Genomic DNA, 144,179 nt, shown 5'->3' on the forward strand with positions numbered 1-144,179 from the left:
TTGCTTCTAAAATCCTTTTAAACTTCGAAAGTGTCATTCCTGATGATGATGACGATGATGACTCGAAACCGCAAGCTGCTGTAGATAATTTCCTCCTTTTCCACTCAGTACTGGCTGCATCCAAATGGTGAAATTTTCCCCAGATGCCGAAAATTGCAACTAATTTCATGCCAAGCGAAAGCCAAATCAGTTGTGCTCGAAACTTTCGGTAACTTAACGTCACACACACACACAGTCGCACACAAAACAGACACGCACACTTGCAGATCTAATTTCAAAAACTTTAAAATTAGTTAAGTTACGCTCAGCAGATACCAATAAAGCTGCCCCAAATGTGAACAAACAAATTTATCTACTTATGGTCTGAGTCACAACCAGAGAGAGCGAGAGTGGGGAAGCACTAGTTAGTCTTAAACATTTGGATATACATATGTTTGTATGTATGCATGGGCTGGGTTAAAGGTTTGGTTGCATGTAATTGGATCAACTTTGGTTGCTCTTCACGCTTTGATGTGGCCTCGGCATTGCGGCATAGCCAAGTTTTAGGCTAAACTTGATCAAACTTTCAATCAAATTAGCAGACACAATGTCCTAAATGCCAAACAAACGAATGTGCGCAAACTATTTGCGAGCTAAAAATGGTGTGAGAAATGAAAGACAAATAGAGTGAACTGCAATATCCATGGTAATTATTTTTTAAGGGAAAGCTGCTTAACTGATTTTCTCTTTAAAATACTTTTCATTTTGAGGGTTACGACAAGCTACAAGTGAAAGTACATTTTACCAATTTTTCGGAGCACAAAAGGCCAAAGCAGCAAAGGACAATTTGTGTATCTTTTTCGCTCGAGAATGTGAATGGAAAGCACAAAGCACAACAACAACAAAAACAACAAAAGTAAAGAAAATCAACTAAATACAGCAGCAAAGCTTTAGCTTTCCCAACGCAATTTGTTGTTATTTTTTGCCCCTGCTTTTAACCTTCTCCTTTCACCATCGCGTATCCGTCCCTGGCTAACTAGTTAGATGGTTTTAGCGAGGCAAAGCACTGCAGGGCCAAAGAATTTAAGAGCCAGACTTGGACGAAAATGACAAAAGGGGCAATGCGGCAACTCGAAGCAAAACACTTAAGTTTTAACCCAAATTGTTGCCAACAAAGCGGTTTGTCTAACATTCTTTTGAGAAAATTATACGAAAAAGTGTTTGCTACCAACAGGACACGCATACACACATACTTAAAGTGTAAAAACAATCTCCCCGCTCACAGGACATGTTTGAATAATCGAAAGGCAAAGGGGAAATGGTAATACAATAGTGATTCCCCTATCGATAGTGAAATGAATTAAGATAAGAGATCGAACAGAAGGCTGAAAAAGTAAATAGTCCTCAACTCTTTTCTCTAATAACCCCACCAAAGCTACGTCCATGATAAACGCAGCCCGATGCAGCTACTGAAAAGTTGTTGAAGAACATTTGGAAACCGCGCGCTGAACTTTTCCAGTGGCCGAAAATGCAATTGTAATGAATTACTCGGTTCAACTAAGTACTTGGAGTGCAACTCAAACTGAAATGCTAACTGCTGAACTCAGCTGAACTGAGAGCTTTAAGTTACGAACAGCAAATTTGAAACGCATGGGGAGAGACCCCGAACTCGGCCACTGATAAACGATATTAATCCAGCAATCTGGCAAAATTGTGCAAGTGGATAAGTGAGGAAAACTGCACACGCTCCTCCGTTGCAACTAATATTTTAGTCTGGGCTTAGTCTGCTATATTCTGCCTGCTTCTATCGTCCTGCCTGCCTCTGCCTGGCAGCGACATGTTGACCTTAAAAACTTGACGTGTTCAAATGTTGCAAAACAACTCAAGGGCTTTCGACTTGAGCACTTTTTCTGTTCGCTTCGCTTTTTGATAGTGCACCCTCTCTCTCTCTCTCTTGCACAGTTGAAATGCCAGGTCTGCATCTGTCTCTGTCTAACTCTATAACTACATGTGCACACACATATTGTGCACTCGGCTCTCTGTTTGACGCACATGAAGTGCCGCACTTGAAATATGCTTTTTTGCTCTCGGCCATGTGTGTGATAAAGCGGAGGGGAAAGGATTGACAGCGATGGGACAACAACAACAGAGTGTGGGGTAGGTGTGGAAAATGTGTTTTGACAAGTGTCACTTATGCGTAGCTACTATGAAATATGCAAACCTGTCAGCTAACCCAAGCTGAAACCAAAGCCAAACGCCTAATCCTTTGGCCAACCCAGCAATATGGCTTGTTGCTGTAATTGCAATTGAGCAAACTGCACTGGCAAACATAAAGACTAAAAGGAGGCTGGCAACTGGGTGAAGTGCATGGCGATGTCTATGAATCAATGGGGATATCGAGTGTACATAGAAAATGAAAGAGGATGTAATTAATTTGCAATAAGCACTGCAAAAAATGTGTGCGACAATTTCATCGGGAAAAATACGAGCACGAAAAGTAGTTTATGTCAAAGAGAATGTCAAAAAGAATTATGGAATCAGCCCAGAAACAAGAAAGAGCTTTGCTTTCACATGGAGATACATGACTGCATTAATTGAAACGCACATTCTCTCTATACTTCTATATTCGAGTGGATGAGAGATGTGTTTGAAGGTGTTGCAAAAGTTGGGCGAACAAACGAATTAGTACATCATGCTCGGAAAGACTTAAAAGACTGTTAAATCAATTAATAGCCACTTGGTATCTCTTGTTAAATGGCACTCCGTTCGATTGCTGTGCACAGCTTAGATTACAATTACTAAGACTCGTACTTCAAAGCCTTTCCCTGGCGTAATACGTCCTGCGTTCTGACTCGGCGTCAAGACAACGTCAGTTTGTCATTTAAAATGCGAACCTTTTGCGTGCTTAAATTTCCAAATAGACACAAAAGCCACTGACCCTCGGGATTTGCTATAAATATTAAACCAACGCCTCAAATGGGCCCCAAATGCAGTAGGATATTACATATATTTTATATAAATTTAAGCCCATCAAATTCCCAGCGGGACTGTCGAATTGCCTTGAACTGCACGCGGCGTATACATAATATGCTATTAATATTTAAGCCACGTTAAAGAGTTATCAGCTGCGTCTTAAAGTTCAAGCCGGAACCTTACAAATACGAATACTAATTCCCAAGGTCCCTGGCAATCATTTGTCAGTTGAAAAACTTCACGAATCTAGAATGATATAACCAATGCTGGAGTGCTGCACTATGGAGATTTTGACCTAATTTTATTGGCATAAATGTACATATTTTTCAAAACTTTGAAAATTTACAAAGTTTTAATGCTCATATATAATTTTTTATATTTGAAATAGTCATCTTGCATAGTATGTAATACATAACTGCAAGCCATGAGTACATCTTACATCTCATACAACAATAACTTGTAATAAATTTGGTGGCGGCTGTTGCTGTCGGTTCTTAGTTGCTTTGATTGTGAATATGGTGTATTATGTACTATTTGGCATATTTTGAATACTATATCGATTCATTTTAGTATTTTTGGTATATTAATTTGGTATAATTTCACAGTGGCTTTCTTGCTATATTTTAATCTCTATTTCACATTCTAATCACACTTCATTGCCCAGTTGCTAATAAGTGTAAAATTAGGTTCCGCAATCGAGAACGTTTATCGATAGCAACTATAACTAACAATACTAAATATCGCAGATCTTAATACATAACTAAGTCAATACAAATCAGCGCGTAGGTTCCGTATTCAGCATTCAATTTTCAACATATATTATAGTTCAGATTAATATTAATGTATATCTGAAGTATTTAATGTTGTGCTAACTGAGTTAATATGAACTTACAACTCGTAACCGATAGATACTCTACATATCCGTGCCTTGCTTCGTTGGCATTAGGAAAAATCCTGTTGGTATTGAGGAATCGTGCAGAATTTGTTTTTTGTGCCCAGTGACATAATTCAGAATCGTATTCTTTATAATAATTAATCTAATTAACAAATGTATTTCATTTTTTTTTTTTTATTTGAAGATGTAAAGTGTAAATTTAAAATTTCAAGATTTCGTAAATCTCTTGCAAACAATATAAATATCTTATTCGAACTTGAGATATAAGTTTTAGCAAGAAAAACAAGTCGAAATCTCCACAGTGCGCTGGAAGAAGCAAGGACATCCAACCGCTATTAATTAGCATTTACTGCAATCCAACTTACTGCTTAAATATTAATTCTTTCGATGGCAATTGTTTCACAGAACTCGCGTTGAAATTACAAATAAAAAACCACCAAATCTAAAACTCCCAAGATATAGATTATAATACAAACAACTTTTTCGAAATTAAAAGACTATTAAAATGGTTCACTGCACCCTGTTGGATTGGATTATATGCTTTGTTTTGCTCATAATCTTAGTCAGTTTCGTAGATATCGTAAACACAATTTGCCAGTTTAAAGTCAGTGCAGAAAGATAGTCAGGAATTTCACTCACCGCATTTGCATAATAACAACTTGTATTCCTTGCGGTCTTTGTGTTGCGTTTTTCACCTGGCTGCAAAATCGATTGCAATTTGTCGCATAGTGTCCGAGCATTTCGCACCTTGCTACTATGTGGCTTACCCGACAATTGGGTCAAATGCGTAAGACTTACTGTAACTCCTGTGCAATCGGTTACATTGAACGCCAAAGGTAAAGCCAGCCACTTGGTTTTAGGGTTATTTTGTCTCGGCTTCATTTTTATTTCCCCTTTTTTTTTCGTGCTTTTGTGTTTTGTGTGTGGCAGTAAATTGCAAATCAAAGGGTTCAAACTGAGAGCAGGCCTCAAACGCTTGAAAGCAATTACGAATTCCGGCTGTCATTTTGCTGGCGAACCGGAAGTAATTATCATGGCAAACAAAGCGCAACAGAGACGGTACCCACAGCTAACCGCACAGCACATCTCCAGCTAAAGCTACAACAACAACAACAACAACAACATCGACATCTACAAGAACTAACACACCATTACATACATTTTGCGCCTTTGCGACAACTTAGCCCGGGTCCGGCTTCGACTACGAGTTTGTCCTCATTATCAAGTTAATTATGTGTGTATATGTGTGTGTGTGTGTTTCCTATAACAATGTGTAGATTGTGTAAGTATGTGTGTATGTGTGTGTAACCAAAGGTAATTACAGCAACGCTTCCATTGCGAGGCAGCAGCCGCCTTGTTTGGTTGTCAATGATGTTCCTTGTTCTTCATCGAGTTTTACACCTTCGCCTCATTGTAATTAATTCGCAAGGCGGCTGCCCTAATGATGTGGTTCGGTCTATTTACGGTGATGAATATCTCTTGCGGAACGTACTAAAGGATCCGCCTCTGACCCGCCCATCAGATTAAGCACAAGTCATTTGCAAATTCATTCATTCTATCTCAATATGTGTGCTCCTAGTAACTTAAAGTTACACCATTCGAAGCATTAATGAAACCATGATTAATGTTTGCCTATTAAGCGATTGCAAACAAAACTAATTAAATCTTAATACAAAAATATTGAACAAAGTTATTTTCATTACTTAACTTTGAACATATGAGTAATTCTCTGACGGATGTCACGTGCCACCATCTTTACAGTAAAAAAAAAAAAAATAACCTAAAACAATTTAAAAAAAAAGGGTTTTTTTATAGCTCTAGATTAGTACTTTAATTAGAGCTAAGAATGGTTTTGGAATTTTTGTTCTGTTTTGTTTTCTGGTCTGATAATTGTGGAAATTAATAAATTCGTACGCAAAACCAAAAAATTAAAAAAATTTATATATTTTATCGTAAAAGAAAACAAGTTCCTAAATCAATCTTAACTCTAAAAATAGTGCAAAGCTTTAAGAATAACCATCACTTAAAAGATGGTCGCAAGCGACATCAGTCAGAGAATTACACATATATTGTTATATTATATTTTCACAAGTATTTTTATTTTTATTCTTTATATATGACTCTAAATTATATCATTCGAAGCATTATTGAAATATTGATTTATACTTGCCTATAAAGCGATTGCAAACTAATCTAATAAAATCTTGTAAGTTATTTTTGAAGAATATTTTCGAATATATTATTATTTTTATTTTTATACCCGCTACCCGCGGGTATCTCACAGTCGAGCACACTCGACACTTTAATGAAAACATGATTAACGTTTGCCTATTTTATTGCAAATAAAACTAATTAAATCGTAATTCAAAAATATTGAAAAAAGTTATTTTTATTACTTAACTCTTCTTAACTCTGGATATATGTATGTATATTGTATGTATTGTATTTTTGCAAGTACTTTTATTTGTATTCTTAAAAAACTAATTAAATCGTAATACAAAAATATTGAATAAAACACTTTTTGTTGCTATTTAAACTCTGGATATATTATAAAGCCTACAAAGCGATTGTAAACAAAACTAATAAAATCTTTGAAAAATTTGAATATTTCCACACGTATTATTATTTCCACGTTTTATGAATGCCAACTGTTTGAACTTCAAACTTTGAAGTAGAAGTATGGCTTTTAAATGCCACTTACTAGCATTTCTTTCTCTGTTCCGCAATTCACACTCTCCATCGCCGTTCATTATCAAAGACCCAACTCAATGCTTATCCTAAAGGTTAATTACATTTATCCAAACGCAACTGACCCCGCAGGACATTGACTTAATTTCCCCAGCGTTTTTTTTTTCACTTGCTTTTTGTGCCTTTTATTTGGTGCCTGCCTTTATTTCTGTCTGCTTCAGACTTTTTTTTGTGCGCTTTTTAATTTTTTAATACCTAAAAAATACAGCAGCAAAATCGAGGCAGAATGGGCCTGTAAAGCGCTGCCAGCGATTTGGGCGATTTCAGTATAAATTTCTTTCTTTCTGGGATTTTTTTTTGTCTTCCTCCTCTACTGGCTTCTCTGTTCTCAGTTCTCAGTTGTGTGTTCTCTGGTTTATGTTGTGCTCGTTCGAGCGCCTAAATGGTAATTAAAAATTGTTGCATTGCCGCTCGAATGCGTCTAAAATTTATTTAGTTTGGCGCTTTTGTAATTTGCGTTTGTTTTCACTTTTCGCTGCTTTCATTTCTACTTTCGGCAAATTTAAAGTCGAAAATGTTTTCAGACACCATAAATTTAATGACTTCAAAGATAGAGAAATTAAGCAATTTAAAAATGCAAAACGAGGAACGAGAAAGCTCAAAAATGAAGTTCAGTTTAGTTAGTAAATGGAAAAGTGAAAAAGTTTTGACAGCTTCTCTGATTTTTGTTGCAGTTTAAAGCTGGATTCCAATTTGCATGAAATGTTTCACAATCGCACAAGAGCAAACCGCTCACTTTATTTTCAATTTCTGGGCCAGTCTTTCAGAGCGGCCAGCTCTCGACCAACTCACCAAACCGTATCACGTAGAGCTTGGCACTTCCGTCTCTGTTTTTGACGTGCTCTATTTTTTTGTTGTTCCTGGCTGCGCTGTGCTGTGTGTTCCACCCAAATTGCCAAAATCGAATGTACTGCCAAATAAATTTTGATTTGACAGCAAATGTTCGGAGAGAATGGTTACTTTTGTTAGGCGTCAGCACGTTTGCTGGCGCTGAATTTGGATGCGCCGGACGTGCAGGTGCAGGTGCAGGAAGGGTAGTAAGGCAAAGGCTAGAAAGCTGAATCACATGACGAAGTTGCCTAGAGCCCAGAGACTCGCTGTGAGCGCTGCTTGCGTGAAGTGTTGAGGCCAGTTGCATACCCCAAAATCCGCCACAGTTGCGAGCTGCGCTTTAGCTGGGGACAGAATCAAATCCTAATCCTTATATACGCAATGCTTGTCACTACTGCTGCTCCTGCTGCTGTTTGCTGCAATAATGGCAGTTATTCTGCACCAGCTGCAGCCGTGGCAACGAGAACCGTAACGTGTTATGAAACATTGCATAAAGTTAAGCACACTCTTTCCATTCTCTCTGGAGCTGTACAGCAAGAACTACGACTTTGGAATGCACTAAGGTCTGTTTAAAATGAGTATTTACACTATGTGTGCTTATTTCCAGTTAAAGTATTGTATTATTTTTCAGAGGGTTAAAGCCAGAATTTCAATTCATGGGAGAATATTCGCCTTTTATAGTATAGTTATATTCTAAAATATAGTTTGAAGCTTAGCTCAGTAAATAAAGATGTAGCGAATCATTTTGCAATGTGGTCGAAAGTCCTAGGTTCATTTATCCCAGTCACTTTAAAAATTTAATAAAAAAAAAAAATTAAAAATTAATATAAAAATAATTTCTATTACTTTATTTATTTTTTTTGTTAACAATCTAAATTTAATGCATGTTTGTTTTGTATTCGAAATTTTGAGTTCAGGACTCAATTTCAATAATATTGTCATGAATTTCCAGAATTTAGGATGAAATGTTTTTTGGAATAAACCAGCAATCCATGATTTGAAAAATTCTTTGAACATATTATTTAACAGTGAAGTACATTTAATGTTAGATATAACCTAGTGAGATGTTATACAGAACACTTCCTATACGAGGTGAAAGACTCACTTGTTCTCCAGCATGTTGCGTGTTCACATGCAAAAAAATTAAAAACAACTACAAATCCGAGAGCAGTGCCACTCGCTAGCGGAGTGGCTCATTCAAGCATTGCGAGCTTAAATATTTTATTTCATTACGTCAGAAGGCAAGCGCAGCGGATTCACGCGGATAAATGCTTAGGGATGGAGTGAGGGAAGCATAAGAGATAAAGCGAGCGAGACAGAAAGGGACAGAAAGAGAGAGAGAGAGAGAGATTAACCACACAAAGCTGAGCGCTAAGTTAAGCGCGGGGTAGAAAGGTCCGATGGGATTTTGAAAAGGATGCTCTTCTATGGCTACCTGCCATTGAAGCTTCTTTGATTTCGTTTGAGTGTGTGAGCGTGTGAGTGTGTGGGGGATGCAAGAATGTATGCATGTTGGATAGGACTGAATTACATGCTCTGTATGCAGATTTTTGATTCCAAGTGGCTCTTAAAGTGCGCAATAGAAAACTGGCAAGACTAATGAAGTATAATTATGAAGAAACTGCTACTTACATCCATGAATTAAAACGGTTACATTTACTCAAAATTCATTCATTCACTTGTCATAGCTCAACAAGTACTTATACACTGGCAAAAAATTTGAATGCAGAGTAAGATGCATGCACTTGAGCTACTTTAGAGACATTTAATTTATCCTTTGCCATCTTTTTACTTTTTTACCGACAAAAAGCAAAGAAAATCCTCATAAATGGATCGCAGAAAACGATTTATCGTACGCTTCCTCCTCCAATTAGACTCAGTCCACATTAAATGCTTATGCAAGTAATTATAGTATACTGTTTTTTTTTTGTTTTCTGCAGTGGTCACGATGTTCCTTCTCTCAACACTCTCTCGAACTTAGCTCTCACGCAAGCCAAAGCGCACGACATACTTAAAATACGTCTTGATATAATAGTAGAGTAAATTTCTTGGGGCGTCGCCAATAATTTCGTCAATATTATTGTTTAGTTTTATGTATAAATAAGTTAAGAGTTACCCATAGGACGATATTGATATATGAGCTAAAGACATGCAATGCGGCAAATGATAAACGGCCCCAAAACAGTTGCAGCTAAATTACGGATTGCCATACTGTTTTGCTAAATATAAAAATAATATTATAAGTATTCATTGCCAATTGAATAAATTCAAAAAGCAATGGATTACAGACTAGTTGCGCAAGCTGATTTTACTTCTCAGTCATTTCAAATGGCACAACTATTCAAAAATCAGTTGCCCATAACATTTTGAGGAGAAGAAGTTAAAGCCATGCGAAGTCAAACTGCAATTAACGATTTTAGAAATCAGCCAGGACAAATCGAAGGTTGGCATTGTAAATATTTGCAAATGAAATACGACAGCTACTGACATGAAAATCAACCCAACAGTTGCGAGTAGAAGTCACAACGCCAACGATGGCGAAGCAGAAGCATCCAAATATAACTTTATGGTGGTAATTGCCACTGTGACCTGGTTGTTGCTCACCTGTATAAGTGAGTTTAGTGCAGTACAAGGAATTCGATTGACAGGCCACAGAACGTGTATTGTTTGCAGGTGTCTTCATTTATTGCTGCAATTACTGGGAAATGTGCAAATCCCAGAGGAGAAGGGCAAGGAGAGTGCCGGAGGAAGACTTCGAATTGGAACTGGAGCAACAGAGTATGCTTCTCTCCCAGACTAACGATGGCTGCTCCTGAGCGATTGAGCTGAGCTGCAATTGCAGTTATACTTGAGGATAGGGATTAGCAGAAAAGCGAAGTGAGACTGGAAGGTCGCCATCCGCTAGATATTTTACCATGAGAACAAAGCGAATAAGTAAAAAGTTTTTAAAAAGCCAAAATAAGAGAAGGTCACCAGGAGAGTTAAAGTGGGTAGAGGAAGGTCAGCAGCTGCAGTAAGCTGCTAGCGTTCATCTGCGGGCAATATGGTGACGTGGAGCTTCCATTTCCGTTTCCGTAAACTAAATTCCACACAGAGAGAAAGAACGAGAGAGCGAGAGACACACACTAGGAAAAACTCCATGTGCTGCTGTTTCCTTTTGTGCTTTTCGTCTTCGTTTGTAGCGCTGTTTTTCTATGAACTTTTTCTTTTCACTTTTGCCTTTTGCCTTCGGAGCTCTGGTCCAAGAAAAAAAAAAGAAAGAAAAAAACGAAAATATTTTATTACAGCTACAGCTACAGCTCAAGTGAAGTATGTTTCAGGTTCGGTCCTTCGTTCCTTTGCTGTATTCTACTAAAATAGCGCCTTTTATGCAAATTCACAATACCACCCGAGGGGTAATAAGGGGTGTGCCTGAGCTAACATGACTTCCGCTACGTAACTGGCTTAATTTCGAGAGGAAGAACGAGAGCAAAGCGCACAGCAACAAGAATTAAAAGCAATCTTGCAAAAGGTGAAAAATGTGCTGTATATGAGCTTTTCCTTCAGTATCTCCTTGGATTGACTCATAAATATGAACAGCGCTCTATTCACTATTAATACGTATACGAATACATGGTACATATTTTATAGATATCTGCTCTTTTAACTATGTATTACTTTAGTTCTGCTGTAAACTCATTTCATATGAAGAATGCCTAAAAGTTTGTTAGCTTTTTCGGCCAGCTTTGTTTAAATTAATAAAACAACAGACAATTTAACGCACTTTGTCGTACAAACAATAACTAAAATGAACTAAATTTTGCAGAGCAGCGGCAACAAAAACATAAAGCAAACAGCCGAAAAGTATGCTTTAACTTTGCGCATTACATAAATTCACACACACACACACACACATGTACGCATTCTCACAAACACAGTCGACAAAAGGAAAGGCTGAGTGGGACCAGGGAGGGGGAAAACTAGAGAAAGAGCCATAACATTTATCATGACCACTTAAGGATGCTTAAAATACACAAGAAGCAAGCACACACCCAGCCCTGGATGAGGGGGCGACTGGTTGGTTTGTTGGAGGGTGTGGAAAGCTACCATCCAGCAACCAGCAATAACAACAACAATACGCTTTGTTAAATCAATTTGATAAACTGTCAATAATGCGCCATAATTTAATGTGCTCCCCCCCGTAAGAACTCGTGGCCCAACAACAAGAGGAGAGAGAGAGAGAGAGAGAGAGAGCGCACGCCTGAAGTTGTTTTCAGATTTCCTTTGACTGTTGTCATACGCAATTATGATGAACTTGGGGCTCATCCACATCCTCTGACAGCTGCCCTATTAGCACTTTGTAAAGCAAGGACAAATTTTTGGTTTGCTGGACAAGCGAAATGTTTGATTTTGAAAAGATATCCCAAAGATGGACAAAGTGGAGGGTAGTTCTACAAAAGTGTCATAAAGCAAAGGCACATAAACAGATGGATCAGGAAGAGTGGCAAGAGCTAGACATGAAGATGGCACTGAGGCAGGAGCAGCAGATAACAATGGCAAACGGCGCATTTGACGCTGGCGAAAATGGTGAGAATGATGACGACGACGACGACGACGACAACGACGAAGACGATGACAACGACAAAAACAATGAGCAAAGGAGCAGCTCCAATAGAATGTAGGGCTAGGGCAATGTTGGGGTGTATTTCCTTGCTATGTGCGTGCGTGCCTTGAATCCTTTTGTGCTGTTGAGGGGGGCTGTTCGGGTTGTTCGTGCTGTTGGAAACGACCTTCATAAAACAAACACGCTGATAATGAGTGCCAGTCGAAGTGGCAGCTCGGTGCTAACGTCCCCGGCCCAAGAATGGGAAGGAGATAGATAGAGGAAGAGGCGAAGTATACCGAGTATCTTTGGACTGAGGTAGCTGCGGAAGTGGAAGTGGAAGATGGCATCGCAGTCAGGAAGCGCATATTCAGTGCCAGGCGCCATTTGCCTTCTGCTAATGTGAAGAGTTTCCAGGCTGCGTCTTTAGAAAAGGTCCTGTGAGTGCAACTAACTAGCCGATAATCGACATTTGATTTGGTGCGGCACAAACTTTCAGTTGGGTGTTGGCAGTTCGGAATGCGAATGCGAATGCGAATGCGAAAGGGAATCGGAATCGGAATGGGAATGAATTTAGCAAGGGTTGAGAGTAAGAATGAGTTAACAAAACGACAACGGAATATCTTCCTATGCATATTTACGAAAGTATTAAAGTATGCCACAATTTAACTGTGAATGTTGAGCTACTCAAGTGAATTATTTAGTATTCGTTTGTGTTTTATGAATAATTTAATTATTTTTGCAATTGTCACAAAAACTTGACTAAATATTTAATGCGTCACTTAAGAAATATTTAACCACAAATTTATTTGTTTGCCTGATTTGTCGACATTCATAAATATATTATAGAGAAAAGTTTGACTCAATTAGAATGTCAAGGAATAAACAATTAGAAATTCAATATGACTTTAAAAACAAAAATAACAGCTTTATATAACTTGTTAGTCATGCGTCTAAATAAAAAAGTGACAATCAAAATAAGTGAATTAAAGACGTAAAGACTCTGTTGATTTACATTCTAATTTAAGGTGCATCTTCGTTTTTCACGTAATTTCTTTTGAGTTTCTGCACAAATGCACTTCAGACTGATTTAGTCCGTGGCCATTGTGTCTGGATCACAAGGACTCGCTTAGCTAAGGCTGAGAACACGGCCATGACAGAATCACCATTGTCAAGAGGTTTTTGCGACAGACAAACAAACAAACAAGAAAATCATGAACAACAAAAGGGAAACAGCGAACGTGTAAAAGGGTTTAAATTCCCTTTTGCAAGAGCTTGCCAGAGGTGAGAGGGGCGTAATAACGGGTGGGCGTGGTAAGCTCTTGAGACACAGTCAAATGCATGCGAACTTGTTTGATATGCACTTCACTTGCCGTAGGCTTAATTATTGCCACGAAAAGGCGGAAAAGGTTATTCCAGAATGTTGTATAAAGATACTTTATAGCTATTCTCTTTCTGCTCGACCCTCTTTTCTCTCTTCAAATTATAGCTTATAAATACTTTTTAGCCTTTTTACAATTTATGCTTGAAATGAAAATGCAAACATGATTTTTCGATTGTTTTTAAGCTGTTTTCATGTGTTTTTGTGTGATGCAAGTTGTTTTCAATTCATTTGCGCGTATCATACTTATATAGTAAGATGTCTTTGAAATTGCCTCTGAAATAAATCAAATAGGTCACACTGAAAGACTGATTAGCTCAAGACCCCATCATACGTAAATATGTTATGTGTGAATACAACTGATACTAAAAGAGAACTTCAGACCTTTGAAAGTCGAAAGTCGTGCCAAATATGGAATTTAATTTTGGAGCAACACAACACAACTTGTTACTATAAATAACATCATATTTGTAATAGGCTGATGAAGCACTCGCAACTGTTGCCAAAGTTTTCCTCCTCAAACTTTTCCGGTTGACTCGCAGCAGTCGCAGTCGTAGTCACAGTCGCTGTCTGCGTCGTTGTTGACGTCGACGTCGACGTCGACTTCATCGTCGTCGTCTGTCTGCTTTTCCGTGATTTTTCGACATTCCGACACTTGTTTTTGGCCTAAGTGATTTAGGTAAAAGTTTTGCGCTCATCCCCCAAAAAAAAAACAGCGAAAATGTTTCACTAAACAAGAGGAAAACTTTTGTTGTGCATAATCGCTGCTCTTCCCACCGGAAACGGCGCAACGGAAACCGTTTGCTGAAACTGTATTTTTGCAAATGAATTTGAAATCTCACTGCCTTCTTAGAATATTAATGCTGTCTGGCTTTTGCAGGCAGTTAACATAATTTGAATAAAGCAAAATCAATGTGTACTCACTTGCTACTTGGGTGATTAGTTGGCATCTCTAAACAGTGAGTGCGTGTAGAGCAATTAAGTGCGGATTACGACCTCAAAGCCTGGGGTGAGTGTGTGTCGCTGTCCCATTATAATTCATTTGCATAGCATTAACGTCTAAATGGATTCATGCCCCAAGCATACAAACAAATCCAGTTCAAAGTGGACTTATAACTGGGCCCAAGTTAAATATCTTTAGAATGAATGGAAGAAGGCGATGATAATCGTATTCGTATTTCCAAATGTTGTCAAAGTTGCTGTTGTCAGGCTTTATACGATTGAATATTCAATTGTGTTGTCGCTTATTCGATAGTCATATTCAACGGATTGGGCGAGCACTCGTGTAATCCGTTAATCGCCTCACGCTTGTTTCGGATCAAATAAAACCTTACGTCAATCTTAATTTCAGCTCAATTTATTCTGGCATATTTCAATTTGCATATCATGTTTTTGGACTCGGATGTGGATTCGGATTCGGATTGATCGATTTATTTCTTCAGCAGCGTGGAGACAACGGCGGGAGCAGCGGCGTAGGTGGTAATTGGAGCGGCATACGAGGAGTACACCGAAGGCGCAACGTACGAGGCGGAGTAAACGGATGGAGCTGCAGCATATGCGGTGTAGGCACGAGGAATCGCTGCCGAGTAGACTGAGGGAGCAGCATAGGTCAGAGCTGGAGCAGCAGCATAGGTGGTAACCGGGGCCACAACATGAGCCTGAGCCACGGCGACGAACAGAGCCAAGCAGATGAGGAACTATATAGAAAAAAGTTACATGTATTCATCAACAATATCTACTATATATGCAGATAAACTCACTTTCATGTTGATTGAGTTGTTTTGGGTTGTTGGGACGACGAACGTTCTGAAAGATTGAAGTGCGTTGACTGATACTGTTCTACAGTCGGGTCGCCACATTTATAGTCCGATCTAAACTAAACGGAGCTTAAGAACAAGTTCTCTTGATGCGGATGTGAATTGGTAGCGCCAAGTATACTAATCTGCCACATCGAATGGATTTGCATTGTTCACTTTGGTTTCGCACTTGACACAAACACACACAAGTGTGCTCATTACTCACCTAATGGATGTCTATTTTTAGGAGGAAACTTAGGCTTATTGATTTCGAAATCGTTGCGTCGTTTCGTGCCCAACTCAAAGGTGACAAGCAATATTTCCGACCACGAATCTCAAACCAAAAGCAAAAGACAGAAATACAAAAATTAATAATAATAATAGCCTACAACGTACAATTGGAAGCCGTTCCATAATTGTACATATGTATGAACATATGTTTGTTTGTATGTAATTTACGTCATGAACCTTTATTTACAACGATTGTTGTTACTTTGACATTGACATTGGCCCTCGGATGCGGGGGAAAATGAGACAATAGCTGGTGTTGAAAACAACTCAAAGAAAGAGAAAATAAAATGACTTTGCATGAAACACAAATTATAAGTATCGTGGTATCGCAGTATACACAAAATTAAATGCAATGTATATTATATTAATAATAATGTGACTAAAGATCTTTAGTAGATATTTTGATATACATATGCATGTCATCGGTTTGTCACGGTGATCGATAGTATCGAGAAAGTGCAAGTGTCATAACTTATGACTCATAAGATGCAGAAGTAGCGGTGGATAACTGTTGATATTTGTCACAATCGATAGGCGATAAATAAGTTTAAGTTTAATTGTGAACTGAATCAATATTATGTGAAAATTGAATAATCGTAATAATATGTTGACAATTTCATAATAGTTGTCAATCTGTTGCACTTTATTAGGCTGGAATATCAAGTTAACGAACTTCATTCTTGTAACCCTCAAAACATTTGACATTTGAGTTTTGTGTCAATTCATCGCTACTACCAAAAAGTGTCATCTATTATATTCTTATCTTTACGTAGAAACTGCTGTCATTTGCGATAATAGGCAGCATTGTCAAAGCTATGGAAACTTCTGACTCTAAAGGAGGAACTGCAATTCAAAAGCTTATCGATTCGCTAATCAAAAAACGGGCAAACTTAAAGGACTGGATACAAAAAGCAGTAAGTGCAAATAAATATGTTTTGACGTAGACAACGCTTTACCATTCTTTGTAGAGGGACTTCTATAGGGTTCGGGATTTGGAAAGTTTTGAAGAGCTCTTGGAAAATGCAATCACCCATGGCTACAAGACTTATGCGGGATACAAGGATGATCTACTTAAAATTTATACGATGCTTGCAGGCCACTTCGTACGTCTTATCAGCAAGTCGCTGGGAGGGCCGCACTCAGAGTGGCAGGCGAAATTGTCGAGCATTGTATTGGCAATGGATGAGTTGAAAATAGGACCCACAGATGCTCAATTTCTGTTGTGCCGCGGATTTGCTCTAATGGTGACCAACACACGGTTAGCCGAAGCAGACCAATGCTTTGCAACCGTTCTCCAACGAATACCGCACAATGTGGCGGCACTCCTAGGACGCAGCTGCTTGGCATACCAGCGCCAGGATTATCGTTTGGCGTTGGGTCACATAAAAAGCGTATTCTACAACTTCCCACAAGGACCCGCTGATGTGCGCGTTGCTATGGGTCACTGCTTTCTGAAAATAGGCAACTTTGACAGTGCTCGTCGTGCCTTTGAGGTGGCAGTGTCCAGCAATGGACATAGTTTGAATGCTCTGCTTGGCATTGCCCACTTGAAGCTTCGCAAGCGACAACAGGCGGCTACCAAGGATGCCGTAAATTTGCTATGTGCCGCATTTGAAATGGACAGTCAACACCCTCTCGTGCTCACGTGGCTGGCCGCTCATTTTTACTACTCCCACGACTATGACAAGATGAAATCAGCGGCTGGAACTGCATATCGACTCACAGACAGTCCACAGCTGAAGGCACAAAACTGCTTTCAAATTGCACGCGGCTTGCACGTGAATCGGAACTATGAAGACGCATTTGCCTTTTATAGAAAAGCAGTGACGCATTCTCCCGCCGGCTATGTGTTGCCCTATCTGGGACTGGCACAAATGTGCATACGACTCAATCGTCTTGATGAGGCAGAAGTTGCATTACGCACGCTCCTGAGAGCGCTACCTCAACAGACGCAGGCATTGCGCATGCTGGCTGCACTTTACGCTCAACGGGAGGATCCAGCTGCCCAGGACATGGCAATACAGTTGTTCAAAAAGGCACAGCGAGAGGATGACTACTGCAGCCACCTCAGCTTGGCAGACATCTATCAGCGCAAGCAACTTTGGCAAGACGCCATCGATTGCTACGACAAGGCAATGAGCACTCATCGATGTCTGCACAGCACACACAATTTACCCATTAATTGGCTGAACAATGTTGCTGCTCTTCAGATGCATTTGAACCAACCGAAAGCTGCGCTGCGTACTTTGGACAAAGCTCTGGCAATGCGAGATGATGCGTCCCAAGAGCATTGGCAGAGCAGCATGCTCACGCTGAGATTTAACAGAGCACGTGTGCTGGAGGCGCTGCATTTGGACGAACAGGCTGCCCAAAGCTACACTCAATTGATTTCCGAGTATCCAAGTTATTGCGACAGCTATGTGCGATTGGGCCACATGGCCAACAAACGCAATCTAATCAACGCTTTCGAAAATGATGAAGTCCCGTAATACTTAAAATCTGTAATTCTCAGTACCATGATTAATAGATTTGTTTTGCAGCGACTTTGATCTACCTGACGAAATCTTGGATATGCTCACTCAGCATTTGAAGAATAGCAAAGGATGCTATATGTCCATTGCCGTGGCTAATTTATGTGTGATCAAAGCGCAAAGGCTTAAGGCGATGGGGGGAGGATATCACTGAAAATGGATATTTGAAACAAGCGCTTTCGATTTATCATACAGTAAATAGATGAAAATATTGATTAATCATTATTATTAAACATTTCTTGCAGGCTTTTCAAAAAAAATGAACGTAATGTGTGGGCAGCAAATGGACTTGGTGTTGTGCTTTGTATAACCAACCAAGTGAAGCAGGGCCAGACAATATTCCGGAGAATTGTTAAGTCGGGCAACAAATGTCCCGAAGCAATATTAAATTACGCGAATGTAGCTCTCGAGTTGAATAATTATAAAAAGGCAATTGCTAGATATTTGAATTGTTTACAATTGCTACCACAAAACTATCACGCCAGAGTGATGCATTTTCTGGCAAAAACTTATTTTCAAACTGGACAAGTCAGCGAGTCAAAGCAAATGCTCCTTAAGGCTCGTCATTTGGCACCCCATAAAATGATGCTGCTTTATAATCTCTCCATAACAATCAAACAAGAATGTGGCCTCGTATTCGCCAGCAAATCTCCTGAGACAGAAGAATTCAAGCGAGCCAAGCGAGATATAAAGCTGGCTAATCGGTTAAGTTTCCACTTAGTTATGTCTGATGTTTTGAGCATTTTATAATGTTTACTTTTATGCAGCTTCTTTGAGTATTTAGGTAACGTGGATGAATCCTTTCATTTGGCCAAAAGGCTGGCGAGGAAATGTAAACTTCTGCGATTCCATGAATGGAAGAACGAAGATAATAATATTGATGAGGAACCGCCTGTTAAACGTAGAAAAGAAATGGATAGAGAAAAGGAAAACTCAAATTCTGCTAAAGATTGGGTAGGAAAGAAGAAGAATAATCGTGGGAAAGAAATTGAGAAGGGAAAGTGTGAAGAATATAATCAGAAATCGGAGAAATCGTTAGAAAAACTGTTTCGAATGGATGGAAATGAAAACGCAACGGAATATAAAAACAGTGCTAAATCTGTGAGAAAATCAATGGAAGGCAAAAAGAATCGTAAGAATAAGACTGATCGCAACAACATGAACACTGATTAAATTATTTAAGTAATGATTTAATGTTGGTGTTTTTTTTCGAAGTCACAAATAAAGCAATGACATTTGATGTCCAGCAAATGTTGTCATTTGCACTCAACCTCAACGCATTCTTTGCATTCCCCCTCAGGTAAAACAAGTTTACAAACAGAAATTGCCCATACAATTTATTTGTGTAAGCTCCCTTAGCGACCGTCGACCGTCGTCTACCCACCCATCCAACCTCGTCTGTCTCCCCTTCGCTTTGGGACTGTGGGCTCGCACATGCATGGACAAACATGTATGTATGTTTGTTCATTTGAATGTCGAGTCATGTTAAATAACCACAGGACATTGGTCGCCGACTCAAATTACACATACTTGGAGGAGGCACTTTGTAACTGTCAGAGTCAAACGAACCAAGTCAAATTCCATCGCGAAAAAATATGCTTGCTCATTAATATCAATTTATGAGCTGAGACACGAAATTAGTCTGTGACAAGTTTCGCCGCAGGATGTGGACTCTTCACAACCGAACATACACACGCACAAAGGGACATCGGAGTGACAGCAAGCAAGATACCTACACACACACACACACACACACACACACACACACACACACACACATATGTATATACTCGCGTATTCGTTTCGTTTAGATACATACATATGTGGCGTTTAATTTTGGAGGCTTTTGGGTGCTTTGTCTGGGGTTTTGTTGTGTTGCGTTAATTAATTCCAAAAGTGTATTGCGTGTCCTGCCAAAAGGACAAATATGCGCACACGAACTCATGTAATTTGTGCCCTGTTGTGCGGGTTCTCGGTTGTTTTTTTGTTTGTTTTTGCCTGTTGTCATTAGCAGCGTCTTGGGGGCGTGTGTATTCCTAAAATTATGAAAAATATCTGACAGCGCCAACTGACGGCGCCCCAGCATTCATCAAAGCAAGGATTTCTGACAGTTTTTGGAAACCAGCCGCGAGAAAATGTTTTCGATTTATAATTTCGTTGAAAGTTCTATGTCTAGTCCCATCCCAATTATATTTTCATACGAAGAACTATTCCCTAAAACAGATACAGATACTTAAAATCATTTTGATCTTGCCTCCTTTTGAAAAACAAAGAATACTTTAGATTTATATTTAGAATTAGTTCTTTATTTATTCTTTCACATAATTCAGTTTTTCTTTCATTCGTGATTTTAATATTAAGATTTAATTGTAGTAGACCGTAAAAACATTCTTAATTTATCGCAAATTATAAACTAAATAAATATTATGTAGTATGCTTACAAAATAAGTAATTGACAGAAATACATACTTAAAGGACAGGAAATCTAGATTTAGTTCCAATGAAATACATTTAATGAAACATATGAAAACCCAAAGAGAATCTTTATAATATATTTATACCAATTTAGTTTACTTTTATCATATTTAATTTACAATTTTAGTCACAATAAAATTTGATTTTGTCCATTGAAAAAAGCACTTGCAATTTATTTATTTAGATGGTTCCGTAGAGTATCAAAGACTGGCAAAAACTTGGAGTTCGAGCGAGAGTCTTTAATGATAGTTTTTGTTTGTTTTTGTTTTCATTTTTCGTTTTTTTGAATTTGAAAATTGGGCAGGTGGCAAAATTTTTACATACACATTGAACATTGACGCGGGCATTCGGATTTAAATTACATATATATGTATACTCTATATATATTTGGATAGTTTCGACAACAGATGCTCATAAAGTTCTTTCACATTTAACAAAATATCGTATTATCTTTGATACATACATATACGCGTAATTATAATTTGCGCCTAATCAGTTTCCTTTAATGTTGTGCTATATGTAAGTATATATATATTTAGTTATAATCATATTTATTTATACTCAGGATTTGTTCATTCATTTCAAAAGGGGGATAGTCTTTTCGTAGATTCAATGTGACTAACTAATTTTAGTTTAGACTACATAAGTCAAATGACTACAACTAATCATTATCTTATTGCCTTATTTTATATATTATCATATGTACAACTCTGGCTACATCTAAATTCTCAAAGTGTGTATTTGATGATTTGTTTTAAGTATTCGTTTAAACTAGTTTCGTGATGAATTTTCAGAAGCATAGCTCATTTAATTTCTCTGAAGTAATTTGCGCACATAGTATCTCAAGTACAATTAACTAAGTATATATATAATATGTGTAAGTGGTTCAGTATATTACTGATTCTTGGTACAGACATATAAGCTATAACTACTAGCATTGTCACGGTCCCAATCTGCATTATCATGATCAGACTCAGACCATGCACACACACTAGACTTCTCTCCGATTTATTGGTACAAGTAAATTATTGATAAATGCTTTTTTATGTATCGTTTGTGGTTGACAGTTACAGTTAGTCGAGTTACATTTACTTTAAGTCGATTCAACATCTACATATGTACTTGCATTTTGTGGAAGTCTTATAATTTGTTTTGTTCGTTTCGCTTCATGCAAATATTGTTGGTTGGAAGTGTTATTCCGGAAAGCTAGACGAAAGCATGGTTATACACTATATATAAACACCACGCCGGCAGCTTAACTACTATAATACAATATGGGATTACAGTTCGGTTTGGGTTTCGAATTCGATTTCGGTTTGGGATTTGGGAGTTGCCTTGGGGGATTCTCTAGACGATGGTGGTGCGCTCAGCGCCGGATGTCGTGCACGTGCTACTGCCCCCCATACATACGATCTGACATTTGATGTCATCTTTGGCTAACTCTCAGGAGCTCACCGTCTCATAGTTACCTGCACCGCCGACGACACCCATCAACGAGCTGCCCACGCTGAGCAGCGGCGATTGCGTTCCACCCACACTGCCCAGTGTGCTGTACGCTGTCTGAGCCCGCGGTGAGGTGAGCAATGATTGGGCAGCTCCAATGGTTATATTGCCGCTAGTCGCCGAGCTGGTCATCGCGGCCGAAATGCCGCCCAAGTGCAGGCTACCCGGATGCGGCAAAGTGTTGCAGGTTATACCGCCGCCGCCACCAATGCTGCTGTTCGTCTGCAAGGAGCCATTCGATTGCCCGTTCAGCAGCGGCATAGTACAGGTGGTTGTCGAGCCATAGGGGGAGGTGGGCGAAGTGCGTGTCTCGTAGGCGGGCAGGTAAGTTGTGGCTCCGCCATTGGGGCCACTGCTACCTCGTCCCGGTATCCTAGTGTAGATATTTGGGGGCGTCCGTGTGGACAGCAGCGGCGGTGGCGCGGTGTAAACCGGTCGCTGAGCAGCTGGCGCCCTCTGTGGGGTGTTGTACAAACTAAACGCCGGGTTTGTCGTCAGCGACAGCTCTCCATACTGCAAAGAGAAAACGAGGGAAAGAGGGAGAGAGATAGAGGAGGATGTGAGGTTAGTTAAAAACAGCTCATAAATAATTAATATTCAAAGTGCAACTTTTGTATTTTTACTGCATATTTAAAAGCTGATAACAAATTTTGTGCATATGCGGTTAAAAGTTGCGAACCAACAAAAACAAGTTTAACTCCTAATGAGCTTGTTAGTAGCCCACCATGAGAGGATAGGAGGAAAATGGGTTTGGGTTGGAACTACCACAACGTAAACTAAAAACCAAACAAAAGTGAATTTAACTTTACTTGGCCAACCAAAGTCAAAAACATTTTCAGCTCATCAAAGTTTAATGTTGGTCCAAAGCCGAATAACAACATCAACAATGATGTAATGGAAAAAACAAGAGAATGCTGTCACATACTATACTATAAGGTATATATCAACGGACGACAATGGGATGTGTTCAAAATTAATATGCTAAATTTAGATTGGCACATATTTTATTGGCGTTTCGTATTCCTAAATCAAATTGAGGAGTTGTCAGTGAAGTCTAAAAATATCCAGCAAGGATGAAGAGGAGCATGTTCTTGTTTCTCAGTTTTATCATATTCCATTTAATTGAGACTGAATCGAAAATAATCATCACACATTGTACAGTCTAGTAGAGGTCAAAAGTTTAATGACTCCAGCTGCCTTCTAGCTAGCATGTGACATCTGCATAAACGCATCATCTTCATCTATACCCGAAAGTGAATTCAAAGTTTTTGGCTTTTATCATATTCCAATTAAATTGCCATTAGCAATGCCGTCAAGCACATTTACGTCGAGTGTGAAATATGCGTATAAATCTCAACAAAATCGATTAAGACAGTGCCTTGAGGATTTTGGGGGGGGATTTATTCATACAAGCTGTAGGGGCCTGTCAATGTCTAATATTAGATTTTGCCATCCAATTAGAACTTTTTTTATAAATAAATCTTTTCAATTTATTCAACAGCTGCCTAAAGACAGGCAACATGTTTTCTCCTATTAAATGCGCTGCTCGAAAGTATGCAACAGTTTAAATATGTCTGCGACTGCTGCTGGGATGAACGGAACATTGCGTATGGACGCATTGATTTAGGGATGTTTGTGTGTGCCGTGCCTCTAATTTGCGGCAACAACTACTAACACAGCCTGCCGCAACTCGTGTAGCAAATGAAATTCATAATTTATCTTTCGCGGCTTACCTGTTTGCCGAATGTTGGCGATAGCGATGGCGGCGGCGGGGAGGTGGTGTTGATGCGTGTGGGCGGGGTGTAGAGGATGCGTTGTGATTCCATATTCAGGCGGTCGAAAGCCTTCTCCTCTAGATGAAATTCATCCTCGCTGTTGGCCTCCTGCGGCACCACATCCGGGTTTTTGTCCTCCAAGCTGGAATGGCTGCCCATGTTGCGTGAAAGCGGCTCAGCGCTGCCCTTGTCCGCCTCCGTTGTGGTGGCATCGCCATTCACATGGTGACGGCTTCGCTTGCTGCGGAATTTAATGAAGATCACCACACAGATGGCTACCAAAAAGAGTGTCGCAATCACGCCAACCAGTGCGCCCAGCAACGGTGTCAATTGGACCAGCACTGCCGTCGACGAAGCTGCAACACAGAAACAGAATGGAACAGAATCCAAGAATCATGGTTAATAAAAGGTTATCGAATGCATTGCGATTGCGGTTTTGCTGGTGGGAAATTCAACGGCAGCATAACTGTATCGGTTTCTTTACCTGTGCGAAGCAGCGGAGCGGAGAGAGTTCGACCACGCACTCGATAGGCCATCTTGCTGGATCCCTGAGCATTTACCGCTGTCACGCGTATGTTGAACACCGAGTCACTGGGCAGTCGCTTCACCGTAAACTCCGCATACTTATACGACGCATTGTAGAGTATCTGGCGAGCGAGTTCATCGTAAACCTGAGCATGGAAATGTTGAGGAATACCCCCATCATAGCCGGGAATGCATTGAATCTGCAGTGAGTTGGCTGTTGCATTGTAGGCCGAGCAGTTTTTCACAGGTTCTGGTAGGTCTGCAAATTTGTTGTATAATAAAGAGGCTTTTAAGTGATACTAAATTACAAGTGGGTAAAAACAATATGTTGATAGCAAGTTTCACTTGTTGATAAAACCCTAGCAACAAGTATGTAATTAGCTTAATATATTAAAGCAGACATTGTTTACCACATCTAAAATCTCAATTTGAACCATTAACCACGCATTTAATTAGAATTTCAAATTGCGGTACTTAATTGCAAATCGCAAATATACACAGAAATATATGTTTGCTGACAATGCAATAATTAAAATTTACATTTCAAACTTTGATATATTCGTGATCTCAAATATTTTTAGATTTCGCCATTACCGTTTTCAGCTCTTGGAATACCTTATTTATTACAATTTCTAAAGCTTTAGAGAAAATTCAGCGAATTTGTAATGTTGTTTGCGAATTTCCATCAAAATTACAGTGAATATTTAAACACAGATGAGAGTGCACTATAACTTCGTATTGGCTGATGCTTAATTAAATATTTTTGCTGCCTTAATTCGTTTTAACTATCCTTGTGGCTTTTTAGGCCATGGCCGCTGTATGTTTAATGGCAACACCCATTGGCGATAGGTAAATAAATGAAATGATGCGCCTTGCAATTTATTGCATTTGATTATCAGATTATTGGCGACACAGATTGAAGTTGCATCAACATCCACATCCACAAAAACAACGACAATGTCGTTAATAACAATGGCAACATGACCGTTGGTAAATGTGGCTTTTATTGCTGCTGCTGCTGTCAGGGACACTGAAAGGACACTTGGACCAAGGACAGTTCAACAAACCGGACAACCGGAGGTAGAGTAGAATGGCGCATCGCAGCGGCAAATGGCAGCAAACGGCAAACAATTGCTGTGCGTAAAATTTCCACATCGCCATGCAACATTGGCATGCCCGAATGTAAATAACACGCCACACACCAAAGTTGCACGCACCACGCTTTGGCTGCCACTTTGGCCGCGATACGTGCAACAATTATCTACTGGCCAGCAGGGGCGACACATCGCAAGCAAATTGAGTAAACATGTTGCACGTCACACAGTGTTGAAATACTACATGCCACGTTGCAGCGAAGAAATTAATTAAAATAAATGTTGTCGTACTTGCTGCTTTAGGCTGAGCGGACTCGCAACTGACTAGCTCTAATATTGCACTCACCTGCAGGCTGAATGTGGTACCAACAGGGCTGACTGTGGCCCATAGGACTGTTGGCCACGCAGGAGATGGCGCCGAAACTCTCGTAACTCTCCACGTGGTAGCTGTAGACATTGTTCAACGGGGGCGTCGATGTTGTAGAGGGCGTGGGCATGAGCTGGCGATGATGCTGTTGCTTGTGCAACGCTGCCAGTCGCTTGCGCTCAGCCAACTGTCCGCTGCTGGAGGCTGCGTTGTGATGGACACTCGATTCGCCGTGCTGCGGATGCTGCGATTGCTGTTTGCGCTGGGGCTGCTTGTTCTCTACGTGATTCTTGTGTACCATGTTGGAGTACACCATTTGTGGCTCCATATAATCCTGATAGCTGTCAAACTCATCGTTTGAGTCGTGCTCCTGGTCATAGTCATCCTCAAAGTGCACCGTTTCTGCCACATCCACAACGCTGACGACTCGGCCATGGCGACCATGCAGCAAATGCTGACTGCCATGTGTGTGCTTCCGCTTGCTGCGCTGATAATATCCGCCGGGGCCGGAAGCCCCCGGCAGCTGTTGTAGGGGCAACGTTGCTGGCACTAGATGAGCCAGCACCGGCAACTCGATGAGACTCTCCAGTGAGTTGTTGAAGTGCCACTTGTAATTTAGATTATCGAGTGGATTGGCGTCCACCTCGCAGGTAATGTTGATTGTCTGCTTGAGGGCGGCGCGTATAATCGTCGAGTCCGACTTGCACACGGGCGGATCTATTAGGAAGGAAGGGACGAACAAGAGTGCAGGATAAAGTCAAGTGCTTGGTCAAGTGCTGGTCGCATGTTGCAGGTCACTTACATTTGACATCGAGGAAGACCTCATTGCTGGACACGCTGCCTTGTAGGTTAGTGGCACGGCAGAAGTACTGGCCATGCGAAGACTTCGAGATGCCTTGAAGTACCAGTGTTTGGTTGGAGATGATAATGCCGCGAGACGAGTGCAATTGCTTGTCCTGCAAATTGAAGGAAGGGGAAGGCATTGTAACTTATTTACTTATTTTCAATTAATTGACGTTAACTCTGATCATTGCAAACTCGGAACTTAATAAGGAATAATAATAAAAAATAAATTATTGTATAAATGTCTTACATTATTTAAGTAAAAAAACATACATATTATTATACTAAACTATGGGTTTTAAAAGATTTTATTTTTAAATAAAAAACTTTGTCACTTTGAACATTCGAACAAAAAAGCAAAATCACAGAAAAGATTAATACTAAAATTCCAACATTCTTAAAAGTTCAATCACTTACATTGTGATACCATTCAACACGAGTAATCGCCGGATTGGCGCGCACAGCACAATCGAGATACACATCGGATCCCTTGAGCAGATTATTGGAGTCCAGAGGAGCTCCCAAATTAAGATTAACAATGGGTGCATCTGTAGAAGATAAAAATTTTATCTTTAGCATTTTAAACTAGCTGTTGTAAGAGTCCAAACGTACGCGTCACATTCAGCACACGGGAATCCTTCAGGTAAAGTCCTGTGTTGCCATTGCCCATCGTTGTCATCACTGTCGTGTCGCCCTCGTGCAATTGCTGCGAAGTAATGCCCGAATTGAGGGCAATGGAGCACACAACCTGACGCTCATTGTCCTCCGGAACAGGAATGAGCGTTAGCTCCGATATGGTTGTGTTGCCATCGGAGGCATTCTGTGTACAAAATGAGATTATGCTATGGCTAAATGGAGCTAATAGCTAACTCACCGATTGCGAGGCGCCCTTTAATATCTGTCCTGCCTTTGACCAGATAATGTGTGGCGGAGGCCGAGCTCCGATTGCCGTGCATGTGACATGAGTGCGGGTTCCAGCGACCACAGCATGATTCAGTCCTTGAAGCAGCAGACTCAATGGTGGTACTGTTAGAGAAAAAGATATTCAGTTGAAAGAATTTACATAAAAATACTTATATATGTTAGAATATAGATATTTTGAGCAATTTTTGTAACTACTGTTCAAGACATTACGCTACAAGACGTTAAGTTTAGCAACAAAGGGTTTTTGTTACCTATATTGACCGAATTTGATATAAAACAAGTAAGAAAACTACAGTCGAAAAAAATTATATCTCTATATCTTCTAGCCTATGGAACCTAGTTGTTCAGACAGACGGACGGACAGACGAACATGGTTATATCGTCTCGACTGTTGACGCTGATTAAGAATATACATACTTTATAGGGTCGGAGATGACTCCTTCTACCTGTTACATACATTTTCTGCCGGCACAAAGTAATAATACCATTCTACACTAGAATGTACACTATAATGTAGAAAATGTTACATTATGGCTGTTAAGTGTTATTCACATATACATTTTAGACTTAATGCAAGAGAAATTGTTGTGTATGCGTTGCGTGATGTGTGCATAAGAACTGACTTTATTGAATATGTATGTATAAGTAATTGGTGATTACAGAGTTGCCAGATTATTATTAGTATAATAATGTACGATAGTATTATTGTTAGTGAGGAGAGATTTTAAAGTTTTTAATTTCAGTATATATAACAGAAATGGTTATCATTCATAATATCATTAATCCTTTTGTGATACTAAAAAACATGAAATGCAATATTGAACTCTAATTTCATTGAAAATAGTTATGATCTTCAACTTATAAGACACTATAAAAAGGGATGTAAAGCGAAATTATCAGAAATAATAGCCGCAACTAAGCGGGTTTTTTGCAAAAAAGTTATCTGATTGTTCTCATAGTCGCACAGTAAATAATGTTTTGTGGATTCGTAATTACTTGCAGTACATATAAAACGATAATTATTGCCTCCTATTTTTGGTAATCCGCTTTTGCATATTTCCGACGCAGCTCTATAAGCAGTACATTAAATGTATAATAGTGAAAGTGCCTTTTGCATACGTTCTATATTTTATATTTTTATGGCGCTGGACTCGCTCTTGCTCGTGGGAGCCACAACGCGATTAGCATATTTGCAAAGTCAAACTGCGCACACTTTATGTTAGTTGTTTCGGTGTCATAAATGCATAAACATTGGACTTTATGGGCATTACGCCGTTCCACAACGACAAAAACTTTAATTAAATTAATTTCTATGTAAAAGGCGCAAGCTTTCCTACTTTTAACACCGCCCACATTCACTGTCTATTCAAGTGATGGCCTTGAACTGTTGACTTTTGGGGAAATACGCCCAACGTGGGGCCATAAACATAATTACAATCACAAAACTGTCGACTATAATGTTCAAGTTTGCACACAGCATCACGAGTTGGATGTTAAAAAAAAAAAATCATAAATTTAATTGCCTTCACTTACGGTTCATGTCCAGGATAACTTTTTTAGTTAGCGCCGGAACCACGTGTCCATTGGTGGCCTGGCAGGTGTACATCTACGGAAGAAGAAGAAGAAGAAGAAGAAGAAGAAGAAGAGATGTAAACACTTATTTGATTTATGCATATTACGATAATTGGCCTTCTATTAATAACAACAATATGCGATAAAATATTGGCGATAATGAGGGGATGTCTCGAAGATGATAAATCAACCGGACCAAGAGGTGAACATTTAACTTTAATTGCCTAAAATGCTCGTCGAACACGCACCGCCGACAGACGAATGCCGACCAAAGGCCAGCCACAGCCATGCCATCATGACCCGCCTTGCAGCTCCAATGGCCCCCCCTTCAAATGCTAATCAATTATGTTTCGTTCCAAAGGAAAACGCAGGCTCGCGCTGTATTAATATCATAAATTCTGTAGTAAACTTGTTGTAGCTCTGTGTGTGTGTTGTTGCTCTTATTTTTGTTGTTGTTGTTTGTAATTCGATACTTTCTGGCCATATACGTTTCCAATTGGGACATTTTATTGAGGCACGAATATTGTAACGATGTCTAATAAAAATATTTGCATAACTTGGGGAAAATTAAAACGGTTCACTCGCGCCTGGCTGCCTCGCGCAGTCTGTCAAAGTGTCGTTTTTGGCTAGGGAAATTGGGTCATAAATTTCCATCGGTTATACAACGACTGCGTCAGGTGGGGTCGCAGTAGGTCATCGTTGTTGATGTCGTTGACGTTGTCTCCCATGTGTTTATTGCTAATGTACAATACATTTCTTGTTGTTCCCGTCAAGCTAAACGGCATCGTTTTGAAGTTACATCAATTAACGCTGTCGTCTATTGAGCTGCTTTTATGAAACTATTCGAAAGTTAACTTATTGACATATAACTAATAAAATGTTATGAATTGTGTAACACACTGCTGGAAGAACAAGTTATGCACACAGTTCTAGTTTAGAACTGGTTTAAAACTAACAACCAAATTGGTTGATAAAAGGAACTCATGAAATCCCCACTAATTATTGTTGAAAAACTGATGTAACAAATTCATTGTTGACGTTCAATAATTTGTGGTATTACGCCACAAAAGCTTTCAGTGATTTTAAGGCTGGCATTAATTTAAAAGTAGACATTATTTAAGAAATTGAAGAATAGAAAAACAATGCTACAGTCTGGTTGACAACTTGCCATTTCTTTTAATTTATGGTAATTTTCAATTATTGATATACCTAAAATAACCTTCAATATATTTTGTACTTTTTCGGTTTACTATTTTGGTATATTGTAAGAATAATATCGCCCTGTTTTGGTATTATTCAAAGTGGATAGCGGATAATTCACATTAAAGCACACTCGACAGTAGTTTTCTTGTGAGTGATTTAAGAACTGACATTAATTGGGAACTAGAAATTATTTAAGAAATAGAAGATTACAAAAAAAATACTGCAGTCTGGTTTATATTGTTCTCTACGGTATATTTTGAATGTAATAGTATATTATCATACCAAATATTGCTGTTGTATATGTTAGTAATTTTTTTAGTACATTTTAAGATCATTCTTACAATTTGCACTGTTTTGTTTTACACAAAATTTAGTTTTCTTTCTTTTTTTTAATTGACACTACTTATTGCTGAAAAACAAATGCAACAAGTTCATCTTCAAACTGAGCTCAATAACCTGGCTAATTCTTGTATGCATATTAGTCAAATGCGTCTAGAATCAACATTGTTGGCGTACAATAATTTGAGGTATTACCGTTCACAAGTTGCAAATGATTTTAAGACTGGCATTAATTTAGTTTTAGTCCACAATGCTAAGCGCGCACAAAGACCAGCATTCACAATGGCCTACAATTTGTACAAGTTGCCCGCTTCGAGGGGATATCGCTCCGAATCGCTGGATTAGCGTTCTAACAATATTGTTCATTACAGCAAAGCGAAATCGGCTTAGAATCAACAGCGAAGAGCGAGCAAACAACAACTGGGCAACTGGGCAACTGGGCAACCGACAACAACTAGCAGCTCCCCATTGAATTATTCCCCAATGCAGCCGCGGCTGCATTCATTTCCCAGGCACTTTGATTTCTATTAGCTATTGTGCGGCCATGACTGCGGAGGATGATGGCTGCTGGAATGGGAGCCGACCACACCAAGCGTTGTATCATTAATGGGAGGCGATGCTATTGTGGCTAACCGAAATAAATGGTCGGCGGTGGGTATTGTGCTTGGCTTATGCATTCAAGTGTCCAAAGCATCCAAAGCGGCTGTCTTTGTTGACTGCTCGTAAATAAGGCTTAAGAATTTTTGGACGTCAGCTGGCCAATGGTCGGGCCACTTACCGTTAGCAGATCCTTGCGCTGAATGTTCTTCAGCTGCAGGGCATTGCGCACTGAGCCATCGGGCAGCACCTGATAGGAGTCATCCACTAGGGCGTGCTCTCGCCACCAGGACACCCGAGGCGGGGGAACTCCCCCACTCGACAGACATGTCAGGTTGATGCTATCCCCTTCCAGATATGGCCCAGCAGTCTGATCTCTCACTGCCGCCCCATTGTTGTCCAATATAGTCAACTGCGTGGGAGGCACTGCAAAACGAAAAAACAAGGATATAGAAACATGTTGAGTAGAGTAGGGACTTCTTATTGAGAGGCATTCTCCACTCACCCAAAACTGTCACATTAATGCGCCAATTGCGCGTTGGTGATTTATGGAAATCAACGCGACATTTGTAGAGCCCAGCATCCGAGGTCTGAATGTTCTTGATGCGCAAAGCCGGCGGATTTGTGTCATAGTAGAAGTGGGCCTTCTTGTTGAAGACATTTTCATCAGCCCACGGTATTGCCTGGTGTAGTGGTCGACCTCTGGCATCAAAGCTGTGGAATAAATACAAAAATATATATGTATGTATAAATAAAACGTTTAATTTAATTATTGCCAACAGCTATTTGCATATTTCAAACGTTGTAATTGAATGAAGCAACTTTATTAAATTTATTAGAATATCAATTTATTCAAAATGGTCTTAATATCTTATTGCATTAAATAACCAATCTCGATGTCAAATATTGGCATATTGTTTGCAGAGAGCTTCATGAATATATTATAAAATATTGATTCCCATGAAATTACAGATTCTGTACGTGAATTTAACTTTATAGGATTATTTAACATTTTCGGGAACTATTCTATAAATCAAGATTAGAGTTTTCATTAAAATTGGAGTAAATCTTTTTATAAGATTTACATTTAACAGGTCTAAGATGGAATAACAGTTACTATTAGATATTAATTTAAATAATTTTCTGGTTCAAATAAGTAGGCAGTGTTGTGATATATAACATTCAGAAACCAATATAACAAATGGATTAATATTGGTTAATTACTAAAAACAAATGGTTGTCAAAATGCTAATCTATAATAGTTATGTGATATACACGGTTTAAAATGCTTGAAGCTTGCATCAGACTCAACGCACTTCATGTTGTTGCATATAGAATTATCTATTCAAATCAGAATGCCTTCATGCATAGGCACTCCCTCGAGATTAGTGAAAATACCAGACAGTCGTCGTTTTATTGTCAACAATCGATTTTATTTGGCAGCAATTAAGATGGGAAAAATTAAGTGTGTCAAATCAGAAATGAAATAAGAATTAAAACCGCTGAAAATGCAACAAAATCCACTCGCAATCGCCCCGTAAAAATAGAATGTCTAATTAACTTTCCCCAGGAAAACAGAACCAAATTCAAACAATGGAAACGACCAAACAGTTTTTTTATTTTATTGTTATTACCAAAGGTTTTTTTGTTTATAGCCGTCTGTACGCATTTTGACAAAATACCACATTAAATGTCAACGCCCCAAACATATAGCCAACGGCAGCAAACACCATCAAATCGTGTGTATAGGAATATATACATATAATCGTAAATAGCCCAAAGTGCATTTAAGAACTTTCAATTTTGTCAAATTTCAGAACTATTTTTTTTTTTCGTAAAATTTAAAATTTCTACATTTAAATTGTTAGATCTCTTCCTCGATTTTATTCTGTATGTATTTCGTTGTCTTTTTCATTCAATATATATTTTTTGCTGGGGATTTCCCCTTGCACATTAGTTTGGCTCTTTATGTGTGTGGCACTTAATTTGATGACACTTGTAAATTTTTAATTTGTTTTTTGTTTTCCTCTCGAATTCGCGTTGCCCTTTCTGTGTTTATTTCCCCCCTAAAGTCACGCCCAGTGTGGCTGTTGTTTCTCTTCTCTTCCCTCTTCCAGCTCTACAGCGAAATGTTGGCAACCAAAATAAATTTCGCTGTTTATGTTAATTCGTTGGCTCGGGCTAAGTTTTTCATTTTATAGTTTGCTTCAATTAATTAATTGATCAATTTGTTGTTTTTTTTTCTTTGTGTACATTTTAAGCCGATTTCATTTACATTCTTTTTATTTTCTGCTTTTAATTTGCTTTATTTGCCAGCTGAATTTCGCAGGTCTGCGCTGTTTGCCGTAGTTAAGCAGCTTTAAATAGCCCAGAAACCAGAGGCAATCAAATACATTTTACACCCAAGGGTTTATTATAAAAACCAGATGGATCAATTTACAATTTTTCTCCTCTTTGAAATATAATATAGTCCTATGACCTCTGTTCTATATATGCAACTATTTTAGGTCATTACTTGGTCGGTCCAGTCTCACTTTAACCCATGCTTAGAGTGTATAATTTATGATCGCCTGATATCACAATATTCCCCTAGATTAGCGCGCATCTTGAATATATGCATATCAACTTGAGTCTCAGCCCTCGGTGAAGCTGGTGATTTATCACTCGGAACATTTAAATGCACCCACGAGTCAAGAAAACAGACTCGAAATTCTCATCTCCCGACCGACTGCAATGCGAGTCAAAAATAATAGGAGAAGTGCGAGTAAGTGCCACATGATGGATGGTTATTTGTTAATGGATTTAAAGATAATTAAATTAGGTTTCGCATCCAAAAATGTAAGCTAGGCCCCTTCCCCACGCTGCAGCTGCCATTTGCCCCCCATAGAAACTTTCATAATTGCAGGCTGCCTTAGGCCGTCAAAGGTCATTGATTGGAAAGTGGAAGATGGTGGAAGTGCAGTTGTACCTGGGCATTGCCTTGGCAATTGGGCAACAAACTTCTCATGTAATTAATCTTCCGACCTCTTTGGCATATGGAAATTTTACTTGTGTTGTAAAAGCGTTGTTGGAGAACAAATAGAATAGAACGAGAACAATAAGAGCAAGCAGCAACAACGAAAATTTATGAAGTGTAGAAAAAGCAAATTAAAATTGATGGAAAACAATAAAAAATGCGGGCAAGAGCACGGACACGAACAGCAGGGGCTGGAGGCGGAGGTGGCGGTGGAGGAGAGAAAAAACGCTTTATTTGGTAGCTCGACAGATCTGTTCTTCCCATCGGGCATGAGAGAGGTGCTAGGTGTGATGAGTATTCGGTGGGCAGGGCCATAAACTTTATGCGGCCATAAAAGGCAACACTCGCAACTGTAATTGCAGTCACCGCAGCGAGTTCATGCTGTAGTAGAATCAATTGAACCACATGAATGCACATTCTACTTTGACACTTTGACTTGGGTATAATCGATTTCGCTTTCGCTTGGAGTCTGTTGAGGGAATGATGCGTTGCGAGTGTTGTTCTGTTCGTCAAGGTTGCTCTCCGCGTATGTAAAATCAATTTATGGTCTAGTGCGCGTCACTCCATCAGCATTTACCCGCCTCAAGTTTCGTCGCTGAGCTGACGATAAAGCCTTACGAGAGCGCCTTTCAGCTTCGGTACATTTTCGTACTGTTAAGAAATGCCACCCAACAGGTCTCCCACCTGCTAGCATATACATATTCTTTTTAAAAATCGTTTGGGTTCGACTTCGCAGAAGGCCGGTCCTCACTACCCAGTCAGCCACTCCTCCCTGCACACTGCTCACTGCTTCTTCCTCACAAGTCTCACGTTTCGTTGCAAACATATATCAGGCCAAAAGATGCACGTACTTAGCTGGCGCTCTTTATGTACACGTATGTGTGTGTAAGTAATGTTTATATCGTCAAATTCAACATAAATGCCTTACGTTAATAGAATTTATAATGAGCACACCTAGTGGCGTGTGTCGCCATCTTTAGCTTTTCATAATTGGCCCCAGAGAGCTCTGGGAATCGAACCGAAAACATTGACATACACCCGCAGTATTACTTGGCTCCCCACGGGGAGCTCAATGTGTGCTCAAATATTTTCTCGTTTTTTTCTTTTACCTTGGAAAATACCCAAAAAAAAGCACCTAATGTGTATCTGTCAAATTGTTTATTTAATTTTGTAGGGTGTCACTTTAATAGCATCTTATTTGATTAGAACGCGTGTGTTGCCAATAAAATGATTTTTATCTAATATGTTTGGGTACATTCATAAATGGAAGGACCTCTTCCTAATCTACTTTTCATGAAGCCGCTTATAAAACGAGAGTTATGCCACAATCTATGACTCCATAAAAATACATTTGCAAAAAGGACCAAATGGAGCGTACATTGTATAACCGAATAGGAATTGAAAGACTTTATAAATTAAGTATTATTAGTACTAAAAAAGTGGCCTTATATTCTGTAATTTTCATTAAAATAATTACGGCTATAATTTTATACTTATTGTAGAGTTTTCCGCAACCTTTTTACAAATTTAAATTACAAGAAATTATTTGCCCTGACCGTTAAAGTGCTGCAATTAATTAAACCACGCATTGAAATCAGTACAAAAATATGATGCATTAACTTGAATTCACTTTAGTGGCTTCTTATAATGAATTTAGCTCAAATATACTCCGTTTAAGTATACCGAAAAATACGAAGATAGACCATTGTAGACCATGTATATCGAATATCGATATACTAATACATTGAAAACAACATATACATACAAGTTTATCAACCAAATCAATTAAAACCCGTCATACATTCAAATATTTATATAAATTCAAACTGGCTAGTTAAATATTATTATTGGTTGCGCTTTCATTTAAATATTTATGGCGAATACGGAACAAACCTTACGTATTATAATCTAATTAAATACGATGGATTCTATATTTTTGGTATTTTCCACAAACCCTTTTCCAAACATTATATGTATAATAATTAAAAGCTTTCGTGTTCAATACTTACGTGTATATAGGCTTCACGTTGCCCTGGCGATACCAAATAACCAGTTGAACCTTATCGGCAATCATTGTGCCGGGCATTAGATCACAGGGCAATGCGACCTCCGAGCCAACGGCCGTCAGTACCTCCGATAAAGGACCTGGAGGTGGAAAAGCAATAAATGTAGTTGGTTTAGTTAATACTATACTCGGTATCAATTACATTAAAATTGGAATTGAGAATAATTCATTTCATTTTTGTGGGGCTGATTTGAATGGTCTGCCCATTGTTTCGGCCGGAGCTACACTTAATTGAAATATGTGAACTTTAATATTGTGCGTGATGCTTCTTGCCCTTCCCCCTACCAATGTGAGCGTGTTGTGTGGCGGTTGTAAGTGTGTATATATGATGGTATGTAGTTCTATGTCTGTATGTGGACTCGCACAATGCCATAACTATAAATTGACTGACAGCTTGATTTCCTTTGATGATAAGCTGGCGCTGAAAGGGTACCCGAACTCGGCTGGACGGAATGGGATACAGATATGTGTATGAATATAGTAGTCCACAGAGTCGTCACCATCATCTATGCATCTAGTACATGGGATAGTGTCAATGCATTGCGTGGCGCCTCAAAGCTTGCGGCTCGCAGTCCGCGCCCCCAAAACTCGCGACGTGGTGTCGACATCGATGGCTTCTTCTATGGCGTCGCGCTGTGCGTGCCGCCCGCTGTGGAACGTCTCTGAGCTGCTCGACTGGGCGGACAATTAGTCGTTGTTACCCCCCTCGGAGGGGGGAGACCGAGAATGGGACTTGGATTGGGTGTAGCTCTGGCCATTTGACAATTGAATGCAATGTGGTTGTTGTTGCTGTTGATTGGTATTTGGTATTATCAAAGCCTTGTAATTATACAAATTATATTTTCCATATTTCTATTGCCACATACACAGAGCTACATACAGGCAGCCAATGGGCGTGACGTACGTGCCTATATGCCACATTCAGCGCCCCTTGGCACCTCACCCCGACCCCGAGACCGAGCCAAAAATGCTTATCAAAAATTTGTGTGGTGCCTCGACTATGTAAACAGTTAATGTTTGCTTTGCTTTTAAGCTTTTACAAATATTGGTAAGCATTTATCTATTAAGTAGATTATGAAAATGAAATTCAAACGCTAGCTGCAATTTAATTAATTTAATGCAATTTTATATCTCTTGATTAGTATTAGTCTAAAGTAAAGTCTAAAGCATCGAAGAGAGTCAGGGACCAACAATCGTAGGTCAATTAATTGATGTAATAAGCGACAAAAGGAACTGAGAGGAGAGGAACACAATTATTATTAGCTAATGAAAAGTGGAATGTTGTGAATACAAAACAATTATTCGTATTGCAGCTTAAGTATTTCTTTGACTGTGCTTTCGATTATTGCCGGCACACAAAATAAGTCGATTCATTTGCCAGCAGAAAATTTAATTAATACTCATAATAATTGAAGCTATTGTTCGCTCTGTTTGTTTTGGGAAACACATTCGACTAAGCTTAGTATATATATTTATAGGTCAGCAATCGCTGGGCTATTTTTGTGCTTCATTAATTGCCATATAATAATACGTAAGAAAATTGGAATGAGACAAAGTGCAAGGACCCAGCTTTGAATAGAATATTGTGAAAAGACCGAACTGATACTTTTCTATTGATTCGATTACACTGACGGAAGCATCTTCCGTTTAACCATCTGTTCCGCACTTATTCATGGCAACTTTAACAAATGGGGGGCAGGAAACCATGAGAAATGAACATGGCCATTAAGCATGGACGAATCGTGAAAGATATGTCAAATCACTATAACAAATCGTAGACTTTTTCGGGCCTCACGCAAAATATACAAAACGCACTTAGCCCAGAATGCTTTACGGCCTGGCTGGAGGCGCCAAATAAACGAGTGTATGACCGCAATAGGAATTGGGGGAAGGGATTGGGATGTGGATAGGAAATGGAGATCGAACGAATGATTTAATTCATGGAGGGCAGCAAATGCAATTTGTTTGGCTTCACAAATAAACAAAATGGGGTCAACAGATCAAAGCGATAACAAACAAAATTGTGCCGCAGCAAATGAGTTGCGGATGAAGATGGGCATGTCCAAGTGGCTGGTTGAGCTGAGCTAAGTTGTCGGGGGGCAATTACTAATTGCAATCGAACAACAAATGTTCACACACTTGGCATATGAATGAATGAAAATTAATCGAATCGAATCGCTATTCAATGGGCTACGCAAACCGAAAAAGCGATATTTCGCAATTGTCGGATGACTGGAAGGTCGTTGCATCAATTTGACTATTTTTTTGGGAGGAGACTAGCTTGAGAGAGGGGGGGAAAGATTTATTGTCACACGATCCGAATTTGACGCTTTGATTGAATGAATGGCCGGCCGTCCGACGCCAAAGTGCATTTCAATGTTCTGGAACATCGTAATGGGCCGTTTGGTCTCTCGATCACTGATCTGCTTTGATCTGTTCGTATCCAGCCGACAACACAGAGCTGTTCTGGTTTTATTGGCCAACAATATTTTGACAAATTTGTTTGGTCTTCGCGCTCTGCGACAGTGAACGGGCATTTTGCTGCTAATGGTGCTTGCAACAAATTTTCCTGCATGATGTATTCTATAATTAAGTAGAAACATGTTTCCCGTTCCGCCTTCTCCTCCTCCTCCATGCACATGTTGTATGCCCCGATGTTCTCGCCTCATAATTGTGCCACTTAATGTGGGCGTCAACATGAGACGACCGAGTCTCGGAGAGTTGAGTTTTATATGGAAAACATGAACATATTGTATACAAGAAGCTGTGATGCAGCAGAGTCAATTTATGAACTCCAAACATCAAAATGCATGTCAATTGCATCAAATTCTTGGAATCTCGAAAGAGTTTATTGAAATCTTTTGGTTATATATATTTAGCTTCAACATATGCATTATTAACTTGCTGTGTGTTGTTTGATATTTCGTTTTTCTTCTGACTTATTAGATCGAAGACTATTTTACACTCACTTGCTTAGCTAATCTCCACCTTAAGCTAAAACAATCAGATTCAATTATCCAGTCAATCGGTCATTCATTCAATTTTCCCTTTTAACACAAACGAGCGCTTATTTATTTATTTATTTTGCCTGCAGCTTGAAATTGAAATGAAAATATTTTGACAATCACTGGCATGTGGCGAGTTATTGTTTAACTCTATTGTACAACAACATGAGGTAATTATTTAGATCATTTGTTTTGGTCCCTGGAGTCTTCCCAATGGGGGGCCGCTGGCAGTGTAAAAAGGGAAGTGGAAAATGGGAAACTAGACGGCCCTCGAGAGCTTTTCGTCGCATTCATAAATAAGAAACAACAACTTGGCGCCTCTCTCTCCTAAAGCAAACAAGAAAACAGCAGCAAGAATCCAAACAGATCGGCAAATAAATCAAACAAAAAATGTTTATGTTTTTTACATCAAGGAAATGAATCAGTCGGAATGAAAATGTTTGGAAAAGTTTTAGCTTAAATTGAAAGCAACTATAAATAAAATTTAGTGTTTCTGTAAACTGCTGGGAAAAAAAGAAATGGAAATGATTATGTAATTTGAAACACTTGACTAAGGAAATGATTGAGTCTCGGATTCGATTTTAAATTTATAATATTGTTGGTTCATGCTTTGAATATAATTCGATATCCTCGGCTCGTAATCAATAACGATTGCGATGATAAAGTGTGAGGTTTAATCAAAGTCTGGCATTAAACAATTTTCTTATTTGCTATCAAAAGGTTATCTGCAATTCAAGCCAAGACGTCAACTGTCTTTAAGCCACATGGCAGCAGTAATAGCCATGACAATTGCTGGCGACAAATTGGCAATGACTCAAGCAAACGCCTTCCCCTCCCTTCATTCAAAAGGCGCCACTTGACATCAACAGCAAGAGCAACAGCAAAAGCAACAATGACAACAGTGTAACGTAAATGTGTCTTTGATTTTTCCTTTATTTCTATATTTTGCACACAGCAACAACAACAGCAATCCTCTGAGCAATGCTCTGCACGTGACCAATGACAATTTGCGATTCGAGTTGCTGCTGCCCATTTATGACCCGTCTCGTTCCTGTCTCCCCCCTTGTTGAGTGGATTTTTTATTTGATTTTGCTGTCGTTTATTTGACTTTGGGACAAACGTCTCTCCCACCCCCTTCCCCTGGATAACTACCACACCTTGGACTTGGGCCGAGAACTTTACTCGTTGTCGTCGATTTGAGCTTTAATACTTCCTGCAGGCGCATTTGTTGGGATTTTGGGGTCTCTGGCCCAACATCAAACGCTTTGGCGGAAGCTCAAATTGCTGTGGCAGCCCATACACTTGTTGGCATATAGACCCGATACCCGAGAATTCCAATAATACGCTTCCAATTGCTTATGACCAAATCCTGTTCCACTGACAAATTCATTCAAATGAACTTCCAAATTAGCCAGGAGCTTTTGTGATTACTTCCTTTTTTATATGACCCCGGAGGTTATAAATATATGGCAAATAATTTGCTTTCGCGGCGAAAATTATTGGATTTTCATCAAGCTTGGAACTAAATTCAGATTTGCATTTACACGCAAACCGTTGACCGAGAATTTTGATTATTTATTAATAGTGACTGGTAAGTGAACTAACGGAAAGACAGATCAAACGTCAACTTTTGCTGGCATGTCGAGGCCACATCAGTCAACCGCTGAATGCACTCGAGCTCGAGCGGGCACCTGAATATTTATATAAGCGTATATAATAATGTTATGCTTATATTTTATTTATAACAAGTTGCTTGCAACGTAATCTATGTTCGAAAATCTTTGTACTCTGGCACTTGGGACCGAGAAACTAATTTTATGATGGATTACTGCCCTAACCCCCGCAACTCTGGCTGCAGCTCCAAACCGAAGACCAATGGCAATCTGAAGTCTGTTTGGAGGTTCCACTGGGTTGCACTTATCGCGTCCGCTGTGCCGTCCATCAAATGCATTGCAACGTGTGGCTCGCCACGCTTATCGCACTCGATGCACACTACACTCACCTTTCCTTCTATTTCTCCACCCCTCGATGCTAATAGAAACCTCAAAGCGCGTTTCACTTTTGTTGACATTTGTAAAATGCAAACAGAACACGCAAAGGCGATAGATAACCTGCAGCATGGACATGGATACGGACGACTCTCAACTCCAACGTGGTGGACTCGTCTCGAGCACACCAACTTTAGGGGACACTGTCAATGGTTAGAGACATCACTCAAAGTGATTAGATCATAGTTTCGAGCACGTCTAGGAATGGGCGGAAGAATGTCGAAGAGAGATAAGTAGAGATAGATAAGTAAAACCGCTGTTTGGAGCGGAATCCATAGATCTATTTGGATTGAGAAGTATTCACTTGGAGGTATGTGTGGGAGCTTCAATTAGTTCGATTTTATTGCCCAAAATGGGCATGAGAATGGCTATGCCAATGACTTCTTTTCCCGTGGAGTTTCTTTCCGACGTGTTCTCAATTTTACGATATTGACACTAGAAATCGTGACTTTTTCATTATGAACGGGATTTACACGTGTTTATGGCAGCCCATAAAAGGGGTTCGCCCCGCGTCACAGGAAGTTCAACGGGTCGCACTGAAGTCTAGTAATGTTCACCATAATGGCATAACAGTTCAAGATGTTAGTTGAGTTCCCATCGTAAGTAAGCCTCATATTTACAGTATTGTTGCTGCTGTTAGACAGGACACATTATGATCTCAACTGCGCCTTGTCTTGGGCTGGCTTTGTTTGTTGGCGCTGCGAAGCAAAAGCTTTTGCATTTTCTTTCGCTCTTGCTCTTGCTCTTGCAAATGGAAGCTCGCTTTTGAAGTGCCATGACACCTTTGACAAATAGTTGCAATAAAGTGCTGTAAGTGCTGCGTGTTGTTTTCGTTGAAAGGTCTACCTTAAAGGTTCAAGACTAAACACGGAGGGCATCTTACGGTGCTCGATTCACAGTTCGCAGTTCGACTCCCGTCACCCGCCCCACGGAACTAATCGCTGGGTAACATGATATTCATGCCGCATCAAATTAGCTCTTCTAGCCACGTCGTTTGCCAGCCACAGAGGCAGGCACAATTCGAGCCAGAAAGAAGATATTATGCAAAATAATATATAATTTTGATAGCACCCAATTTGAGCCTGTCATAACAAATGTGCTGAAACAAGTCCTGAATATGTATGCCCACCCATCCCTCCATTACTCTCTCTATTTCCAACTCCCCCTACCACTTAGCAACACAAAGCACGCAAGAAAATGTCTGAAAAAAAGGCCGAAAGGAAAGCAAAATATCAAAACTGGCTCAACGAAAACGGCAGTAAAAGTGAACCAACAAAAAATCGATATATGTAAAAAATGTTTGCATGACTTTAGGAAATTTAGCAAAAGTTTTTTTCTGTGGCTGTTCTTTTTGTTGTTGTGCTCGGATCTTGTTGGGCCAGGCCAAATAAAGCTTCATTGATATGAAAAATATCTTTTAAATGCTATAAAGCAGATGGGTGAGAGGAGCGGAGACGCTGGCAAATGACTGCGGTGTCGGCGGCCTCTGTGAAGAGCGGCAAAAACAACACTCATAAAATTAATATGATATAATAAAGAAAAATTTGCAAGCTGCCAAAACCATAACGATTGATTCTAAATTATAGCCGGCAGCCAAGGCTAGAGGCGGAGAGGTGGTGAAGATGAAGAAGCGGGAAAGGGAGGGTTCCTTGTTACGCCCTCAAAGGCCGCTTTGCCGCAATATGTCTGTGGGACTCTAAGCGAAACCGATTCGAATAAATAACACGATGCCACATAAAATCAAATATGTTGCATCAAAAAAAGTAAAAAAAAAAAGAACAAAAATATAGAAAATCGAGTCTGCTCTGGTTTTATTGGGGCTGAGTTGGGTTCGTGGCGGACGTGGCCACAAGGAATTTCCAAAGGGATTAGTGCGCCACTTGCTCGACGCAAGCGTTGGCAGAGGGAGGCCACGATCGAAGGGAGATGTGCGACGGTGACGGGGGTATGTCAAATTAATCACTGCATTGTTCAGCGCTTTTCAAAATAATAAATACTTCAGCGCAACTATAAAATAAATTACTCAAAATCATTTCACATTTCACTATCGCAACGAAAACAACCACACAGAATAGAATGGAACGGAATAGAATAGAATACAATGGAAAATAGGCATGAAATAGAATAGAATGAACAGAGAGATCGACGCAGTGGAGAACACAGCGGAACTGCGTGTTTGGACAGTTTTAACATTTGGTTTCAGTTTTCCTCCCCCTCCATCCACCTTCTACCACGCCCCTACGCTCAGTCAGTTCCTATTCCCATATCCCAGTCCCTTTTGTCGTCTATTGTCATGCGTTTTGTGTGTCAACTTCAAATGGAATGAAATGTCTAGGGAATTTGTAGATCATTAATAACATCGCACACAAAACAGCAAAAAGTATAAACGCATTGGGCCACTTAGGAGCCATGAATGGGCGTACGACAAGAGACTACTACGCCAGAAGTCTCCACTCTCCACTCTCCGCTCTGGCAGTCGCCAGTTGTCAACAGCACTCGGATACTGCAGAGGGAGCAACAAAAATACATAATAAAAATGCCAGGGTGTAACCCATGGCGGCTGTGGCATAAAATTGGAATGGCAAAAATTAATCACAGCAACAGAGGAATGAATGAAAAATGCAATCGCTGCTGGTTACAAGATACCTCTGAGTATATAAATACGCAAATAGACTGTGCTTAACTTTGAGGCAACATGTGATCAGCTGTTGCTTCCAAGTTCCCTTGGGCTTGCCATAGGGCAGACAAGAGATTGCATATATAGATGGAAATGTTTTTGTGGAGTGCGCTATCCAATTAGGATTTACTCAGTCGGATAATTATTTGAAATTGTTGATTCAACAACTAACAAACAGGTTTATTATTAGCATTTAATTAGTTTCAATAATATTCAAGTAGAAAATTACATGAAAATTGGTTAATTTATGCAGGCAAAATAATTTGGCATTCTAGTACTCGAATGATTAGCCCACTCAAGCGTAGACCAATATTATCATTTACTAGTTTATCAACTCGTATTAGCTGCTACTAAGTTCAGTTTTTACAGAATTCATAGCGTATTTTTAGGAACTTCGTGGCATTTTTAAGCCTCTGCGATTTATGTGAAATTGAAACAAAATTCATGTGCATATTTTTGTTGGGTTTTTTCGTTTCATTCTCAATGTGTCTCCCCCACATTGTATTCTCTCACCAAACTGGCACAACAATTTTTCCATTTTGGTATTCGCTTGTTTCCATTATTATTTCGTTTTCGTTGCAGTTTGTTTTGCTTTTGTGTTTTGTTAGTTTCGTTATAGACGTTTTCTGTTTTTTGGCCACTTCCGCCCCAAGTTTTAGGCTTTGTTTTGTCTGATGGCACGCTTTTTTTAACTCTGCACTTGGGAGCTAGAATTGGGAATGGGAATTGGATTGAGAATGTGAATGTCCCCCTAGTCAAAAAAAGAAAAAAAAGGGGACTGAGTCCATAAAATATGGCATGTGCATCTTTTGCTTTGTTTGCGTTTAATTTGAAGCGTGAAATGTCAAAATGCTACAACCAAATTGAGTAAACAAACTATAAAAGTAGATTATGAGACTTATAAACATAAACTAAACGTCAGATCATTTATTAAAAAAGTGAAACAAAAAAAATGTTATGATAGTCAAAGAGTTATTATGAAGTTAAAGCGAGAAAAAATATGTTAAGCGAAGGTTATGCTTTAATCGCTGCTAACTTAATTATCAAATGGGCCTTTGAGCCTTTGGACAGCTTAATAGTTTTACAGTTTTTAGTTCCTTTTTCCAAAATTTTTGAAATATGCGTCAAGTGTTTTTTCGGTGCAGAATCATGAATATTCATGAGACTCAAACACTTGATGAACTCGTAAATTTTCCGACACTGCCTTTTAAATATGCATGAAAATCAAATTTGCCTTTTGCTGCACACAAGTTGATGTTTAAATTTATATATTTGTGTATATACATACATACATACATATTTATATTTTTTATTGCCGAGCTGTAACTTTCATACACATAAATTTACTTAGGGCGTCCATTTGATGTGTGTTTTATTTTTTATTTTCGTTCTTTTTTTTGGTTTTAAACTTAATTGAGGGGCTTCTGCTATTATTGGTGGGAGACAAACTGTTTATATCAGACCTTGGCTGGCTCTATCATCAATCGTGTCAAAATTTTGTAATTTGTAAATATCAAACTCATCGCCCAGACGCATTTGTCTAAGACTAAATATATAGAGAGATGTGTTTGACAAGATTGATGGATAGATAATACGACTGATAAATCTCCATTATGGTGCTACAACACATCCTTTCTCAGTGCCATCCGCCGAGAGTTAATTTGAAGTCAGTGAGACAATGATTTGATTTTGGCCGTGTCATTGTCATGCAAAGCCTGCTCAGCCTTACCGAGGTGATTTGTGGATACGCCCAACCATCACTTAACTGGCAGCCAGCTGCCAAACAAGGGCTTCTTCATTTGTCATGACTCAATGACAAGGTATTCTCGGTAAATGCTAACAATATGGCTATTTTCCCGCTAAATCTAGTTGTTTTTCGACAAACTTCTCTTAAACTTGAAAACAAAACTGTAAAATGCCTAAATTTTAGCTGTTTTTAGTTTGGAAATCGGCAACACTGTCGGCTGAAATGTTTAAGAAAAAACTCAAACACGGCTCTGATTGCGAGAGCCTAGAAAAAAATGGTGCAGCCATAAAATAGTCGATTGATTGGCATCAATGATGGCATTTTAACCAAATCACAGACCCATTTACAGCAGATACCTAATGCAGATGGGCTGTCAACTCTGGAACGGGCCTGAAGACAGATAGATGGCAATGCCGGTTATCTTAAAACTAAACCCGAGAAGCCGACGTGTCATCGTTAAACGCGCCACCAAAGTCATAAAACCACAGCTTCAATTGATTGAAGGTGTCTGTTGCCAATTGTTTTTCTTTGTTTGTCACCAAATTTGGTCCACACACATTGATTTGTGGCTTAGAATGTCAAGCTGACCACGTTGATAAATAGATGAAATCAGCTCATTACTCATTAACACACATTCATTATTTCAATTTGAAAAGTTTTATGTTGCCATTAAATCACAAAATATGGTAAACCAAAAATAAAATTATGTTCAACTTGTATTCTGTTTATACATAAAGCATTAAAACTTTAAAGTAATTATAACAGCTAATTAGATATACGAAAGAAATGAATTGATTTGAATTATTTTCAAATCAGTTGAACATGCAAAGTGCCCGAGGCAAGAATGTGTTGTTACAGGGCGAGGATATGCTATTGAGTCGACCAATATCGATTTCTTTTAAGTAAGCAAAACAGACAATTTGTTTTCCATTCACTGTATACACTGTATGCTATATACTTTGTGTATTCTTAGGCAGCTCAGTGGCATGAGCATAAGAATAGTAAAAGCATTTCAAGTGAAAATAAATAGTATGGAGACAGCGGCAAGAACAACGGGCCAAGAAGAACACGAACATCAAAGGAAGCACACACCCATTTTCAACAGTATAAGCAGAGAAAATCGCTTATGCAGGAAGCACTTTTCTGTGGGGCTCCTGCTGAGATTTTCAACGCTACACCAGTGGTTGGCTGCTGCAAGAATAAGAACTCGAGCACAAGCTGCAGAATGGGCTTGGGCTCTTATCCTCTAGCTCTACAGGCTTCGTCCTTTCGATGTGTGCTGTGTGGGAACGTGATTTCAGCATAATTCCGTATATCAGCGCATAAATGGAGCATGCCAGTGACACACTCAAACTCACACACACACACACACACAGGGAAAAGTCTAGAAACGAGCACTCACACACTCACATCGTCAGAGTCACGGCCACATGCCGCCGGGAGCTGCACTTTTCCAGGCAGCTGCCTGGTCGGTTTCCTCATGCCGTCTCAGTGCTCTCCGAGTTATCGCCAGCGGGGTCAAGTACATTAAAAACGCATGGCAAATTTGTGGGAAATCCCCCTGAACATCATATGAGGGAAGAGTAGAAAAAACGTGTGCTTAAACCAACAATAGCAGCAAAGTCGTCATAAATTACCGATAAGTACAACATATATGCATGCATTCATACATATTTACCGAAGGTCACAGTACTCAGCTATTGTTCTATGTAATATGTGTTCTATACCATATACAGCTACTAAATTAAGAAACACCACTTAAAAGGATTATAATAACAAATTTAACTTTTACTATTATTAATAACTTTCCGGAATATTAATTACAAAAAAATAAATTATGTGATCAACTGAAAAGTAAAATTAACAAGTAAGTCGAGTGTGCTCGACTGTGAGATACTACACATTGTGAATAAGAGCAAAACACTCTGGTATTCATTTTAAAATATACCAACGCTATATTTCATATATTGACATATCACTGCTTTTTAAATATACCATGGAGTGACATTATAGCAGCCAAAGCAACTGATTCCCGAAGTATCGAAGTATTTTCCAATCCAAGGGTAATCCAAATTTTCAGGAATCATAAAGACTACAGTTCTTATTGTGTGTACGTAAAATTGCTCTAGCTACAAAATTAATCTAGGTTTTCGATTTTTGTGGATTTTGGGGTCGGAAATATGCATATTTGACGCAAATTTGCCCTTCTGTGCAAACGTAACAAGTAAAATTATAGCTCTATCTCTTATAGTCTCTGAGATCAAGATGTTCATACGCACGCACAGACAGACAGACGTCTCATACATACATTTCCAGGAGGCACAATGTTATAATACCCTTCTACCATATGGGTTTCGGGTATAAAAATTGGTTCAACTTTGTATACTATCGATTAATACTCGAAATTTACCTAATTGTAGGAAATACATAAACACTATCCAAAGTTAAACTCTAGTCAAATATTGTTTACAAACAACCCTCGCTTTATGCCAAAATGACCATCATTCAGTTTTGTAAATCGAAAATCATCGAGTGCCAATTTACAATTTGCAAATCGAGAAGGCATCCGACGCCAATGCGCAATCCTCAATTGAGAATCCGCAGGCAGCAACACATGGTGAGCAGGCGCGCTGTCAAAGCCAGGATTCTGCCTTGACCGCATCAGCACACATACACACACACACTCATGGAAGTTGACCCACACCCACACGCACACGCATACAGAGATTCAGGCACATCTGTAGGTGGCTAGCAAACATGAAACATGAAATTCGAGCGGTTTAAAATTGAGCCCATTGATTTTTGAGCGGAACACGTTGGTTGTCCTTCTCCCTCTCTCTTTCTCCTTCTTTTTCGGCCAACAGTCTGCGGAGTTTACGCCCCCGTAGTGTGTGAGGAGTCTGGCTGTGTGTGTGTGTGTATTTGTTTTAAAATATTTCTGGCTTTTCTGCATTTTCATTCATGCCGCAGAGCGTCAAAGGCCGCAGCAATCCATTCACATATCTCGTATCCATTCACAGGATATTGCTGCGGGTGGGTAATTTTTCAAGTACTTGCTGCCATGTTCCAGCGCTGTTTGCTTAGCTTCTGTTTCTCGAGTGCCACGGAAAATGGGGAAAAAGGGTCTGAAAATCCTATATGTGTGTTTTATGTGTTTTTCCCAATATTGTATTGGGAGCAGGAATCACAGGGATTAAAATGAGCAACAACATCCGCCAGGACTGTGTTTATTTGCCTTCGCGCTTAGCGCCGTCAAGGGTTTTGATTCCATCAGCAGCCAGCGAAGCAGCGAAGGATGCTCCTCAGCTGCGGCAAAACGCCAACAACATTTTTACAAATTGTTCCACAAATATTTGGCATTCAAAGTTGCCTGCAAAAGGACAAGAGACAAGAGACGACTGACTCCTTCTGACCAACCGACAAAAAATATCCGCTACGCATTTATTGAATTAATGGATTATTTCTGTGTGAAAACATCTGCGTTCTATACACACATTTTTTGCCTTTGTTTATTGTTTTTATGTTTTCTCTCCACTTCTTTTTTTTTCTTTTTATTATTTATTCAAAACACTTTGGCTCCTGCGATATTTATTTACTTGTTTTTCCACTCCACAACGAAACGAGGTCCATTTACAATCTTTATTGCGGTGTTAGTTGTATTTATAGAGAATATACATATATTTGTTTGCTGCCGCATTTAATTAAATGGAAATTTATAATTTATTTGGTGGAATTTTCAGGAAATGCTCATTACAAAGCGTTTCCAATTGCCTTGTTAAAAAGGGTGTTGCCAAGCAACTTATCAATGGTTGAAAACCAATTTAATCATGGTCAATTTCAAAGCATATTCCCCAAATATTTTAAATTCAACTGAAATACAAATCGATTCTCTCTTAAAGGCCTTAACTGTTACCCAGTTTTCGCTTTCCACATATATAATTGCAGACCCTTTGAGCCAGTTGCTGCAGTAATTGTTGAAACTAAAAATCCAGCCAAATAGTTTGTTGCATGTTCAAATTACATTACAAAGTACGTTTAGCCAAAAAATTAAAAAGCGCCGCAATCACAACTGAAACACAAAGAGAGCTAAAGCATAAAAAACCATGCCAATTTTCTATTCCATTGGTCGAAAGAGTGGGGACATCGAGCAGGGAAGAGAAGGGAGCACAGGCAACTACAGTTGTAGGCTTGTTTTTATTTTTATTGGCCACATTCATTCCAATTGCGGCTACTACTACTACACACACACACACACACACACACACACACACACACACACACACACGGCACACAAAGCTGAAGTGGGCGTCTAAGCACATGCCACAAATTGGCTAAAGGGAAAAATTGAGGCGCCAGTAAATTTTTTTTTTGTTTCGCATTAAAATGCACTTGTTAACAAGTAATTTGTCGGGGAATGGCAGATATTTGCTTATCGCAGTCATGAAATCAGTTCAGCGAAATAAAAAAGGTTGAATATTTGATTAGATAGCAACGTTAAGTTTGGGTAGTTCGGAGTTTTGTTTGTTTATTTTTTGGGTATCATATTGACCTCGAACCTGGGAAAAAGGGACAACGAATTTCCTTTACGGACTCTTTCATAGTTTTTGTTTTCACCGGAGTTGGGGAACAATCTCATCTAATTATGAAAATGAGAATGTGTACTTAGTGTATTTTGGGAATGAGAAGCTGAGTGTTCTCAAGATGCACTTATAATTAAGATAATGACAAATTCATTCAATGCCTTGGGAAAGCCACGCTCTTCCCACACAACCAAAGAAGCACTTCATAATCCTCAAAATTGAAATGTAGTGAGCAATAATCTGTATGGCATTGGAACGGGCATATGCCGGGAGTGCTAAAAAAATCATATACTCATAAGAGAGGCCAATGAAACTGGAGCTGAGACTGCTTATAACTTTAACACTTAAGCCGCAGTGAAGTCAACTTGAGCACTTGAAAATAATACTACAATATGGTTATGGTTCTTGAAAAGAACAGCAACAGCAATGGCACCAACAACATGTAGAAAGTCTGGGCAAATCCCCAGCGAGACCAAATCAATTTCAATCAAACAAATGCAACCGTCCGAAGAGAGGCTCAGGCATCAAAATCCACTCAAGTGAACCAATAAAAGAAAACATGGAGCAGAAAACAAAAAACAAACGAATACGAGTTCGAATCGAACCCAAACAGGAAAAGTCAAAAAAATTGATGGGGGTTGTGCGGGGTTAAGAGTGAAGCGATGCGCGAGGGACGAAGGGCGAAGCGGCTGTAACGGAGCATTCCAAGAATGAAATCGAAAATGAAATGAAATTGAAATGAAATGCATGTTACAATATAATTGAGAATAATCAAATTTAAATCACATTTGGCTGACGCTGATCATGATAATCACAATAATCATGATGACGCTGACAATGATGATGATAGCCGGGGAGAGAGCGCAGAAAACATCGATAACAATACGACAACTGTTTTTTAATGGTGCTGTTCAGTCTGACTCTGAGGACGGGGCTAAGGATCGAATGAGTGTCACAGTTTGTCACCAGAAGCATAAATCCAATTACACATGGCACAATTCGGTCTGTTGATGTTCTGAGGGGGAAGAAATCGACAGGCGATTTGTATGAAAATTTACAAATCGCCCTTTCCACTTCTATAACATCTGACTAGCATCCACTTTCACATTCACATCCACATCCACATCCACATCCGCATCTGCATCTGCGTCCCTCGGTCATCAGTTGATGTTGCCATCAACGAATTGCTTTGCTATCCAAGCGCAACATTACGAGCACAAAACTCAGAAAGTGCATTTCTATTTTCCAGTCCCTAGTAATTAACGGTGCAATGAGTGTGCGTGTGTGTTTGTGAGTGAATTTCGATGCCAGATGTTTGGCCTGAAAGGTTACGCCTCTGTTTCCAAATACACAAACGAAAAAGCCAACAAACACAGACTGCTGGCAAGTATAATCACAGTAAACGATAATGAACCAACATGACCGACTGCAATTCGAATGAAACCCAAACGGAAAACTCAATGACATTTTCCTGAACTTCATTCGACTTGAAACCGAAGGGATCAAATCATTGTGAGCTCAGCAGTTGTGACCTTTACTTTTACCTATTTATCTGCCATTAATAAACATTTGAAACAGCTGACCTATAGCTAACTGTAATTATCCATCGATATCCAAAGGCTATCAATGGTTTATTTGTACAAAAAGAGATAGCGATGAAAATAAGAAATGTTTTTATTAAGAATTTGAATTTTGTTTTAATATCATATTATTTTATATACCATATTTGTGTTTTAAAGATTTCATTACTTTAATTTCAATGCAACTTAATTAATAATTATTTATTTTTCTTTAAATATATACAACAGTTTTTAAAACATATTTTTAAATATATTTATTTCCATCTGTATCAGTTTAAATTATTATTAACATTTTAAGTTTGTTTTTTAAAACAAATAGCGACAAAGCAAATTAAATTTGTACACAAAACAAATAGAAATTTAACTGAATATGATATTTATTACTTCACTGTAAAAATAGTATATCAATACATACTTAGTGCGCTACCAATGCGAACTAACTTTTGGGTCGCCTTACAAAACTGAACTCTATCAAAATGTCATTTTCATTACTTTTTAAATTGAATGCGCATTGAAAACAAACTGAATAAAACTCGAACTTTTAACAAAAAATATAGCAACCCCTCAATGCACGACCCACTAAAGTGTTAATGGCTAAATTACTTTTCATTCTTTATATTTTCATTTCCATTTTTTTTGTGGCTCGGGTTCGGGTTTTTGGTTTGGGTTGATTCGTTACCCTGCACAGTTTTCAACATTTCCATTTCCATTTTCGTTTGAAAACATTTTGACTTGTGTTCTTGTGGTTACGCTGTTTATTTTTCAATTGAGGTTTTGACGCAATTCCGTCAATGGCTCCGAATGTTTTATTTATACCGCCGCCACCCTTCGTTGCGTGTGGGTTTTCCGCACGAGACGTTGCAAGAATACAAACGTATGTGAGTGTGTTTTAGTGTACATGTGTATGTGGATCGATACAGTGTAGTGTAACCCTATCAGTGGTAAAAAGGATCTAACACTCACCTTCATCAGCAGTCGCCGGGTGCTGCTCCCCCAGGCAGGCAGGAACACCTAACGCCAGAACAAATCCAGCCAGGGAGAGCCACATAAGTGGATGGAAGTCGAGCTCCTTCCCCTTCTTGTTATTGTTGCTCTTGTAGCTCGTGCACATTGTGGCAATTGCGCGTTTCGTCTTCTTGATGGAAGTGTCAGAGGGGTTGCCTCAGTTTCGAATCGATGAATTTCAACTCTTATTTGGCTGCCTTATTTATTGACAGGCACGCTGGCTGACAGGCAGGACGAGCCCTTGCCGGGTCCTGGATGCGAATTGTTATGGTTGTGTGTGTGTTGATTGTGTGTGAGTTCAAACTTTTCGCTTTGCCGTTGTTAATTTAGCGTTTTTCATAAGTTTTTCATTGCGCCAGACAGCTTTTCCGAGTTACTCGCTAAACTTTTTTCGTCTTGATGCGTGTATTGTTCTCATCGTATTGCATCGCGTTTTCTCTCTCTTTCTCCGTTACTTGTGCTATCGCTTTCTATCTCAATGCGTATTGTGGTTTTGCGTCAATTCAATTCGATTTGATTTGCATTTGGTTTTTTGCCACTGATGTGCGCCACTGTAAATAGAAATTGGAAAACAAAACATTTTCACGAATTAGTTTTCATTTATGCATAGCAACAACAACTACAACAATAGCAACGAGCAAGTATTTCGATATTGAATTGCAAATGAAATGAATCAAAGAATGCATGTACAATTTATAGCCGAATGATGTTGCATTGAACGCAACACATTTTTGCTCTTTCTATTTGCAAAATTATTAAACATTCGCAATGTAATTTGGCATAGCTGTCAAAATTTGATATGATTGCAGTTTTGTAGGAATGCGTGTACAAACAGTTATTGATTCAAAACTCAACGATGCAAGAGTATTTAATATCTAACATATTGTTATCAATGCAGATAACTGACTTGCCTACAATAAGACAATCTGTATAGTTTTTATTAATGTTTTAGAAATTTAATTTATTTATAACAAGTAAGAAAGCTACAGTCGAGTGTACTCGACTGTGAGATACCCGCTACCCATTTTGAATAAAAGCAATATATTTTGCGCTATATATTTCTCAAAATGTACCAAATATATTACAAAAATACTAAAAAATATACCAAATGGTATATGTGGTATATCGATATAGTACCGCATTCAAAATATACCATAGACGGCACAATATACCAGATTGTCAGACAAAGTAACTAAGACCTCCAGTAAGTAGGCGTTTTTGCCCATACAAAAGAATTTCTTTAATAACTTCGACAATTTTTATCTGATCGCAACCAAATGTTCAGGAATCATAACTACTATAGTAATTATTGTATATACCAAAATTCGTAACTCTAGCTTTAAAATTACGCTTGTTATTCGATTTTTTTGATTTGAATTTGAAACAAACTTGATCTGCGTGCAAACATAACAAATGCTGTCGAAAAAAAATTATAGCTCTATCTCTTATAGTCTCTGAGATCTAGGTGTTCATACGGACAGACGGACAGACACACAGACACACAGACGGACAGACGGACATGGCTATATCGCCTCGGCTGTTGACGCTGATCAAGAATATATATACTTTAAGAACAAGACTTGTTCTCAACTGTGATATGCCCGTTACACATTGTCAACAAAGACAAAACATTGCAGAGTTATTCGTAAAAAATATAAAATTGATATATAGAAAAATACTAAAATACTCCGAATGCGGTATTTGGTATATCGATATTGACCCGACAGCAGCAACGTTATTTTTAAATACCTTCTACAATTCTTATCTGATCGCAACCAAACTTTTAAAAATCTAAAACAAACTTAATAGATTGGAATTTATATACTTTATAAGGTCGGTAATGAAACCTTTTGTCTATTTCATACATTTCTTGTAGGCACAAAGTTATAATATATTGCTCCTGGGTAGCGGGTAGTCACATTCACATTACTTAGCTGAATGTTTAATATTGAAAATTTTTGCTGACCTCGATTTCTGTGTTATATCTACTTCACATTAAAGTGAAACACAATCAGGACCAGTTAAAGAGTTAAACCAGCACAAAAGTACCTTTGGCTCCTGCAGCAGCAAAAATAACAACCAAAGCTCTGGCTCTGGCAGCAAACAAGAAAATGGAAAAGCTGCTGGAAAAATGACTCATTTGGAATGCATGGCCCCTACCGAACTAATGTAATCATTTTGATGGCAACTATTTAAATATTAAAAACGCCTGGAAGCGCACACAGTGCACAGTCGACAGGCACAGCATGGGAGCAATATTTTTGATAGATTACAGTCCCGCAAGTCCCGCTCGGAGCTGCCAAATGACCAGGTTTGCTGGTCAATGCCGGGGGCCAGAGTAAATAATAAATAAATAAATATTTATTTTAATATTAAACAACAAGAATGTGCTTGGCGTCGAAGGGATATGACAACTAGGGGAGAGACCGGACTGGACTGGAGAATTTTGTCAACCTTTCAACATGACAATACAAATTGACCTCAATTTTTTGTTTTTTTGATAACAAATACTCAGGATTTCTGGTGGAGTCTTGCCTGAAAATGGGGGCAAGTGTAACCGAATATGAATGCACAGAGTAAACACACTGAGTTTCGAAGGGGGCGTGGCTGTCGCTGTCATTCACACAACACAACACAACACAGTTGGTGGTGGTTGGAGTCTTTTATCGTGGCCAGGTGAAATATTGCTTAATATGAAGTAAATACAAAGATTTAAGTAGCAATCAGGCTCCCAACGAGCTGCTCCTCTTGCTCCCCCTTGGGCAAACTTTCCCCTCGACATGCTCTAGTTTATTTCTTCTATTCTGCTTGAAGCAATCTCGTAAGATTTTTTGCAGCTACGAAACTTAGCAGTATTACCTCTAACTCAAATACAAATACAAATACAACACACTCCCACACATTACCATTGACACTTTAACAGGCGCTGAGAATAAACATAAGGACCGTTTCAACCAAAATGCGGGTGGAACAAACTAATTTAATTCTAATAATATTTATAAATATTATTTATTTGGGTAATTCTCTGACGGATAGTCGTGCGACAGTCTTTACATGAATAATCCGGGATATTTTTTTTTTGTGTTTTAAGATAATTGTAAAAATGAACAAATTCGCACGCAAACCAAAAAATGAACGAATTTATATATTTTATCGTAAAACACAGCACAAGTTCCTAAAATCAATCTTAGCTTTAAATATAGTACTAATACAAAGTTTTAAGAATAACTTTCACTTATTTTTAAAATTGTTTTAGGTTATGTTTTTTCCACTTTAAAGACTGCCGGACGTGGCAAATTCCGTCAGAGAAAAACCCATATACATGCATATATATACATATAATATCGAATCGAAGGTCCCAGCAGCCAGTACTCTCTTTTCTCTATAATTAAATGTAGCATTAAATTCTATTTTTTATATAATAATTAAATATATAATATGTAAATATTATATAAAAACCAAATATTTTTTTTTTATTATTTGTATCTTAAGCAATATTTGATCTTTTTTGGCTGAGAATAACAACTCTTTCATGTAATCTCGTTTTGTTTATTTTCTTTTTGTGGATTCTACTATTCTTCGTAAATACTGGATTAGATTCATATTGTTTAAATACCCCCAAAATTTAATATGCAATGAATAACACTGATTTGCTATTTTATTAAATAGTTACAGATAATTGAATGTATATATGTATGAATAAGAAAACACATTCTACGTTGTTGGGCCGCTTTCACACCTCAATCCGCCCCTGCACAACTTTAGCTCATTCTTAGTCTAAGCTGAGTTACAATTCTTGTATCAGAAAGAGTCAGTGCAGAACCAAGAAGAGAAAAGCAACTGCCGAGTGGCAACTGGCAACTGGAGCTGGCAACTGGCTACAATGCATGAGTTGCCATTCATAATATTAGCGCGTCGAGGCGATGACGACGCTGGCTGCCAAACGAGGACGAACGAGACAGAGTGAAACACAAACAAAGGCTCGAGCCATTTGTGGGCTCGACGCGACTCGACTCGGCTTGGCTTGGCTCGAATTGGTAAATAGAGGCAGGAAAGAGTGCCACAAACTACACGTGTACGCAAAGCAATCAACAAGCAGGATACGAGTCGAATGAGTAACATAAATAATAAAAACGAGAGTCGCTACCATAGCCATCTCCATCTCCATCTCCATCACCGTCACCTTCCACCTATCACCTACATTCTACGACATGCCACCTGGCAGCCCCTCAATCCACACACAAGACTCGCATGAATGATGTCTGAATGGTAAATGTGAAAGTTGGCAGAGAGACGCAAGGATAACTGGCAGGGAGGACACGCCAACTGCCAGGACGTTTGCTTATTTATGCTGTGCCTATTGGCGCCACTTGAGACCCAAGACCTCCGTGTTGCAAGCAGAAATTGGGCGAAGACGACTCCTCCAACCTCCCCATTTGAATCCTAGCGCAAATAGAAAATATTTATGTATTATGCAAAGCGAAATGCGTAGTATACTTGTACATAGATGGCGAATAGAGATGGAGATGAAGACATTGCCAAATAATGGAAACCTGTTGGCTGAAAATCTAATTTTCATGCACGAACCGGAGAGCTCCCTAAGATTCCCAGTACGAGAGCCTAGTACGTGTAAATATACTCAAATTTACCGGGCTCGAGATACGGGTCGGAGTGGGAGTGGAAGTCGATGTTTTGGTGCTGCCCACGCATCAGGCCAAAACCAGCGACATAACTCAGTGACAGGGAGGTGGAGGGGGAGGAGGAGCAAACGGAGCGTCGAAGCAGCACATGGGTATTTAATTTGGGTTTATGCTTCTGTTGCCTCTGCCAGAATTATGTGAGACTGGTAAGTGCAGATGTTAAATGTACGAGAACAATTGCTGCCTTTACTCCGGCCCACAGATAGATGGCCAATTGTTTATGAGTCCTTCTCTCTGGTATGCGAAGAAACTGGGCAGCACTGTAGAGCAAGACTTGCCATGGCCAAAGTGATTGGAATTGAAAATCCCCAAGGACCAGTCGACCTTTGAAATACTTATTCCATAGTATGGAATAAATTTATATTTAACTTGCTTTAAGTCTGCCTTTAAGTTTTGCCCAAACAATCTCGAATTCGGGATTCAAAACACTCACGTGCATTCTCACCAAGCCAATTTGCATAAGTGATTCGGCTGCTGCTGTTGCTGTTGTTCCCTCAGAGTTGAGTGATGTTTGTTGACTTGGCGGGTTCCAAGTCGCTTCACATGATCTCTATGTGTGGGCCCCAGCTTGAGGTAAACGGCGTCAAAAGAGGATAACGTGATGCCAAACAAATTTATGAACAGAACCTGCACATGCAAAAGCAAATTACAAGACTTCAGGTATTCTATTCACTGCAGGACAACTACTCCAATATAGGAGGATAGACCACGTCACTCTGACAACGGGTAGTTGTTATTTGACTTGCTTGGATGTGGATGTGGGAAGAGATAGTTGAATGGGTGGGTGGGTGCGAATCCAACACTCCTGTTGTAGTAAGTGAAATTAATTAAAAAGGACGCATAGCGTTAGTCAAGGATTGTTAGCAGTCTGTGGCAGACAGCAGGACACCATGGCACAGCGCAGACTTGCAAGCACACAATGAATGAGCAAAAAGATGTCAACACTTTGTTCAAGATGATGACGTTGTCCTCGTCCTCATCCTCATCCTCGTCCTTGTTGCTGCTGTTGCTGTTGGTGTTAGTGTTGTTGCTGTTGTTCTTGTGCTGTCCATTGTTGGCTGTCATTGTTTCATATTGCTCTTCTCATCGTCAGCGGCGACGACATCGTCCTTCTGCCGCTGTTTATGAAGTGCCAGGATATCTGCACGTCGCCTCAGAACGGGGCGCATTGTTAATAATAGAATCTTACTTCTATTTTTGCTCGTTTCGCGTTACAAACTCGGAGCAACAACAGCAACAACAGCAACATCAGCAACGACAACAACAATAAGCACTTATTCTTTATTTTGTTTCCACTTGAGTCTGCAGGGAATTTCCTTTGAAAGAGGTTACTTTGCTCTTTCAGTTTCATCTACAGCTACAGCTACAGCTTCTGTTTCAGTTTCAGTTTCAGCGTCTTTTCATTTCATTTCACGTAACTTCTGTTTTGCCACTTGAAGTATTTTCTTTCCAGCCTTTCATACTATATGAATATTCCTTGTTTCTTCATTCTTCATTCTGGTTTTTATTTTATTTTTTCGTTGTCTTGAGTAATGGGTTCAAGTGTTTAGCGGATCGTTTTGGTCGGGTGGGAGATGACTTTGGCATTTAAATAATTGAATTTAATATTTAATGCCACGCTTTTGTATGACGTAAGCATTTGTCAAGTTCTTATTTCTTTCCGTATTCTTTCCCCTTTTTTGGTTTTAAATAAATACGCATATATATTTTAGTCTCAAGAAAAGTTCAAATTCCATGAACGTTGTCATGCTCTCTCCATTTTCTTTGCACCACATCAAATCAAGTTTAAATTCTGTGGTTGAGATAATTAATTAAATTTGTGCGTTGTTCCAGGATCTGTGCTCTGGTGTCTTCTGCTTCCTGGCTAAGCAAACATTTTGCGTAATGAATTTCTGACAAAAGTGAAAAAACGTTCGAAACTTTTCTTGCAACTTTGAAGCCACTTGAATAAGATACACAAATACCTCGAATGAAAGCCACACACAGACAAATCCAAAAGAGAAGAATTTGAAATATGGGTTTTAAATCGCTTTAAACGATTTCCTGGCAATGACAAGAGACCCTCTCGTTGTATTCTGTGCTGTGGTCAACCGCAAAATTTGTTGCACACAAAATGCACAAAAACTTTAAAAGTGTATAAACAAAAATTTGCGTTTCACATGTTGCGTTTGTGTATATTGCAAAATGAAAAGCAAATAAATTCAAATTGCATGAAATTTTCCGGTGCGAAAATATTTGTGATGGAAAATGCAAATGCAAAAACAAAACAATTCGCAGAAGCATTTCAACTGTTGTTCCAATGAAAACATTTACCTATAAATTTATATGTATTATTATTTCAGTAGATATTTTTTTTAATTAATAGTAAAAAGCCAACGCGGCATTTCCGCGTGTGTTCCAAGTGCCCTTAGGGGGTATCTTTTCAGGACATATTGACAGAGAACTATTAACGATTCGATTGATTGACTCAGTAATACTGTGCAAGGAATAATTCTCTATAAACAGAAGTCTATAAATATATTCGAATTAAGTTAGTATGCTCTTTTTTTATAGCTCTTTCCAGCTGTGTCTACCCTTAAGCGCTTGTTGTGCAGGGTATATTGAATAACAATGGCTGAAAATCATAAAAAATGCATTTATATATATAAATAGGTATTACGGATATTGTTTATATAAATGGTATCGAACCCATGCCAACTGTGCTCCAAAATTGTGTAGCACGTTTCACTTGTATCTCTTCCCCTCCTCCGCTGCTCCCCCGTCTCGCTGTCCGTTTGTCATTTTGTTTACAAAACGGAAAAACGTGATTTTTGTTGTAGCAAGTGAAGGAAAAAAAAGAGCAACCGCTGCTGCTGCCACTGCTGGAAAACTCATGGGGATTTTCAGTGGAAAATGCCGAGTAACGAGGCAAAGGTGCGTCAAGCAAGCCACACACAAACCCATCCCAAACGTGAACTGTGTGGATCCTTTGCGTATTTCAAATGGATTACAAAATGCTGGGAAAATTATTTTCAAATGTGCCGCCAGAGAGTTGCTTGCAGCAGCTAACAAAAGGAAGTGGAGAGGAAAGACGGAAGCGGGGATCAGACGGTGGTTAAAACATGTTTTATTGGCCCGCTCTCGTGTTCTCCAAAATATATATATGCACCATATATTCTAGGTTGCGGATGAATAGAAGGAATGTAACCTGCTTTAAACGAGAAGCGACAACTGAAGCTGGGAGGTGGCCAAAGGACTTTTGTTTGGTTGTGTTAAAATTCGCGGTTTTCATGGCCTACGCACGTGCCGCAACCAAGTTACGATGGTGGGTGAGAGTGTGTGTGTGTATGTGTGCGTGTGTGTGGTCGTGTATTAATTGACGGTTTATGTAGGAATACAATTACCAACGTGTATTTTGGGAACAGGATCTGCCACTACGAGTGGCAAGTGGGCGTCTTGCCAGACGACTGTCAACTTAATTGGCTGTCGTGTGAAATTAATTGGATTCTTTTAGAACTTTATCTTTTTTGTTTTAATTACCGCGTGTGAGCAAACATTGACGACAGTTTAGAATCACTGGCATAGGAGCATTTTTCTTTGCTTTTGTTTTCGTTTTGTTTGTCCTGCACACAAAAAATATCATTGACAATCATTGGGCTTTGTCCAAGCGAACATTTAGTTAAGCTATCGATTTTATTTAAGTAAATGGACATGGGCAGCAACACGTGAACCGTATCTAGGGACCATTAACTGAAATTCCCCTTGCACCGGCCCCACGGTAATGTACTTTGAATTATGATGCGTATGCCATGTAACAACCACCACCACAAGAACAACAACGACAACGATAATAACAACAACAAAAATATAACACAACGCAGCGTAACAACAACCACCGTAATACCTGTAAATAACACACACACACATAAACAACCACAGACCACTTTGGGCGCAGCGCAGTCATCGTCGGCACTTTGGACATTACGGAAAAGTTCCCTAACTTAACTTACACTCCACACACACACACACACACACACACACACAACCCTAAAGCTGACGCCAGCCAAGCCCCCGGACTCTCACTAATGGAGATTAACTTTAACCCACATCGGCGACAACAAGTAGAAATGCCTCGTAACTCGTAGACAGACAACTGATATAACTTTGTATTAGGATACCCTGTAGTGAGATTCTAACAAGATTGCAGCAACTATTGAGGAGGGCTTGTGCACCCATACCTCGCTTAACGACCACAACTGAGAACGAACATATTGGCACTTAAGCGAGAAAATGCCAAGTGCAGAATTTGTCTGTCTTCTGTGCTTCTTCATGTTTTTCCATATTTTGTAGGTGACTGTTAAGTGAGAAAATGTGCTGCTAATTGAATTTTGTATTGTATTAAACGATGAGTGGTGATATTTTACTTAAATGGAAAATAAATGTATATATTAAAATATTATTATTATTATTGTATTTAATTATGTATATTTAATTTTGTCTGTGACTGTTAAAGGTGCTACTAACTGAATTCATGTAGTAAATGCAGAGTGATGATAAATTTCTTAAATAAGAATAAACTAATATATTTTCCATGTTTGGCTGTTAAATAAGAAAAACTGCCGCTAATTTAATTCTTAAATCTCCCTAAATTCAGAGGAAGATACCTTAATTGGGAATCACTATATATTTCTATGTTGTTTTTTAATGCTTCTATTTTTATCTGTTTTTGTACTTTGTAAGTTTCGTACTAAATGCAGAATGAGGATAAATATGTATCCTCCATGTATGAAGAATATCTCTATTTTCATTAATTTTTTTTGGACGTTAAGCAAGAAAATATGTTTTTAAGTGAATACTGCTGCAGAGAGACCATTAAATTAAAATTTCTTTAAGACTAAGAAACTAATTTTATTGGTGTTTGTCGAAGTAAGCTATGGTAATAAGTCCATCATATCCAATAGAGCAATAGCAAGGGGTATTTGCTCATGTGCTCAGCTTATATTGCGTTTTTGTGTCTACGACTACAAGGCTTACTTTGACATATGCACAGAAAAACACGTAACAACACGCAAGCCAAAGAGGCTGCCGGGTAGCTTAGGCAGGAGCTCGAGATGAAGGAGAAGGATTGTATGAAGCGGCAGCGGGAGGGGAAGCAGTCGGAGTGGGAGCCACAGGCGGTGGGTCACGCACATCGCGCAAATTTTTCATCGTTAACAGCCATAAAGAAGGCAGAACTCGACGTAGATGGAAACTTGGTTAGCCAAGAAGAGGGCAGTGAAGTAGACTGCTGAAAGAGTGGCGATAGAAGGATAAGCCAGGGGAGACAGAGAGGAGGGAGCTACAGACCACAGCTAATGCAAAAACAAACACAGCGACCAAACAAATTTGCACAATGCACATAGAAGGCGAAGAGGCTAAGCGATATAGAAAGGATTGTGGCGATTGTCGAGGGGAGAAGCCTGAAGAGAAGTGTTGTAAGATGACCCATCAAACAAGGCCAGGGGCAGTTGCAGGGTCAGCGGATGCTAATAACAAAACAAACGACACTAACAACAGCAACAAAGAGTTGCAACACCACATGTTTGCTGTTCTTATTTCCATTATTACTCGCACCGCCTCCCCACTGCTTAAACCACTCCTCGCTTCCCTTTGTCGGCAGCTGCTTTGGGGCTTTTGGCTTTGGGTCGGTTGTCGTTTTTACACTTCGCCATCGAAAGTACGGAGCGCCAATTATTAAAGGCGGAGCACTGGCAGCAACGGCAAAATAAATTTACAATTAATTTGTTGCCACAGTGGAGCAAACAATGTTGAGTAATTAACTTAGTTGCACATCTGACACTTACAATTTATATAAACAGTTGTAATTACTGAGTTGGTAGTACTATAAAGTACATGATTTAATAAACGAAATAATTTTAGTGACACAATAGAAACAAACTATAATAATCCGCATTAAGAACAATCAAAAAATATTTAAATGCAATTATTCCACATTAAAAAGAATAAAATAAAATGTATGTACAACTGAAAACATTTTAAATAAATATCATTAAACAATGCATGATGCAAATTTAATAACGTTTTAAATAAATATTGTAATATTTTAAAAGCTTTAAAAATTATGTAGTTTTTACTAAAGTTGAAATAAATAAATAAAAAATGAAATATTTGTACTTTACAAATGTTTCACTCAGTAGTCGTTAATTTTTATCCACTACACAACACTTAAACATAGTTATCATTGCGCATGACTCAACACTTGAATTAAGTAATTATTACAAACTATATAATATTAAAAATAAGGAAGAAAACAGAGAACCAATAATAAAGTGTCACTTGTATGCGATCAATGCATAATTTGTAAAAATTCAAATAAAAAGAAGAAATAAATAAGTTTGTAATCTTTGATATTTCATTCAAAGTGGAAGTCCATTACATTATTCTCCTGCAATGAATATATTATGCATGATAATAAACCCACTGTGCATGAGATGTTGCGTCATAGCATTCAACAGTGGCTTGTCTTGTTCCACATTCTATAATATTGGTTGTGCACACCCACACCCACACCCGCACCCACACACGCACACATACACACATGTGGCGCCATCGTCATCTGCATGCCACCTACTAAGAATCCCTCATCGCCATGCTCCTGTTTCTTTTTACCCCGTTGCTCGACCATTTGCAATCCCTTTGGGTGGCGCCTAACCAGGGAAAGGGAAGGGGAAAGGGGACTAGGCGTGAATTATGACCTATTGAAACCTCAAACAAGTCTCACCACAACAAACAGAGCTGCACATAGTAGACGTCCATTACAACACCTACGCTCCTCAAACTCATGCCACCTCGCCACATGGTTGTGCAACATACGAGCAGATTACACTCCTTTCCTTCTTTCTTTCGGTCGGTCGGACGGTCGGACGGTCGGACGGTTCTCGGTTTCTTTTTTTCGTATGCGTTTTATTTTTATTTATTTTTGTACTCTTCTATGGGTCTCGGGACGCCGTTCTTTCAGCAATTTTTACTTTATGACTTTATTTTGTCCTCGTTTTATGCATTTTTTTATGCTCCATGTCGCGGTTTTCTCACTTTGTTGGCCGACAAATCCACTGCTCCCAATCCCAATCCCGATCCCTATCCCAGTTCCAATCCCAATCCCTTTGCCTTTTCAATGAAAACGAAGTAAATGTATTACCACCCGCCTTGTGTCTGCTGTTGCGCTTAGTTTTAATACTGTTCTTCTTGCTGCTGTCGACAGGAGTTTTATTATTTATGCATTATTTAGTCGAAACGACAATTATAGGTTGTTAGGAAGTTTTATGAGCCCAGGATAATGTGAGACATGTGTGAGACATCAGTTGAGCCAAGGCTCCCTAAGGATGAACGCCCACATTAACAGGGGCGCGGCCCTGTAACCCCTTTTTGCCAGCTGACAACTTGCACCCTCGAGTTTCTGATATCTATATTTATGCATTACCAGTGGAGTCGCCTCAATTAAGTGACAATTCATAAAGGGAATGAGTACCTTTCATATTTACAGCCAGGGATCACGTCAGAGACCCGAACTACGTATTTTAATATTCGGTTTTAATTGTATATTTCATTTCACGTAATATATATAAATATGTTATATACCTGACCTGACTTTAGCTTTTAGTGTGGATGTGACGATGACCAAGAGCACACAATACGAATGCATCAGTTAGATATCAATCTAAGTAATTACGAAATATACTAGTATGTGAGGCCCTAATAAAGTGGTTAAGGTTGGCGGAGTTAGCACAAGTGCTTATCTTAAATCATGCCTGCTGGATTTAATCTAAGCAATTTGAAATGAAATTAACTTTATGACTCCTGCTATAAAACTATTTTCATTTGCACATTGAAATGAAACTCTGACTTCAAGTGTGATTATTATCACAAAGCAAACGTTAGAAAGCGTAAAGAAGCCAAAAAAAAAAAAAAAAACAACAGCAGGATATATGCAACAAAATAATTATGAAATAAACATAAAGTTGGTTAAATTTAATGCAATTTGCCTTACGAAAATGAAATTAATTTTCCAGACCCCAAGAACAACGGCAGAGGAGAGGAAAATTTATTGGAAAAAGGAGCAAAAAGAGAATATGAAATGAAACGAAATGGGGGAAACATGCGCCACACTGTGCATTAAAAGAAGAACTGAATTATGTACAATAATAAAAAGTTATGACTGTAAAATTTTTAATTGCACATTTGGGAGTTTTTCTTTTGTTTTTTGCTCTCTCTCGCTCTCTCTCTCTCTCTCTCGTTCTTTTGTTTATTTAATTTTAAATTCGTGTGCACGCTGTGAATGCCATTTTTCTTTTCTGTTTTAGTCTTGTTTTGCTTTGTTTTTGTTTTTGCTTTTGTATTTTTTTATTAGCCACATTTTCTGGGCGACAGTGAAACAACTTCATCGACATTTTCCATTCAAAATTTGTCGCAACACAATGACAAAGTTTATTTTGGTTTTTGCGGTGCTCGAAGTGAAGCAAAAGTTAAACACTCGAGCAACAACAATAACAACAACAACAACAACGACGTCCAACAGCTGTTTTTAACAACACTCCTGTTGTTGTTGGTGTTGTTGTTGTTTATGCGTTGTTGCTTTTGTTTTGACTGGGCAAACATCGTCAGGCGCTTTCTTTGTTTATGCGAAAAATGAGCGATTAATGGCCGTTAGGCAAATGCTTTCCACTGGCTTTTCCTCAATTTGTTTATGTGTGTGCGTGAGCGTGTGTGCGTGTGCGTTTACTCTTGTTTTTACTTCTGCTCGAATAAGGAAATGGAATTTATTAGCAGATATTTTGAGGGCTTTTTCCTGCCATTGAAGCGTCCTAAGTAAAACGATGAATTCGGGTTAAATTCACCACACCAGATGCCATAAATCATGTTGAATATTATCTAAAATCAACTAGGCAAGCATTCTTGACTGAAGGCGAGGCAATTGTTATTAAATTTAATTATGCCGGACAAACAGAATAATAATTTCAATGATTTGTAGCTTCATTTTTGCATTCCTTTGCACATAACATTAAATTATGGATAATCAGATTAAATAAAATGGTTCTTTCACTGGCTTAACCAAGAACATCTTAATAATTAAGTTCTTAACTAACTAACTAAAACTAAGAATTTTAATCAACAAAATGTCAAAATAAGACCTTAAATACAAGATTTAGGCTACAAAATTCTCAAATCTATCGAAATTTCTAATTAGTTTATATATCTCAATTATTTATGGCTTCAAATGTATTTATAGCTTCATAAATATTTATGAATACCTTTTTTTAGTCTTATGAATAAGAGTCCGAAGAGTAAAATATGATTTTATAACATTTTGTTCTTCAGTGTATCATCTATTTTTCTTATTAGTATCACTTGGAACAACAAAAATTCATTTCAAGCGAAAAACATTTCAACTGAAATACATTTTTGTACACAAGTTTTTTAAGTTGAATTTAATGTATATGATGTGTCTGTTCATTTGAACTTTTCCCTAATTTGCTTCGCTTGTCTCTCAAGAATTTTTTTTGTATTTTAATCTCAACAAATAAATTTGCAAATTAATTAAAGCAACATACAAAAAAGCGGCGACAAAAAGGACAAGCAACAGCTCGCTGAGCTCTGGGGTCAGCAGTCAGAAATCTGTGTGCATAAAAAAGCGATGCCAAAAAACACATACAAAACGAAAACAAAATTAAGGCACTAAAACAACAGCAACAACAACAACAACACAACGAGTACAAGTCAAATGTCACTGAGTAGTTGAAAAGGCAATTTTCACAAACGTCTGTCGCGGGCACAACACGAAAAAGGAGCCGCTAGCCAAGCGCAGGAACAGAACAGGACCAATGCAGACCAGAGCCAGTAAATGAAGGGACACCGCAACAATAGCAACAACAACAACAACAATGCCACCACCAACAACAATAACAACAGCAACGAGTAACAACCACAGCAAGGACAACGACAAAGCGTCAGAGCGCCAAACGCCGGCGGCAAATGTAAAAAAGTCAAAAACTCTAAGGGAATGAGAGCGGAGGATTGTGAATGAAGATTGGAGACGGGGCTGACTGGAGGCATGGAGGCATTGTGGCATGGAAAAGCGCGCCACGGAAAAGCGCGTAGAACGCACAGAAATAATAATAATAAAAGTAGGCAGTGGGTGGCAGCTGCGGGGCAGGTGGCAGTCAGCAGTTGGATGGTTGCTGGCAGACCCCGCCTCGCCTCGCCTCGCCTCGCCTCATTTCGACGGTTTCAGTGAGCACAGTAAATTATAAATTAACGCTGCAGGCGACGCGAGGTCAACGTGGACTTCGCAACGACCCAACATGCCCCATGCCTCATGCCCCAAGCCCGACGCCTTCTCCATTCTCCATTGCCACAATTCCCTCTACTACGTTCTCTAACCCAACGTTGTGGTTCTTTTTTTTTTTGGCTTTTGTGTGTTTGGTTCTTAGCACACACACACACACACACACACACACGAATCTATATGTATTACTGTTTGTGTGTGAGTGTGTGTGTGTGTGTGTTATGTCCTTTTTCACGTGCGAACGAAAAACGCGGCACGCGTCAAACTGACCGCAACACAAAAAGCGAACAACGAGTGAGAGTCAAAAGCCGGTGGACTGAGCCAAGTGGCTCGTTCAACAATTGGTGGCAAAGAGCCAAAGCGTGGCACAAACTGAATGGCGCGGAGAGGGAGACGACTTTGGAATTAATTTGAGACGTAGCGAGCTGGAGTGGAAAACTGAAATTGAAAATAAGATGCGAACTAAGCAGACCCTTAACATTGCCCCACTATGAAAATAAACTTGTTTATCTACGATTTATTAACAAGTTTAATGTTGATGAGATCCTTAGTTAGTTATCGAAGAAGGATGGGATTCACTTAGTTGGTTGTCAAAGTTTCTAAGTATCTCATTAACATTAAAATAAGCAACAATGTACTACAAAAATTTTTTTGAAATCTCTACTTCCGAATCATTAAACTTAATACCCAGATTTATACTTTAAAACTTATAAGTTTACAAATTGAAGCTAAATTTCGACTAAATGATATTTTGTTAGATCTCCAAAATATTCCAATATCTTATAACGATTTTCTACTTCGATGACTAGAATTATCCATTTAAATCTTTATTCAAAAATCACATAACATCATAAAGTTACAAATTGCACATCGTAAGATGCTTTGGTCGCAAGTTTTAAAATAACTTTCAAACTTTTATCAACTGCTAAAGTTTGTAAGAGTTTTAATTAATGCCCCATAAAATTTGCTGAGAAAAATTACTCTTCCAGAAATTAGACAATTTAGCTGCAAGTATTCAATAGAAAACACAAAGAAGAAATCGTTTAGAGTTCATTGTACCTTCTGAACTACTGAATTTGAACGGCATTTGTGAAACGCATATTTACGCACAGATTCCCCAACTACAATGCAAGAAATCAACATTATTCGATGCAGAGTTGCACTTGTCGGGGCAGTTCAGGGCATGGGGCATGTGGAATGGTTGCAAGCTGACTTGAAATACGCATGATGAATATGCGGGAAACATGCACTCTGCGACGAGGCGGATCCGGCACAAAATACAGGACAGTCCCCACCCACCCAAAACACTCACGCACACTCACATACACTCAGGCACACTCGTTCACACTCACTCCCCGTTTTTGGGGGTCGCTTTCGACACGCGTGCACAATTAAAAATTTCATTGACTCGAAACATGGACACGGACGGACATCCGACTGCGGGTTGTGCACAGTGCAAAGCGTGGAGTGTTGAGCGAGGAGGCGGAGGCGGTGGCGGAGGGGAGGCATAAATTAATGCTTAATTAGTATTGTCCAACTTGATGGGCATTCATAATTTTAATTTATTTTCAACATATGCAAATTACTTTGTTATTTAATCCTTGTCGTAATCCGCTGGCCAAGGAACCGTATCCCTTATCCCTGTATCCTTCCTCTCCTCACTATGTTGAGTCCCACTCACCAACCGAGTGAGCTAATTAAATATTTGTATATTGTGATTTGTACACTTTTGCACTGGTCACACTGGCACATACACACAACAACAACACTCAGATGCAATCACAACTCTTTTATGTGCGTGAGCTGCAGCATCCATAATCTGCATTCAATTTAACGGCACGAAAAGCACACTCGCCGCCGCAGCTTTATTGTGCTTCCGCTGTTTGCATAGTTCCCATCAAATTTTTCTCTTTAAATTCCTTTAATTTTTGGTACACTTTTTTTCCCAATGTTATTTTCAAGAGACTGCGGATACCCGTCAAAATCAGAATTCGAGAAGACTCGTCCCGAAAAAAAAGCGATCGAACGACAAGGAGCCGACCAACAGACGCTGGATGTGTTTTTTGGAAGGAGAAGCACGCGTTATTCCCGACTGGTCAACTGGTTGCCGCTATGGATCTTTTAATAGCTTTCTGGGCATACGACGATAATACGACTACAACGACGACGACGAACGTACTACGAGCGAACGAACGCGAATCGGTTTTTTGTGTGAAATTGAACGTCAGCCGCTACGACTACCACAACGCTTGAAACTCTCGGCAACACTGAGCTCGAGCATTACAAAACGAACGCAAACGAATGTTAACTAACAGCCCTATGTTGAGAGCATTGTGGATTGTGAGTTGCTCGCATGCGCTGTTCACCGTTTACATTGTGAGAGTCGCTGTCGCTGTTACAAATGCATTCTGTTAATGGCCGAGCACGCAAGTTAGTGGTAACTCTGCTGAAGAACTAAACCTTAGCTTTACTATCCTAAGAGCTATAATATATGATAACTATTTATATATACACTATTATTATTCTTCAATAAAACTCAAGGCAACCGATTAAATTAATGTGGATCGTTAGCAGGTTATTCATTAATATTGTCATCACCATCATCATAATCATTAACCATTATTCATAGTCCTTTGCTACCATTTCTGCATAATCGACTGCTATTAATCTGCAATGTAACTAACAACATGCATGTGCTTTATTTGCATAAACGTTGATTAATTTGTCTATTTACATGGAAGTACTTTGTGGAACTCACCATTGCACACATAGATATACACATGTACAACTACGTATGTATATTCGTATTGGAGTCAAAGTTTACAAATGACATACTTTCGACATAGGTTCCACTCGCTGCACAGCTTAACATTCTGTTGATACTTTCGCTCAGTCGCTGTTAACTCTTCGCTCTCACTGTTTACGTTTTTTTCGCTGTCTGTGGATGATAATCGAGCATCTGTTAACGATAACATTTGTCTTGTGGCTTAAGGGGATATTTCGGATATCCAAGACTCATGTGCAATTGGCGAATAGCAGGCCGAAAAGGAAAAGTTACCATCTATTTCCGACAAAGAAAAATTAAAAAAAATATATAAAGAAAAATATGAAAATTTTATTAAAATTGAAATTTTCTATATATTTATTTATTTAACTTATAACTAATAAAGTCCACACATGGCTGACGCCTACAGCACTGTTGATGATGGGCCCAACAGTTTTCTATTCACAATTCGGACTAATGTTATGTTATAATAGTTAACATTAGCAATGCTTAACTGACCTACACAAGCGACATTTGCTTAAACTAGAAATATTTAAAATGTAAAAAAATTAAATTCATTATTAAAATTATTAATTTTTAAGATAATTACATCTTTTACTTCAAAAAGAATTCAGGTAATGCGATATTGAAATGTTTGCGTAATTGGAAACTTTAATGGGCGCACAAAAACCGTATTACTTTGATTTGCATCTGGAATTGATGCGATAAAATCAGAGAATCAGAGAAAAGAGAAAAAGATTTCAAGATTGTGTTTTGTGTAGATTTGTTTTTGGGCGATGAATGCAATTTGAATAGCGCTTAAAGGATAAAAGCAGAAAATGCATTTGGATATGCCTTTTAAAGACTACGCAAGGAACAACAACAAATAACGAAAGAAAAAAATAACAGCGTTTTTAATACCAATTAGGATACTTTTTCAGACTTAACTCGTGGTACGGCAATGAAATGCGAATGGAACGGTAAGTGGCAGAAGGAACAGAGCAGCAATAGCAACAACAACAACAGCAACAACGACAACAATGCAGTGGCCAACTAAAGAAATGGAACCTGTTCGCTTGGGCACGCGGCAGGTATGAGAGCAGAACAGATATAACGACAACAACAAATGTACTGTCCAGAAGTGGAAAAAATGTAAAACTAAATAAAGCAAGACGGAAGCAGCAGCAGCAGCAACAACAGGCGAACAGAGAGAGAGAGAGAGAGGAAAAGGGAAAGGGCGACGGAGAGCAAGCGGGAGCTGTAAAGATTAAAATCAGAATGACAGTAAACAGCAGCAGCGAAATGAAGAGCGAAAGAAAATAATGCAAATTCAGATGGGTATCAAAAGTTGAAGTTGTGATAGGTATGGAGAACAAGGGACACGGGGCCAGAGGACAACCAGCAGTCTGCCCTGCCCGGTGGATAGACGAGACGGACCGACAGACATACAGCAGGACAAATGAATGGGAGATATAGGATGACTATGAAGCATTCATCAGCAGGCAACAATAAGCGTTACACGGCACAAAACTCCAGGGCTAGGCCCAGTCCATTATAACGACAAGTATATTTCAAAGTACCCAGAGAGAACAGTTCGCAGGTCGTTGACCCATTTGGTGTGCATTCAGCAGTCATCCAGCAGCAACTACAGCATAGATAGATAGCCCCAACTTGACGTGGCCATAATGAAAAGATGCAACTGCCAGAAAGGATAAACTTGTCAGTCATCATCGCAGTGACAGGCTCTTCTCTTAGCTTCTCTTCTTCTGGCAAGAGGGAGGAGCTGTGTGTGGAGAACCACTTGCTTCTTCTCGCCGCTAGATTAAACTCGATTCAATAATAACAAGTATTTTTTTCTTTCAGTGCACAATCATAGTACAATTCAAGTCGAAAATTTAGTTTGGATTACAATTGCCAGTTTGGCCAAAAGTCGAGTATTTGCAAGCAGCTTAAATTGTTTTTTACATTGCATTTAGCACTTTTATTGTTCTACTGCTATTGCTGTTACTGTGTTCTTACTTCTTCCTTCATAGATTATACATTCTCAGTCACTTAGAAGGACTGACATCATCCCCCCATCTCTGTCACACATTTGCATAGTCCGACCGAAGACTTTGCCTTTAAACTCAACTCGGTTTTAGTTTCTGTTATTGTGTTTTTCTTCCTCTTCGGTCTGATTTCAATTTTCTGAAGAATACGTTTTAAGAGTATGTCCGTCGCGACGGCAAAATATCAAAGTAAACACGAAAAATTAGAAAATGTTTTCTTTCGTTTAAGTTGCTTGTAGCTTTAAACTGCTTTCAACATTTTACATAATGTCCTGTCGAGTTTGTTGCAGCTACCTAAACTGCGTTTTAGTGTTCCAGAGTAGCCCGAGTTTTACACATAATCTGCATTATATTTTCATTGTCTTCCCAGTCCGTCCAGTTGAGTTCAGTCCTGTGTTTTTGTTGTTATCGCACCTGTTACACATTCTTCTTCTTTGGGCGCCTTTTGTCTTTGAAAACCCTCGAAAGTGGTCCGGCGCTTCGATTTTATGGCCCTCATTAAACACACTTCGCTCTCAGGTATTTTCGCGTCGGAAAAATTCATTCAATTTAACGTTTGAATTTTATTGGTCTTTCTTTCCCGCAGGGTCCATAGAATGGGTTCTTTCAACAGCGGACACTAAATAAGCAATTGGGCTTAACTTACTCGTATTATAACATATCATTGAGGCACTCTTAAAAACTTAAAGGTCTAATGCTTAAATCATTTCGGAGAGTTCATTTCTCTTGCCTAAAAGTTCATCAATATATTTAAAAAGAAAGGTTATGTTAAATGAGGTACAGGTTTGAATGGTTATGGTGCATTCTTTAAACGCTTTCATAAAAAGACATTTGAAGTTGGCAGAGTACAGTTGCATCCTAAGATTGAATATTTTAAACTGTTTTAAATATTTTAATATGATATGTAAAAAATAATTGGCCTTTTTAAACATATTGTTTCAAAAATACTTAAAGTATAGCCAGAAGTTAATAATCTTAAAGAGTTATTTCAGTATCTGTCTGGACAGTAGAGATTTATTAGTATTTTTAGAGATATATGTATTGGATTTAATTAAAAGTAATTTAATTTGATCTGTTTCAAATAATTCAGTACTACATAATAAGTATAAAAAATGTTTAACATCGCGTTTGATAAAAAAAAAACAAGAATCCTTGACCTTTTTTAACGTATTGTTACAAATAAAGTCTAGCCGGAAGTTGGTATTCTTAAAGAGTTGAGTATCAACGCAGATTCACTTGTCGCCAAAATGATTGGGGAAGTTCTATTCATGCACAAATTGAGCATCAATTTGGGTGGCATTTAAACAAATTTTACAGTTGTGCGCCTATTTCGCATTTATTATATTCGTGGCAAACAGTTCAAAGCAAACGTAAAAGCCAAACAAAAGTGCCGGCGTGCCGTTTAATGAATTTTTATTTGGAAAGCACCGTAGTGAACCGTAGATGGGGCAACATTCCCCCCTCGCTGCTCCACTCACAAACCATTGTTGCCACGCTTGGAGGTCATAAAAAGGGTTCACAGACGATTTGCTCGAATTAATTGCGCTGCCATTAACGAACCGAGTCAGAGACAGGAACGTCACTTGACAAAGCCCATAGCCCCTAGACCCTCAGCTGTCATTCCAAACTTCCCCTTGGCGAACATTTTCGCCGAAATTACGAGTATTTGCGTGTAATTTGTTTTCGCCTTTGTTCGTTCTGCCTGGACAAAAAAAATATCTATATAAAAAAAAATAATGAAAATAAAGCGAAAAGGAAATTATAAAACATTTTTGTTTACTTATTTATTTTTTTGTTGTTTTTATGTTTAAATGTGTGTTCAGTATTTGCTTTATTTGATTTAATTTCTACGAGTATTCGGGGATTTCGTAGGAAATACAAATTGAATTGGGGTTAGCAATCGTCGTGAATCTATAGCAACAGGTTTCTGTTAATTGAATACTAGTATGAATTTTCTCATTTTTTTTTTTTTTTTTTTTGTTTTTTTGTTTGATTTCCGTTTTGTGCAAACTTTTGAGAGGGCTCCCAATCAATTGGTGCGTTTATGTTTGTGTTATTATCAAATATATTTACCCTTTCGGGGTATAAACATCACAAAAGCATTTTTAATAGGCTTAATGAAGAAAGTTGATTGGATTGGATGCTGGACTGGGGTTGGGGTAAAAAGGTCACAAAGAGTTTTGCTTACAAACAGAAATTAAAGTGAATGCCAAAGTTCACTTGACGATTGTATCACTTCGCCCATTAACTGAATAAGCTTTGCCTCAAACTCGTCTATCCGATATTCCTGTTTGTTTTTATGGATTCTGTCTAATATTTCTTCATTAAAACTATACAAATTGATCAGATATTGGTGTATCAGATAAATTTGTTGATCATTAGAACAACAACTTTTTGATGATTTCTTAATTTGTTCATTCAGGCAACTAAAAGATACATTTAGTTAAATGCAGATACATATCTCGAGCTGTTAAAACGAATACCTTGTTGTGGGTGCCTCTCAAGTATTCATTAACGGGCCGTTAGATGAGAAGCATAGAGATTTCAAAATATAATAGAAACCCGAATCGCAAAATGCTATTTGAGTCGAGAGAAACAAAAGCTACTCGAAATTAAGAAATGAAGTGGTTGTCCAGCCTTAACCGTAGGTAGCTGCTTTTAATGGCCATCATCGAGATTACGCCCTCGGAATCAAGTCCATCCTGTAACCCATAATTATCTACTACATCATATTCAAATTCTCGCCGCACACAATAAACGAGATGGGTAATCAAAAGGGGAATACGAGTGAGAATGAGAATGCAATTAAAGATGCGTAGAAGCCTCGTCGATTTCGTCGAGTTCACTCAACTATCGAGAGTCATGGATTTGATTTCTTAATTTCTTATCTCGTCGATTACCTAACATCCGACCTGAGCTCAAGTTATAAAAAAGCGGTGCGGGCGACAACTCCACAACTCCAACAGAGCCCTAACCTAAGACACCAAAAGATCAACAAACCGAAAATGTGAGAGAAAGAATAAACTGTGGGGTATAAAGTGATCCCCAACACAATCCAAACCAGTTAATCCCTTGCCATATGTAGCAGCTGCAGCTCATAAAAACATCGATGAAAGAGAACCCTTTTCTTAGTGACCGAAACCGAAAACGAAACAAAGCCGAACGATTTTTCCAGTTCCAGCGCTTGGAATTTTTATTGTATCCGCATCTTTATGGGCGTTTATTAATTACCCATCGAAGCATTGATTTTCAGAGGAGTCACAGCATCGGCGGCAATTGCCGCTTTTATCAAGCCTCAAAAGATATCTTACCTGAAAGCCTCAAAATGACAAATCCAAGGCGTTGAATTAATTTGTGTCCAGCATGGAGTCGCAACAATCGCTGCGTAAGTTCACCACATTTATGCTTCGCTATCTCTCGCTCTTGGCAAGTCCACCGATAAAGCGTTTAGCTAAAGTCGTTCCCAACTGATAAATCGCTGGCCGATTAAAGCTTCGCTCGACGCGTCGCCTGCATTTCATTATTGATGACGGGCTGTCCGGCAAATGACCAAAATAAAGATAAGAGTCGGCCTCAAAAACAAGACACTCGAACCTGAGAAAATGCAACCGTTCGTTGCGATGATAAGCTGCTACCTTAAACTCAACCTCTTTGCTGGGTTGTTGTCTGCGCATTTTTGGTGTCGGGTATCGAGTTCGGAAATTGAAAAAGCATTAACATTGTGCTGTTTGGCCGTAATGAGTTGGCTGCCGAAGGTATTTCACAAGTTCTGAAGACAGGCGAGCTGCGCGATAGGTGTGAATATGGTGAGAAATGCCAGCGATAAGGCGCAACTCTAAAATTTTAATTAAGCATCTGTGTGGAGTAGCAGCTTTTGGGGCTTTAAGGATTGCACGTTAAGTCCCCTGCCTAATTGAATCAGGCGAACGCAAAAAAAAAAAAATAAAAGGAAAACAGAGTAAGGCGTGTCCTGGCATGCTTCCCGAAGTGAACGAAAGTAAAGCGCTTAAGCAGATGATATGACAACAGCGCAATGAAGTGCATTGAATAGGTCTGATGGGCATGTTAATACCCTACAGAGCGTAAATTAAATGGTATAGTAAAAACAGCCTGGCAACTTGTGTATATGCAAAACGAAACTGAAACTATAATTCTATAATAACCGTCATTCAATTATAGGATATCTACAACTCAAGCACTGCATTTGATTCCTGTTTAGCCTGCTTTTAACAAAGCTGGGATTAAATTCATTATCACAGCATTAAAAGCAAGTTCTTAACTCAATTGAGTGCGGCATCAAGAGCCACGAAAGACCTTGCGGAATGGGTTGACCAATAGAAATCGCACTTCATCAAGAAAATCTCAGTTTATTGGAATTCTCTGCGCTTGTATTTGTCTGGATTGAAGAAAGATGTCATCACGATGCGTCCATTAAACTTGCGACCACTCAACGCATTCAAAGCCTTTTTGCAATCTTCTACAGTCTCAAAGCGAACAAAAACCTTGCCGCAGCCACCTTGACCCGATTCTCCAGTGGGACGTGGAATCTTGAGGCTCTTCACCTTGCCATACTTGGCGCATTCCTGCTTTATATCCATGCGTATGTCCTCGTACTCCTCATCATCTCCCAGCTCCTCGGGCACCACCATGTTCAGCAGACAAAGAATCTCGGTGGCCTCGCTTGTGAGGTTCTCAATAGGAAATCCCGGCACCTGCAGCACAGGCAACTGATTGGAAGCCAAACTGCGTGCCCCGGCCAAGGAACGCTGTACGACGAGCTTGCGATCTCCCAGCTGCATGCCATGGAGTCCAGCAATGGCCTGCTCCGTAATGGTTGGATCAAGATACTCGCAAAAGGCGAAACCCTTGCTCTGGCCAGCCGGATCCTTAACCAGATTGAAGCCACGCAACTGGCCAAAGGTAATAAGCAGCTCCTTAACCTGTTCATCGCCCAGGCACGTGGGTAATCCGCCCACGTACACTTTGTGCGGTGAATCCGGCACCACGACAGAGATTGCCAGATTTGTGGCTTGCTGTGTTCCCTTCATCATCGCCTCGAAGCTTACGGTGGACACCGAGGCCACAGGATGATAGTCATGTGGTCGCCGTATCTTCAGCGCTTGACCGCGATAATTGATGCCATCAAAGCTAATCGCCATGGTCGCCTCATCCATGGAACGGAACTCGAGGAAGGCGAAGTTCTTGTCCAGATTTGTCTGGCACGTAAGCACCGCATCGCCATCGAGATATGCTCCAGCATTCAGTTTCTGCATTTGTTCATTGAAGAACACTATCATTTCGTCGTCGCTTGTGTTAAATGGAATGTTGCCCACATATAGACGACGCGCCTGTCGCGTCACCGTCGCAATCGCTGCCGATTCGCCAGTTGGCGGCGCATCCGGCACAATTCGTGAGGCAATCTGACCACTCGCTTGCATGACTTTGTATTGAATTGGCGTCAGATGCTCATAGCCCATCGGAGGTATATCCCAGCCGGATATTTTGCCAGACCTGCGAGTCCTTATCTTCTCTTCTTGCCTTGAGTACGAATACGATTTCGAACTCGATTGAGATTGTGAACTGTGGTAACGAGAACGAGATTGATGTCTATCCTCGCGATTACGACCCATAATGAAAATGTTCACTACTTAGAACTGTCTCGGAGAAAGAAAAAAATGCTATTAAATCTAATGTCAAAATTGTAGAGTTGACATCTGCCAAGCAGCTTATGACATGAAAGCAATGCCTACTCTTCAATCTAAAAACTTCCAGCTACCTATAAAATCCGAAAAATTTTAATTGTGTGCTACAACAATTTCTAGAGAACGTATATTTCTAGAGTACGTATAACTTGAATACCCAAAAAAACAAAAATATATCAATATGGAAAATATATATTCTTCTTTATTCACCTTAGTTTAGTATATTTTATATACTAACTATTAACGTCGTGTTTTAGACGACAAAGCGAAAAAAAATAAATAAATTAGTTTGCTCTGGCAACAAATTGTATTATTCTGGCAACCTAATAACGCCAATTAAAATAAATAAATCAATAATTTGGGAATATAATGAATTTGAATACATTTCAAATGATTATACCAGTAATTTTAATACAAGAACATTGATTAATTTATTTTAATTTTGAACGAACTTTTCTCTATAATTATTTGCAATGCATGTTTATTTATATGAAATATATATATATGCATATGTATAATTTACTTTGTTAGAAGATCTTTTGTTTTGCCTACAAATTCATAAACTTAGAGGGGTGTCTTACAATTTTGATATGTAGTTAGATACTTCCTTCTCGTATCATCATATTGTCTTCGTTAAGTCATCAAAATTCCTACACATTTCCGATTTACATACATACTCGTCAACATATTTGTCGAGATGCTACAGGGAAGGCCGAAAAATTTTTGTTGAAAGCAGCAATTAAGTCGTCCATCATTTATCAAGAATACCACATTTAACATTTATAGCGAATTAATACAAAAGCCCAGCACATCTCTGACCTGCAGCTACATAACTAAAATATATTTAGCTGCGGGTGCAAACTGAATAATTTTATGCGAATTATCATCATAATAATAATTTCTGTTAATGCCGCTAATCAATTATAATTGATGAAGCAAAAAGGGCCTCTAGCTGGCTGACTAATAGAGCTGCGTGTGTCAGGCACCAAATTGGAATCCCATTGGGACTTCACAATGTGTGGTCCAAGCTGGCTTGAGGGTCGACGTTAAGCTGTATAGAAGAGAGTGGTTGCAAGTGTTTAGCATTCCAGAGAAACGACTTCATTTTGGTGGCTCAGAGACACAAAAAGAGACTCAATTAATTCACAAAAGGCGACACAATAAAAATGTCAACTGACACGAAAATGTAAAAACGGAGAGCGAGAGAGAGGAAGATGGAAAGGAGAGAAGAGGAGTGCCGCAAAGGGACTAGTTCGATCTGTAGATCCTCCTACACGCTAACACACACAATCACAATCGTGAATCAAACAGGTATTCAAAATCGAAAGAATAATGATAATTAATGTCCAGAGAATTGGGATCCCAAGGCGATGCTGGGTTCTTCATCACTTTGCCTTCTGTATGGGTGTTCCATACAAGATTCTCAAGCCTCTACCTGAACTCAATCGGATTGACAAGGATAATGATTGGGCCAGCAACTGTTTAATGGCCATTTGATGACCAGACACCGATCGCACAGATAGCTAAAGATTTATAACCATTTTAAAGATTTCAAATAATTCAATTCCAATTGGCAATCGTGAAGTGCGAGGCCACAGACACAATCTCTGACATGTATTTCCATTAATGCGGAATTAAATGCATTTCATCGCTGTCCAAAAACCAATTAATTCTTTTTTTTCCACCAAGTGTTTGTTTTTTAGGTTTCCCCGAGCCCCAAACCACAACCACAGCCACAACCAGAACGCAGAAACCAGAACCTGTCCCGCCGACCTCAGTCCCCGTGACAAACGCAATTAATTGAGGCATTTAAATTCAGGCAACGCATCTGCAGACATTGACGATATGACGAAAGCCTCTAAAATGCTGAAATCGAAAAGTGTTCTTAGCATTCCTTGATCGTTCGCCTCGATTTCGTTGTTCTTGGCTTGGTTCATTTTTATTTGGAGGCGATAAATTAATTTTTGAACAACAGTATAAAAATTTGAGAATATTTGATAGGATATTATAAAATGCATAACAATACACGCCATGGAAATGATTGCCAACTCATTGTAATGAGTAAAGCATATAAGATTTAATCGATATCGGCGATATAAAGTTTTTGAATATGTAATTTGGAACGAGTAACAAAGCAAAATTGCCGAAAAGTGTAAGCATATCAATTTTGGGGTATGGTATCCAGCAATATATTTAAATCACTCAATTTGTATAACAGTCGAGTCAATATTAATTTCCTGTTGTTGATTTAAACGCCACAAAAGAGTATACGAGATAGAAAACAAATAATTCGTAATAGTTCGATTCAGTTTTATTTATTTACATTTACTTGTTTTGAAAACTTGTTTGTTTTTTGTTTAGGAAGTACAATTCAATACGAATAAAAATCACTTTTAAGCTTCACTTAATTTATACAACATTATTTTGATTATTAAGTTTGTAGTAAAATCGATCTCATATAAATATTATAGGCTCAGATTTCGTTTAATTTTATTATCATTATCACTGCAAATCATTCTATAAAAACATGGCCTATATCAAACAATATTACACAACATTAAGAAAAGATCTACGTTAAATAAAATTGTTGTATTAGATTACTCCAGAAGAGAAGCCCATTTATCAGGTTCACCTACCTATTATGTAATTATTTGATTATTATTATTTAGAAATACATATTGCTAGCCAGTTTCCAACAGTTAAGACTCAAATGACTGAATGATTCTGCGAAACCTTTTTTATACACACAGTGTGGTTAAATACCAATGTTCCCACGCAACATGGTAAACATTAGTCATAGGCAATGCGATGTGCTGATTTCAGACCCCCCTCGACCTAGTCGACCATATATCTGGTTCTAATGACATCTGCTTTATTGCCGTTGACGTTTCCTGCTGTTATCCCGACATTTTTTCCGGTTAGTTTGTGAAATGGATTATTCGCAACACACATGGTAAGTGTTGTTGATGTTTATATTTATTTTGAAATGTTCATAAATAAATATGTACCCTGTTTTCTTCTTTTTTTTTCATTCGATATTGCAACGAAAAACTGACAAATGATATTTAAAGTTTTTGACCGCACACATAGAGAGGTTTCTGTTGAGGGTTATGGGATCAATTGGGATTGGTTTCTAGTTAGCCTACGGGGCAAATCAATACAGAAAGGGTCAAGCCTCGAAACGCCAGAGTGAATTGGCAGCTTCGGGTTGTGGTTGCCGCGTTCCACGAAAATGGGACTCATTTTTTGTCAAACATCCTCGCATTGAGCATGAATAAAAGTTTTAATGAACTGTTTGGTTGGTCAATGTGGTCGGTTAGTTTGTTGGTAAGTTGTTGGTTGGTTAGCTGTTTGGTTGGTAGGTTGCCTGTTTGTTGGATTATTGGGCTGTTTCGGTTTGGTTGCTCTATCAGTTGATGCGTGTTTCAATTGATTTGTGGCCGCAGGCGTGTGAACGTGATTTTATTATCAAATATTTTATGCTGTTAGTTTTAGTAAATTAAATAAATCAACAGAGCAAACAGAGTAGAGCAATGGCATGCAACAGTCCCCAGCATTCTCATGATCTTTGTTGTTGCATTTATTGCTTCTTTTTTGTTTGATGTTTCTTTTTTTTTTGGGTGAAATGTCAACAAGAATATTTCAATTTATTTTCTGATGAATCAACAGAAAAACAATTCGCAATGGTATTTTTGTGTTTTTGTATTACTGTTTTTTCCCTCTATTTTGTTTTTGTAGCTTGCCCTTTGCTTCAGTTCAGCTCTCTCGTAAATATCTTTTGAGTGCATCCGCAACTACTTCAGATTACAGATTTCAGCATAACAATTTATTTTGATATGTATTTTTATGCAATTTCTCGACAATTTGTCGTCACTGCAACCGAAGGCACCCGAAAGCAGCACCCACCAAAAGCAGCCTGCGCATCCTTTATTTCTTTTTTGCGAGGAATTTGCATCATAAATTGTCAGCAATGTCATAAAAGATTTTTCTTGTTCTTCTTTTCGTTTTTTTCTTTTTTCTTTTTTTATTCTGTTTTGAGTTGCCTTTTTTGTTTTTGCCGACAAGCGACGTCAACGTCATCGTCATTGCAGATGTTCTTGTTGTTGCTTTGGCTGTTCATCATTTCATTTTGTGTTTTTATTTTATTTATCTATTTTCTGCAATTTCTGTTTCAAAAATTAAAACTAAAGCGCTTTCATTTTGCAAACTTGTTAGATGGAGAATGTGTGTGTGAGAGAGAGAGAGAGAGAGAGAGAAGGAGAGGCAAAGCGAAGCGAAGACAGAATTCCTAATGGCGTTCCGGACTCGAAGCAGGCGCCGAAATTATCTGCTTAGAGCTTTTGAACTTCTGACAGCGAAATGCGACAAAATGCTGTTAGAGGACTCGGTAATCCAATAACATCTAGAAACAGCATCCTCAACTTGTGTGTGTGTGTGTGAGTCTTGTTTGCTGCACACTCGAGTAATTGCATTTGCAAAGCTCGCTGGTTGCTTGCAGCTTTAACATAAGCGAGGTTATGTAATCAATGCAAAGTCTCTCTATCTGATAGAGTTTCTTGGTGGCAAAGTGCTTAACATATCTTATTAATTATCATTATGATAGCACTATGACTTTAATTATCCCTTTGGCATATAGCATTTAAAAGAGAAAGGATATAATCCTGTTCAGAATTAAACAGCTCTTGTGACAATCATGGGTATACCGAAAGTCCGTTAATAGATTGTGAGATACTCATTATTACTTGTTTTATAGCTTGTCAATCCTTGGAATTCTCCAATTTTGCCAGGTAAAATAACTATTACCATATCTTATGATTTATTGTGACACTTATTATTCTTTTGAAATGTAGCATTTCAAAAAGAAAGGATATACATACATAATTTCTTATTCAATATTAAATTTATACAAGTAAAGTAGACTTTTTGACTTTGGTACGTAGTATTGTGCCAATCATGGCTATACCGAATGTCTGTTTATAGATTGTAAGATACTAATTATTTCCATATTTCAGAATTCTGTCAAAGTTTTCTAGCTTGCCAATCCTTGAAGTTCACCAAGTTTGCCAACATATATATCCATTCTCGTTGTTTCTTAAATACTCCAAAAATACGAATACATACATTTTCCCTCTTTTCCATTTGCATGCCAAGAAGTGCAATAGTCCCTTTGTACTCTTTGTTGGCTCTTCATTTCTCTGGCTGCAATTTACAATATTTATTTGCTCTTCTCGTTCTGTTCCCCCCAAGAAAATTTAACCCTTGAACGCACTTCACAAATTGATTTCTATGCATTGTTGCTGCGGCCGTCTTCCCTCCTATTTTCTATTGGTCCGCAGTCCCCCCAAGTTGAACGACTTTGCAGTTAAATTTATGTTTTTCCTTTAGCCATTATGGTCGAAATTGTTATAATTCAATAACAAGACTCTTGACTAGCTACGCAACCGCACCGCACCGCGCGTCCTCGACCTCGCACCCTCATCTTCATCTTCATTCTCATCCTCACGCTCACCATTATTGTCGTCCCATTGTCCCACTGCATTTGCTTTGTTCTGATTCCCTAGGTTGGCGAACCAAAACGCAGAATGCGTTAAAATCAATTCGGAATTTATGCGCTTTGGCTTGTAATTTATTTTATGAATGTTTAATAATCTGTGCACTGGGTAAATTTATGACAATTGCATGTTAATTGCCTGCTTGGCGCCGATATGTCAGTCAAACAGTCACTGGGGGGTGATTGCCGCCCAAGGGCGAGGGCGAGGGCGAGGGCCGAAACCCCGGCCCATGGATAAGCAGACTGTACTTATAGCCGATGACTGGTAGCCGTATAGCTTGTCGCCGAGGGACGCTTGACAAGTGCGTTTCGTTTTGTTTACATTCAATTTCATAAGTGGCAATGGGGAAAGTCAGTGACAGAGGAGCAACTGCTGTCCATTGTTGACTCAGAGCCAAGCTGAGCTGGGCTTTGATGGCTCCCCCTTTTGTATATACCTTCCCCTAATCAGCTGGAGGAGATCCATAAACAGTTGTCATGCTGAGCACATTATTAGACGCCCTTTCAAGTTTACGTTATCGATTCAAGCTTGTTCAGGCATTTCAAAAATAAATGGTTGCCCAGGGCTTATGGCTTTGAGTGGCGTCTGGGAATCGTGGTTCTTAAGTGAAAGCTGATTGATTTTGAGCACATATTGAACGGGCAATTACTATTAAGAGAAGGATACTTAAAGTATTCTGAATACTTGTGCAAGAGGTTGAAATGTTATGAATATCATAGTTTATAACACTGTTTTCAGCTTCACTCAACAAACTAAGTATTCTTCATAGTTATTGGATTTCATCTTAGCTTTTACATTCACTCTCACATTTGTAACTTAAAGGGTTTGCATTGAAACTTGAAACTGGAATATGTTACTCTTTTTTCTTTTAATATCTAACACATGCTTAAATCAATCCTTACGAACTAAAAATCAGACTTCAGGAACTATATAATGCCCTTGACTTGGAAATCGGAGCATAAATCGCCATGACAACTCTGGTCTGTTCAGTCTTCTCTTCTCGCTTGCCGCCTTCGTCTCTTACTTGACTCTTACTCTGGCTTTGGGTTTGTTATTTCCATCGCCTGGCAGCTCTTCATCATCTTCAGTGACACTTGTTTGTCTAAACGCTGTCGCGTGGCGACCTTACGGGACAGACGGAGACCCCATCTCAACGGCAGCCAGCCAAGCGACCTCGTGATCTCTCCTCTTCAACATTGCAGCAGCAACAGCAACCACAGCAACAACCACATCAAGCACCACAACAGCAGCAACACATACACACGCTAGCTTGAAACTTTGAGATGATTTATGAAACTCTACACATCATAAGCGAATGCGTTTATCATTTTTTACTCTCTGGCCGAAGCTTGGAAAAATCTTGGAACTGGCGACGTTGACAAATGACAAAAAACTGCGTCGCGTCCAGTTCTCGACGCGCAGCTCTCAGTCGGCGGCAGCAAGCTGCTCTTAATTTTATCCAACACGCGCATCCGGGCAGTGCACTAGGGAATGAGAGCAGAAGCAGGAGCAGGAAGTGGAGCTCCAGATGAAGCTGAAGCTAGAGCCAGAGCCGACCACAGTCTTGGCATTAAATATGCAATAGATTCGCTTTTTGCACGCTTCGCTCAAACTTTTAAAGCGTCACAAGTCGCATAAATTATTCTGTTAACAACTTGTGTCAACATGATCATTAGCAACACATCCATACAACAACACACGGCAAGCATTAGCTACAACAACAACAACAACAACTTCTCTGAATTGTGATATGATGCCAACAAATGTAACTCGTCTCTGTTGGCCTCTGGGAATTGGCCACAGCAAACATGTGTTGGACAATGCTTACACATTTGCAATGTTAATGGGCGACTTGGTAAATACATCTTAAACACAATAAATCCAACCAACATTGATAATATTATGAAATACTTTGATAATTAGGAATCTAATCGGCTGCATTTTGCTTTGTTGCCGAATCAATCCATTAGCTTCTGTTATCTATCGGCTTAAATCAGAGACTATTACTTAATTTAATTGACTCATAATTATTGATTCATTTAATAATTTAGTTCAACGAACTGGCTAACAAACCTCACTGGTCATAGACCTTTTGGGTGCAAGTGATATCACATTGAATCAACATGGCCCAGTCGATGAATTATTCGAATATTTATTGACTGTCTCCCACAGCAAATGCAATTATGAATATGTTGTGGAGGCGACGTCAGTCACTGCGGAAGTCCTACCGCAAAAGCAACCGTCACAACAAAGTATCTTTTCCAGTTATTTGCTGTCGTTCAAGTCGCTGAAGTGCGCTGAAGTAGTCATCGTCTAAGCGCCTTTGCAAACATTTATGTGCTCTTACGAAAAGTCTTTCAGCTGTGTCATCAAATAAGTAATTCCCTTTACTCGGAGTACTTAAATGTTGCTTTCAACAGCAGTCATACTGTCTAAAATATTTATGTAACATTGCGTCTGCTTAGAGAGAGAAAAAGCGTTTGAAGTTAACAGATATATAAAATATTGAAGCAGCATCAAAAAACTATTAAAAGTGAACAGGGAATGAAATGAATGAAATTCTTGATAAATACTGCATCATTCTTATTTCAAGATTGGTGTTACTGTCTTTATTACGATCGTAAATAGATAGAATGATAATTATGTTTAAAGTTCATAATTCTGTTTTTTAAAATTGACATTTTAATTTCGAAAACATTCAATCAAGTTCATTCTGTGTAATAGTTTAAGTAAAATCTTAAATCACTTTTATTGTAATTGACATACATATGTTAGGATATCAAGACTTCCTCATGCTTTGGCCTGACTAAGTTAACTAGTTAAAATTGTTTATGATTAGAATGCAACTGTCGAATAAATCAACCTAAAGTGCGCATGATTCATAGGGTTTTGTTTTTATCGGGTTTGTTTAATCGCGCATAATATGGCTACGCACTTCCTTTAAGACTGCTATGGCTAAGTGAAAGGAAACCAATTGGGGGTATCCAGAGGTACAAAGAGCAAGCACAATACTCTACACAATGGTATCCAATACCCGAGGAATACAATGCAAAAAGCGATGATTTTTTGAAGCGCCAAACAGCGCACATGCGACGCCTAATTGGATTTGTTTTTTTCTCTCTCTCTCTCTCTGCTCTTTGTTGGCAGAGTGGTCAGCATATGGGAAGTAGGAGGTGGCATGATGGTGGCAGCAGCAGCACCAGCAGGAGGCGATACTAAACAATAAATGTGGCACGAATGTGCAGACACACAGAACCCATTCAATGGCTCTCCAGGTACTCACTGTATGCTTTGTTTTCAGTCGCCGACGCCGTCGTCGCTGTCGCCGTCACCGTCGCCGTCGCCGCATAAAGTGAAATTGTGCGTAAAATTCGTTGGTCACGTTTCCACGTCTGTTGACAATTGTTTTTGTCCCGAATGAAGCATGCAACGTTTGCGCTGTTTGCACCCATTAAACGCTTTTGCAGTTCTAGGTCCAACTCCCAGTTCCAGTTGCAGTTGCTGTGTCCATATTGCAGCACATCCTCGTCTCGTGCGATGCTGCGACAGTGTTTCGACTGCAGTTCGTGTCGTTTTCATCGCTCGAAAAAGTGCTGCTAATCTTTTGTTTAGGCCTGACATGTGGCAGAGAGACACACAGACACTCTGTGAGGTCCCCCAGTGAGAGAGAGAGTCTCGTCCCTCAATTAGGCACAACATTTTTGCTGCTTTGTCCGGTCCGAGTGTCACTTTCGATCATATCGATGAAGCCAAATTGCACTGGCGACACACGAGTTCCCGGACAGACAGTAAGTCCACACTGGACACACCTTTGTCGTCTGTATGTGTGTGCGTGTTATTATTGGCAGGGATTTGGAGTCATTAGGCACATCGAATGACGCATTCACGTTCGTTTAGTCTTTCCTATACCTAATGCCGCCGGGTTTAACGAGCTGCATGCGTTGCGGTTTCGGTTTCGATTAGAGCTTCCACTTTTGAAATGGCTAATCAATGAGTTGGAAGCGACAGTTGACCCACAGATGAGGAAGAAATATCGAGAAATAGCTTGCAAATTGCAACTTCTAATTTCTTTTCGTGATTATTCCGCTCAGCTGCATTTGACACGTGCACAACAGATTTATATTCAGATGCGACGAGCACATTTCCCTAAGTGTTTCAATGATTTCTTATTTCAGCGCACTTTGATTATTTTTGGATAATTACCCTGAGAAATGTCTCAGCTGATGGTTATTCAAGCACTTTCCAGTATTCAAATTGTCTTTACTTAATGTTATAATTTCCTTTGTTCCTTTTCTTTGTTGATCGCAACGACTCTTCTTCTTCTTTATTCAACATTCACATGCATTCTGTAAGCTCTACCCGATAACAACTGTGTTCGATAACAACTCAGTTCCATCTAAGCTTGTTCGATATTTAGCATTCGACCGAACCAGTGTTGCCAATTTTTCTGCTCATAAAATAGCTAAAGTAACATATGAAAAACGCTAGAAACCGCCAGACAATTAGGATGATAGCCAAAATATAAAGCTACGTTAGTAAAACAATATTTTTATTAATTTGATTTTTTTATTAAGTATTTTTGATTAGTAAATTTCGTCAATCATGTCCTATTCTGGTGCAGTTTGTTCTTGAAATTTGTACCCGCACAACTATCCCAAATGGTCAATGGGGCTGACCAATGAATAGACAATGCCGCCTCTTGCTGGCAGGTTTTTTCAGAGACAGTCTTCGTCTGTGAAAACGCAAATGACGAAGACTTATGGTTGTTTGTCTTGGCATGTGCGTGCAAATCACAAAGATTCGCATTAATGGTGCATTTGCAATATTTTCAAAAGCATTTTTGATCATCGGCTGCATCTAGATGCAACCAATTCTCAAAGAAGGGGTCTTGCAACCAAGCATGTCGCGGTTTTAGTTTATAAATCTTGGGCATTTTAACTGCTTCACATGATCATTTTGGAAATTGTGAAATACCCAGATGGTCATGTATATAGAGTATAAAACTAGTAAAAACTATAAATCGATAAAAATGCAAAGATCTTTTGGCATATCGATGTTTTTACCATTGCAATGCAAAAATACTGCAAGGTTTTAAAGTGTGGCATAGTAAAACATAAAAATACACAAAGGTACCAGATGTTTTTAAAAAACTAAAGTTCCATCAGTTTTGTTTTGCAAATAGCCATAATTCCCGCTAGCCGCTAGTTTTCAATTTATCCCGCATTTTGCTTTTGAAAACCGTCAGATCTAGCGGGGAAATAGCTAAATTGGCAACGCTGGACCGAACTCTCGAAGTTTCGTTCGATAACAGCTCGGTTTGATTGACATAAGGTTATAACTGTTGGCCGAGTCTTGCAACAAAATGTCAGCATCAAAACTTACGAAATTTTCTGCGTATACTTTGCCATTAAAATCAGTAAGCGGCACTCCAGCAAGCGAAAGGAAACCTCTAAGTGGGCGAACTCCTTAGCCAAAGGAAAAAATGAAGGACTTAGTCAAGGTAAGTACGTTGAATGCTTGGTTGATTTTGCTCGGCGTGCGATGTGGAGTCGAATATTTGAACAAAACAGGCAAATATAGTAATAATACAAGTGAAATGCTTTAATGTACAAAGACAAAGGGCCAGCTCTGCAGTAAACGAGATTTGTGAAATTGTTATTGAAGCTGTACCACGCTGTTCGGACAACAAACTACGGGAGGGAGCATTCGGGGACCTAGGGTCTTAAATTGAGGAAATGGCAACTGAAGTACGTTTTAAGTTCCAGCCGGAAGAAACGTTAAAAAAAATAAGAATAAAACCGCTGCAATACCAAACACTCGACTATGTTATACCCTGTAATGCAGAGAGGTTAGGATAAAGGACAGTATATAGCAGAGACCCTCACTGAAAGACAATACTTCTTGTAGACCTAGCCCCAGGGTACAATTGACCGAAAGGGATCGATTGGTTGGCGCATGTTAGATGTTTGAAGCTTATAAAGGATTATGTTGCCTGGCAGCGCAATATCAACAGCAACAACCAGGACAACAACAAAAAAAAGCACTCTATGTAAGAAGGACCGAATGCATATGAATATAGGATTTCATACCCGGTACCCATAGACAACAAGAGGGTATAGTTGCTTTCTGGCAATGTACTTATACCAGTGAATATGTCTTGATTTTTGATCAGCATTACTGTGCGCACTATTATTGGAAAGAATGTTGAGTATTCTTACTTTATTGAGTTCCTTACAATGCTTTTTAATCGACTGCTCCTTATTTCCATTTCCCTATTGGTTCTCTTGCTGTTGTGTGTGAAATGCGAAAATTATTGCACAATGCAAACGTGTTTTTTATGACGAGCAAAATATTTATTCAACGCTTTTTCAGTTGTTGACTTTTGCACTTCTCCACTTGTTCGCAATGAATGTGTTGAAACAGTTCTCAGCTAGTGCTCAACTCTGTTTACTCTTCGATGTCGTGCTTCTTTAAAGCCTTTGGTTTATTGCATGTGCTTTAAATAATAAACGCTATACAGAATATGGAAGAAATATAAAAAATAATGCTTTTTACCAACAGTGTGCGTTTGTCTTACATTTCTTTGTAGATTAATGAATTGTTTTGAATAGCATTAATAGCTCTTTAATGTTGTAGCCACAAGACTAAAGACACTATTGTCTATGGAAACCTGCTTAACATTTTATGTTATTTGAAGATACACTCTGGCAACATCTACACGTTCCTTACCATACGCTAAGCCCTTGTGGAGTGTCCTTGACTCGAAGCATTGCTCTGTTGTGGGGCTCACTGGGCGGATGGGTTATTGGTAGGTCCACCAAGAAGACAACAACATGGCCAAACAATCACGAAGTGTCCACCCGATAAACCCCCCGCAACAGCAAAATATTTGTATTTAATAAAGCCAGTGTAAGTGGAAGCGTTGGGTCGCTTGTTTCACTTTGCATACGACTTGTGGAATTTAATGTATCCAATGTTCATGGGGACACCAGCGAGTGGGTCCTTAACGCAAAAATGGAGAGAGAAAAAATGGAACAAGAAAAAGAAAGAGAATGAGAACGCGAACGCGAACGAGAACGAGAAAATAAAAACTGGGCGAATGCAAAGCATAAAAAAATACAATAAAATTCGAACATGAAAAGCCTATTTAAAATGCTGACATACGAAATGCGAACGAACGAATGAACTGAGCTGCTCAACACTTGAGGGCGCCACAGTGCAACAATATGCACAGCAGAAAAGCAAAAGCAAAAAAAAGAGAAAAGTAGGATAGAATGAGAAAGCGACTGGGCGAATTACCATAAAATGAAAAACAAAAGGCGCGACTCGACGGGGCGAGGACAACCAAACACCCAACAACACAGCCACCGAATATATGCCGCTGCAACAACAACAATCGCCCCTGGGCCCACCTTGCCGCATGCCAAATGCCGCATGCCCCATCCACCATGCAATGCGAATACGAAAATATGAAAATTGAGTGAAAATATGTAAATGTAATGAAATATTGTTTTCGCTGGCAGTGCGGCAAAGGACACAACAACAACAACAACAACAACGAGAAGAACAACAGCAAAAGCAACAATAACAAAAAGAGTGTCGAGACGACTTCGCACATGACGTCAAGGATTTACTTAGTTACTCAGGCCCTAAATGCCCACTTGGCACTTGCCAGGACCTCTTAAATTTATGCGTAACAAGTCGCTGCTCCATTTATCATCTCTCTCGCACTCCTTTCCTCTTTCTCTCGCACTCTCTTTCTCTTTTCTTGGCTGTGATTTACACTCTCGTTTTTCGGTGGAGAGCCCAACAGTCACCGTATGTCTAACTGACGGACTGACAAACGATGGCAAACGGAGTATTGAAGCCGTTTTTGCTGTTATTTAAATTATGAAAATTATTCAAACCACAAATGGAATCATCATCATCAGTTATAGCTCCCCTTCCAGCAGGCGTAATACACGCACTTAACTACACTGAAGTGAAGCTGAATCCTCGGGCTGAAGGGATTTGGAATGAACCGCAGTTACCCGCAGACCGACAGACAGACACACGAATCAGGATGAGAATGAGAATTCCAAACAGACAAACGGCCATGCGAGTATAAGCATTTTCATTGGGTGTCAGATTGAGAGGGTAGAAGAAGTATCCAAGAGCAGCCACAGCCACAGCCAACTGGCAATAAAAGAAAACCTCATTTATGTGAATAATGTGAACAGATTTTATGACAGACATTGGAATTCAATAGAATGTTCATACATATAAGGAGCAGACAGAACTATGCAGTACACTTCATTATAAATAATATCAAGCGATTCTTTGTAAATATATATTATTTCCTCAAAATCAGTCGAAGTATAAAAGCGGTAGCAGACTGTGCTCTTTTATGGGATAGTCGCTACTCATTTTCACTAATTCACTAAAAGCAAAACAATGCGAATTTATTCTTAAAATATACCGAGACAAATACTAGAATATACACACGTCAATTTTTGGTATATTGAAATTGTACAATTATTCCTACTGAAAAAATACTAGAATATACCAACTTCAATTGGTATATCACTATACTGTCATAATCAAAATTATTCAATTATTCTTACTGAAAAAATACTACAAAAAATACTATTACATTCAAAATATATCATAGGGTACAAAATATGTCAGAACCAAACCAAACTAGCTAAAACCTAAATGCTGATGTTTTTTGCTATACTATATAATTTCAATAAAACCTTTTCAAAAAATGTATCTTAGCACAAACAAAATTAGTAGGAACCATAAAGAATGTTGAATACATTTACTTGAGTCACATATTTATAATGCTATACTATAATACTATGGGCAGTGAGCATAGTGAGTATAAAAAATCAGCAATAGCAAGACAAAATTCGATATGCCCTCAGTTTGTTATTTAAAAATTTTGTAATTAATTTAAGAGCAGTTGTAACGAACGTGTAGATTATTTTAGCATATGAAACTGCAGTTCTATGTGCAATTTAATTTCAATTGATTTGACAGCTGCATTAGTGCTGGATTCTGTTTTCGACTCTCTAAATAAATAATCGCTCTGGCAATTTACAATCAACCAAAGATATTCAATCTACAGCTGAGAGCTGTCAGCTAACATGAAATGCACAAATTATAACCACTTAAAATTGGAAAGCACTCAAAACGTGGTCAAATTGAAGAGAGAGAGAGATAGAGATTACAGAGATTGTGCTAACTAAATGAGCTATAGCCTCAATTTGAAATGTCATTAATAAATCCCAGACAAACTGCAGAGTACACACACACACTCGTTGTGTGTGCAAATGTTAAACAAATGACACATAACAACAAGACATGAAAAATTCTCCAAGTGTGTGTAAAGACAGCTGCATAGATTCGACATTCGAGTGCACACACAGATACAATGATAGTTAGATAGATAGATAGGTAGATAGACGCACAGATATTTACTGCTAATGAGTTAATTCAATTAAGAAAACCACACACAACGAGCGACAGTCAGAGTTAGAGGCAATGTCTAGCGTGATCTGGGCAGTATTTGACTTGCGATTTGACAGTTTTCAATTAGTCAAAGTGTCATTAGGTCACGATGAAATGCTGTCCACCAGGTAAATGTCATACACACCACACTCTGCCTGAGCCCGAGCTGAGCCTGAAAGTGAGACCGAGGCTAAGCCTGACACTGATGCTGATACTGATGCTGACCACCACCCGCTGTTTGGGACTACGTGAGTTGTTTGCTAATGCATCGAATTGTAAATGCCTGGTAATTGATGAATACTTTACAGTTGATTCCAATTACGCTCTAAGAGGAGCAATTCCACCCCACGAAGGCCAAATGTGCAACTGTTATGTATGATGGAAGTGGAAATGGAAATGGGTTGCCCTGAGCTTCCCCCAATTCAATTAACCATTAACATAATTCGCAAATAAATAAAAGGACAATCGCATGTGTTCCATCTATTTGCAGTTTTCCAAAAGTCCATGCGCCTCTAGAAATGTCAAGCAACACGTCCGTAAATAATTCATTAGCCTCGTCGCTTGTCCTTCAGCCCTGGGAATCGGTTGAGATGGACATTAAAATCGACATTGCTAATTTAATGAGTTTTCTACTCGACCAGCGTTTGAGCGTTTGAGCTTTGACGTTGGCTTTCGCTTTGGCCCTCAGCTAAAATAAACACTCGAGCGTTAATGTACGAGATATTTAATTTATACATACTTACAAACGGTCGCGGCTGAGCCGGAGATGGCACTGAGATGAAGGGAATGACGCTTTTATGGTTCCGAAGGACTGATGAGCAAAAGTTAGGTGGCAAAGAGCAAATGCCAAAGGCGCCAATTTCTGACGCGTTCTGATGTCCACGTTGCCAGCAGAGCGGCTAATAAAAATCAAATATGGCAATGGCGATGTGCAGCACGAGAATGTGGCCCATCTGTTGTTCAGTTGAGTGGCAACGCTTTTGAATTAGGACCTGTCAGTCGTGTGTCTATGTGACGAGTGGCCCCTGACAGCCAAGAGCCAACATCCAACATCCCAACACTCAGCCAGAAAGAAGAAGGAAACGGGCAATAGTCAGGTGTCCAGGTAACTGGCGAGGACTGTGGAAATGGGCAGCAATGATGTCTAGAGTCCACCCAGCATCCAGCTCACAGGCCTGCTCTGGGCCTTGGGCCCTGGGCCCTGGGCACGTGGCGATAAAGAAGACATTCATGGCACTTTGTTCGAACATTAAGTGGATTTAATGTAAAGTTTATGTTTTCCTTAGGTTACGTGGTCGATTTCCGTTTTATTGCCTTAATTAAAAGATTGGCTCGGTACTCTCGGTTACATTGGCAACGTTAGTATAATCAACGATATTTATGGCTATTTGAAATATTTATTCGGCTTCTTACCATTTTATGGTCGACCTGTCAAGAGCTCTCTCTTCCTCTCTCTCTCTCTCTCTCTCTCTCTCTCTCTCTCTCTCTCTCTTTTCTCAATGGTGGAAGGAAACACTTTTATGACTACCTTTGAAAATGTGCACAAAAATTAAAATCGCATAAATTGAAGAGTTTTTTTATTGCGAGTCGCTTCGCTCACATGTTCATAGTGCCTCATCATAAGATCAGCGCTATAAACACAGAGATCACACTTTAAACTTTAAATGAAAGACATATATGTATGTAAAAGAAAAACGAGAGTAAAATCACCATTATCGATAGTGGTATCAAGTGTGGAAATTACCTAACAAGGGATATAAAAATCGAAAGCATACAAGTATCTGATAATACTATTACTAAATCGAGACAAATTTTGACACCTTAATCATAAAGCTGGTGGCTGGGTGGGTGTTTATTGGCTGTCGCCACGCATTGTTCCGGATTTCTTTGATCGCTTAAAGCTACGTCTTATGGAGAGATCAGCCATAAATACGGCCATAAATCGACCACGCAATTTGCACACCTTCGTATATATGCATTTATGTATGTAGTACATCATCAACTGGTGATGTTGCTGCTTGCCACTTGCTATGGCTTATCGGGCAGATAAAAAAACATACACACACAAAAACAAAAACGGTCCACGCAGCCACTTTCAGTTTTCACGGCGCTTTGAGACCGTGGCTGAATGTTCAGCCAAGTTAATCGGTTGCATTAGCCAAGAAAAGCGCAAAGCAGAAGCAGGCTTAAAGCTCTGATGCTCAGAATTGTTCGTTGCCACAAAAGATGATAACATAAAGTTGAATAAATAAATGCCGAAGAATGAGCCATCATTGACCGTCCCAGCTTGGCTTTTCAGCTGTTTTAAGATCATGAGATCACATAAAGCTAAGCATAAATTCCACATCAAATTCATAGGATTATGGGCGATGGGCAATATAGGGGGATTATCAATTTGAACAGCTGCTATAAAAGTTAAGCGCTGTTATTTTCCTTATGAATTGAAATTTGAAAATCTAATCTCTAGCCAGAACTCTCTCAAATCATCTGTGGGTTAGAAAGAGTCGCCTAAGTGTCAAATTCAACTTGATTAGACAAAACATTTATTTGCATTGTGCGTATGACGAAATTACTCAAAGCTGCTGCTGCTGCTGCTGCACTTTTTACTGAGCACAGACGTTTGTAAATTTAAATAAATAATCAAATAAAGGTAAACAAAATATTTTCTTTGTGTGCAACTTTTCTCAACTTTATTTCTTCACAAAATCCACTTGCAGCTACAAAACTATATTGTCGTTGTAGTTGTTGTCGTTATCGTTCTCGTCATCATTGTTGTTGTTGTTGTTGTTGTTGTTGTTGTTGTTGTTGCTGCTGGTGTTGTTGTCATTTCGGGTATGAAACGCATTTTACAACTTCTCTTCAGATCCGGCAGAGTACTTGACAACCCACTTATAGAGCAGCCACCAAGGTAAATGCAAACATGAGGTAGCTGGCAAGAAACTGAGTAAACCACTCTTTGTTCTCTAAGTCGAATATATGATACTCTAAGTCTCAGAGCGTATGAACATAATATTACTTAATTAATAATAGCAAAGTTATTTTTTACATTTAAAACTAGATGATTATAAAAATTATAAAGAATCGTATTGTTGAGAATATTTAAAAAAAAAAAATTAATATCATTACATCAATTAAAATATAGGAATTACTTGTATTATTATATGTATTATTTGAATTAAGACACAATTTCAATTTCAAAAAGTATAATTTGACAATTTAATTTATATCAAAAACACATTTATAGCTTTTTATTTTGCTTATTTAGATAAAAAATATCTTTTTTAATAAGTTATGTTTTACTATTTTATTTTATTTGAAATAACTATTTATTTGGATAATTTTGTAATATAAAATATATTTTTCTATTATAATAAATTATTAAAAAAAAAGATTATTTTGCTTGCTTATGTAAAATTTGTTTACACCATATATTAAAATATTCTTAGGACTAAAACTTTTGTTAACAACAAGTATATTTTGATTTTAATAGTTAACATATTATTATATAAATTATTTAAAATTAATTAAGTTTCTTTTATTTTATATAATATTATATGAAATAGCATCATTAACAGTGAGAAGCAATCGAAATTCGTATTGCAACTGTAATACGGCAATTCAGTTGAAAAACAAACGTTGCCGGAAGCAGAGTTACCGAAAGGCTTTTGGAAGCTGAAGCAGTTTTTGAAGTGCTGCAGGGGCAGGGCAAGGTAGGCGGGGCAACTGCTGCCGCTGTTTCTCTTGTTGCTTCTGTTGCGACTTTAAAGCAAACAAAGAAGGTTAACTGTGAATCGAGAGAGAGAGAGAGAGAGTGTAACTCAGGAAAAAGCAGAAAGAGAGAGAGAGAGAGAGTGCTGCCAGTTACCGTACAGAGAGGGGCCTTTCACTTGGCGGTTAGTTCTCATTCCTCATTCCACTATCGTCATCGTCATCGTCATCGCCATCATCGTCACTTAATTGCGTAGGTTGGTAGCCGCGGAGACGCAGTACTTCATGAGCAGCTACTTCACTTTGGCCACTTCAGCGAGAGCCCCAGCGGCCAGAGCCCTATTTGCCCGCAAGCTGAGATGAGCACCTTAACCTTCCCAAACCGCCTCCCAACTTTGCCTCCCTACAACACTGCTCATCCCTCTCCCTCTTTCTCCAACTTTGCTGTTCATCTTTACTGCGCACACCTTTTTGTTTGTGGTTGTATTTGTGTGAGTGTATGTCTGTATGCGTTTATATTTTTACTAATTTACCACAATTTTCGTTGTACTTGAATACAAAATGCAACACGGCCACGCGCACTCCTCACCTCCTCCCACGCATCCCCTCGCTTCCATCACTTTGCATACGCCTGCCGTGTGCTACTTTATGCGAGTGCGCAAGCATTAAGAAGCAAAATGTGTGTTGATGCACCTGCAGCAGCGAGTGAAAAGGAAAAAAACGAGTGAGAAGGGGGGAAGCGCGAGAAACCCAAAAAATAACAAGATGATGCTCAACAGCAGTAAGCACAACAATAACAACACAACAACAAAAGCAACAACAGCAACAAAAATACTACACAACAAAAGTAACAACAACTATAAGAGACGCGCAGCATTAACAGCAAAATATTTAAATGAGGTTAAGTTAGTGTAACAACTATTTAGACCCCATTCTCGCCCTCTTCTCCTCTCTCACCTTGTACTTTCTTTTATTCTGACTTCAACTTGTTGTTGCTTTGCGCTCGCTCGCTAGTTACTTGTTCATTTTGTTTTCCCTGTCGTTTCTCCCCAAGATTGTGCAAAACTTCCAAATTTATGCAGCTGTTGAATGTGTGTGGGTGTGTGTGAATGTATGTGTGTGAGTGTGAGGGGTAAATTCTTGATGCGCTCGCTAATTGGGTCAAGCACTTTAAGAGTTGACAAAGAAACCTGTTACACCAGCAAAAGTTGCTCTTCCTTACACGACAATTTATTGCTAAATGGTATGGCACAAAAACTTCCTAAACCCATAATACAAAATATTATATACACCTACATATTTCTAAGTGCAACAAATGTGGTAAATACTTACATACATACGTATAACAAAGGTGGAGGCTAGGCTAGAAAAGACACTTAGGTATGGGTTGACATTAATAAGTCGATAACCACTAAGCATTCGGTATCAGTACAGGACCGAAGTAGTAAAATTATATTTAGTTATGTACAGACTTTAACCAAACTAAATTATATATGTATTATAAATTTATCCCATATAATAAATAATTAAGGGTTATCTTTATAACCAACATTACATAGCACAAATATAATGGTACATCATACCAGCTTTAAGTGATCCTTACAAAGCTATCAACTCTGTTTATTAGTTCTACAAAGATATCAATATTTATATATGGTTGCCTTGCTATATAGTTTAAGTACAACAAAATTTAAGATTATTTGTTTTGTTAATATGTATTTTTTATATAAATACATTTTGTGTGAGCATATGTATTAATTATTAAATTAAATATAATGAAAGTAGCATATGAAATAAAGGTAGGATAAAAATAAATGAATTCCGAAAGGAAGTCCTGATCCGTAAAAGAATGCGAAATAGCACTTAATAAAATTAATACTGAGTGAAACTCTGTTTGATTGTATTGTATTTATTTTAAGTGATTGCAGAATGACAGAAGCTGCGCTTCGTTGGAAAATTCCATCCATGCCAGAGGAGTGATATTCCATATTATCCAATATGATACAAGTGCTGGCTTGTAGACTGAGTCTAGTTACGCATTTTTATGAAATTATCAGCATAACAGACAGACAACTGGAGTGTGTGCCTGTGTGTGTGTGCGTGAGTGTGTGATTGTGTGAGAGATGAATATGATGTGGCAGTGCAAATAAAATACAAAACAAATAAACAAGCAACACGAGCAAACAGAGACACAAACGCACACAAAGAAATAATAAATACGTGGTTTCATTATTAATAATAAGTATCTGTATCTGTATCTGTATCTGTTTCTCCATGTTTCGTTGTAGCTGTGGCAATATCATTTCTGGGTATCCGTATGTTTGTTTATTTAGTCGTATTTCGCACTCACCAGCCCCACCCACACCCCCACCTTTCGAAGGCCCCGCAGCTTGTGCGGAGATAAAATGTCAAAGTCTCAAGCGAAATCAACAAGCACATATCCTCCGGATATTTTGCTCAACATTTTGTCAGTTCGCAGCGGCAACGTTGTCACTCACTAACACTCACACACACATACACACACACACACACACACACACACAAGCGTATGCTTATAATGTTGATGAAAACAAGTGAGACTCTGAATAATGAATTGCAATTAGCGCAATTACAACAGATTGTCACAAATATATAAAACAACGTGCCACATAAAGTACAACTACCTGTTTCAAACCTCCGCCCAATCCAGCCACTCATCTCTCCTCCCCAAACTTGTGATGCACGTGCATGCAGTCATTTTATTTCAGGCAACGTTATAATTTGAATAATTCAACAACTGGACGGATAACTATCCGCCCCTCCCACCAAAATGCAGAGCAGCTGACGACTAACTTAGCATACAACAATTTGGTTCTAGGCCACATCTGTTCAACACTCTCGCACAGTTTTCCAACAACCCTAAATCTAGAGCTAAAGCTCAACTTCAGCTTTAGCTCCATCTGCATCCCCAACCCCAATGCCAATTCTCTCAATTTCAATCCCTTTTCACAATTGTCCCCTCTTACCCCACCATATGTGACACGAGACAATTCTGTCGAGCACAGTGGGCAGTTGGGAGTCAGTTCAACATAGTCTGTTCTGGTCTGCTATGGTCTGGTCTCGTCTCCCTTTCATTGTTTATGGGCGTATCGAATGTTCGGGGGTTACTTGTGGTTCCGCTGGGAACATAAATATTTATCCAGTGATAAAAGAATTTGGGTTATTTTCGTGGTATATAAATAGCACAATTTAACTTGGTTAACCTAAGCCAGTTCAAATGACTGAGGGACTGAGGGAAAGCCATTGAATATTTAAGCATAGAGTGCAAATGTCAAAGGAGCTATAAAACAGGGAGACAAAAATATCTACGCCAACATTAGCTACAATTCCAATATACGGGTTACCGTAACAGATACTCCCAGATAATGCATACGGCGCGGGTTTGCTTCAGAAAAGGATTACAAAGAATACTGTTTAAACATAGTTAAGTAAATTGATAGCCAGCTCCACCAAACCCTTTCATGCTTTTCGACTAACTGACAGTATTCTTGGAATACATTTAAGTAGATGGCTGTAAAAGGCTTCTGTGCTGTTGGTAAAATTTCATAAATTATTTAGGCTTAATTTCATTGAAAGGGTATTCCATTTAATAAGCAAAATATACATAAATTTAACTGTCTGCTGCTTTAATGTAAGCACATTAAATGTCTTTAAAAAACGTATCATATAAAAATATTCTATTAAAGCAATGTAAACAACAAATTTACTTATGACAAAATTGTTTGACTTTGTAAAATTTCAACAAAAAATTTCATTTTTATTAGCTAATGCAAACAGTAAAGTAATTCAATCAATTATTAATTTGCAAAAGATAATAAAAACAATTCAAAAAACTACAGTCGAGTGTGCTCAACTGTTAGATATCTGCTATTAATTTTTAATAAAGCAAAACAATAAGGTTTTATTCAGAAAATATACTAAAAATACAAAAATATGCCGTAAGCTATATTTGGTAAATGAGTATAAGATTATATTTAAAATATATAATATACCGGATTGGCATCCAAAACAATTAAGACCCAAGAGCAGCAACCATTTTTGACCATATAAAATTATTTCCTAAAAATTGTAAAGTATTAATTATTAATTATTAAAGACCAATAATTATAAAAATGAATGGAAATAACATATTATTTTATGTATTATAATACTATACTAGATTTCAGAACAATATTATTGTTTTTTAAATTTCGAACTTTTTTCCACCATGAACTTTTCCGTATTCCACAGTGCGACAATTCGCATTGGTCTGCTGCAAAACAAAGTACGGAGTGTTGGAGCTTGGCCTGCGGCATTTACCACAGAACAATGAAAATTACAGATTTGATGACGACGACGACGACGACGACGATGCCGACAACAGTGCCACCTATTAGCCACACAGGTGAGCGCGTTGCCTTTGCTCCGCTTTCCCTTCATTTTCCCATTTTCCCTTTACCTTTGCTTTGGTTAGTGGCATGCCTGTTCGCCCTTCGCTTCTGCTCTTGTGTCAATATTGACGCAGACCATATCTTTTTATGACATATTTTTTTGGCTACTGTCAGCTCTGGCAGTTGTTAGGTTTTGTTTGCATCCTCATGCCTGATGCCCCATTATTTTATTTTTTTTTTGGCTCTTTGGAAACAGTTTGATAGCGAGGGAAGTCACTTGCATGTGTGCTTACACCACACAAATATGCATACATACTCGTCTGTATATAATACAAATACATTCATATATTTATGCCAGAGTGCAACAGTCAGTATAGCAAGTGCACACGTGGCTGAAAACAAATCCAGCTCTTGCCTGAACTTTGCTTTGCTCTGCTCTGCTTTGATGTCTCACTTTCGAGCAGTAGAACATCTGGGTTAGTGGGTAATGCAGTGTAAGTTTTGTGCCGAAAGAGCTCAGCTGAGAGCCCCACACGATGGTCTAACCAGGGCCAGGCCAGTCAGTTGGCTCCAGTTCGATCACATTTGCATTATGGTCCCGTAAACAAGCTACTTGACAGGTTCTCTACATTTTTGGGTGGCACTTTTCGTTGACAACTGACATCTGATAGAGGACCACGCGACACGGACTGCATTGAAAATGGTCAAGAAAATAGAAAGAAAATGCGATACACACATACTGACATATTGATACTCTCTCAAATAAAGGCATCTCCACCGACCATCAAGACTAACTGATTAAACAAAATAAACGAATTAACAAAAAAAGAGGGTATAGATTCCACATATCTTGACTGATCTTTAATGTTTTATTATCATTTTAATGTGATAATATATCATAATTTTGATTTCATGTATAATATGGAGGAAAATTTAAAACAAAAATGTTAGTAACGTCACAATAAAGGTATAACAAAAATTTTAATTATTTTTCAAGTAAAATAAAACAAGATTCTTCAGATCCTTGGATAACGCAATGAAAATAATACGATTACAGAATTTTTGCACTAATTATATTGTGTAGAGAATTTGAGTAAAAGAATACTCGTATAATAATGAACAATCTTTTAAAGCGCAAAATTAAATTCAAAACTTGGAAAACGTCAGATCTAGTGAACAGTATATGTATATATATAAAAAAATATACTTTATTGATTCTAAATTTTCTGTTCCTTGTTTTTACTGTATTCGAAGTAAGGTAAGAGATCTGTATATAAATAAATGCAAATTATACAAAAAAGAAAACTGACATACATGAAGATCAACTTTAGATTTTATAGAGTATTTTAGAAAAATTCGAAACTATGATACCATAAATTTGTCGATTCGCCCAGTTTCGAATGAACGGGTGCAATATGCGTCTAAAAATGGTAGCGAGCAGTGACAAAGTTATGGGACTGCAAAGTGTTAGGAGGGTGTTGGGAGTAGGAGAAATAGCGACTTGAAACTCACAGCACACCCAGGCGAATTTCTTGGAAGCGCGAGAAGAGGTTGCTCAAACCCACGCAGCGGACGAGTGTCAACTGTCAGTGGCTGGACTTAAGTGGCCATAAAGAAGGCACATCACGTGATGGTGTGCTACTGACAGTTGCAGTTTGCAGGTGTTGGCCGCTAGGTGTCGCACTGACAGTTTGGCAGCTAATGCGCGCCCTGGAATTTTAAATGACTCAACGCGCTGCGCCGTCGCATTGACAGTGGAATGAAAAGGATCATCATCGTGATACGTGAAAGTATTCAATTACCGATGCGAATCGAAATCAAATGTCTGAATCGATGCTATGCACTGAACCGAAGTGGGTGCAACATGAGCGGATTTGAAGGCAAAACTCAGTTGAACTTGAACTTCTGTTTCCGCATGCGAATCTTCAGCTCCACTTCGCAAGTGGCGATCAATTTGCCTGACAAATTGAGCACCAGCCAAAGACCTCAACCACAGCAAGTTGACAACAATCGACTGGCAGCTGAAACCCTAGAAGTTGGCAACCGTGAGCGGTTCCTCAATTTGCGGTTGAGCCAGCGATCACTTGGCCCTCTCTCTCTCTCTCTCTCCCTGTCACTCTGTATTTCTCCTCGCCCCACGTATCACATTTCAATGACGCGACCACATTCCGCGCTTTGCAGGGTTTCCAAAGATACATCTAGATTTCCACTTGGCATTGCCTTATGCAGCACGCTCTGAGCTTCAAATGATTTCTGTGGTCAACTTATTTAAGTGGGCGCCCCTTTCTTTAACTTTGGGTTTTGTAATCTGATACGAGTTGAGCTCAAAACTAAATTAATTGTGAGTCTCACTAGTATTTGACATAATAAGTGCTTCCCTCGAACGTTTCCGGTCAAATGCAGCATTTGCCGACAAAGCTGCAACACAGCACAACAACGACGATATAGGCATAACAATGCGGCACGTTGCACACGCTTCTATCTTGTCAATAAATCTCAATATCAAAATATGCTAAATGACCACCCGTATGAACCGTAGACAATAGTTCACCAGATGGATATAACTAAAAATGCAAATAACTGCACGAATGGCAAATGCGACGACGAGTTGAGTTCTACGAGTATTCGTACTGGGCTGTGCATAGTATCTGTGAAATACGCGCATAAATCTACAATAGTGCCACGCCCACCGCCTCTTCCATTCCCGCATTCGCTTCGATTCATTTTGTACTGTTTTTTTTTCTCTTGTTGTTGTCTTGTTTTGTTTCGGGGCGGTTCTTTCATTAAACGCGACGCATGCAAACAATGAACCGTGTTGACAGGTTTCGTTTTTCCAACTCTCGTTTTGATTGATTTAACCTGAATCGGTTGACAGGTACCAGAGCACTTTTGGCATGCCCATGTTATGAGATACAAAACATATGCGAGAGCACAGCATACTTAAGTCCAAGAGTGTATGGAAATAATCGTACTTATGCTAAACGCAGTCCAACAACATCAACCTAGGTGGCACAAGCCACATGAACGACTTCCATTACTGAAACTCAAAACTGTTGATCACATGAAAACTGTGGAGTTATGCAGAACCCTTCTTTCCATGCATATTCATATCGTATATCTATGATTTCAAAAGGATTATTTGTTTATTCATACCAGCTTTTTAAAGTCTCGGAATTTGCACAGGTGAAACAGAAGCTAAGCATGAAATAAGAGCCGCATTATGAAATATGCTTAACTATATATAATCTTAATTTAATTTTTTTATATTGAAATAAAAATAAAATAAAATAAAATTATACATATATTTTATAAGAAACAAAATACAGTCGAGTATGTTTAACTGTGAAATACCTGATACTCATTTTCAATTAACGCAAAACAATATACAATAACAAATTTTAAATTTTAAGCGAACGCTGTATTTTATATATTCATATACTATTGCTTTCAAAATATACCGCAGAGTACAAAATATACCGAAGGATATTAATGGTATATTCATATACTATTACATTCAAAATATACCGCAGAATACCAAATATGCCAGATTGGCAACTCTACGGGTAGCGGAATAAAAATAAGTTACTAATAAATATAATATGTATATCAATAATTTTAATCAACAGTGAATAATTAATTGTATATCGAAAGACAATCATTGTACAAAAAAGTGATAATCGTTTTAAAACTAATACATAATTATTCTGGTACAATATAACAAATTGAATTTCATTTAATTTTAAATTTGAGTATACATATCACAATTTTCCGCCTGAAATCAATTGCTGCTTTACCGCTATACTCGCATACATCATTTAATGAGAGACAATTGTGAAATGCGTGCAGTTTTAAACAGTAGATGTGAATAATTGTGTTGGACAAGCACCGTTACACGATGTCGAGAGCTTGGTCCAAAGCGTTGCCAACAAAGGCCAAATGAAAGACATGCATTTCCTTTGGCCAAATGCCGCACAGACAATTGACGACTGTCTATAACTTGAAGCTGGGGATCCGAGGCGAATCCACTGCGCAAGCAAACGAGTTGAATCATAGATGCAGCTCATGAAGAGCACATCGAATGCGAGACGAATGGTATGAGTGTGCAGTGCATGAGTAAATTGATTGACAGTTGAATGATTTAATGAGCAAGAAGATAAACGATCCCCCCTTCCCCCTGCAAACTCCGTTTGGTTTTGGCTGCCAACCGCAGCGAAATGAATTACTTATTTTCATTCGAATTTCAATTTGAATCTCGCAAAGGCAAAAGCAGACACACGGCACTCAAATAAGTATCTGTTAGTTGCTGTTGAATAGTTGTAACACGGCGGTCCATAAAAGATGCTTATCTTTCTGCAGCTCTGCAACTGTGGCGGCCTTTTTTTCTTGCCCCGTCATTTGATGACGACGATGATGACGACGACCACGCACTTTGTGTCAACCAGTCAACGGTCTGGGAATTGATAAACTAATGTTAGCTCAAGTTGTTGTTGGAGGAAAAAGTATACTTTCAAGTCTTGATAGTTGATCATTTCTTTGATGCACATTTCCATAACGTAAACAAACGCAATACACCAGCAGTGAAATGTGGGCACTGATACACAGAAAAAAATTGGTATGAAACTAAAGAATCAATCAGAATGATGTCGTTTGTCCAGACTTTAAGCTTTAATCGTCTTAAATATACTTTAATATTTAAAAATAAATATATACAAATGTTAAAAGCAATATAGAATAAAGCAACTAATGTATAAAAAAAAAACAATGATAACACGATTATTTTTACGTTCCTTTTCAACAATAAAAATGTATGGTTTACTTACACTTGAGGTTTTGCAATCTGTGTTACACATTTTTATATTAAAGCATGCAAGAGTTAAGAATATATTCTCGTATTTGTCTTCTGGATTCAATTTTCACATCATCTCAATAATTTTTCATTTTTTTTGCATGGTTTTCTATTTAGAAAAAATAGTTTTAGAAAGCAAGCAATGTGTTTATATACATATGTATAAATTTGATTAATTTTCATTTTAAAATAACTCTGAAAATTCCTTACATTACAGTTTATTTGATCTTAAAGACCATCAACCTGAATAAAATTACATGAACATTTCTTTTGCAGTGTGGCATAGGCTGAAAAGCTTCTCTTCAATTTTCAATTAAATGTCTTACACATAATTAAATTTGCTTCGCCATTTAAATATTCATCTCCGAAAAAGCAACAATTACATTTAAAGCTCTCTCATTTCTTTCATTTCATTTGTTGTTAATTTTTATGTCATTTGTGTGTGATCAGAGAGCTATGCGACTAAGAAGGGGACTCCTCGGTTAAAGGGGAGCGACCACTTGTCTTTTCTTTTTTATTTGAATCGTACCCACGCAGCTCTCACGCACTCACAAGTCGCATATAATTTATGTATCGGGCAAATAATGTTTAACGATCTTTACATTTACATTTACCAAACAGCGGGAATAATCGTATCTTTCTTCCTTCTGTCAATCTCTCTTTCTCTCTCTCTCTCTCTCTCTCTCTCTCTCTCTCTCTCTCTTTCTCTCTCTCTCTCTCTTCACATTCCTCACTTTGAATATTTCTTTATTAAACTCAGCTCAACTTCGATTGAATTGATTGTCCAAATTTATTATAATTCCCTTCTTTAACTATTTTTAGGATTATCGGGTAACAACGAAATGTAATGAACCGGTAAATCAAACTACGGATAAGATGCCAAGAACTTTACAACTGGAGTCAGGAGTCTTTCAAAAGTCGGAATGCTGTTTCTAATGAGATTGCCAGAGATTGTCAGCGTGAAGTCAACGGAGACGGGCAATTGCAATTCCACATATATTGATGACTCCGAAAAGAGGGGTAAAATAATACCGAAACCGGCGTATCTGCACAATCCAAGGAAGGATGTGATATCCAGATTCAATATGTGGAAGCTTAAATGACTCTGGGATAACAATTTCAGTGAGGCCGAATTCATTGCGGCAGCCTTTGTCGTGACGAACGTGTCAGTCAATTGGTAAATACACAACACCCGCGGACTTTCTGCAGATTACGAAAGATATGTTGTTGTCCCGCAACGATTCCCGATTACAGTTGGTGCGCTTCGAAAAGGAGCGTCTGCTTCTGGCGATACCAATAAATGTGACATCACGGCAAAACTATACGCGTTCATTGTTTGTTGGCCAATACGAAGGTTGTTCAGCGAACTGGTGGATATCAACGATGTCTTGGCTCGTATGAATACCGAACCGATGTCGCCAGTTGAGGTTATCCTGTGCCCCATCGCATAGTGTTCGCCGAAATCTTTTTACGATTTCGAGGGGACTAAATAGACGAAACAGGATGACAAGAATTGAATCCAAGCCAACCGTAAACCTCATTCGACCCCGCCGATACATCAGACGCTTCTAGATCATGCATAAAGTCTAATGCTTGGGAAAGTGCTGTCGCATATTAACGATCCTTCTACAAAGTCTTTGATCTGTAAATCCAAAATTATTTAAATTTTCTCAATAACACATTATTTACAAATTATAAACTGCTAAAGGTTTAGAAATGCGGGTATCTTGAAAGTTATCGTGTGTAGCTTTGAGCTCACACCTAAATTTGTCACTGTTGTTGTAGTTTCTTTGTCATGAAGTGAGGTCTATACACACACACTTGTATTGGTATGAAACGATGTTGTAATGAGCCACATTACACGATTCACAGTTGTTAGCTGTTAGCATTGTCGTTTGGCTCTAATTAGTTTTCAAATATGGGCTTGCCCTCACTCGCATCACTCGCATTGTCCCAATCAATTTCAATCCGTAAGCCTAAAGAAATGAGAAAACACATATACACACATTGTATATCATTACATATTTCTTTTTCACTTTGTCGACATGTTTTACACATTTTTGCATAATAATTTGTACATGCTAAACAACTTTTCCATATGATGAAGGTTGCCCTGCGGTGCTTCAGGGTCCCGAAATGTTTGACATGTTACAAGCTATTCGATTCAATTGAAATTGATGAAATAATGGATTTGCCTTTAAATTATGAATATGCTAATCACAACAAATTTAAGATAAAAAAAAGGTAGAACTAGAAACATGTTACATGACATGAAAATCAAATATATCTTTATAATAGTAGTTTAAAATATTCAAGAACTAATTATGCTTACACTTAATAAATAAATCTTATTACAAATCGCATTGAAATCACTTTTGAAGTTTATGTTGCTTTATTGGTAAGATGGAAGTTTGGGTTGACTGTGCTTATAAAAGTTATTTGCGTTAGCTAAATAAAGGCAAATCGAAATCCCAGCAACTAATGGCAAAACAGCGTAAGACGAGATGGAAGAAAGAAATAACAACACGTCAAAAGGGAGAAATAATTTAAATAAGAAAACACAAGCAGCTGTTGCAGCTCTCTGGATGGAAATGTGCCAGATTCACACTCACACAGACGCGCAGAAATCCTTATACAATCACAATCACACACAGCTACAAGCAAAAGGGATAATCTCATTATAATGAAACGCAAGTTATGCACGCGCAGCCAACAGCCGCTAGATGGCGCCAGCACAAGCGTCAGTCAAGTGTCGCCCGCACAGCTTAGAAGCAAATGAAGGAGGAATGGGAGTACGGCAGGCAACTTACAGCTGCTGCTGCTGCTGCTGCTGGCTCTACTGGGCGAGCTGATTTTCTGTATGCTTGGGATTGGAATGGAATGACAGCCGGATCTGGTCCTCTAGGATGGCATGAGCTGACATGCGAAACACGTTGGCGTAAAAAAAAAACGAAAAGAATCAGAATTATAATAATTTATTTGTATTTTTTACTTTGGCCGGACCGGACCATTCAATCTGTGGCGCGTACTCTTGACTGTCTTACTAAATTTTGCCCGAGATGTACAGTGGGTTATTGCAGACGTTATTGTTGATCTTGCATATTTTATTTTGCTGGTTCAGACGGGTGTAAAATTGAAATTTAAGAACGTTTGATTTTTTACTTAATGGGTTCACATTGAAAATTTTTGCATTCTTGAATTAAAAATATATTTTTTTGTATTTTAAGTTTAAAGAAGATTAATGAACAGCGGCCCAGAAGGGTGTTCAATTCGGTGGAATAATCACTAGTAATAATATTTTATTGTATGTGTAAAGATTTGTTTTTTTACCAAATGTATTTCATTATCTCACTGGTATTTAAATTAAATAACATGATAAAACTATCTGCATTACATTTTTGCATCATTAAGATAATCGACTGTTGGAAATTGACCGATTGACCAATGTGCAACCCAGTATCATCCGTGGCATCGGGGCCCCCTTCAATACCATTATTAATATCAGCAGCTTAATTTCAAACTCATTTGCAAATATTTACACACAAATCGAGATGGAGTAAAACCCTTTCGCAGCGCAGCGGATGAGGATCCCAAATCCTACGTGTAACAGGTGCACGACCCCTACACACAAAGTCGGGTTCAAAACTTTTTTCATAAATTCTTTTTCTTTTCGAGATTAATTACAAGCCTTGCGTAATGAGCGGATTTCCGGTACGTTCTTTTCGTTTGCTTACCTTCCACCCACTTCCTTTCGCACAGCTACAGCCTTTCCCCCCATCCGCCCACTCCTCTTGTCTGCTCGTACATTTTGCGTTTAATAAAAATTGAATGAAATTTATGAATTATTTGCGCGCAGCGCATAGAAATGTGGCCACCCACATTGAGTATGAAAGGTGAAGACCGCCTGCAATCGTTGCCATTAACTGTTGTTGTTCTTGCTTTTGGCCTTTGCTTTTGCTGTTGTTGTTGCTGTTGCTGGAATCTCGGCAACGTCGGCAACGTCGGCATCCGCCAATCGTTGATCTTCATTAGCGGTGCCGACGCAGTTGGCGTCGCCGCGACGTCGTTGTCGACGTCTTCATAGACATTGTTGGAGTTGCGTCTAAGTTGCTGCTGCCGCTCTAAAGCTTGAAATTTATGGCAACGCATTTGCGGCGCGCGCTTACGTACGTACATAATGCCGTGGCCAACAGGCAATGGCAGCAACAACAACAGCCAGAATAACACCAACAACAGCAGCAATAATAACAATAACAATGTCTAGCTAATAAAGCGTCGGCGTCATCGTCATCGTCGTCGTCGTCGTTGTTGTTGTTGTTGTTGTTGTCACGGCTGTCCTTTATTAGTTCATTGCTTTGGCTAGCTGCTTTGGCTTTGGCTCTTTTGCCGGTTCGCTGGCGCTCGTATCCATTTACACTTGGATATTTATCGTCGCGGTTTCTTTGCGCCACGACGACGACCTCCTGCACCGCCTCGAATGGAGTTGTCCCATAACTTTAGCCGTGAGCACGCTAAATACGCCATTTAACACAACATTTAAAATGCATATCGATCGTATATCAAAAGGTCGTTTCATTTTCATTACATAACGCAATCTCAGCCAGGAGGCAGCATGTGTGTAAATATCTGACGTGACAGCTCGACAAGAGTGTTTGTGTATTGAAAATAAATGGAAATTAACTCATCGCCTTTGATTGTCCTTTTTGCTAGTCACTTAATGTCAACAAATTGTTTAATCAATCTAGATTCTTTTTATGCCAGGAAAAAATATAGCTTAATAGCTTAAATCCCTGCAATAGCGAATGGTTCGCGACAACTGAGCTATAACTGAAAACACTCAAAAAAAGATAATAACTTTATTTTAATTTCGATGGATTACAGTATTTCGTCTTCTAAATCTAGAATTTTTGCTCTTATTTTTCAAAATTTGACACCTTTTATAATTATGTTCTTAATTTTAAGACATTTTTCTTAAAGTGGTCTAATTTCAAGAATTCACATTTGTAAGATGAATGTTCTTTATTTTAGACCTTGGTATTTTTTCAGCCTACGGTATATTAATTTGGTATATTTTAAGAATAACTCCATCAATTGGAAAATAATATAATACTCAAAATATACTGTACTTACATCTTGTAAAAATATTAATTAATCCAATATGCTAGTATTTCTATTGGGACAATTTTAATTTTTCTTTCGTTAATTATATTTCCCATGCTTGGAAGAATTTTAATTTTTTACTTATTCTATTTTTAATAGATGTTTCGATTTCATGAAGGCCGCGATTTCAGTCAGACCTTTAACGCCTAATTTAATTTGAAAGGAAATAAATTAAAGCCTCAACCATCATTTTTTGCTCAACTGCGCTTGCTAAAATCCATAGTTGAAGTAATACTCCGAAGCTCTCAACCAATTGTAATGCCATTTGCATTCTCGTTCCCGATTTCGAACAGCTTTTAATCCGCTTTTTGGCGTTTCGAATGTTCAACTGGCCAACGCACTGGACATTGCGTCGTTCATAAAAACGTCAACAATTTCAGAGACAAGCCGGGCCCAATATTTATGATATGCACTGTAAGAGCGAGTATTGAAGAACTGGTCGCCTTGCCAAATTGCCACTTGGCGCCAAAGACTGGGGGAAACTCTGGCACTGTCAGCATTAAGAGTATCTGCATAAATTTTATTTTACCAACAAAAAAAAAGGAGAAGAATAAAATCGAAAATTTTTGCAAGTAAATTTTTAATTTAAAACACATTTTATATGCAAAAAGTGAAGAAAACGCGACTGTGTGAGTGTGTGGTGGAGGGGAAGTGGAGAAGAGGCCGCAACAAAACTGAAACATAAATAAATCTGAAATTTTATGCACTCAAAAAACGCGCAGCAAAGGGACTACGGGAGTACGGGAATCCTCTGGCATTCGAGAAACCGAGTGGAACACACATAAAAGCTGTTTGCGACTTATAAAATCTGGAGGGAGGCAAAATAAACAAACTTTTGTTTTCCCAAAAAAAAAAAAGGAACGTAGTTCAATGTGACTGTTATAGCCGTACTTGCAGTTGTTGTTTGTTGTTTGTTGTTGTCGTTGTCGTTATTGTTGTTGTGGCAACCCTGTTAAAGCTGCTTGTTGAACATGCAATTTCTTTTGGCTGCACTGAGTTCGATTTCTGCGGTTCGACGGCGGCGGCAGCAGCTGCAACAACAGCGGCAAGGACAAAAGCCAACAATGGATTATTAGTGGCTCTTAAGCAAACACGGCTCGTCGCCAGTTGTCGGTCTCCGGTCGCTTGTCGCTGGACACGGGGCGTGGCATCTGAGGGGCGACTTATGGCACCGCACGAGCACTTCAAATATTCAGCGCATGTGTGTGCGTGAGCAAGAGTGTGTGAGTGTGGACCGTCGCGACGCCTGCTGCTGTCGTTTAATCTTGCCCTCGGTCTTCGACGTCGTCGTCGTCGTCGTCGTCGTCGCCGCATCCGCCACTGATTTATCGCTGAAATGTGGGCGTTTTTAATTAATTTCGCCGCGCTGCGCTTCGAGCAGATTTTCGTTTGGCCCTCTCATAAAGCTTTGTAATAAAATACACGATGCACACAAAAAACAAGCGCGGGAGTTCTACTCAAGATCACTAGCCCAAAGATACCTCTTGCAACCTATTCTAAATAAGAAATTAAAATCAAGTATGTGTATCTTCAAATGAAAACTCTTTTGGCCGAATGATTATGGAAGTGAAAACTAAGTAAGAAATTATGGAAAAAAATATGAAAGTGAAAAGTAAAGTAAATAAGAAATAGAAATAAAATTGTTGTATTTAATATTTAAAACTTTTTCGGAAGTCAAAAGTACATAAAATAAAAAACGGAATCAATGGCAAATAGAATAATATAATAGTTAGCTGAGCTTTCGCTGCATATATGATTGCAATTATTTTCAAGGATTACAGGGTATCAAAAAAAACCGCCCATCACTTTGAAATTTGTCGCTGAGATACTTAATAATTTCGCACTCGCAAATGAAGTTCGAGTGCAAGTTTTCAGACAACTCAAAGGACTTCAGGACTTCGTGTAAACCACAAACAAGGGTTGATTGCAATTTGTGCCATTGCTGATGAAGAGTGCTTATAGAATTGTGGTGATTGTGGTTTTAGTTTCAAGTGTTTTTCTTAGGTGTGAATTGAATTGCAACTGCAATTAAGATGGATTTGTGTTGTATTGACAAGAGCTCCAATTGAACAATATTACGGATAGGTAATCCATAATTAAATATATTTAACACTTTATAACGTAATTCTCATCATACTTTTGCCCTCATGAATAGACAAACACACATTTGTAGATACATATGTAAATACTTGAGAGTTTGCATATTCAAAGAAATTATTTAATTTTTGACTAATGCTGTTGCTGAATCCAAAAGTTTATTGCTCTTCTTGTCTAGCTGCTTGCCAACTTTTACAGCTTTTAATCCTAATTTTCACGCTGGCACAATTTTGACGCTTTTGCTAATTTTCCTCAACTTTTAGCAAGCATTTTCAGGGAATTGAACGAGCAACCAACTGTAACTTGGCACAGATGATGATGATGATGAATATGAGGATGTCAGTCGAGCAGAGATTTTGTCATTACTTCCCAAATGGAGATTTATTGCATTGAAAACAAAAGTTTAGAAAGGATTTTGTATGCTTGGACTATTAATTGAGTAACTAATGTAATGCAATTGATTTTGCAAAATTGTCAGCTGAAATTCGATAATTCCCATAAATTCAATGAACCATTTCGAAAGGAGCAAAAATAGCAAATGTTCTGTGGGCTGACCACAACAATAAATTCATTTAGCAGATGCAGTTAAATATTAAAATTGCTCGTTGCCTGTGCACAATTATGCGGAAGGAACTAATTAGGACTACAACCATAAGGACGCCTCACAATCGTAGTCTACAGTCACGTAGTACACAGTAGTAATATTAAATTTCATTTTATTGCATGCTAAAGTTCATTATGCGCTGCAAATTCAAATTAGACTGCATGAACGGAGCAAAATGTGTGGCCCTGTTGTTGTGTAATGGAAATCATGCAAGGTTAAAAGGAGAAACATAAAACAAATTGTCGCAAATTAATAAAGGACTAAACTGGAAATAAATTTCAATTATTCCACATTTTCTTACCAAATGAAAGCAATCCGAGGTCAAAGTTGGACGTCTTATTAAAAGTTGCTATTGGTATCAAAATTATTTTGACCAACTTAGTGCTAACAGAAAATGTACAGTATAACATACAAAACAGTTGCAAAATTAACAAGTAAGAAAGCTACAGTCGAGTGTGCTCGACTGTGAGATACCCGCTACCTATTTTGAATAAAAGCAAAATATTGCGGTAATAATCTCAAAATATTAAAAAAAAATATAACAAATCGATCGGGATTTCAACTCGAGCACCACCGAGTGGTTAAAAAAAAATGTAATAGAATATCGATATACGAAATATTTTACATTTAATTTATTTTTTTGACATTTTTCGGTATAGTAATTTAGTATTTTGAAGAATATTACCGCACTGTTTTGCTTTTTTTGAGAAGGTAGTAGGTATCTTATAACCAAGCACACTCGACTGTAGCTTTTTAACTGGCTTGTTTTTTTTTAGTTATGAAATATATATTGTACGCGCTGCCATAGAGTAGATGAATATTATAACTTTGTGTATATCTTTATGTATTGTATGCAGAAGGCGCCATCTCCAAACTTATAAAGTATATATCCGTCTGCTTATATGAAGACTTGGTGCTAAGAGACTATGTATAAATAATAATAGATACAATTTTGTAATTGTTGTACGTAGACCAACATTGTTTTACAAATTTTTTAAGTCCCTGTCCTATCTTACTTGTTAATGTGTCAAAAATTTGTTAATTGAGGCAAATGAGAAAGCTGCCATTTTTATCATTTATAACTTTGTCGATGATATAATAAAATCCAGGAAAGCATTAAACAATATATTTTTTCAAGATAAAAATATTTACATATCGTTGCAACGCTTGATATACTTGGAAGATATTCCTTGGCACTCAAGCTCCAACTCTATTCTATTTTTGTGTCCGTTTTATGGGTAACGCCTCAAATTTAACTATCAGGCGGTGGACTTTGAATTAGTATTAATATCTTTTGTTCAAACTGGGAAAGTAATGTTCGAGTATGCTAATTAAAAGGCATAAATAATGCAATATTTGAACTTCAGCTGTCCGCGGACTTAATTGATTTACGAGACTCAATAAAGGCGCGAGACTCGTCATTTTCCATTGAGTTTCCGTCGGCAAACTTAAACAAACTAATTTCAGCCTAGGCTAGATCTCTACCCCCAACCCAGGGGCAATAAAAAATTTTTACGATTAAACCCAAAGACAGTGTCGAAGGAGGCGACTGCGAATGCGACTGCGCCACAGGCCACGGAAGCCGCTTGACATTGATTGGAGGGCTTGGAGTTGGGAGTTGGTGTTAAAGTGTCCATGCTTGTGACGAAGCCAGCGCCTGTGACTGAGACTGAGACTGAGACTGAGAGTGAGTGGTGTCCAAGTGCACGACGAGTTCTTCAATTAGTGTAAACACAAATGGCAACAGACTTGCGATGGCACTGCTCAAAAGACACCAAGCGAAGCCAATTTTCAGTCTCTTCTCTCTCTCTCTCTCTCTCTCATTCTCATTCTTACTCTCTCCTTTATGCTGCAGACACTTTAATATTTAACGCGCTTCGGGAGACAGACAGCAGTGGCGACAATGGAGCTGGTAACGCCAACATATTCCACGAATATGTTCGTGATCATAAAATTATAATTTATGAACAAAGCGAACAGATGAACGCAAACGAACCAAAGTCACTGCCATGGTAGGAAGAGTTTAGGGCAGTCGCCTCGTCGGCCACTTGGCTGGGCGAGCTTATCTGGCGCTGGCATCTAAGTGCACATACACGTACATATGGATGAGATCCCAGTGACGATGGCGATGCAGATGCAGATGCTGATGCAGTCGATACGAGGCAAACAGCGAACATCGCCGATGACAGCGTTGACGACGATTTAGAGCGACGCAAGCGTCAATTTTTGAAGTGGGGCACAAGCAGCGGGAGCTGATAAGAAGAGGTTGCGAGAAGAGGCTGCAGAAGAGGCTGCAGAACCCGCTGCCATTCGTGGGGGTGACTGTTGTCTCTTGTGCCTCTTGTTGAGTTTCCAGGAAAGACGCCTCCAGCGACGGCAGTGCCAACAATATTCTTTTTTTTTTATTTATTTTGTCTCTCGCTTTGGTTTTCGGGTTGAGTGTGGAAGTGCTGCGCTGCATGTGGATACGCTTGACATTGAGGGCAAACTCGCAGCTCGGATGTTGTTGTTCTCCTTGTTTGCTGTGCCATCTGTGGTCCGATGAGGCAGCCAACTAATTTGCGGTTTTGTTGCAAGTCGAGTCCAGCCAGCACAACCCAAGCCAGGCACAACTCACATCCAAAGAGTGTAATTTCCTTTTCTCAGTCTCCACCACTTCAAGTCCTCAGTTCGAGAGAGTCTTTGTTATTTTGCCACTTAACCAAACTCGACACGCCCACAGCAGCCCCAGTCTCTTATGGCATGCCGATTGCCTCGGTTTAATAAGTTCTGTTTACTGTGCAACCTTTGGGGTCAGACAAGTCAGCGTCAGCAGGCAACGTCTCTCTCTCTCTCTCTCTTTCTCTCTCAAATTAAATTCGAAATTAGCCAGCGGCAAAATCCCAAACTCTTCTCAGTTTTCCTAACTAACTCTGTTTGTTAGTTTTAGGCAAATTGCAGAAGCCATTCACAACGTCTAAGCCTGCGTGCTTAATTAAATTCTTTTCAATTCTAGATAAGAGCCCATAACCCAGCCCCCATCCCCAATCACTGTTTCACTAAGTTCCTTGGCCCCGTTTTGTGTGTTTCTTGCCAAAACTTGACTAAGGTTGCTAAGTTTGTCAATTAAATAAGTATTTTTGCTGCATTATTCGATCTAACTTTGTGTATAAACGGCGCGAAAATTAATTTCCATAATATTAAAGTAAACTAACTTCACTTAGCATTAAGGTATTTACCTATTAAAGATGTTTGCTGTGAACTGACTTTAACTTAAAATATACTGTAGGCATTTCTTACATCACTTTCCTTCACCGTCCTGAAAAGTTTTTGGTGCTGGCGCATTTAAAATGCAGCATTATTATTTATTTCGTACAACAACAAAAAGAAACGCAATGCTTACTTGAGAATGTTGTTGTTGTTGCTGAATTTATTGTCGCTTGCTAAATTTAATGAAATTCGACATGCAACATAAAGTAATTTATTTTTAATTAATTTATAAATGCAGCGACATCAAAAGTGGAAGCCTGGCCAGAAAGCAAAACATTAAACAGACTCGCCAACAACACCGCAGCTACTGTAACAACAACAACAACAACAACAACAACAACAATAAGGAGGAGAAGACCGGCTTATCCCTTGTCAGGGCGTCGAAAATTAAGCCTCGGCAATTTGCATGATTTTATATTTCTTTTTTCTGTTTTTATTTTTTGTTCTTTTTCATTTACGTTTTATTTATATTTATTTTATTTTATTTTATAAATGTTTTCATGCAACAAGCGGCACAAAGTGTCGCTGACAGGCGTGTCATCAGCACTTTGAGTTGATGCTGTTGCTGTTGGTGTTGTAGTTGGTGTTGCAGTTGCAGATGCAGCATTACCCTTGCCACGCCTCATTTTGTGTGAGCAACAAACAACTCGTAATGCACGCCAGCAATTTCATTAAAATTTACTGCACGTTGCAGAAAAAAAAAATGGTTGCGGTCAATTAACGTCAACAGCGGCAATTCCTCTCTTCGGGGTCCCCACAGCAACGCCCTCTGTCCCTCTTTTCCCTTCCCCTTACCACCCTTCCCCACCCTCTTTCTCACGCTATGATGCTCATTAACAGCACGCTGATTGTTGCTGCCGTGAATAAATAAATACATTTCATTGACATATGCTCAAATAAATAATAGAGCAATTTTTTAAATTATTGCTCCCAGACGCAGAGACTTGCGGTCGGTTTGTCGGCATTACAGGGGGTGAGGAGGAGGACTGCAGCATGTCGGATTATCCTTGCGCCTCGCGAGTGAATTATGATTGGGCAGTTAAGAGAATCGAACGTAGACACAACTCGGTGTCCCGTGCCCCGATGCATTGACCACAGCGCCATATAATAAACTGTTGAGGCAGTGTCCACAATTTTTAATTTCTCTGAACAATGGAGGACGCGCATCTGACAATGATTGCAATGGGTTAAAGCCTGAAGTCTTCTGAAATAACAATGTGCAGTCTCAGACTGAATTGCTTGCAATAAATAGTGAAAATTTATTCATTACATTCTTAGATATTAAAATTGTATGATCCTTTTTGTTACAGACTCTTCTCTACGAATGAGTAATGTGGATAGTAGCAGCGCTTACATGCCAAATATCCTACTTTCTACCTTTATCTTTGAACACAATCAAGTTTTTCATGTTCTGTTTACTTGCTATCTTAAATCGTTCAGTCAGCTCTTCGGTTAACTTTCATCTGCAGCGCACTCCGACCTGTTGCTTCGTCCAAAATTCCCGCTCTGGAGCGATAAGCAGCCGCAGATTGTGTACTTTGTGTACTCAGTGTTGACTTTTGTGCATAAATAAGCAAATATTTATGCAGTGACTTCTGCTGCAAGGCCCCAATGCCTGATGCGTTTGCCTCGCGGTGAGGCACACAGTCAAAATGTCAATGCCACTGCGATAACAGCACGAGACACGAATGCCAAAAGCGAAATTCGAAAATCAAATATTCGCCATAAATAAACGCCAGCAATGAGGATGCAAGTTCCAAGAAGTCGCCTCTGCATCTGCCACCAGACGACATTCAACAATGCGGCATTTTAATAATATTTCCCTTTAAATTTTTTTTTTACACCTCCGTCGCGAGTTGGCGACTTGCATTTGGGTTTGGGTTTGGGTGCGAACTGAATGCCTCTCCCTGTGATATCTTACTTCGACCGAAATTGTTGCAGTGCCACCTTTCGGCGGCTAAATTCGCAGATATATATTTATGTCCGTGCTCGGCACAGGTGTGACAACATGAAAATTTATCTGCGGCATCCACCAGACAACACCACACCGCACTCCAAACCCCGCGTCTCCCAATCCTTCTATTCGTGCTGAGACTGCGGAACTCGCGGATGTCCCAGAATATATAGTACATCGTGCACAGATATGTGATACAGTTGCAAGCTGAGGGCAAGGCAGAAACTGAATTTATATGTAAACCAAAGCATATTGAATATCCTAATGCGACGTTAACTTAAACGAATTTGTTGGTTTTAAGCAAATTGTCGCATGTTGCACAAAACACCTGTGGCTTGTCGCTTTTTTTTTTTGACTTGTAGATTGACTTATTAGACATTTAATATTTCACGTGACTTACCTCATTTTTCCAAAAAGTTTAAAAGACATGTAACTATTGTTGGCATTTTGGTTACACATTTTCATTTTTAAATAATTGAGAATACTATTTTTAGATTATTTCAATTTGCAAAGAGAAAAATCTTTACATATGAAATAAACTAAACAATTTTGTTAATTGCTTAAAAACTATTTTATTCAAAAGAGAAAATAATAATATAAATTAGGAATATTTTTATTTTTTTCGAACAAAATAGTTTTTAAGCAATTAAAAGGAAATGTTTAGTTTCATATGTAAAGTTATTTTCTCTTTCGCCCTTTAAAGAGAATAAGTTTAGAGTGCTCAAGAAGTCTGAGTTCGTGGATTCACATTACTAAATACATTGATGATTTAGGATCTTCAAGAAAAACGTAGTTGTAGGTTCTCGGTTGACTATCTCATATGTTTATCGTCTTTTAATTGTTTGAATAAATATTTAGAAATTCAAAATGTGGTTATTTCTGTCTATAGATGTTATTATGTATATGTCATGAAGCAGGCAGTTAATATGTTAAGTTTAAATACATACGATCGTTAAATTAACATGACCTTTAAGTATTAAACGCTGTTTTAGTAGAACCTTTCACCCCATCAGGACCGCATCATTGATCATGCGGCAATGTTTCTAAAAAGGTGGCCGTATTTTAGTTAAAAATATTGTTAGTGTTAAGAAACGATTGAATAAAGAGAAAACTTAACGAACGCAGTGTTAGTAAATTCGGTCTGAGCTTAGCGTGACGGTTCTTGAAAAACGTGACTCGCTACGATACAAATAATTAATTTTGGAAAACGTTAATAAACACTGCTCTTCTACTCAGATGATAAAAATATGAGTTTTTATTAATTCTTTTTTATCTCTTCATATGCAGCATAACCATAAATAGAAGATTGTACATTTTTAGTTTCAAAGCTATAATATTCCTATTTGCCACACTAATACAATAGGTATAATCATAAAATCGGTTTAGTCCAGCCTTTAGTGTTTGCACTAAATTGACTATTTTTAATTTTCATTTAAATCTGCTAGTCTCTGCCTTTAATTACTAAAAATTCGTATGAATTAACAGCTCGGCTACTTTTATTATAACGTGTTGTATCGTTAATAAGATTAATTTACGATAATTTTAATTACATATTTTATTTCGCATATCACTTTCAACTGGGCGTTATAAGATAATACAAAAAAACGTCTCTTATAATTGTAGCAATCGAACATGATAAGTTATTAAAGTTATTATTATAGTGACACCTCAAAAAATGATCTTTCATTTGCAATTTGGAGCACAAAATCATTTAGTATCTCTGTGCTCCGGGCAGTGGAGGAGAGGAGAGTCGTGATTCTGACAACATAATGCCACCCAGGTGCTGTAAATGGAGGAACGACCACACACCACGATGTTGGCAACGTTGGCCACGACTCAAGCGGATAACGAGGCTAATAAAAATGAAACCTGGTCACGCACAGACCCATTTTTAGTCTCTCTCAATTCGCAGTCTGATGTCTGAAGTCGACTCGTGGCCAATATGAAACATTCAAATGCCACATATAAATTCATGTTAATCCACACAGCGGGTCGTCTCCAGGGCGCCAGTGGATTTTTGATCTTGACTATACCACTTTTCATTTCGTAGAAAAGTCGCTTTGCTTTGGTTCATTCGTGCGTTGTGCGTTGGTCGTCCCATGTCCCATGTCCATAGCGATTAGTGCTTCATATACTGCATCCATGGAATCGAGTTGCTTATAAGAGAATCCATTTGCTGGGGCCTGTTGATGGGCGCCAGCTTTTAATCATTATTAATTATATGCTGCCTTTGCGCATAAATCATTTGTGCTTACTCTGCATTTACCGTTTGCCATTAAACCTGCAATGGGCTCCAGCGAATGCGATAGTCATCTGGGCCAAGAAGAGAGCGAGCCAGGACGTTTATTAAAGCTGCAGATAATCTATTCTAGCGTACAGAACCAGGCCCAGGCAATTCTCTGAGAAATGTTGTTAATTATTTACATTACGTTCTGGGCCAGCTGAGCATCAACAACTAATTTATTTTCGCTTCAAGCTCAACCAAAACAAATTGTTTGTTGGTACAATAAGTTTTACAATAATCAGTCATATAGGAACCATTACAATGCAGATCATTTATATTTAGTGACTCTTGAATACGATGCATAGATCAACTTTGGCTTTGTATCCTCTACTCTTGGCAATGGTTCTGCGTACTAGAGATTCAGCCTCTTGTAGGCTCATATCTTTTTTCCAATTGTTAGCCAAGTAATCGTTGGCCTCATCGGCTCCTGGTCCCAAGGCTGCAAAGCACGCGCCCGTGTAGCCATCGGAAGTTACCGTGAACAAGTGCAGGCCACAAACATCCTCACCAGCCAGCAGCAGTTCGCAATCCTGGAGATTCTCATACTTCTTTGTGAGTAGTTCCAATGCTTGAGCCACCAACGCTCCCTTGTAGCCGACTGTGTGCGATGATATTTCCTCCAGTTCGGTTGCCACTTCCACCAATGAGTCGTGATCGTAGCCTGTGCTTCTGCCGCAACAGCTGGGAAATCGAGTGATTAACAACAAAGTTGGACAGTTAACTGAGGAGCTTACTAAATGCGATCATCCAAATAGAATATGAGATGGCTTGTCATGGTGATGGCTATAATGACGCCATCATTAAAGAGTATTCCAACCATTATGCTGTCATTGCCAGATGCCAGTTGATTGAGGCTATGAAAGTAAACACAGAGTTGTGTCAAGATTGGTTTATGGGTATGTTTATCGATGGCTTACTTCTGGTTATTCTTCGAAGCAGACATCTTAAAGAGGTGTCAACGCTCAACCAAATGATCTATCGGGCTAATGAGCTGTAAATACAAATACATAGATATACTTATGTTAATGAAATTACCAGTTGAGAGCACAAGTTGTAAGCGATATCTTCGCTGGGGCTCAGGTCTAATATGAATATTATTGTGCGACAGATTGCCTCTTGGCATCCAGCTGGGCCGCTACGCAAAGTGTCAAGTCATCACTTGGCTTGGCCGGGTACTCGACCTCCGTCTGCTGCGTCTGCTGATGATATGCATGAGCAGATTAGCGGGCGTGTCGGCGCGAAAAAGTGTCAACCGTAGGCGCCGTTGGCTGACAGGCAAGTGGCCAGTGACATGGGACTGCTTAGATTTGGTCTCGGGTCTTGGGGACCACACCGCTCGTCGTCAGTCTAGTTGTGCATCGAATCAGATGATGTAAGTGATATTGACAAGTCGAGGCCAAGTTGAAACAAACAACTGATGACAACGACACCTACACACGAGGGTCAGGTCCGTTGACTTGGTCCACTGCCGACGCATTCAACTGGTTTTTTTCTTTGGATTTTTGCTGCATTTACAACAAATTAAACGTGCTCTTTTAAAGACCATAAAAGAGCAGCTGCATCTTACTTTTTGGTCTAAATATAAACGAAAACCTGTTCTTGGCCAAGACCAGAAGGACACATTTCGCACAATCGTATGCAAATTTCAATGGGCGTCATTAATTAAACCCAACACGAGCTTACCGATGTGTTAATTAGCAAATCCAAAGGCAAAGCCCCAACGTACGAGCGACTAAACCAAATGCGTTGCAAACTGGAACTTAATTGCTGATCCGTATCAACAAATTTTATTCCACGTTTTTTATTTCTCTCTTTTTTTTGCCTTTGCGTTGTTTCTGACTTTATTTGAGCTTCACGAATGATTATTTTAAAGAGACGGCAAAAAAACTATGCGACGTTTGTAAATGGCTTTAATTGTAGAATTATAATTATATTGTTACAATTATAAGCTCAATTGATTTATTAGAGAATGTGTCGTGAGACATACACTTTCTAGAGATGAATAGCTTGACCGCTATCGATTCATCGCAGCGCAGGCACCGCCATTGTATTAAGGTATTTATTCAAAAAACAATTTATATAAAAATAATACAAATATGCTAATAGAAATAATAATAAATTTATTAATTAAATAGAAATTGAATGAAATATAAAAACAGTTTTCATTAAAATTGTTTTAAATGCAACATTTGCGATAAAGTGCTTTGTCCTAATTCGTATCACCGAGAAAGCTCCTTGATTTATCATGATCAGTGTATTTCATAATGCTCTCTCCAAATGCAGAAACTCTAATCACATATTCCAAACCATTATCTTCAATGTGTTGTTTTCATTAGAATTTATTGCTACTCTTATATTTTATAAATATTAATTATAATATCCACAAGTGGCAAGTGACAATTTCTCAATTATCGAAATTCGATATATAGTACAAGATATGTACTTTGAGCAAATTGTCGGCTAATGTATTTTTGTTGTTCTTTCGCTGGCATTTACAAATGTTCAACAGCAAGAAAAACACTTTATCTGAATGATGACAGCAATTACAGCACAATTTGCATGCCTCTTTCGTTGTTTTTTCTTCTTACAAGTGGAAGATGTTGCTTTTGACAGTTTCTTCTGACTCACTGCTGAGCCAACAATTTAGTTTCAACTCACATTTCATTACCTCGTTATGGAGACCACCTACGGCTGACAGACAGTCAACTCAGGATGGATCTTCGATGGATGGCCGTTGGCAAAGACAGACCTACAACGAAGCAATTAAGTTGAAAATCAGTTGCTCAAACGAATCGAAAACAATCAAGCAACAAGAACCGACCCTTCCCGAACAATTTTAAAGTATTTACAAAAGCGCAAAAAGGTATAAAAGAAAATAACAAGCCCAAGTCAAAGGTTCCATAACAAAAACACTTCAGGCACATCAAATGTCAATGCTGTTGATGGAGTTGAACTCAATTGCAATCTGGTTATTGGCATACTTATTATTCACGTATGTTCGTTCGATTCACATATTATATCTTTATTTTGTGAGTAAGAGATGTGCATAATATTTATTAATTTATAAACAACTAAGAATTATATTATATGTACATATTTGAAATACTTTTCTATGAGATGCATAGCTAGAATATACATAAAAACTAGTAATTTAAAGCTTTTTAATTGAAATTCTTTATAAAGATACCATGATCTATAAATTCAATTAAAAATAATGTTAACGTTTCCTTTGTTTCGATAGAATTACGAAATTCACTTTTCATGTTTGCGCTTTAATGTTTAAGCTTAATGGAACTCGACATAGACTTGGGCATCTGCCGCTTTCCCAGACATTGATCCGCATCAGCAGCGGGTACAACAACAACAACAACAACATAATGAAAAACAAAAGGAAAATCGGCAAAACAAAGGCGCCAATTGGTTTATATCGAATGAAATCGCATCAGGCATCGCGTCGGCTGATGTCAGCTCGCTGATTTAACGCTGATTAATTGGAGCAAAATTATTATTACAGCATGTTATTGGGTCTCTGCTGTCCCGGCAACCACGCGCTGCACTTTAATCGGATCTACTTCATTGGCCTCTTTTGTGCACCCTATACTGCGGATGCTGAGAGGTGGTATAAGCTTGTGTAAATATTTCGATGCTAAGAAGCATTGCTTTATTATTTTAAATTTAATTTTTTCATTTATTTACTCAATTGTTTTTTTTTTAAGTAACGATATATACATACATCTAATTATTTATTATCAAAGGTTTACATTCTTCCAGAACAATTTTCTTTAATGCTTTCTACACAAGTTAGGTTGCTGTTGGTTTGAAAATTAGCAGAGAACAAAAGTTTTTCATACAAGGTAAACTAAAATGAATTGTATACTGTAGATATATAAGTGTTCTTATCGCTATTTAATAAGTTATAAGAAATTGTAATACATTTAAAATCAATCTTAAATTTTCCGACATCTCTTGCATTGTGTAATGTATTCGAGTTGGAGGATCAGGGAATGATATAATGTTTTGGGAATGTACAAAATTTAATTTTAATAATTATTTTTAATTTAATTTATTTATGAAATGTAATAACTAAATGTATAATGGTTAATTTACGGTTAATGGATAAGATAAATATGAATGAGGTACTATGTGCTAACACTGTAGGCCTTTACGATTAAGAGTTAACGCTTTTTGCCAGATAAGCTTGAGAATTAAATCGGATTTCGCAAGTTCACAATGTGAACTTCACAGTGTGAAGTTCACACTTCCAATTTTAACAATCAGACGCTCTCTAGTTGCAAATGTATCGGATCAAGAAGACGAAATATGTATATGCTTACTTTACTTTTTGTCACCAACTTGTTATCGATAAATCTAGAATTTACTTTTCTCATCTCTTTCGGGCATTGTGTTGTCAACACGTTTGTGAGAAAAATTAATTTAAGGGAAAATGCCACCAAAGAAAACAAGTGTAAATCAAGTAAGTTAAAATGAAAAGCAAGCAAAGTCCGAGTATTAATTTAATAATTTCACACGTAGCTTTATGCTGGTTATAAAGCTACCTATCAGAAACCAATGGCGAACTCTGCTTACGGTAAGCTGTTGTCTTACATATTTGGTCCTTCAACTTTGTTAATGTAATAATAATTTGTGATATCGTTTCCAGATCACATGTCCATATCAAATAGTTATGGAAGAGCCGCTGAGACTCCAATATTTCAGGCACCTGTTGAACCAAAACAGCGTGTATGTATTTTTTTTGTTTATTAACTTATTTTGTTTTTCATATTTATTTTCCAATGAAAAGGGTCGCCCGCGAAAGAACGCGGCATCAACTGTAGCGAAGGCGGAAGAAAGTGTTGCCGCTCAAGTCGCTAGGTCTTTAGTTCGGTCGTTAAAGGATAATAAGAAACCTTTACTTACGGAAAATCATGGATTTAATCGTAATCAAAAACCGGATTATATAGTATCTGGATTCTACTACGAAGAACAATTGGTGTTTGCCGTAAGATTTAAGGGTAGGAAGACCCCGGATTTTATTTGTGCCAAAGAATTGAAGCTTAGAGCTCCAGAATTGTTAATCAATTTCTATGAATCTCGGTTGCACTACACTCACAATGATTGATTTGATTATTATAATGCAGTATTTATGTTAATTAAATTTACTTTTATCAAAGTAATTCAATAATATTTACATACGGGTAAACATTCAATAGCAACGTAACTAAGAAATCACTTGGACAGATAAATACAAAGCAGTTTTTATCGCATCAGCTAAAGTAACCTAAATGATTTGAAAATGCCCTATTCATTTTTTACACAGGCGATGCATTAAAGTAACAATTTCGTTCTTTTATTTCGCGGTATCACATCGAAAAACAAATCCCTAAATTGCATAACATATCGCTCAGCCGCAAGAAGCATTTATCAAATTCAAATGAAAGAGGCAAGGACAAGGGGTCCTGCTATCGGATACCCAACAAAACGTAAAGAATATAAAAAACAGAAGAAGAGAAAAACAAATGGAAGAGTAACTCGAAACGCGAACGGCGAAACCGGCCAGTAAAGTGAATTCCCGTGGAGCGTTTAATCAAAATTTACCGGCGAACGCGTTGCTGACAATGAGAAATTGCAACAAATTCGCGCGCAACGAAACAATCGCTGCGCACAGCGAGCAAATGGAGCTGCCCCTCTGAGAGGGGCAGGTGAATGGCATGCGGATAGTTTGGTTACTATAAAAACAAAGCGATTTTTGAAGGTGCAGACAAAAGAAATGGATAAAAAAAAAAATCGGAGAGGAGAGAAAACAAAACTGCGATCACGTATTCGCATCAGCTTCAGAGCCGAACAGTTGCGGACTTCGAGCTTCAGGACCAGCAGCAACAGCATCAGGTTCAGGTTAAGTTCACTACTTCATGTTCAATTGCAAACAGCTCCCGCTGTTAGCTGCTACTCGAATTCCATGCGTCTGGCTTCGAAGTGGATTCGACTGGATATTGTTTTCTGGCTTTTTGTGGCTGGTTGTGTTTACTGTAGCTGTGGCAGCAGCGGATATGAAAAATGATGCCGCAACAATTTGAACAACCAAAAGCGCTCAGGGTCCAACTAGCTGCCTTCCTCTCCACTCCCTTCACACACCTCGTTCGTTGTCTTCACCATTTTGCCAGAAAGCAAGTAAAGTGCAGTTCTCGTCCTCGTCCTCGCACTCGCACTCGAAATTGATTGATGGGCCGCAGCCGCAATAGCAGAGGGAAAACTCACAGATGTGGGCGGTGCTGCCACCGTATAGTGGAAATGCACCGCCAACGAAATGATCATCGAGTCGAGTCGTGCAGCGGTTGGCATGAAATCAATCTGGCTAAACGGTAGCAAATGGGCGTGTACCCAAAACATGTAGGCGTATGAGGTATCCAGTCGTTATAGATAACGCAACGTTGCTGTGAATATCGATCACTATATCAGGTGGGCGGGCAGCCTGGAGAGATGCAAACCGCAAAGCTGCTGCCACCAAGTCAAACAACGAACGTCACCAACATAAATTGACAGTGAAGGCTACCGAAGAGAGTGCATAGGTAAAATGGTAAAATAAATCGCTCTATCTAATATTGACAGAGCTGAAATAGTTCCTACGATGAGCTAAGAAAATAATATAAAAGTAAATGTTTATATTCTACAGCTGCCAAATCAAAAGTTGTTACCCATATTCAATATTATATGTTTGTACAAATTAAATCAATTTATGCTTGTGATTGTGCAAGTTTCATGAGTATTAAGATATGTAAACACCAAAGGGAAATTAAATTGAGTGGGCAAATAAACTGCCGACGTTCGGCTGGCGATAAGAGCAAAAACATTGGCCAACATGCAAAGAGAGGCTCAAATTTCGCCAAGCTGAGCGAAGTCCGTTGGTCGACTCACCTCTTGGAGTGGCCCTGAGTCACACCATAGCTCAGCGCATGCCACAATGCACAAGGCGGCGTGTTGCAAGTAGGCCACAGATGGAAATTGGAAATATGCCAGTAAAATAAACAGTTATTGAGTTGACTTTTTGACACTTCCCGCTGCGATAGGCAAGTTGGCCAATAACAATGAAGTGGCCAAGGAAAAGTGCTCACAATAAACACCTGGCCAAGAGTTTTGCTCCGAGTATCGCTCTGAATACGACCGACTTGGGGGCACTATTAATTAAATTAAATTTCGATATAAATTCAAATGGGCGAAGCGTGCGCGATTACGAATTCTAATTGGAGTATGAGACAGCCAATTAGGCCTAGTAGGACTCAACACAACGCAATGCTTGGCAAACCAAGCAGCTGGCCCGCCCACTGAGTGTACATGCCCCCCATGACCATAAGTCATGCTGCCTCCATGCCCACCCTTTCTTCAGTGACTTTGTGCGATTGTGTCAGCCAGCTTGTAATTGTTTGTGGAATGGAATAGAGCGCAGGAAAGGGGGACTGGGCAAGGCTTAACTACTAGAGAGCCTTCCTTTCGCTAACATGTGCCTGCCTAATTCTTCCACAAGGTTCACAACTCTTTTTCTTTTAGTGGTGCCCTTCTCCTGGCCATGGCATCAAATTTCATTAATCACGCAAATGCTTATCGCCAAGCCAACAGCAGTGGCCAGCACCAGTTGGAAGTCTCCTTTCTAAGAGCTCTTCTGGATCCAACAAGTAGTCGTTGTGGTAGTCGCAATCGTGCCCATAATTTGTCTGGCCCAGCCGAAAAGCCTTTCCACCAAACTATGTGTATGAGAAAATGCGCTTGCATGACCACTATTCCCATTCCCATCTTCATTGCCTTTGCCATGAACATCAGCATACCCAGAGTCATCCAGTTCATGTCCAGTCACTGCCTGGCCAAGCTGACTTCGACTAACCAGCCAGCCGCCTGTCTGCGGCAACTGCTGGCGGCCTGTGATTATGTTCATATGATGGTTATGCACGTTGTGATGTTTCAATTTCCAGACTACACCAAATGTGTTGCCTGGGCATTGTGTGAAAATGCTGTTGGTGTGTAGGCGGCTTAAATGATAAGTATATGTATCTGGCATTTTCACTGGTCCACACGTTAAAGAAAGGAATCTCTTAAAGAAAGACTATAAATACTCTAATAGAAGTCACATTCACCTAGTCAAATTTCCTTCCACACCTTTAGGAAAACAATAAGAAGTAAAAAACGAACTTACATATAATATATTCGATTTTGCCTAAGGCAGCTAATGAATATCAGAGTGTAATATACTAATCATTAGATTCACTTTGCTGATCTTTGAAAAAATCAAGCTCAAAATAATATTAAAGCTTATTGGATTTGCAGGGCAAGTGAGCAAAAATAATGTACAAATTCCACAAGTTCAGGGCGTAGTTAACAGCGCACTTATCTAATTAAGATATCTGGCGGTGTGTTATCAGCAAAATATTAAAATAAATGCACCCCCGACAGTCGTAACTTATGTCCTTCTTAAGTCCTCACGCTGTCGCGCTAGCTGTATCTTTTCGTTGCTCCTTCTTCCCAGGTCGCGGCACAGTGTGATTGCGACTGCGACTCGACAGGCATTCAACTTTTTACAGCAGGTTCGACTTGGCCTTGTCTGTGTCTGTGCCTGTTACGGTGTCTGTGCTTGTAGTTCTTTGCTTGGCCCCCAGTTCAGTCTATTAGCAAGGCAAATTTTCGTAACGACAACAGGAAAGGTGGCACAAGGACTTGGGGCTAAAAATGAAGAGAATTTCGGTCAGCAGCATCCTTGTCGAGGCGACAACGATGCCAGAAAGTGTGCAATACAATCTTGAAACTTGAATAACGGAAATAAAAATTATGAGCACGAATATTTTAACGTGGCCCGATTTGCATAAGAGAATCGTTAAGAGGCCCGTCGCTGGCACTCAACAGTGGCCACAAGATGAAGTCGCCGCCATAGCCAACAACAAAATTTGTATGGGGCACGCGCACAGTACCTCCCTCTCTCCTTCCTTCCCTCCTGTATAGTCCCCTCCCTTGCCCTGTCCAGTTGCCAGTTTCCCTATCCGTAGTAGTCATGGAGTTTATTGTTGTTTGGCGTTGTAATTGATAAGTTAATTTACATTTTTATTGAATGGCCCTCGCAATTGTTGTAGGTGTCGTTGAGCGCCCTGTCACGAAGGTCAGGGCCTGTTTTGCATATTATTTCGAGACTCTCCGTCTTTTCACACACCAAATTCTATGCATAGCAAAACACAGAGTTCAGTTCCTTATATTTCATTGCTTGTATGTCTTTTAATCAAAGGCATTTGTGGTTTATGTTCTCAACAAATCGACTGTACGCAATGCTAAATTGTGCCTAAAGCCGATTAGACTCAACCCAGAAATCGCTACAAGGCGTTGAGATATTTCCGAATTAATCTTAGAATATATTTGTCATATTCACGAAAGAGTGGGTTGGTCTAAGTTAAATTTTTCAACAAATCTACCATCTATGACAAAATCTGCCACTTCTCACCAAAATTGTTTTGAAAATAAATAGATAAATAACAGGAAAGCTATCGAAGATAGGATTGTCTAGGGTGACATTCTAGTCAAGAAATATGAAATTGTTATTGCTGTTTTAATCATGCTATGAATGCTGTTGAAAACGAAGATAGCTTTCTCAAATGATAAAATTCTAGTTTAATTTATCTCAACGTTCTCAATTTAAAATATAAATATTTATTTCCTTTCCCCCGTTAGATACAATTTACCATTTGTTGTTCAGATATTTTTTTATTGATTCTGTTTCACCTAACATAAATAAAAAACAAATGGCTATGCAATATTTAGTAAAATCCGATATAGTTCATGTGTATTAAATTTTTGGACACTTCGCACATGGCTTTGTTTTTATTTTCCGTTTTTGATCACTCGGTCAGTCGGCGCCCAAAGAATTGAGTGCGTCCATTTTATAAATGTAGCAAGGCCCAACCGTGCATGAAAAGTTAACGAGAATTGATGTTGCATGTTTTGCCAGGCAAAACAAAGCATAAATTTCTCAGTTAACAGTCGGCCGCAGTTGCCCGATGCGCGTTTCGCAGTTGCAAGTTGCAAGTTGCCAGTAGCATGTTGCATGTTACAGCGATTCGAATGCGAATGCTTCGCTGTTGATATCGAACTGTGCCCCACAGTCGTCTGCATCCACAGCTACAGCTACAACTACAACTACGGTTCGAGTTCCATCAGCGTCTCTTTTCTGGGGGTACAGCAAACGCGACGGTGCATAAATTTCGGCCAACGAATTCAATTTGCGTAACGCATGCAGCGATGGCCATGGCCATGGCGATTGCGATGGTGATGCCGTTGCCGTTGCCAATGTGATTGGGAATGCGGTATCCTGGTTCCCAGAGCATTGCCGAATTTTACTTTTTTATAGTTTTCTTTTTACTTTACCCTAGACTGCGAGCAATGGCATCGAGTACTGTTTATGCTATTGTGCATCTACGGTGCGTTCACTTGCCAAAAGCAGCAAGACCGACAAGAGCAAAATCCAACCTCCCCTCCACAACCACTCCGCCTTGGCACCACACGCTTCTCACGCAATCAGCGCTTAATCTGAATTCCGTCACCGTTTCAGTCCACATCTCCTTCTTGTTCTGATTGTTGTTGCATGCAAATTACCTCGTTGACTTGTGGTCACTGTGGGTGGCACTACAGCATTGGTCAACGGCGGCAAGCCTGTCACATGTCACTGTCTTCTGATTTCACTTGATGAATTTTTGGCCTCAAAATGGGGGTCAGATCAAGTTGACTGTGAATTGTGTGTGCTGAGTTGAGTGGAAAAGGATATTAAAGACTTTTCCACATATATCTATAACTATATCTACATCTATATCTATATCTATATCTATATCTATATCTATATCTATATCTATATCTATATCTATATCTATATCTATATCTATATCTATATCTATATCTATATCTATATCTATATCTATATCTATATCTATATCTATATCTATATCTATATCTATATCTATATCTATATCTATATCTATATCTATATCTATATCTATATCTATATCTATATCTATATCTATATCTATATCTATATCTATATCTATGTATACAGGAATATGCAGGAATATTTAATTAGTATTGTTTTATTTATTTTCAAGTATTTAACGAGCTTACACATTTTTCAATAAAAACACAATTAAATGTTTGGCCTCGTGGCAATTTCAATTTAACGGCCTGTTTGCACCACCAACAAATACAACAAATAAACAAATACAAAAATTATACAAATATTCAATAAACTGAAATCGATTTGCGTGCGCGTTGGCAAAATTCATTGAAAACATTTTTCAATTAAATGCAACATTTTTGCTTTTATCAATTTAATGCTTAGCTGGCGTTCTCGAACGATGCTGGTCCTAGCCTTGACGTCGGCATCTGCGTCGCCGTTGTCGTTGACGTCGCATTTTGTATTATTAGTTTGGCATCGTCTCCTGCTTCTGGGTCGACTGTCAAAGTTTTCTTCTCGTCTATCTATCTATGCAGTATCTATCTTACCATCTATCACTTATTGGCGTTGTTTCCTGTGCTTTGCCAAACAGTTATTGAAATTGTTTCCAACATTTTACGCCTTTCCATGGGGCGTGGCATTTGGCTTATTGTAAATATTTTTTATTGGCCTCGCGACTTTGTCACGTGTCAATACTGAGACTGGGCAAGCAGCTTGCCATCCAAAGGACACTCGCGGCAGCTCATTTAAATTTTAATTTGTACTGCGTTTATATCAGCTAAACTCAGTCCCATCGCCGGGAACTTTCAACAAACTCTGCCTCTTTTTAGTCTCCAGCTCCATTGCCACGTTTTAGGCAAAAGTTTCTTGACTTGGCAGTTGAGGAAACTTGTAGAGAATTTCCATTATATCAAAGCATTGCTTGTCCGCTGTTTGTCTCTTCCCATGAATACATTTGATGAGTATCGAAGAAATGCTCGATTGCTTTTGTACGGGATTTTCGTAAGGGTAAAAATAATTACTCAGTTTTAAAGTAGATTCATGAATTTTTTAAAGAATAAACGCCAAAAAATACTATCAATGTTTATGTGTAATAATTCTATTGGAGAAAGGTTTAATTGAGCTCAATGTATGCAAAACAAATAAGAAAGCTACAGTCGAGTGTGCTCGACTGTGAGATACCCGCTACCCATTTTGAATAAAAGCAAAATATTGTGATATTATTTTCAAAATATACCGAAAATACTACAAAAATACTAAAAAAAAATATACCGAATGGTATATTTTGTATATTGATATAGTACCACATTCAAAATATATCATAGACGGCAAAATATATACGATTGTCGGCCAAAGCAACTAAGACCTCCAGTAGGTAGGCGTTTTTGCCAAACAAAAGCATTTCTTTAATAACTTCCACAATTTTTATCTGATTGCAATCAAATTCAGGAATCATAAATTCTATTGGTATTATTGTATACACCAAAATTCGTAGCTCTAGCTTTAAAATTACACTTGTTATGCGATTTTTTTTTGATTTGTGGGGACGGAAGTGAGCGTGGCAAAAATTTGAAAGAAACTTGATGTGCGTGCAAACACAACTAATGCTGCCGAAAATTATAGCTCTATCTCTTATAGTCTCTGAGATCGTCTCAGCTGTTGACGCTGATTAAGAATATATATACTTCATAGGGTCAGAGATGCCTCCTTCTGCCTGTTACATACACTTCTTGCCGGCACACAGTTATAATAACCTATGGGTAGCGGATATTCAAATATTTATATTAACAACACCGAATATTTAATGGTCACATAGGAGATGTTTCTTGTTATCAAAATGTTCTTTAAAAACTAAAGTTTACTGCAGTTCAATTGAATTATTTTATTTAAAGTTTCTTTTAAGCTTTTAACATGTGCAGTTGAACTACGAACGATTTTATGCAGATGACTAAAATCTGTTCAAACGAGACTTTTTTTTTATTTATGGGAGGTCTGACATTTTGGGTTGCCAAAAAACAACAACAAAAATGCCATCAACGACAACAACGCAAATATAAAACATACATATGTATATACATAAATGCAAACTGACGCAAACAAATAAAAACAAAGCCAGAGAATAAACGAACTCAGAAACATCTTTAATCGATTTATGAATTGTTCAGCATGTCCAAAGTATAGGCCAGAGGACAGTGGAGTATAGTTGCGATTGATGCGTTCAACTGCCAACAATGAACCAATTTCATTAAAATCGCATAAATTCAAATAAATAGCAATGCAAGGGAGAGGGTCTATTGGGAGGGGCGGCGTGAGATTGTGGACCCGGGGAGTGAAATAACATTGCTGTGAAAAAAGATTGAAAGTCCGGGTTGCATGCGGCTCCGACAAAGATTTAATAAAATGACACGCAAAACCGGGCAGCGCAAACATAAAAATCAATAAACAATAAAGTTGATTTATGCGTCAAAGTGTCAATTGGCAGCAGCAACGGCCACAACGGCAACATCAGCAACAGCAGCATCAGTCGCTGGGTTCGTTGGGCATCCATGGCGTATGCGTAATTGCATTTGGACGGTCAGCGGCCTGAAACGCGTTTAAGTGCTTCATTCAATATTCGAATGCTGCCGCCTGGTCGCCTAGTTGCCCGATTGCCCATCTGCTGCAGCTGCATTGTACTGTGCTCATCATAGTGACAGACACACCCACATCAACACCACTCGCCCCCCCTTACTGCCCCTTTGTCAGTTATTCGAAATATTGCTGCCATTCAATGGCTGATTGAAAAATATGCTTTTGATTTTATTGTCATTGACCAGCAACTGTTGCAGTTGTTGTTATTGTTGCTGTTGTTATTGATGCTGCTGCTACCGATGGAGCAAATGCTGCTGTCATTTAAATGCTGCTTCTGCAACTACACACTACTGATATTCCTATAGATTTAGGTTACTGCTGCTGCTGTTCTTTAGCTTTGACGTATTTCCACTTTGTAGGGTAGGATGAGAACTCATCCGATTTCGAACTGACTCCACAATTCATCTGTCAACCAAATCAATTTTGTGGCTTCAGCCATTTATCTTTGTTAGCGCTCGATTGACGCCGCCGCCGTTGCCGTTGCCGCTGCCGTGGCTGTCACTGCTTGCAATTCGCCAGTTGCCACACGCTAGTTGCCAGTTGCAAGTTGACCAGTCGCGCAGAGTCGCCCAGTTGTCAGTGGTCCGCTGCCAGTTACAGTTAGTCATTGGCCATGCAGTCACTGTTGCAGCTATTGTGGTGCAGTTATTGATTTGGAACAGCGGCTAATTGAGCGCAACTGTAACGCGTCCATCTCGTCATGATTGCCTTTTAATTGGCTTTCAACGTTTCATTCTGCAATCGCAAACAAAGCTATTTGCTTCCCAAAGGAATAGATTTGCAGCAACAAACTGGAATCGAAAAGAATGTTTGCAATAAGTTAAGTCCCAGGGTGTTAGGAAGGCACAAATCAATGGAGGATAAAAAGACCGATAGGGAAATTAGTAAGCGAGAGCTTCAAGCCTCATAGACGAAAGAGAGCTGGAAAGGGATTACTCGACACTAAAAAATCTAAAAGTTCAAGTTCTCATAAATATAATCTCGAAAAAAATCAAACATATCAAAAACTCTTTACTAGGCCACAAATTTGTTGTACAATTTTATTACTTGTAATTTTAAGCCAATATTGTGAGCAGGCAGAAATTCATTAGTATAATTGAGACTTTTTTATTTTCGATGTTTACTTATTAATATTTGATTTTAAATTGATAAAAGAATAATAAATACTTTAATTGTATAGCATTTAATATTTTGCTTTCGCACCTTCAATATGTACAACGAACCCATCTCCTTAGACACAAGTCTCAAATGGCAGTGAACACGTGTCGCAGCTTCTGAGCTGCATTACCCAGCGCATTCCCTGAAATCAGTTGAGCTAATATGACACACACGGTAATACGAGGTACTAACAGGTCACGGTAGCAGACTACCTGAAATGGTTCAGCTTTAATCTGCACGGCGACGGCATTAACTTTACAGTTGATTGTGAAATAGTTGCACAGAGAGAAATGCTTTGATTGTTTTTTTACATTATAGTAACTTATTCGTAAACAAATAGTTTTAAGTAAAAAATAAATCTAAAAATAAAACTTGATTATATAAAGTTTCAACAGATACGTAGCACTAATTTCGCCCAGTGCACGAGGATGACGTTGCAGCTAGCTGTGGCAGCAAGCGTATTAGCAAGAGGGAACTTTGTTCCAGCTAATGCCAATTGACAGCAGCTTAAAGCCCCATCCCGATCCTTCGAGGTAGGCGACATTTTATGAGCATATTTGGTGACCGAATGTTCTCGGGGAGCTCTCTGTTGGCCATGTCAGCGCTCATATTGAACGCCAGCTACTTAGGCAACAGCCAAAAGTTTAACGTGACAGGCACAAAATGTTGGCTCTTGTCCCCCTCCCGAGTTTGGGTGCTTTGCAGTCTGCAAGCAATTTGACTTTGTATGCCTGACACATATGCGGACATAGTAACGGTAACTGTAACGGTCAGGATAACGGTCGAGCTGTTGGGATGACAGGATGCAGGATGCAGCAGAAACTGGGTGCTGGAGAAGCTTTGTAATGTTTGAAAATGGACTTCCATGCTCATTTATTCTGCACTTGCTAAACTTTCTGACCAGCACTGGCACCTCAATAAAACAATTTAAAAGTCATCGTCGTCAACATTTGCTGTGCTGCTCCCGGCTGCTCCTACTTGCTAACCACCGCCCTTTCTCCCGAGTGTGTTGTCAGTTTTTCCATTTATTTTGTTGAGCATTATCTGCGAGTTGCTGCTGGCAAGAAGGAGGAGACGGCAATTCGAGATAGAACCAAAAATGCTTCAGACAGAGCGAGACTCATGTGGCCAGTGGCCACTTGTGTTTCAACAGTGAACACCTCTATCTCAGCCACATTTACCAGCAAATTGGACTTTAAGTGAACTCTCTGTTTAAGTTTTGCTTAAGGAACAACATCAGCCAAATCCTCAAAATGTGGTCCTTTGGGATGTGTGGAATGTTGAGTGGCAAAAGTGGAGGTGCTCTGATTGCATTCTTGTTGCAAATTGGGCAATCAAAAACTTTGAGCAGGTAAATTGAAATGAGCTGATATGATGCAAAACTTTTCCATTGCTGCTTTCTTTAGGGATGATGAAATTGTGCAGATTCTATAAATATTATATATCTGATAAGTTGTCTGTAGATAGTAGCTGACTTATCATGGGAGTCAATCAAAAACATAGCTGTGAGTTGAAGTTAATGAATACTATCAAAATACTAACTCAACAATGCGGTATTCCTTTTGAATTCTCTTTTACAATAAATTTCATAATTAACATCTCATTAAAATGTAGAAAGCGGCGGCCGAGTGTGGTCGACTGTAAGATACCCCATAAAAGCAAAACACCTTCGGTATTACTTTTGTATTTATTTGTTTATATCAAATTAATATACAAAAAAAACACTAAAATATACTACATTTTTTCGAATAACTTCCATAAATTTATTTATTGTAATATATATTATTGTATTAACCATAAATCATGACTATATTTTCAAAAGTTAGCTAGCTTTTCGATTTTCCGAAGCAGAAATGGATGTGAAAAAAATCTAAAATTAACTTGTTATGCATGCAATAATATCAAGTGTTTCCGAAAAAATGATAGCTCTATCTTTTATAGTCTCTAAGACGAACATATTTCGTCTCGGCCGTTGACGCTTATCAAGAATATATACATATATAGAATGCAATAACATAATTATAATACCCTTGTAGGCTACGGTAGCGGGTATACTTATTAGTTCTCCGTGCTAGAGTACCTTTTTTTAATAGATTCTCCAATGCAATGCAAATATCGCAAAGTCCATTAAGTGATGCCCGACTATCTATCCAGCATAAACTAATCTTCAATGCTATGTCCTCGTCCATCTCTAGCGCACACTTAGACCGTGCAAAAAGGTGCCCGCCATTTGGTAGCAAATGCATTTAAATTAATTATGTGCAACACTCGCAGTAATTTGCATTTCAGAGGTCTTTCCTTTTTTGGTCACCTTTTGCCATTTTTGGCACATAAAACACATCACATATGAGTACTCCTACTTATGTATGAGTTGTTTTTTGTATCTTTTTGTTTATGTTTGAAGCGAAGGATTCTTTGGACTGTTCTGGCCTGCATGCTGTCTGCCGGAGCTCTCACTTCAAAGTTAATTATGTTGACATAGTCAGTTCCAGTTATTTCTTTCTTTCGCAGCCCTTTTTTACAAACGCGCGACCACGCCCACATACACACACACACAGCATGCATTAAGAATTCATGCCACACCCGGCGCTACAAAGACGCCCACGGGCCGGGCGGCAGCAGCAACATTAACAGTCGACGAGTGGTGCACAGCGGGAGAGAGAGAAGAATCGTCCAACCGGCCGGCTGCCAAGTTACTCAAATTAATTAAGTTTCGCCTTTGCCAACATTGCGCATACGCCCCATGTGCCATCGCCCAGGTTCGCCTGCTGCTCTCACCGCATTACAACCCACACCATTGCATCGCACCGCACCGCATCCCATCTATTCCCATTCCCATTCCCATTCCCAAATCCAACTGTGCCTGCTTTAGCTCCCAGGGGGTGTCTGCGCAACCTTTCAATTTTTTAAGTGACATTTGCCAGACTTCTCCTGATGTTTAATATTTTCTAACCGCACCGACATCTACAGTCACAGACGTGAATCCAACCTTACCGTATACTATATACTATGTGGAGCACTCGTAGGCAGCTGAAATTTAAAATTAATTGCTTTAGCGTAGTTTTAATTATTAAGAAACTATTGATGTAGCTCACCATCTAAAGAAAGGAGCAACTTTTTTTTGCTTAGCAGAGTTGAACAGTTGCGTTTTGATGATGTTTATATAGGAGAGCACTTTAGCAGCAGCCAGATTAAACTTAAACTTAGCACGTTCAGCTTAGTAGAAGGTCAGTTCAGTTTTTCTGCAATTTCCAATATCATTAACAGTTTGCTAACAAAATGTAGTATTGCTGACGTATTCAAATATTATATTGATAAATTAACATTGTTACGCAAAATAAATCGCAATATATATACATCATTTTTTATGCCACATAATATTGGAGGAAATAATAATAATAAATGTTGCATAACTAGTTGACCATTTATTGGAAATACATATTTGTAAATACAAAAAAATAAATAAATTTATGATGTATTCAAGTATTTGATTATGCAGTTGAACGGAGAATTTCATAGACTCTGCAACAATTGAAGAGATTACACTTGACTGTATTTTAAAACAAATAAATATTAAAGTTTAAGTTCAGTTTCCCCCACTTAATTATGGTTTTGTGGCTTATATGATTTGATGGCATCCTCAATGATTATGAAAAGTGAAAGCGTGTCTAGTTGCACAGATTAGATAAGTAAGTCTTACTTAGTAAGAAAGCTAGTCGAGTGTGCTCGACTTAGAGATAACCGCTACCCATTTTGAATAAGAGCCAAACAGTGCAGTAGTATTCTTAAAAACTTAATAACTGATTAAAGTCTTGTATTTTGGAGTTGAACGAAGAATTTCATAAATTTGTCTGTCGAAGGAGATTTTACTTGACTATTGCTTAAAGCAAATTAATTTAAAAGTTTTAGAATAGTTATCAGAAAAACTTTTCACCCCACCTCATTATACACTCCTAACGCTTGCTTTTGTTGCTTATATGATTTATTTGCATATGCTTAATGATTATGAAAGTGAGAGCGTGGCCAGTTGCACAGATTAGACAATGCTGCGACATCGATGAGTCAGTTAATTGAGCGTAGCGTCCAATTAAGCGGGTGACCAATGCCAGATTTGTGTGCTGACCATATTGGTGTGCCCATAAGTGTGGCGATGATGACGATGATGATGGTGGTGGTAATTATGGTTACCACATTTCTGCGAAGGGGAGGCGAGGCGTGGGGAAGGCATCGGCGAGTCAACTGCACGTGTGGCAACTACAGCAAATTCAATATGGATTTGTGCAAAATTAGCAACAATTTTCTACAAATAAATAAGAGACCGCTTGCCACATGTGCCACCATCGACAGCCGTTGCAAGCAGCAGCAACAGCAATAGCAACAACAACCACCAAGGCAAACAGTGTGACAACCACACAAACAACATTTCCACATGTAATTGAGTGCCTTTACGCCGGTATGTGTGTGTTTGGTTTGTAGGGGAAGTCTGAGCTTGAAGTAACGTGATGCTGGGACAAACTGAGGCTTGGGTTCAGTTCCAACTCCTTCCTTCTCTCTGAAGTCCGGCAACATTTGTTAACGGATTTGTTTGCTTGCAACACATTTCGAGCCTCCATATGTTGCATTGTGCATTGCATTGTTTGGTATTTGTTGCAAGTGACGTGGCCAACGCCACCGCCGACGCTTTGACGGTTTTACACGCATGCCAAACCCTTCATGCCACCAAGTCTCCTTCGCCCCGTTGCTAAATGTGGGTGGCTCAACTCGTGGTCAACGCCTGGCTACGTGCCTCGTTGGCAATGCGACGCATTTAAAAAACAATCAATTTTAATTTCAATTTAAATTAGTTGCTGCTGCCGCTGCTGCTTTTGCTGCCTATTGGCTTTCCCTCTCTACCCGTTCCGTCCATTTCGAAAGTTTTTCACAAATTGTAACCGCAGCCAAGTTAACGCCGCCTGCATTGACCATAAAATTATTTTTGCTCATTTGTGTCGTTGGTGTTGCCTGCTCTTTGTTGGTCATTGTTTCTGTTGCCAATTGTCCCAGTCGTTGTTTGTTATTTCGGTGAATGCAATTTTACAATGGTAATTTCATTTTTATTGTTGCTGTTTTCGGGTTTAATTACATTTAATGCTAGACTATGGCAATTTTCTGAAATTCGCAATAAATTCTATTTAAAAATATATTCTATGCATTTCAAATTCATCTCATCCTTCACATTTTAGCGAGTTCTTTTCGTTGTTGTTGTTGTTTTGTTTATTGTTTCGCACATTGTACAAAATTAGAAGCAAATTAAAATTTTATCAACATTTTCACAGCTATTTTATAAATGTTGAAATGAAATTACAACGAAATGCATTTAGGATCAAAAGGTTGAAATAATGCGATGCAATTCGAAATTATTTAATTTTCTTATAATTTGAATACCTAGCATCCAAATCATGCAATGGAATATTAACACTTAGCATGCGCAATCTAAAATGAATAATATCAATACTTTAGTTGCTGGTTTATAGGGTATTTTAAAGTCAAACGCAATTTACAGTATTTTAGTTGTGAATAAAGCATTTGTGAGTTTGTCGAATTTGTTTGTAAATGCCATCCAATTGAATAAATAAATTCTACAAATAAACAACTGCATGTAATAAGAAAAAGCTGTTTGGTTAATCTACCTTAATCTTTAAATATTTACATTTCACATAACTATTTTGTTTTTATATTTCGCCTGTTTATATTTGCGAGCTTCATGAGAGAAAAAAGAAAACAAATCAATTTGAAGATATCCTTACTAGGAGATTCACTTAACCCTTGTCGTCTGGATATGACCTTTGATACATTACTCGTCTTCGATCCTAAGGCTACGCACAATTGTTTGCCGGGCCACGTGCAGTGCAGTGCAGAGTCGATGTATAATTTAGTTTTGGAGGCCAAGGAAAATAACTAAAACTGATTTGTACTCTGGCAAATTGGGATTAAGTGTGCAGGTTTCGTTAACGGTTTTCCCCGTGGGGCTTAACCCAACCTAAATCAATCAAGCGAACATGCGAAGCGTTGTGCGCCAAAGAGTGAGGATACGCAAGGATTCAGGCACGCAAATCAGTCGACGCCGCAGACCGGCGCATGGCACTAAAGATACATTTGTATCTGAGTTAACTCTGGCAACTTGTGTGTGCCTGTATGAGTGTGTGTGTGTGTGTGTGCGTGTGCGTGTGTGTATGTGTGGTGTTTTCGTTTGTTTGCCCGCTAGCACAATTCTACTTAACAGCAATTTAACGTAATTTACGTCTTAACCAGGAATTCAACATATGCGTTTAAACAAGCTGCAGATACTCGTGGCCCATGTATCCAGCGGATACATTGAACAAACCAGTGAACCAAGTGAGCGAGGTGATGCTTCTGCTGCCTCTGCCACAAAACATGTGTTCCTTTAAGTAGTGCCAAACAACTTTCGGTCTCCAACACTGACTGGATAAATTATTGGGTGTGTTGCTTTGCAGATAGAACCGAAACCCAAACCCAAACCTAAGCCAAGTAACACGAAGCCCAACAGCAACATTTGCGTATCTGCGGTTGCGTGGTCTTAACTTGTAGCCGAATCAAAGCATTTAATGGCGCTTTTAATCTTGTTAATCGGGCTTTTGCCTGGTTAGCTGAGATTTCAGATAGTTTCGACCGCCACGTCGCGTCGTTTGTACTACGTATGATGTTCTTCTTGTTTATGTGCTGGGCGGAGTGGAGGCGTGTCTATTGAAATTGCTATGTTTAATTCAAATACTGCTCGTACTGTTCGGCCTAGGCCTGCCCACTAGTATTATTCTCTCTTGTATATATGTAGTTAAGTTAAATGCGGACAGAGGAAATGTTTGAAATTCTTGCATACTTTCGTGCGTCTTTAAGCCAGTTTCGTGCTAAGATTGATACTGCTTTAAGCTGGCTACTATGTAGGAAGAAGATTCTGACTTGATCTAATGCTATGCCGCATTCGCTGTGAAATTCTTTTATCCTCTGTCACTTGGGATGGCCGTTTGGCCGTCAAGGACGATTTTGACATGCTGTCATCCTTTGGCGCGTACACGGCACGAATGAATATTATTTCTTTATGCAAATTTTGCTACTGCTGCTGCTACTTGCTGCTGCCACTTGTTGTTGTGACTTGGCTGTCAAGTGCTCGACGGGAATGGGAACGGGAATATTCACATCGTCCGCTCACTGATTGCCGCAGCAGTCGCAGTCGGAGTCGCAGTTTGCCCATTTGCGTGATATTTTGTTGAGCAAGACAAATGATTTCCATTTAATTTATTTTCGCTGCTTATTCTTAGACTGTAAGTGGCTGGCGAAAGGATTTAGCTGAATAAATTATAGGTTGAGTTGTAATGTCTTTGTCATGGAAACTGTTCTGACAAATGTTGGACTAGAAATTCAGAGCTGCAAAATGGGCGATATGACTGAGCAGCTGAATTTATAGTTATTTTATGCTTAGTTTCAGCGCGGATTCAAGACGCACAACAGAAACGATGTAAGACAAGGCAGAAAAAAGTCAAGATTTACAAAAATCGATAGCTACGACTAAGATTCCGTTAATTTCTT

At 38.7% G+C, this 144,179-nt stretch overlaps 8 protein-coding genes and 2 long non-coding RNA genes across 13 annotated transcripts; 4 read left to right on the top strand and 6 right to left on the bottom strand.

Moving 5' to 3' along the window:
- The first annotated feature begins 9,789 nt into the window (after positions 1 to 9,789).
- Positions 9,790 to 10,406, top strand: LOC132793221 (uncharacterized). The gene is made up of 3 exons (XM_060802958.1): positions 9,790 to 9,869; positions 9,934 to 10,038; positions 10,100 to 10,406. Exons 1-3 carry the CDS (start codon positions 9,815 to 9,817, stop codon positions 10,240 to 10,242), a joined length of 303 nt encoding a protein of 100 aa, XP_060658941.1. The 5' UTR covers positions 9,790 to 9,814; the 3' UTR covers positions 10,243 to 10,406.
- Positions 10,407 to 14,367: 3,961 nt separating this feature from the next.
- On the bottom strand, positions 14,368 to 15,617 carry LOC132790084 (cuticle protein 16.5). 2 transcript variants are annotated; one of them, XM_060798517.1, is made up of 3 exons: positions 15,412 to 15,617; positions 15,150 to 15,331; positions 14,368 to 15,086 (listed from the first exon to the last, which is right to left on the bottom strand). In XM_060798517.1, exons 2-3 carry the CDS (start codon positions 15,246 to 15,248, stop codon positions 14,820 to 14,822), a joined length of 366 nt encoding a protein of 121 aa, XP_060654500.1. In that variant the 5' UTR covers positions 15,249 to 15,331; positions 15,412 to 15,617; the 3' UTR covers positions 14,368 to 14,819. The 2 variants fall into 2 exon arrangements, with proteins under 2 accessions (XP_060654500.1, XP_060654499.1); XM_060798516.1 differs by having other exon boundaries at positions 15,150 to 15,617.
- A 542-nt stretch (positions 15,618 to 16,159) lies between these two features.
- Positions 16,160 to 18,265, top strand: LOC132792818 (RNA polymerase-associated protein CTR9 homolog). The gene is made up of 4 exons (XM_060802313.1): positions 16,160 to 16,390; positions 16,445 to 17,961; positions 18,017 to 18,201; positions 18,253 to 18,265. The coding sequence occupies exons 1-3, from the start codon at positions 16,292 to 16,294 to the stop codon at positions 18,159 to 18,161; spliced, it is 1,761 nt and encodes a 586-aa protein (XP_060658296.1). The 5' UTR covers positions 16,160 to 16,291; the 3' UTR covers positions 18,162 to 18,201; positions 18,253 to 18,265.
- Positions 18,266 to 20,376: 2,111 nt separating this feature from the next.
- On the bottom strand, positions 20,377 to 70,224 carry LOC132790599 (uncharacterized). The gene is made up of 14 exons (XM_060799177.1): positions 69,555 to 70,224; positions 52,906 to 53,498; positions 36,250 to 36,385; positions 31,730 to 31,938; positions 31,406 to 31,650; positions 29,047 to 29,119; positions 27,464 to 27,615; positions 27,202 to 27,409; positions 27,007 to 27,137; positions 26,549 to 26,702; positions 25,726 to 26,463; positions 24,245 to 24,544; positions 23,719 to 24,116; positions 20,377 to 22,498 (listed from the first exon to the last, which is right to left on the bottom strand). The coding sequence occupies exons 2-14, from the start codon at positions 53,051 to 53,053 to the stop codon at positions 21,926 to 21,928; spliced, it is 3,465 nt and encodes a 1,154-aa protein (XP_060655160.1). The 5' UTR covers positions 53,054 to 53,498; positions 69,555 to 70,224; the 3' UTR covers positions 20,377 to 21,925.
- On the top strand, positions 39,506 to 40,793 carry LOC132792010 (uncharacterized). Of its 2 annotated transcripts, none has more exons than XR_009632958.1 (3): positions 39,506 to 39,976; positions 40,031 to 40,213; positions 40,266 to 40,793. XR_009632958.1 is itself a non-coding variant. In XM_060801198.1 (3 exons), the coding sequence occupies exons 1-3, from the start codon at positions 39,829 to 39,831 to the stop codon at positions 40,378 to 40,380; spliced, it is 312 nt and encodes a 103-aa protein (XP_060657181.1). In that variant the 5' UTR covers positions 39,511 to 39,828; the 3' UTR covers positions 40,381 to 40,793. The 2 variants fall into 2 exon arrangements, 1 of the variants encoding a protein (XP_060657181.1); XM_060801198.1 differs by having other exon boundaries at positions 39,511 to 39,842.
- Positions 70,225 to 76,951: 6,727 nt separating the features above from the next.
- Positions 76,952 to 78,494, bottom strand: LOC132793074 (splicing factor U2AF 50 kDa subunit). Its single transcript, XM_060802733.1, has one exon. It carries the CDS (start codon positions 78,408 to 78,410, stop codon positions 77,148 to 77,150), a length of 1,263 nt encoding a protein of 420 aa, XP_060658716.1. The 5' UTR covers positions 78,411 to 78,494; the 3' UTR covers positions 76,952 to 77,147.
- A 27,336-nt stretch (positions 78,495 to 105,830) lies between these two features.
- LOC132793638 (uncharacterized) lies at positions 105,831 to 106,543 on the bottom strand. Its single transcript, XR_009633136.1, has 3 exons — positions 106,464 to 106,543; positions 106,149 to 106,234; positions 105,831 to 106,093 (listed from the first exon to the last, which is right to left on the bottom strand). It is a non-coding gene; the product is annotated as an uncharacterized LOC132793638 (long non-coding RNA).
- A 1,527-nt stretch (positions 106,544 to 108,070) lies between these two features.
- Positions 108,071 to 108,724, bottom strand: LOC132793305 (uncharacterized). Of its 2 annotated transcripts, none has more exons than XR_009633110.1 (3): positions 108,526 to 108,724; positions 108,179 to 108,465; positions 108,071 to 108,131 (listed from the first exon to the last, which is right to left on the bottom strand). It is a non-coding gene; the product is annotated as an uncharacterized LOC132793305 (long non-coding RNA). The 2 variants fall into 2 exon arrangements; XR_009633111.1 differs by having other exon boundaries at positions 108,082 to 108,131; positions 108,251 to 108,465.
- A 12,414-nt stretch (positions 108,725 to 121,138) lies between these two features.
- Positions 121,139 to 123,813, bottom strand: LOC132790087 (uncharacterized). Its single transcript, XM_060798521.1, has 5 exons — positions 123,521 to 123,813; positions 122,755 to 122,828; positions 122,572 to 122,691; positions 121,809 to 122,518; positions 121,139 to 121,753 (listed from the first exon to the last, which is right to left on the bottom strand). The coding sequence occupies exons 2-4, from the start codon at positions 122,778 to 122,780 to the stop codon at positions 122,116 to 122,118; spliced, it is 549 nt and encodes a 182-aa protein (XP_060654504.1). The 5' UTR covers positions 122,781 to 122,828; positions 123,521 to 123,813; the 3' UTR covers positions 121,139 to 121,753; positions 121,809 to 122,115.
- A 2,380-nt stretch (positions 123,814 to 126,193) lies between these two features.
- LOC132791537 (uncharacterized) lies at positions 126,194 to 127,080 on the top strand. The gene is made up of 4 exons (XM_060800498.1): positions 126,194 to 126,311; positions 126,371 to 126,425; positions 126,498 to 126,577; positions 126,639 to 127,080. Exons 1-4 carry the CDS (start codon positions 126,282 to 126,284, stop codon positions 126,954 to 126,956), a joined length of 483 nt encoding a protein of 160 aa, XP_060656481.1. The 5' UTR covers positions 126,194 to 126,281; the 3' UTR covers positions 126,957 to 127,080.
- Positions 127,081 to 144,179: the final 17,099 nt, after the last annotated feature.

The sequence above is a fragment of the Drosophila nasuta genome, chromosome 3 (genome assembly GCF_023558535.2).
Source record: "Drosophila nasuta strain 15112-1781.00 chromosome 3, ASM2355853v1, whole genome shotgun sequence".
NCBI lineage: Eukaryota > Metazoa > Arthropoda > Insecta > Diptera > Drosophilidae > Drosophila > Drosophila nasuta.

Coding starts and splice junctions, on each gene's coding strand:
- LOC132791537 (XM_060800498.1), top strand. CDS start 126,282: ATGCCACCAAAGAAAACAAGTGTAAATCAA. Junction 126,312..126,370: donor AGAAAACAAGTGTAAATCAA/GTAAGTTAAAAT, acceptor TTTCACACGTAG/CTTTATGCTGGTTATAAAGC. Junction 126,578..126,638: donor CTGTTGAACCAAAACAGCGT/GTATGTATTTTT, acceptor TCCAATGAAAAG/GGTCGCCCGCGAAAGAACGC.
- LOC132792818 (XM_060802313.1), top strand. CDS start 16,292: ATGGAAACTTCTGACTCTAAAGGAGGAACTGCAATTCAAAAGCTTATC. Junction 16,391..16,444: donor AGGACTGGATACAAAAAGCA/GTAAGTGCAAAT, acceptor CATTCTTTGTAG/AGGGACTTCTATAGGGTTCG. Junction 17,962..18,016: donor TTCGAAAATGATGAAGTCCC/GTAATACTTAAA, acceptor TTTGTTTTGCAG/CGACTTTGATCTACCTGACG.
- LOC132793074 (XM_060802733.1), bottom strand. CDS start 78,410: ATGGGTCGTAATCGCGAGGATAGACATCAATCTCGTTCTCGTTACCAC.
- LOC132790087 (XM_060798521.1), bottom strand. CDS start 122,780: ATGTCTGCTTCGAAGAATAACCAGAA. Junction 122,692..122,754: donor GCTTCGAAGAATAACCAGAA/GTAAGCCATCGA, acceptor TTACTTTCATAG/CCTCAATCAACTGGCATCTG. Junction 122,519..122,571: donor TATTTGGATGATCGCATTTA/GTAAGCTCCTCA, acceptor TCGATTTCCCAG/CTGTTGCGGCAGAAGCACAG.
- LOC132793221 (XM_060802958.1), top strand. CDS start 9,815: ATGCGAAGTCAAACTGCAATTAACGATTTTAGAAATCAGCCAGGACAA. Junction 9,870..9,933: donor TCAGCCAGGACAAATCGAAG/GTTGGCATTGTA, acceptor TCAACCCAACAG/TTGCGAGTAGAAGTCACAAC. Junction 10,039..10,099: donor GTTGTTGCTCACCTGTATAA/GTGAGTTTAGTG, acceptor TATTGTTTGCAG/GTGTCTTCATTTATTGCTGC.
- LOC132792010 (XM_060801198.1), top strand. Junction 40,214..40,265: donor AAAGCAACAATGACAACAGT/GTAACGTAAATG, acceptor TTTTGCACACAG/CAACAACAACAGCAATCCTC.
- LOC132790599 (XM_060799177.1), bottom strand. CDS start 53,053: ATGTGCACGAGCTACAAGAGCAACAATAACAAGAAGGGGAAGGAGCTC. Junction 31,939..36,249: donor AACGTGAAGCCTATATACAC/GTAAGTATTGAA, acceptor TTTATTCCACAG/CTTTGATGCCAGAGGTCGAC. Junction 27,616..29,046: donor AGTTATCCTGGACATGAACC/GTAAGTGAAGGC, acceptor TTTCTCTAACAG/TACCACCATTGAGTCTGCTG.
- LOC132790084 (XM_060798517.1), bottom strand. CDS start 15,248: ATGTGGCGACCCGACTGTAGAACAGTATCAGTCAACGCACTTCAATCT. Junction 15,087..15,149: donor ACAACTCAATCAACATGAAA/GTGAGTTTATCT, acceptor TTTTCTATATAG/TTCCTCATCTGCTTGGCTCT.